This window comes from Loxodonta africana, chromosome 3, assembly GCF_030014295.1.
Source record: "Loxodonta africana isolate mLoxAfr1 chromosome 3, mLoxAfr1.hap2, whole genome shotgun sequence".
In the NCBI taxonomy this organism is placed as follows: domain Eukaryota; kingdom Metazoa; phylum Chordata; class Mammalia; order Proboscidea; family Elephantidae; genus Loxodonta; species Loxodonta africana.
In genome coordinates, this window is record NC_087344.1 from 164533071 (window position 1) to 164677249 (window position 144179).

Here is a 144179-nt window from a genome sequence, read left to right on the forward strand (position 1 = left end):
TACACAGTGGGATATTTTCATACAATCTTTAAGATCAAGAGAGAATATACAAAACTATTCTGTGTAGTCTGATGGATTTTACTGTTTAGTAGGAATACATACATCCAGAACAGAAGGCCCGACGTCTGCCTCCAGAGGAATCACTGGTTATTGAGGAGGGTCCGAAGCCAAGTGTTCTGTATGCACCAGGCAGAAAGGGGTGATCGTGGCATTTAAAACAATCTGGTCTTTATAAAATAAAGGCCTTAAATCTACAAACAATAACAAAACACACAAACCAAATGAAAATGTACTAAAATTTAATCATCCATAAAAGCTGTAATTTAATCTGACAGTAAAACACAAGAAGCAATATTAGAGTTGGTTTAGTATATTATATATTTCAGCTTTGAAAGCCATAGAAATCAGTTATCCCAGTTTTTTTCCTATAAAAGACCCATTTTTCCAAAGCATTATGCACAATTTTAATTAGAATATGACAGAATGATATTCATAATTTTTTTTAAATATAAAATGAAGTCAATGACTCAAAAAAGTTATCCGCTGCAATGAGTTTGAGGGGAAATTTCATAATCTATATCATTACAGATATAAAGTATAATGGTTTGACTTTTTAGTGCTTGACAGGGAGGAATCATGATAAAAAGGTCAATATGAAATCATCTGATTATAGTAGCAATATCTAACATTTGAAATGCATCCATGCTCTTTTGTATAATCATATTAGAGTCAAGTATATTTATTTTCACATCTGTTATAACTGCTATTGCAAAGGAGAAATACTATTGTCTTATTTTCCAAGAGATATACACAGAGCAATTTTTTCTCCAGGGAACTTGTGCAAACCAATATAAGATCTAAATTCTTCACATAATATATAAAACAGGAGAAGCCTCTTCAGATTGATTTTTTGAAGTCTGGAATGCTGGCACTTTCCAATTAGGCAACAGTTCTTCATTCCTGTAATCTAGAATGAGCACAGATATATAATTATATATGGTTAATCTCTTGACGTCAAAAGATGGCAGTAAACAAACATATCCAATAATACAGAAAGAAATGATTTTGGCTGATAATTACTAGAAAATGCAATTATACTGAAGAGCTACAGTTGCAGGGCTGTTTTAAATTTCCTCCTCTTAAAAATGTTTTAAAAATAATCAGATATATAGTGGTGATGATTAGCCAACATGGTGAATGTAATTAATGTATACTTCAAGATGGTTAAAATGGCAAATTTTTTGTTACATATATTTTACTACAAGAAAATTATTTATTTATTGTGCTTTAAGTGAAAATTTACAAATCAAGTCAGTCTCTCATACAAAAAAGTTATATGCACCCCGCTGTGCACTACAGCTGCTCTCCCCTTAATGAAACAGCACAGTCCTCCTCCCCTCCCTGTGTTCCCCATGTCCCTTCAACCCGTTCCCATCCCCCTTTGCCTTCTCATCTTGCCTCCAGACAGAAGGTGCCCACATAGTCTCACAATACAAATTAAAAAAAAAAAAAAAATCAAATACAAAAGACTAAGTTCGCAAAAGAGGAGCCTAAAATTCATCAACTTTAGCTATATTCAATTTTATTACACTCATTGTTATGTCTGACAGTTCCGTCTGTAAAGAAGAGTGATAAGTGATATTTCATTTCTATCACATTATTTTATTTTTTAAAGTTCCTTTTCCAATGAGGAAACACAGCCTGCCTGATTAAACTTTCCATGGGAAATTCTTCATTCAACCATTTTATGACTGCAAATACTAGGACGACCACTTCTAATACAGGGTAAGACAAAAAGAGATGATACACAAAGAGCTGATCTCCATATTCAAGGGCAGAAGGACAAACGTTAGGCTTGCTGCTCAGCTGAAGAAAATTAGGTTAAAGGAAAAATCTCCTAGAGATTAATTTTTCTCAGAGGTCTTTAAAAATGAGACATATTAACAAGAGATTAACATGGTTTTGATACAATTTTGCCTTAAGCCTACAGGCTAGATAAGCTGCCTTAGAGGTTCATGTACTTCTACTAAAAACAAATATAGTTGCTATTCAAATCTACCTTGTATCTCAGGAACAACATGGCACTTCAAGCCTACAATCACGAGAAGATGCACTGCAAAGTATCCTGCCTGCTACATGGCCTAAAATTTGGTATTATCAAACCTCCATAGAGATTGATCTTGGTGACTCATTAGTATTTTGTGAAGTGGAATTACATTAAGAGTCTAAGAATTTATGCAACCAGGATGAAAGTCTTATTTCCAGATCTAGGTCAAGATTTCTCTCCACTAGGATAAGATGCACAATACAGTGTTGGATTACTGGGTGGGTAGGAATGAATTTTAAAAACCCCAATAGGCCAGGAGATGGCAACTCTTCCTTTAAGCATAAACTAAAAAGACAGTTTCTGAGAACCGGAAATTAAACTAGGGTCGACTACAGCAATGGCATTAACGAATCAGTCAAGTACAAGAGAGTCAAATACTATACTTAAGAACCGGAACTGGAGCCCTCGTTTTCCCTACCTTTGCACCCGGGCTTAAACAAACAAAAACACCAGCAAACTTAACAGTAAGCACTTTCAGGGGGCTGATGATTTACAGTCAGTCAATCAGGGTTTCACTAAAAGCCTAAGGCAACTGTTTGTCCAGAAGCTGCCTTTCTGCCCACCAAAGGCAATCCCCCATGCCTGTGTCTCCTGTCTGCCCATTTTAGCTCTAGTTTCATTTAAAAAGGACTACAGTTTCTCAGTTGTTTCCCTTAAGAGATATATTCACCCACATCTCTGAGGAAGTACACATAGTTAATTTGTGCTCTGGAAGGTAATCTACCAAATGGACCCAAGAGACTTAGAAAAGTTAGTGCAGCCAACTCTCAAGTGGGAACAGTTTACCTGTAACTGGACCAAGTCTGGTACGTTCACAGAATCAGCATCAAGTTACACCATAAATCCACTCCATGAAAATGCTCTTTTATGGTATTGTTTACAGAGTCGATGAAGGACTTACATACACAATTAAAGAAAAACAAACAACTGGACTCACAGGGCCTGGTTTCTCACTTGATAGGCAGCTTAAATGGTGCCACTAATTTCTCTCCAATGCGTTCACTTAATGAAAACTCAAGCAACACTTAAAGTCAACTACTACTTAAAAAAAAAAACAAAACATTTATTTGAAAGAAGTCAGCCCATATCTGCAAGAAAATGACTACAAAAACAAAAAAGACCACCAGGATATATACCACCACATACCCACCAGGCAGGTGTGTAAACTGGTACAATCACTTTGAAAAACTTTGTAGCAGTATCTACTAAAGCTGTCCATATCTATAGCCTATGATTCGGCTATTCCATTCCTAGATACATACCCAACACAAATGCGTGACATGTGTACAAAGACATGTACAAGAATGTACATAGCAGAATTACCCATACTAGTCCAACAGAAAGAATCCAAATGTCCAACAACAGCAAAAAAAAAAAAAAAAAAAAAAAACCAAACCAAACCCAGTGCCATCGAGTCGACTCCGACTCATAGCGACCCTATAGGACAGAGTAGAACTGCGCCATAGAGTTTCCAAAGAGCGCCTGGCAGATTCGAACTGCCGACCCTCTGGTTAGCAGCCGTAGCACTTAACCACTATAGCAGACTATATAAATATACTGCTAGTATAGTCCTACAATAAAAAGGAACTAATTCTAAGTGGAACAAGGGTAATTTTCAAAAATATATTTTGGAGTGAAAGAAGCCAGACATAAATTAATACATTTATATGTTCTTATTTATGTAAAGTTCATAAAGAGGCAAAACTAATCCATGGTATTTGAAATCAGGGTAGGGGTTACATTTGGGGAGGAGTGACTATGGATATGTGTGGGTGTGGTTTTTTTTTTTTTGACATAATTCATCAAATATGCACTTATGCCTTCTTTTTTTTTAGATGAACCACTGTTTCATTTCAATTCAGCATGAATTTGGAAGTGACCTAGGACGCCATTTTATGCCTTCAACCACAATTTTTTTGAATATCCATTCTGTACCAGACACTGGGGACATGGCGGTAAGCAAAACTGACATGGTCCCTGCCCTCACAGAGCTTAATACCTAGTGCAGAGAGCAACAAATTATCCAACGGACATATCCACAAGATACATGTCACATTTACAAGTTACAGAAGGCCAGAAATACCCTAGTAGGTGAAATGGGAAGTGGTTAGGGTTGGGTGGGGAAAGTCCAAAGTAAGAGGATGAGGAAGGTACTAGTTTTGCTTTTAGCCTCTTACCTGGCTCAGAGCTGCTGCGTACTGTGGTCTAGAGCAGCAGACATGATTTCTTTTTCGGCTTCTTCTTTTCCACTGGTGTTTTTCTATTTATCTGTCTGACCAGGTCATAAAATATCTAAACAAAAGTGAGAAAAAAAAAAAAAAGAGTATTCAACCAACATTTGAAACCTTGTTCCACAAAAACAATCTTTGTCCTGTTGAGTATTATTCTGCTCCTAGGTCTGTATTTTGTTGCTGTGTTTTAAAGATGAGCTTCTTAGAAGCCCTGGCTGACTTGCAGTCTTTATAAACAGCCAGAATTTACCTGTTTGTAAAGAATTCGTAGTAAAAAATAAGGTGGTGAAATGATATTCTATACAAAATACTCTATGCTTCAAAAATTATTGAGAACAGTTAATGCTCAACCTCAATGTTCAAATTCACTTTATTTTTTAAAAGCGTCAAACTTACAGAAAATTTGCAAAAGAACAGTACAAAGAACTGATTTTCTTCACCCAGATGCACCAATTATTAACATTTTATCATATTTATCACCCCACCCCCCCAACAACTTCAAAGTAGTTTGTAAACCACAGCCCCTTAATAGTTGAGTGTATATTTCTTAAGGGACATTCTCTTGCATAATCACATTACAGTTATCACATTCAAGAAATTTATGCATTGATGTAATATTTTATCTATAGTGCAAAGTTCAACTTTGCCACATGGCCCAATAATGTCTTTCATAATAATTTTCCCATTCAAGGTATGGAATCCATTCAGGATCACGTATTGCATGGCATTTCCTGTCACTCTGTGGTCAGGCGCTTTCGAGTCGGCTCAGGCTAACGACGACTCTGTACAACAGAACGAAACACTGCCAGGTCCTGTGTCACCCTCAAAATTGCTGCTATGTTTGAGACCATTTTTGCAGCCACTATGTCCGTCCATCTAGCTGGGGGGCTTCCTCTTTTTCACTGACCCTCTGCTTCACCAGGCATGATGTTCTTCTCTAGGGACTGGTCCCTCCTAATAACATGTCCAAAGTACATGAGATGAAGTCTCACCATCTTTGCTTCCAAGGAACATTCTGGCTGTTCTTTTTTCCATACAGACCAATTCGTTCTGGCAGTCCATGTATATTCAGTATTCTTCGCCAACACTATAAAGGTATCAATTCTTCTTCAGTCTTCCTTATTCATTACCCAGCTTTCAAGTGCATATGAGGTGAATGAAAATACCATGGCTTGGGTCAGGTACACCTTTGTCCTCAAAGTGACATCTTTGCTTTTTAACACTTTAAAGAGGTCTTTTGCAGATATGCCCAATGCAGTACATTCTTTGATTTCTTGATTGCCACTTCCACGGACGTTGATTGTGGATCCAAGTAAAATGAAATCCTTGACAATTTCAATATTTTCTCCGTTTATTATGACGTTGGAAACCCTGGTGGTGTAGTGGTTAAGTGCTACGGCTGCTAACCAAAGGGCTGGCAGTTAGAAACTTGAAAACTCTATGGGGCAGTTCTACTCTGTCCTATAGGGTTGCTATGAGTCTGAATCGACTCGACAGTACTGGGTTCGGTTTTTTTTGGTTTATCATGATGTTGCTTATTGGTCCAGTTGTGAGGATTTTTGTTTTCCTTATGTTGAGGTGTAATCCTTACTGAAGGCTGCAGTCTTTGATCTTCACGAGTAATTGCTTCAAGTTCTCCTCGCTTTCAGCGAGCAAGGTTGTGTCATCTGCGTAACGCAGGTTAATGAATATCCCTCCAAGCCTGATGTTGCATTCTTCATATACTACAGATTCTCAGATTATTTGCTCAGCATACAGAATGATAATACGGTGGAAGGATACAACCCTGACGCATACCTTTCCTGACTTTAAACCACACAGTAACCCCTTGTTTTGCTTGAACAACTGCCTCTTGGTCTATGTAAAGGCTCCGCATGAGCACAATTAAGTGTCCGGGAATTTCCATTTTTTTTGCAATGTTATCCATAATTTCTTATGACCCACACAGGCGAATGCCTTTGCATAGTCAATAAAACACAGGTAAACATCCTTCTGGTATTCTCTGCTTTCAGCCAAGATCTATCTGGCATCAGCAATGATATCCCTGGTTCCACGTCCTCTTCTGAATCCGGCTTGAATTTATGGCAGTTCCCTGTCGTTGTACTGCTGCAATTGTTTTTGAATTAACTTCAGCAAAATTCTACTGGTATTAAGGTCCCCAAAGCCTCAGTATCACAAAATTTTACTTGTGATATTCATTAAGCCAAAGTACAGCCTTGAGTATATCCCACCGGAATTCAGACGCCACCTGAAGAACAGACTTGACACACTGAACACTGACCAAAGACCAGAGGGGTTGTGGAATTACATCACACATGGAGAAAGCAAAAGGCCATTAAAAAGACAGGAAAGAAAGAAAAGACCAAAATGGATGTCAGAAGAGACCGTGGAACTTGCTCTTGAATGTCAGGTAGCTAAAATGAATGGAAGAAATGATAAAGTAAATGAGCTGAGCAAATAAAATCTATTAAGAAAACATTCTGCATCCCACTTTGGTGAGTGGCATCTGGGGTCTTAAACACTAGCAAGCAGCCATCTAAGATGCATCAATTGGTCTCAACCCACCAAAAGCAAAGGAGAATGAAGAATACCAAAGACACAAAGTAATTATGAGCCCAAGAGACAGAAAAGGACCACATAAACCAGAGACTACATTAGCCTGAGACCAGAAGAACTAGATGGTGCTTGGCTGCAACTGATGACTGCCCTGACACAGAACACAACAGAGAACCCCTGAGGGAGCAGGACAGCAGTGGGACGCAGACCTCAAATTCTCATAAAAAGACCAGACTTAATGCTCTGACTGATACTAGAAGGACCCCAGAGGCCATGGTCCCCAGACCTTCTGTTAGCCCAAGCCTGGAACCATTCCCAAAGCCAAATCTTCAGACAGGGATTAGACTGGAGTATAAGATAGAAAATGACACTGGTGAAGAGTGAGCTTCCTGGCTCAAGTAGACACATGAAACTATGTGGGCAGCTCCTGTCTGGAGGGGAGATGAGGAGGCAGAGGGGGACAGAGGCTGGCTGAATGGACACGGGAATACAGGGTAGAGAGAAGGAGTGTGCTGTCTGATTAGGGGGTGAGCAACTAGGAGTATATAGCAAGGTGCATATAAATTTTTGCATGAGAGACTGACTTGATTTGTAAACTTTCACTTAAAGCACAATAAAAATTAAAGAAATTAAAAAAAAAAAAAAGAGCTCAGCAGAAGATTTCTAAGGGTGGCTTGAGAAGACAAAGTAAATTATTACAATGAAACATGCAAAGACCTAGAGTTAGAAAACCAAAAGGGAAGAACAAGCTTGGCATTTCTCGAGCTAAAAGAATGGAGGAAAAAATTCACGCCTTGGGTTGCAATATTTAAGAATTCTATAGGGAAGATTGAACAATGCAGGAAGCATCAAAATAAGATGGAAAGAATACACAGAGTCACTGCATCAAGAAGAACTGGTCGACGTTCAACCATTTCAGGAGGTAGCATACGACCAAGAACGGATGGTACTGAAGGAAGAAGTCCAAGCTGCACTGAAGGAATTGGTGAAAAACAAGTCTCCAGGAATTTACGGAATATCAATTGAGATGTTTCAACAAATGGATGCAACACTGGAAGCGTTCACTTGTCTATGTTAAGAAATTTGGAAGACGACTACCCTCACCAACCAACTGGAAGAGATCCACATTTCTTCCCATTCCAAAGAAAGGTGATTCAAGAGAATGTGGGAACTATGGAATGATATGATTTTAATATCAGAGCCCTGGTGGTGCAGTGGTTAAGAGCTAGGCTGCTAACTAAAAGGTCAACAGTTTGAATCCACCAGCCGCTCCTTGGAAACGCTATGGGCAGTTCTGCTCTGCCCTGTGGGGTTGCTATGAGTCTGACTTGATAGAAACGAGTTTGTTTTTCTTTTTGGTTTCAAGGTATCACATACAGAGGCACATAATTTTTGTTTGCCCCTTTTTGTGATGCTAATTTTAGCTAGGGTGAAGTCTGTTCAAAATTCGCTTTAAGTTTGAAATTCAGTTTATTAGAAATTCTCATTCAAAACTCAATGGTGTGTGATCTCTTGGAAAGAACATGGGCTTTGAAGTCACAAACTGGTACCTAAATCCCAGTTCTACAATTGACAAGACAGTGAAAATTAGGGCAAAATACTTAACCTCAGCCTCAGTTGCCTCACTGGGAACATGAGGATAATAGTCATCCATGTATGGCATTTGTGAAGATTAAAAATAATGTATCTGCAGTGTCTGGTACATAATAAATACTCAATAAATGACGGCTATCAGCTTTCAGGTTTTCTGGCTTACAATGTAGAAATCTATTATCATAATCTACTACAAAGGTTGGTAAACTACGACCTGTGGGCCAATATACTCCATCACCTGTATTTATACAGCCCATGAGCTAAGAGGGGTTTTTTGTATCTCTAAATGGTGGTGGTGGTGGGGAGGGGCAAAAGAAGAATAATATTTTGTGATATGTGAAAATTTTATAAAATTCAAATCTCAGTGCCCACAAATAAAGTTTTACTGGAAAACAGCCATGCCCATTTGCTCACATACTGTCTTCGGGTGCTTTCATGCTCTAACAGAAAAGTTAAGTAGTTGTAGCAGAGACTGTATAGCCTGCAAAGCTAAAAATATTTACCATTTGATCCTTTACAGAAAAAGTTTGCCAACCCTTGATGTACTGATTTGAAGTGACAAATTATACTGCCAATAATTCTTCTGGATGAAAAATGCAAGGTGGCAAAAACAAAACTTACTCGCAGATTACAGTATTTTAACTCTGATGCTCATATTTTTCACAGTGCATAGGTATGCCCAAATGTTGCAACATGAAACAGACTGAACTGAGTTTGGTGCTCTACTATGAAATGCAAACACTCATTTACTAATATCCTGGGATAGGAACAAATATTACAGAAGCTCCTTATTATTACTCACCTGGAATAAACAGTACTTTGGAATGTCTCAATAATGCACTGGCTTTAAGGGACATTATCGGGACAACTGGGGAAATCTGAAAAAGGCACACTTCAGAAATACTGTGGGTTCGGTTCCAGACCACCACAATAAAGTGAAAATTGCAATAAAGAGAGTTACAGGAACTTTTTCGTTTCCCAGTGCATGTAAAATTTATGTTTACACTATACTGTAGTCTATTTTAAGTGTTACATCTAAAAAAACAATGTACATACCTGAATTAAAAAATACTTTATTGCTAAAAAATGCTAACCATCACCTGAGCCTGGTGCTGGTGGAGGATCTCGCCTCGATGCTGATGGCTGATGACTAATAAGAGTGGTGGTTACTGAAGGCCAGGGTGGCTGTGGCAATTTTTTAAAGTAAGACAAAAATGAAGTCTGCCACACGATTGACTCCTCCTTTCACAAAAGATTTCTCGTTAGCATGCGATGCTGTTTGATAGCATTTTACCCACAGTAGAACTTCTTTCAAAATTGGAGTCAATTCTCTCAAATCCTGCCACTACTTTATCAACTAAGTTGAGGTAATATTCTAGATTCTTTGTTGTCATTTCAACAATGTTCACAGCATCTTCGCCAGGAGGAGATTCCATCTAGAGAAACCACTTTCTTTGCTCATCCATAAGAAGCAACTCCTCTTCCATTAAAGTTTTATCATGAGATCGCAACAATTCAGTCACATCTTCAGGTTCTGCTTCTAATTCTAGTTCACTTGCTATTTCTACGACATTTGCAGTTACTTCCTTCATTGAAGTCTTGATCCCCTCAAAGTCATCCCTGAGGGCTGGAATCAACTTCTTTCAAACTCCAGTTAATGTCGACATTTTGACCTCTTCCCATGAATCATGAATGTTTTTAATGGCATCTAGCATGGTGAATGCTTTCCAGAAGGTTTTCAATTTACTTTGCCCAGATCCATCAGAAGAAGCTCTACCTATGGCAGCTATAGCCTTACAAAATGTATTTCTTAAATAATAAGACTTGAAAGTCAAATTTACTCCTTGATCCACGGGCTGCAGCATGGGTGCTGTGTTAGCAGGCATGAAAACAACATTAATCTCCTTATATATCTCCATCAGAGCTGTTGGGTGACCAGGTGCATTGTCAATGAACAGTAATATTTTGGAAAGCAATCTTTTTTTCTGAGCAGTAGGTCTCAATGTGGGCTTAAAACATTCAGTAAATCATGATGTAAACAGATATGCTATCACTCAGGTTTTGCTGTTCCATTTATGGAGCGCAGGCAGAGTGGATACAGCGTAATTCCTAAGGGCCCTAGGATTTTTGGAATGGTAAATGAGCACTGGCTTCAACTTAAAGCCACCAGTTGCATCAGCTCCTAACAAGAGTCGGCCTGTCCTTTGACGCTCTGAAGCTTTTGACTTCTCCTCTCTGGCTCTGAAAGTCCTACACGGCATCTTCTCCCAACAGAAGGCTGTTTTGTCTACACTGAAAAGCTGTTGTTCCGTGTAGCCACTTTGATCAATTAGCTGGACCTTCTGGAGAACTTGCTGCCGCTTCTACATCAGCACCTGCTGCTTCCCCTCGCACTTCCATGTTATGGAGACGGCTTCTTTCCTTACCCTCATGAGCCAACCTCTGCTAGCTCCACACTTTCCTTCTGCAGCTTCCTCACCTCTCTCAGCCTTCATGGAATTGAAGAGAGTTAGGGCCTTGCTCTGGATTACGATTTGGCTTAAGGGAATATTGTGCCTGGTTTGATCTTCTATCCAGGCCACTCAAACTTTCTCCATATCAGCAATAAGGCTTTCACTTTCTGATCATTCGCGTGTTCACTGGAGTAGCACTTTTAATTTCCGTCGAGAACTTGTCCTTTGCATTCACAACTTGGCTAACTGGTACAAGAAGCCTGGCTTTTTGGCTGATCTACGCTTTTGACATGCCTTCTTCACTAAGTTTAATCATTTCTAGCTTTTGATTTAAAGTGAGAGATGTCTGAATCTTCCTTTCACCTAAACACTTAGAGGCCATTGCAGGGTTATTAATTGGCAATATTGATCTGTTTCAGGAAACAGGGAGGCCCAAGGAGAGGGACAGAGGCAGGGGAACAGCCTGTCGGTGGAGCAGTCAGAACACACACAACACTTATTAAGTTCGCCGTCTTATATGGGGATGGTTTGTTGTGCCCCAAAACAATTACAATAGTAAGATTAAAAATCAGTCTTCACAGCTCACTGTAGCAGATATAATAACGATGAAAAAGCTTGAGATATTAGGACAATGAGCAAAATGTTGACAGAGACATGAAGTGAGAACATGCTGTTGGAAAAATGGCGCCCACAGACTCGCTTGAAGTAGGGTTGCCACAAATCTTCAATTTGTAAAAAATACCTTACCTGCAAAGCGAAATAAAGTGAAGAGCAATAAACTAGGCATGTGTGTATAGAACAAACATCTGCTGCGGTAATGTCAATTTGCCTGATTTTGGTAACTGTGTTGTGGTTGCATAAGAGAATGTCTTTGCTCTAAGGACACACACACTAAAATATTTAGGAGTAAAGGAGCATGATATCTGCCAAAAAAAATTTATTGTTCTTACATCTTTTCTGTTAAGTTTTTAAAAGAAAATATTTTATTTTTATTTTTATTGTGCTTTAAGTGAAAGTTTATAAAAAAATATTAAAAAAAAATTATTGGCCTATACTTTTTAAAGATGGTACTCAGATAAAACAATTATTTAGTTTTTGAAATGGTCCAAAGATTATAAGGCCAAATTAACTGTTAAAGAAAGAAGGAAAAAACGAAACTAATGAATGATTTATCCCAAAGCTATAAAGGTGATTCCTTCATGTTTTCTTCCTGCTCCATCCTCCCCACTCCCATCTTCTTCAAACCATTTAATTCTTATTATTTCTAAGGAAATTTTGAAAAACAAAGAATTATGAACAAAACAGTAGCCTGTTTCACAACTGTGAAGTCCACGTTGTTTCACAACTCTAAAGGCTTTAAGAACTTTATGTGCAAAAGCCACAAATCAACTCTCATTAATTTCCTAGTCTCAATGCATAAAATGCATAAGGTATAATCCGAGAGGTAATATAAAGGTAAACTAAAGCAGCAAGTTAATCAAAACCGTATGCAGTCTGTTTCATTTTCTTCACGCTAGCCAGTTTCCAGTTTCTGGTACTACACAGAAAGGTAACTGATGTTTGTAGTGTTATTCTAAAGTATTTCTTTGGAAAACATTGCCTACCTCACAGCAGCAGACGGTTCAGTGATGAGGGTAAGTTCGAACTATAATATTTGGTTAGAAATGCTGCAAGTCCCCAGCCTAGGTTCTTCCTCATCTCTCTGAACTACAGAAAAATCTAAGGGGAACACAGAATAGAGTTTCTCAATCCCTCTCCCATTCCTAAATGAAGATGTCTTGATTCCAATTATTATTCCAGCTTCAGCAGAGAACAATTAATTCTTGATCAAGATCGAAGTGATTCCGGTAATAGCTATGTACTACTGTTTCAGAACACAGCAAAAGTGGTGTTAAAGCGGTGTTGTAAGAGGGCTCTTTAGGCAACTCCCTGTCTATTTTCAAATTTGAGGCCAAGAATTAAATCTTATGAAAGTATCATTCCTCTATATTCAGGAATTCAGAAATCACACTAACGTTTGCAAGGCATCAGTTGTCTGAGGAAGTATTAACTATCAAAAGAACCCTGTACCTAGGTTATCAGGCTATAAAGACATTAAAAGAAATATAAATTACCACACTCTCAAGAACTTCTAACATGAAATTTGCATGTTTTCCAAAAACAGTCAAGATTCTTACGATGGCTAATGCATTTCACTTATCTAGTTTTGTTTTATGGACCCTCATGCCAAGGGTTGATGGTACAAGACTGCTCTGAAAAAGTGGCTCTGCTGCATTGGAAACTGGAAGCCAAAGGAGGTTTAGTAGCACGTAGGTTTCCCCAAACATATAACACTTAAAAGGTGAGAAACAGCTCCTATGCACTGGACCCTGGCCCAATCCAGCCCCAGCCTTATGACCTTGATGAGCGGAACCAGCGAGGGTGAGGACAAGGACAGCAAGGGACCAGATCCGTAAGGTCAAACACGCTGCACCACTGTTTCCCTAGCCAAGTACATCCACCAAAACAAATGTGTTTTATATCAAAGTTATTTAAGATTCACAATTTTCCTTTGGAAAAGTAAGACTAAGCTAAAAATTAAAATTTCACGATTAGTTCCATTTTTCAAAAGAACATCTAGGAAAATGTGATTCCACAACCAGAGGAAGTTGAAGTTGCAAGCATATCATACTTCCTTTCGTTTACTTGGCAGGGAATGAGAAATAACTGTTCTTGCAGATCTCAGTAGGACTTGTTCCCCACTAGGATGTACAGTTCTTAGGGTAGAACACTGCCTGTCTGGATGACTACGATTCCAGTGCCTAACACAGTGCCAGACACATAGCAGGCACACGATAGATATTTGTTGAATAACTAAAAATTTCGAACTTCTTAGTTTTTATGTACTTGATAAAATTTGTTTTACATAAAAAAGCATGCTTAATTTTTTTCCTGCCAAATGTCTAAAGTGATTTGGTAACTTTTAAAGTCAGATAATAGTCTAAAACCATAATAGTCAAGGAGAAATGACCTGAAGAACCAAAGGCCAGAGAGAAACAGTAAGCAAAAATATAGGACTCTGATAACCTAACCCACTCTTACTCTGTTCTGTGTTCTAAGCGATCGGAATTCTAACTGACACCTGTGATGCCACAGATGGCAAGCACACAGGTAAGTAAAGACCCAACAGCTTTCTCACTGCAGTTAAAGGGAAGAAGCCTACTCTGGGTTTTTTTCCTAAGACTTATGTTAAAGTTAAGAAAAGCAAAGGGAACCTCTTCCATTTTTGCTTGGTTGGTGCAGACTACTGGGCATTGCACTACTTATTTAGGGGCCCAGTAAACTTCTGGCCCTGTATACCCATGGAAGCAGTTTACTTGTTGAGCACTCCCGCCCACAGCTGTATTCTCAAGCTAGTTCAGTGCTTAAGACAGGGGCAAAAACCACCACGTGCACCTGCTTTATCTGGCCTAAAGGATCGAATGAATTATAGTTACATAGGCTCACTCACACAGATGCTTCCCTTTGAGTCAGTTATTGTACCAAAGGTCCAGCAGGGCTCAGAAAACCAAATTCTGTGCTATTCATGTATGTGCTATCCATATACACCTTCTGTATAACATAAACTCATTATAATAACTACTTTGATTTTTCTATTTTCTTCCTTCACTTTACAACCTAGACACTTGTTATAAGGGTGATATGACAATTTTCAGACACCACTTTCTGTCATATCATTTAGAATCTGCTCAGCAGGACTTTAAACATTTTTTAATTTGAACTTTCTCTTTTCCAATACGGTAAATGTAAGTGTCCCCATTATTTATCACTGCCATCAAAGTAATCTTATACATGCTAAAGAATACAGTTTCTCAAAATGATTTAATGTTTTCTGTAAATTGATAGAATCCAGATTGCTTAAAAGGACAATAAAAGGCATTAAAGTTTTCTTAAAAAAAATTTTTTTTTTTTTGCTGCTAGCTTAAAGCAAATGAAATTAAAAAGACCTTTTCTTGTGCTGCTTGCAGCTGTAGGTTACCTCATTAACGTTGATCTTTGACTTTGCAGAAGATTCTAAAAAGGCACAGTTACACCACTGTCTTGCTAAATTCTGACCCTGTTCTTTGCCAACTACTCGCTCATCTTCCAGGTCACATTTATTGCCAACCAAAATCATTGGAACCTGTGAAAAGGAAAACATATAAAATCAGCATTATCATACTCATTACTTAGCCTCTTCTGATAAATACGCAACTACTTACCACTCATCGAAATGCATTAGTTAAGCCTGAATGCTTCCCCAAACGCTTAAAAAAAGGTATATGCGTATACACCGGGGGTGGCGGGGAGCGAAAAGACAGAAAAAAATGGAAGAGGTCCTACCTACATTTATCGGCTAAATTATTTTAAGACTACACTACCGAATTTCTCATGTGGACTATTCATAGCTGAATTCTAAGCATAAAAATCTCAAGGAAAAGGAACCTCCTGCAATATAGAGGGCCTAACTGTGGCCCAAGTGGTTCGTCTCACAGATCCAACAAATGCTAAAAGTAGTAGCCAGACCAACATAATAAAAGGTTCTAGAACTGAAGACCAGTTTAGGTGAGCTGTCAAGCAGGATTAGCAATAAAAACAAAGTCACAGAGCAACTATGTCTTTCCTTTTTTCCCATAACATAAATGCTTGCCTACGTTCATGTACAATACTTCCAGTGAAACAGGCAATTAAACAAACTGTATAACTTCCCTAGTTAAAAGGTGCCCTGACAACAAAGTTATTTGTTTGTGAGGTGATGGACACTATACAAAAGAAAGAACTTAAGGGACATGATGGCCCTTGTATCTAAAATAGGCAATTCAAGTAAACACACTATGTATCTACAACTCCATCTTTTAGTTTATTACATGGGATAAAGGGATGAACATTATCAGAGTTCAGTGATTTGCACGTCACTGTCTATGAAAACAGAACTTGCTTGGATAAATTAGTCAGAGGAAGGAAGAGAACTATTCATTAGGTTACGATTGGGCTTAAGTCACAGAGTATAAATTTCTCCTGTGTACAATATTACCCAAAGTCAAGGTCCTGAGCAGATGCCTATGCTTCCATTAATAATTAGAGAAAACAAACAAAAACATAGAAAGGTACAACTGAAATTTTATATCTTAATTTATATAACTGAAAAATAACTCTCTGTAGCTCAAAACTAAGGTCAACATGTAACATACACACTTCTTTACAAAAACAAAAACACTAACAAAAATAATATTCATCAAATAAGACAAGAATTCTAAAACAAAAAAAATTATCAGAATGAAGGAAAAAACCCAGTTAATCAAAATCTTAACATAACTGAACCAATGCCAAGAAACTATGTGTATTGTTTAATGAGAAACTAATTTGTTTTGTAAACCTTCACTTAAAGAACAAAACAAACAAACAAAAAATCTTAAAATAATTCAAAGGAAAAATAAAACTATATGGAAGTAAAAACTATACCAACAGAATACTGGAAATAGGAACATACCATTATGGTTCTTACTATTTTTGAACACTGTTTCTCACTTAGCTATCACCTTGCAAAGCTCAGCTCGAGTCTCATTTCTATGAACTTTTCTTTGATTCCGCTTCTTTCTCTACTGCACTTATTACCCACACAGCACAATGAGCTAGAAGCATGTATTCCTCATTTTATAACATCTCAGCACATAGTTTGTAAGTTAATTTTGAAGGCTTTCCCCCCTCCCCGCTGGAACAAATACTTACATCTTCTGTGTCTTTAACCCGTAAAATCTGTTCCCTCAGGTCTTGTAAGTCATTAAATGTAGACTGAGCTGTAATAGAATATACTAGTGCAAACCCTTGGCCATTCTTCATATACAAATCCCTCATTGCTGTAAATTGCTCCTAGAATAAAAAGTAGGCAGTTATACATATGATTTCTTAAAGGTATATTGGAAATATTGGAATTAGAATAATCACAGGCTACTAAAACTTTTATTATATGCTATTATGACCAAAAACATAAGACACGGTACATGTTCTTCCTGTTCCCTAATTATGAGACTACAAACAATGACAATGAACTGTAGAATTAGACGGGAATCCTCAACCATCTTAGTTTGCTTTTAAGTGATTTAGAAGAACAGAATATAATTATTTTTAAGTGAACTAGAATTAATTTTATTTGAGAGATTTATGACATAATCCAAACTCATTTGGAGAAAATCTGAGGTATAAGCTCAGGACTGGAAATCATCAGTAATTAATAGCAAAATTTTAAAGGTGATGGTATAAAGGAAGACAATAAAGGCAAATACACAAAGTCCACACTTCATAACAGGCACTGTACCAAGTGGTTTATAATTATTATCTCATTTAATCATAATAAGCACCCTATGATCTAAGTTCTAATATCATTATATTCATTTTAAGATGAGAGAAATGAAGCTCAAAAGAATCCTAGAAGATTTTTGCCTCTAAGAGAAAACATGTATCTGCCAACAGTCCCTTCAGATATTAAAATACTAATAAAAAGCAAAAACAATTTTTATAAAAATGAATGACTATGGTGTTGAGACAGTCTTAAATTCACAGAAATATCTACTTACCATTAAAATTTTGGATTTTTTTTTGAGCACTGACAGCATAATCCTTACCTCAATACATTAAACCCAACACAGATTCTACAGGTGAACTCAACACACAATCTAACTGTGATGTGTAAGCACTAAGTCCATCACAGATGACTGCACAGACATTAGAAAATTTAAGTCCTACATTTAGAGAACTTGTTCTTAATCAGAAAGATTATTTTTACTTAGAAGAACTATTCAGATGATAAAATCTGTCCTGCAAAGTCAAATCTACCAAACAGAAGAAAAGAGAGAGAGAAAGGGAAAACGTCCTTACTGTCCCTGCCGTATCCAGGATTTCGAGCATACACTGTTGGCAATCTACTTCAACTTGCTGTGGGAAAAAGGGAAAAATGAAAAGGTAAACTCAAAATGGCATTCTGTCACCCCTCCACCTCTTCACTCAAAGTATGTAATAACGACTACAGAGGCTGTCTCCAGCACACATACTGCATGAGCTGGGGCTGAACTTGGTACCACAATAAAGAACGTGAGATCTCAAGCACATTCTATTAAAATTACTGAAGCCAGGACTGTTAATGGAGAATGCAGATATTTTCTGACCACTGTAAGCTCTGAGACAATGACTCTTATGTGTTATTATTAGAAGGTAAATGGTCAACCAGAACTACATGGCGACTGGCTGCCACTACCAACCATTCTGATCAGGGGCACATTAGATGGACCCTTTCAGAATGGGAGAAAAATACGGAACTCGATTCTTCAAAAGTCCAGATTTACTGGACTGGTTTAAACTGGGGGACTCCTTGAGACAATCAGCATGAGGAACACTTCAAACCTGAAACTGAAATTATCCTTTGAGGTCACCTGGTAGCTAAATAACAAACTGGATCATAAAATAAAGAATATCACCTGTCAGTAATTAGCTTCTTTTTTAAAAAAATTAACTATAGAAGACCAAATGGTCAAAATTACTCTAAAGCAAAAATGAGATGGTAAGGGGCAGGGAAACTAGAGTAATGGAAATGGTATAACCAGAACAGAATGAATGAGTACAACAACACACTGTGAAAAATGTAACCAATATCACTAAATAATCTATACAGAAATTGTTAAATGGGAACCTAATTTGCTGTGTAAATGCTTACCTTAAACACAATTATATATATAAAGAAGGTAAATGTCATATTCTTGAATTTATAAAAAACTGCAGAGATAGTTGTAACAGAAAAAAAATGTGTAAATATATACATTTATATTATCTTCAGAGAAAATAAGGCACGAATGTATTAAATAGCTCAAAATGCAGAAAAGAAGACTTTAGGGTAGAGACAATTCTGTCAACCTACCATGCTTACAATGTTCATATTTGACTAATATGCCCCAAATTTAATACATAGGAGAATTTAAATTTAAGAAATGAAGGGTACACGGAAGTACTAAAATAAACAGCACTTACTGAGCTTCTGTTATGGGGTAATGGGACTTTCAGAGATGGACAGTGACGATGGTAGCACAACATGGTGATTGTAATCAAAGTCACTGAATTATACACTTAAAAGTGGCTAAAATAGCAAATTTTTGATTATATACATTTTACCTCAATAAAATAAATAGCGTTGAGGTCACACACCTCTCAATTTAAGAAAAAGGCATTTCTTCGGAAAAGCACCGTGCAAAGGGTGAAATTTTACACACTGAACTTCATTTGCCTGGTATCTTTATAAAAGAAGAAAAGGTTGGCCTAAAGAAAGTATCAGCTATCAACTATGTGAAAAATTTCTAACAAAGGGATTATGCAAAGTGTGAGTCCTTCAGCATTCTAGGCACAGATCTCTGTAGTTACGGCTTTAACTAGCAACTTATTTCGGGAAATTTTAGTAAAGCAAGAGCGTCTTTTAAAAATAAGCCTATTAACCTGAGGATTATTTTAAACTCTGCTTCTGTGTTAGATCAAGGTTACCATTGGTGGTACCATCACATAATTATGGGACAGGTATGGTAACCTGTAAAATCTGTAACTGGGTATATTCAACGATTAATGAGTCACGTCCGTAGTTTTTCGATGTATCCAGGGCACAACTTCGTATCCAATTTGCAGATGGTGACACTGTTCTGCCAGTACTGCTTGGTGGACTTAATTCAATAAAAGTTACAGCACTCTTTTAAGTAAATCCTAAGTACATCTAAAAAAGCAATCCTTTCCTGTTTGTTGAAAACCAAAAACCAAACCAAACCCACTGCCATCGCATTGATACTGACTCACAGTGACCCTATAGAACAGAGTAGAACTGTGCCAGAGTTTTCAAGGAGCGCCTGGAGGATTTGAACTGCTGACCTCTTGGGTTAGTAGCCGTAGCACTTAAGCACTATACAACCAGGGTTTCCTATTTGTTGAAAGCTAGATTTAAGCTTAAAATAAAAATTTTTTTCTTGATATATCCTCAGCCTCTACTCTATCTTATAACATTATCTTCTTTCCCCTAATATATCTGGGAAATAAAATCATGAAAATTTCCCACAATTCTAGCTAGTCTCACAATTAAACAGAATGTTATTTTCTTGGTCGAGATCAACCATCTATTTATAGTTTAAAGATGAAATATCTTTAAAGTTATTACACAACTGAACAAAAATAAAAAATTTCAGTCATTAGATAACTTCAAGCATAAAAGTAATCTAAATTTTAATTCACAAAAAGAATAGGAAAAACCACACTATTTATTTGCAAGTTTTTCTACATTAAAAAAATTTCCACCAGAAAAATGTGTACATTAAAACAGATCACTCATCAGTAACAACATGGAGCCCTGTATACCTGAGTAGTATTCTAAAGGAAACAATTTGTCTTGGTGAAACTTTTTAAAATAGATACCAAACATTTGCATGTTTCTCAAAATTAGTTTTAAAAAAATAATCCCACGACTCAAGTTTTAAAGTCATAAAGAACCACTCGTAAGCATGTGTATACAGGTTTCACACCTTACCTTTCTGTAAGAATCTTCTATCGTTGGGTCATATTTTTCAACAAAAATTCCCTGAACAAATTGAACTGTCTGTGGAAAAAAAGCAGACAAAAAGTTAAGGACTACAAAAAAAATAAAAACTTCTTGAATGCTACTTAACCTCACAAAATTGTAATGATTAAACAAAATTATGTAGAAACTTTGGGTAAAATACATAGTTACTATTTCTCAATATAAGGACAGCTCCAAAATGAAGAACACAACTTCTTATGAGAGGAGGTGGTCATTTTAAAAACTGTCAGTCACACTGCTACACTGTTAAATAATTATTACATTGAGTTTTAAAACATGATGAAGAAGCAGGTAAGAAAACAGACTGTAATTTATTAAAAAATGAAAATTTATCAGTAGTTAAACTCCTCCTACTACCCCTTTATATATCTATAGTAACTTTTATCCAATGCCCTCAAAGCTGAGACAAAAAGGTTCCCCAGCAAAAAAAAAAAAAAAGTCTTAAAACAATCTTTCTAATTACGGGAGAAAAGGGAAGACAGTTAAAATTTACTGAATATCTCTTATGTTCCAAGCACCGAGCTAGTCACTTTATAATCACATTCAAATTTCATATTCACCCCAGAAGTGTTACTTTTCCCATTTGCCAGCTTTCTGATTTCTAAGCCTTACACTTTCTGCTGGAAAACACTGCCTACCCATCTTTTTCAGATCTTATCCACTTTTATCCCTGAGATTTCTTTAAGTAGAGATTAGCAACTATGTATCATTTTGTGAATGAAAAGGAATACAGAAAATGGTTGTCATCTTTTCCCTGGACAGATTTAAAATAGGTTTGGTACACTGTTGTCTTTGGTACAAGAATGTGTGTGGACTGAAGTCATCTACACTTAAATTATCCAGGAGTATTTTATACACCATTTTAGCTAGAGCTCAAAAGATTAATGCAAATACAAGTAGTCCCTGACTTACAATGTATTCAAGTTATAACGAACTACACTTAATGACTGTCCATTTGTTCTTTGTAGTGCATATGTAATCTTTCTCAGATGTAATGTTTCCAACCCCCAAAGACAGATATGGATCGGACTTATAAAGATACTGATAATAAAAGGCAATAATAATGAAAAAAAAAAAAGAGGTATTTGACATATCAGAACCGATTTATGACGGAGTCACTGGAACACAACTCCATTTTGTAAGTTGGGGGATACCTATATAGAAAACCTCAAACTTCTTTCTCTGACCAAGCTCCGATTCTTCAAAGGAAACTCATGAGATAACCAAACCAAAAGCTTTAATCATTATTTTTATCAAGGATTAAATCATCTCATCTCCTTAGTACTATACATAATTTTTAAATACGAGAAACAGCCTACACTATGGCTTCCTAATACACTTTTGTCTAGGGCAGAAGGCCCCTGAGGTCAAAATTATTTTCCTAATAATACAAAGACATACTCTCCTTGTCTCGTAAGTTTATAGTGGAGTTTCCCAAAGGGTATATAACATGTGATATCACAACAGATTGGATGAAGAAGCGGGTAGAATCCAACTGCCTTCTATAAGCCAAATGTTCAAGAGACTTGCAAAACTGAAAATCAATCCCATACTTCTTACTCCTTTCTTACTAAAAGCAATCCCTTCATCACTCCTCTGAATCCCGTTCTGTCCCTCTCAATTCTCAGTGACATCTCACTCATTCATACGGACTTTTATTCCCTTGGTTTTCCAACTGGATCCCCTTCTTCCTTTTTCACCTACTGAAGGTCTTTTCTAAAAAAATTATTCCCTTCCTCTCCTACATCATTATTTTCCTCTCCACTGGATTGCCTCCAGCTTATAAACATGCTCTACTATCTCCAATTCTAAGCCTCCTTTAACCCCATGACCCTTCCACCTTCTACCTCCTTTTCTTACTCCTTCCCATAATCACACTTCTTCAACTGTCTACAATGGTGGTTCTACTTCCTCACCTCTCATTTACTCTCTTTAACATACCTCAGTATGGCTACGGTACCATCACCCTACTGAAGCTGCTTGTATCAAGGCCAACCACCTCTATGTTCCCAGATCATCTTTTTCCTCTTCTTACTTGACTTATGAACAAGTAAAGGTACATTCGCCTATGCTGGATCCTCCTTCCCTACCCACCCCCTAAAGGTTGAGAGCGCCTCAAAGCTCAGTCTCCACTTCTCTCTCTAGTCTCTCCCTGTATGATCTCAATCATTCCTGCAGATTTTTATTTTTAATTATTTTATTTTTGAAAAGGTAATTCATGGGCATGGGACCAAATTTAAAAGGCACAAAAGGGCACCCAATGGTAACTAAATCTACCTACCACCCTTGTTGCCAGCCACCCAGTTCCACTCCCAAGGAATTACTCGATGTTATACATCTTATTTAACCTTGCAGAGAGATTCTATGCATGTACCTCCCCTGCCTCCTCTTTTTTTATAAAACACAAACGGTAATACATGCTGTTTGGTAGCTTTTTCTCCTTAAGTAATATGTCTCAGATATCATTAAATATCAGTATATGTAGAGTTGCTATATTCTTTTTAATGTCTGTATAATTTAATGTCTGTATAATGGCCTACCCTAAATATGTATTAAAATGAACTAAATTAGCCTGTACAGGTAGGCATTTAAGTTGTTTACAAACTTTTGCTGCTGTAAAAAATGCTGCAATGGATATCCTTGATCATGTCATTTTGCATATGTGATCTCATGTATGCCATTAAATTTCCAGAAAGGGAGTTACATGCATTTAAGATGACAGCTAAAGATTAAAAAAAAAGAAAAATAACAAATGTTGGTGAGGACGTGAAGAAATTGGAACTCTTATCCATTGCTGGTGGGAATGCAAAACGTTACAGCCATACAGCCACTGTGGAAAGCAGTGTGGCAGTTCCTCAAAAAAACTGAAAATAGAGCTACCATATGATCCAGCGTTCCACTCCTAGGTATATAACCAAGAGACGTGAAAGCAGCAGTGCAAACAGACACGTGTACACCAATGTTCACTGAAGCACTGCTCACGATAGCCAAAAGGTGCAAAGTACCTAAGTATCCATCAACGGGTGGATAAAAAGTATGTAGTACATACATACAATGGATACTACTTAGCCTTAAAGAAAAATGAAGTCCTGATCCATGCTACAACGTAGACGAACCTCAAAAACTTTATGCTCAGTGAATTAAGTCAATCACAAAAGCACAAATATTGTATGATCTCACTTACATGAAATAACAAGAATGGCAATGTATAGAGACCAAATTTATTACCAGGGGTGGGAGGGTGACGGGAAGGGGATGCCACGGTTGAGGAGGCAGTGTCTGTTTATGGTGATGAGAAATCTGGCAGCAATTACGGGTGGTGGTTGCACAACATGATTAATGAAAGTGATTATCACTAAACTGTGTACCTGCAAAATGCTGAATTCACAAAGGTCACACTATACATTTTTTTTTTTACAGCAGTAAAAAAAATAAAACACAGATATTGGCAAACGTTTGCTACCAAAAAAAAAAAAACCCTGTTTCTGTCATGGTACTAATTTACAATCTTAACAGTAATGTAATTCTCATAAAATTAAATACCATCGATATGTTGGTGACACCTCTCTCCTAAGCTTTTATCTTGAAGGTCCAGTTGTTTATTTGACATATCTACTTGAACATCTTACGAACAAATAAAATGTGGTATGACTCCTGGTTTTCACTCTCAAATCAGTTCATCATTCTCCAGTGTTTCCCTTCCCTTTAAATGGTCCATCCATAAAATTAGTATCTCCAGCTAGAAACCTGGGGCATCAAATCCTTGCCAGCTCCTTTCTCTCTTAGTTCTCACATCAGTCCAGCACTAAGTTATACCAGCTCTACCTCCTATTTAATTCAACCTATCTACTTCTCTCTTCTTCACTGCCATGGCCCTATCCCAAGCTTCTACAGCCAATGAACTGGTGTGCTGCATTACATCTACTGGCCTCCCATATCCACTCGGCCCCTCTTTCTACTATACACACAGCAGCCACGGGGCTCTCTTTAAAATGTGTATCTGGTTCTGTCACCTGCACCCTCCACCAAAAACAAAAAAACACCCATCTTCAATGGCTTCTCATCAATATTAGGAATAAGTCGTAAGTTTTTATACGGTCCTCAAGGCATGATCTGGCCTCTGCCTACCTCTCACATTATTTCTCTCTACTTTCCTCCCTGTTCACTCCTGCTCCAGCTATACTGACTGTTATGGATTGAATTGTGTCTCCCAAAAATGTGTTGTAAATCTTAATCCCTATACTTGTGGATGTAATCCCATTTGGGAATAGGGGTTTCTTTGCTATGTTAATGAGGCCATATCCGTGTGTGGTGTGTCCTAAACCAATCACTTTTGATACATAAAAGGAAATCAGACATAGAAACAAGCAAACACAAATGGGGGAAAGACTGATGCCGCATGGAGATCACCAAGGAATCAAGGAAAAGAAGCTAAAAGAGGCAAGAATTTTCCACCAGCGTGGACACAGAAAGCCTTTCCCTAGAGCCAGTGCCCTGAATTTGGACTTCTAGCCTCTAAACTGTAAGAAAATACATTTCTGTTCGTTAAAGCCACCCACTTGTGGTATTTCTGTTACAGCAGCACTAAGAAACTAAGACACTGACCTTCTCTCAGTTGTTCAAAAGCAAATTTAGGTCCACTTGTCATAGGCTTACTCTTAACAATCTACTTTTCTTTCAGAGTATTTATCTCACAATTATGATTAAGTAGTTTTTTGTTTGTATGTTTATTACATACCTCCAACCATAATGTAAGCTCCATGAAGGACTATGACTATTTTAATCCTAGTGTCTGACATTTTAGATGTTTGATAAATATTTATTGAATGAAGACAGCATGTGTAAAACAGATAATATTCATTTCACTTAAGTCTGGGATTAGAAGCAGGGTAGGATTTATTCTACTGGTCTCTATAATAGTGGTCTCCCCCAGAGTATAACTAAACTGTAGGGTTTCTAAGGCTGTAACCTTTACAGAAGCAGACTGCCACATCTTGCTCCAGAGGAGTGGCTGATGGATGGAACCACCATCCTTTCAGTTAGCAGCCAAGTACTTAACCACTGTGCCACTAGGGCTTCTTACTGAAATATAAATTCCCTTAAAATCAAAATAATCTTATTTCCTCTTTGAATCACGAACACTAGAACTTGACACAGCAGCCAATAAACATCTAGCAAATGAAAGAGTGAATGACCATCATTATAAGATTAAACATCTGTGGTTCTTGAACGATTCCCTGCCTCTCCAGTATAGATACTAAGAGTCAAAATAATAGGCTCATCTTTTCTATTTAGGACTGTTTGTTGTTGTGTGTTACTGAGTTGATGCCAGCTTGTCATGACCCTACATGACAGAGTAGAACTGCTCCATGGGGTTTCCTAGGCTCTAATCTTTACAGGACTAAATCACCAGGTCTTTTCTCCCACAGTGCCGCTGGGTAGGTTCGAACGGCTGACCTTTCAGTTAGCAGCCAAGCACTTAACCACTGCACTATCAGGACCTCTTCTATTTAGGACTAGAAGTCTGAAAGTAGGCAAGTATCAAAGTTCTTCTAGTATTGCACTAATTGGTTATAGTTAGGTGGCTAACTTACCAGAGCAGACTTCCCCACGCCTCCTGAACCAAGGACCACTAGCTTGTACTCACGCATGATGTGGTCTGTTTAAATACTGACAATCTGAAAAATAAAAAGCAAAGATTTAAAAATTCACTAAGAATAGCCTAAGAATGTATAACACTTACATGAAATAATATGGTTTTTTTTTTTATTATTATTATTTTCCTTAAGACTAATAGGGGGAAGAAAAGCTACACAGCAAAACCATGCAGATTTTAACATAAGCTATAGAAATACTGCCAGGTATTTTAAGTCATTAAAGATCACCTCTGACTAGGCATTAATAATTAGCCGTTCATGTTACTTTTAAGAGTGTTTAATCAGAAAACAAGATGATGAAAACCAATAGTTGTCTCATAACTGTAATTATGAACCCAATTTTTTAATGAAGCTACCATTTAAACTTCTTAAGTTTTTAAAAATGTTTACTCATATGACCTTCAATACAATGTACACATTTTATTTGCTTAAAATATCATATTAATTCTGTACTATTTTGCTCATTATTGTATTACAGCTGAATCATGCAAAATGCCACCTCAAAAATTACTAGGATGTGTTCAAAGGACAATATCAAGAAAATGAAAAGACAACCTACAGAATGGCAGAAATATTTGGAAACCATGTGCCTGATAATGGTTTAGTATCCATAATACACAAAGATTTCCTACAATTCAACAACAAGATAAACAATCCAATAAAGAAAATGAGCAAAGGACTTGAATAGACATTTCTCCAAAGAAGACATACACCACTGTAGATGGGAATGTAAAACAGTGCAGCTTCTGAGGGAAACATCTGGCAGTTTCTCAAGAGGTTAAACATAGAATTTTCATATGACCTAACAATTCTACTCCCAGGCATATACCCAAAAGAAGTGAAAGCAAGGATTCAAAGAGATACGTGTACACCAATGTTTACTGCAGCACTATTCATAGTAGCCAAAAGGTAGAAATAATCCAAAGATCCATCAACAGATGAATGGATAAACAAAATGTGGTAAATATGTACAATGGATTATTGTTCTGCCATCAAAAGAGATTTCTAATACACACTATGACATGAATAAATCTTGAAAACAGTATGCTAAATGAAATAAGCCAGACAGAAAAGAATATGATATGGTCTCATTTATATGAAATATTTGAAGTAGACAAATGCATAGACAGAAAGTAGATTAGTGGTTACCACAGGCTAGGGTGAGAGGTGAATGAGGGGTTATTACCTAATGAGTACAGAGCTTTTCTTGAGGTGGTGACAAAGTTTTAGAAACAAATAGTGGTGATGGTTGTATAATATTGTGACTGTGTACTTAATGCCACTAGATTGCAATGGTTGAAAATGGTTAAAATGGCAAGATTTAGGTTGTGTACATTTCACCACAATTAAAAAAAAAAAAAAAAAAAACTAGGTTGCAAATGGGAGATTACGGATGAAACTGTTAAAACTCTATAACCCCGGAACCCAGTGCTGTCGAGTCGATTCCGACTAGTGGCAACCCTATAGGACAGAGGAGAACTGCCTCATAGAGTTTCCAAGGAGTGGGCCTACAAGGCCCAAATTGCTAGAGGAAAAAAATAGAATATAAACTTTATTTTGTATCTCTACAGTTATCTTAAGGTAAAAAGATAGGAAAGAATTTGCAATTTTGGTCATGATGGAGTAACTGGGAATGAACTTGTGATCCACAGTAAACAGCTAGAAAATTTGACAAAATATATGAAACAACTATTTTCAAACACTGGAAAATAAGCAGTGTGGGACTGTGATGTCTGAGAGATGGGAAAGAAAGTCAGACCTACAACTGCCTGGCTTTCTGAACGGAGGCGGTTTTCAGACTGTGGTCCAAAGAGGAAGAACTTAAGCAGAGCCCAGAAGTATACCACAGAAGAGGGAGATATGCACAGAAAATTTCAGAAATCTCCATAGGGGTCTGCTCAAGTTTGTGGCCAAGCATTAAGCCAGGCATGCAGAGTGAAACTCTATGAGGTAAAGCAAAGAATAAATTAATTCCCAGAGTTCACATGGTGCTGGGGAATGTTAAAGTTTTAACTAGAAAAGTTCTCCTTGTTGAAAAACCAGAAATTCACTAGAAATCTCAAAAGAATTATACCTTAGTAGCAGGGCTAAAAAGACCTAGAGTAAAGGATACTCTAGTTGCTTCGTAACAAAGCTGGAGAAAGAACAAGTCTCAAAAGGATAGAACTGATCTACAAGTAATTCAACTGCCTGTCAGAACAAAGTCCTTAATTCCTCAAAAGAAGCAATACCAAACAAAAAAACCCCACACTCAACATATAAGATTAACAATGCCCAGCATCCAACCAAAAATTAATGGACACATAAGAAAGAAAACGTGACCTGAAACCAGGGTGCAAATGTGTCTGTTGCAACAGGCCCAGAAACGGGACGATGGAATTAACCCATAAGGGCTCTAAAACTGCTACTGTTTAAAGGAAAACATAATAAAGAGAGAAACAGAAGACATTAAAAAGTACCAAAAACAACTTCTAGTGTTCAAAAACAATATCTGAAATGAAAATATCACTGGTTTGGATTAAAAATACTATAGAAGAGAAACTATAGGACTAACAGCCCATACGAACCACAGCTTCATCTAGCCTGAGACCAGAAGAACTAGATGGTGCCTGGCTACCACTACCAACTGTTCTGACCAGGGACACAAGAGAAGGTCCTGGTTAAAAAAGGGGAAAAAATGTAGAACAAGACATAAATTCCTATAAAAGACCAGACTTACTACAGCAACAGAGACTAAAGGAACTCCTGAGACTATCACCCTAATATACCTCTGAACTTGGAACTGTAAGCCACTATTGGTTGTCACTTTTCATTCTAATAATATATTGGTGTATAAAATAAACAATATCACCCGTGAATACTGTGCTCCCTTAAGTAATCAACTATATGAGACCAAACAGTCAACATATACCCTAAAACAAGAGGAGATGCTAAGGAAGGGCAGGGAACCTAGAGTAATAGAAACAGAACAAAAAGAATGGAAATAATGAGAATGTTGTCACATTGTGAAAAATATAACCAATGTCATGGAACAAGTTGTATAAAGATTGTTAAATGGGAACCTAATTTGCTATACACAGTTTCACTTAAAACACAATAAAACATTAAAAAAAAAAAAACTACAGGAGAAAAGTACAGAGGATCTGAAGACACAGCAACAGAAAGTTCCTGAACTGAAACACAGACAAAAGGCAATAAGGAGGAGGAGAGTGAGAGGAGACAGGGAAAAGGAGAGGGTAGAAAAGAGAGGGTAGAAAAGAAAGAACAACATATAAAGAAGAGAAGGAGAACCATAGGACAATATCAAGCTATCAAACATCTAATATATGCGTAACTGGAACTAGTGGATGGAAGAAAAATATTTGAAGAACTATGACAAAACATTTTCTAAATCTGATAAAAACTGTAAACTCATACATCCACGAAACACAATTAACCCCCTCCTCAAGGAGGATAACACACACACACATACACACCACACGAAGGTACATCATAACCAAATTCCTGAAAATCAGCAAAAAAGAAAAAATTTTACAAGAAGCCATAGGAATAAAGTTTAGATACAGAGGAACAAAGACGAAAAACAACAGCTTTCTTGAGAGAAGCTATGAAAGACTGAAAAAAATGGAGCAACATCTTTAAAATGCTTACAGAAAAATATGGCCAACTTAGAATGCTAAATACAATGAATACATCCTTCGAAAAGTGAACATGAAATAAATTTTTTTTCAGACAAAAAGAAAAAAACTGGAAAAAAAAAGTTTATCAATATTGCCAAAAAACGCATTGCCGTCGAGCTGATTCTGACTTACAGCGACCCTACAGGGCAGAGTAGAACTGCCGCATAGAGTCTCCAAGGAGTGGCTGGTGGATCTGAACAGCCAGCCTTTAGGTTAGCAGCTGTAGCTCCTAACCACTGCACCACCAGGGCTCCAATATTACCCTCCTCAAAAAAAGGAAGTTCTTCAGGTGGAAGAAAGCAATACTAGAGGGAAACTTGAAACAACCTAAATGAATGCAGAGTACTAAGGGAATACAGTATCATCAGTTTTGAATGATAGTAAATCTAAAAGATCTTATTGAGTGTTTAAAGCAAAAACAGTAACAAGGTACTACAGGATTTACAACACATGTTGTAAGTCTATTATAATAAGCACAAGAAAATGTAGGAAAATGCAAATGTATTACTGAAGGCTCTTACATTATATCTGAAGTGGTATACTATTATTTAAAGGTAAACTGTGGTATGTTAAAGATGCATATTGTAATCCTCAAAGCAACCTCTAAAAAAACAAGAACCCACCCAACCAGCAGCTGAGATAAAATAGAATTTTTTTTGTTTACAATCAACCTATCCAAAAGAAAGTAGGAAAAATACAAAAAAAAAAAAAAAAAAAAAAAACAGAAAGGAATAAAAAAAAAAGTGAGACAAATACAAATGTTTTGGTTTCAGGACCTCTCACACTCTTTACATTCTTAAGAGCTTTTATGTAAGTTATCAGGAACAGATCTTAGATTTTTTTCAAATGCTTTTTCTGCATCTATTGATATTACAAGGGTTTTCTTTTCTCTTTATTCTATCATTATATTTTTCTTTTATTCTAGCATTACGTCTGCTCTCAACACTTCTATTGAACATTATACTAGGCCAGGCACAGGTTCTCAGAAGGCCTGGTGATTTACTTCTGAAAATCCAGCCAGTGAAAACCCTATGGAGCACCGTTCTACTTGGACACCTGTGGAGTTGTCATAAATTAGAATCGACATGACAGCAAGACACACATACACACACACACATGCATAGGTTCTAACCGATGCAAAAGGAAGAAGTAAAACTGTCTTTGTTTGCGGATAACATGATCTTGTACGTAGATTCTAAGGAATATCCAAAAAAGCTACCAGACTAGTATGTGAATTTAGCAAGGATGCAGGGTAAAAGGTCAATACACAAAATGCAACTGTATTTCTATATACTGGGAAACTACAATTGAAAAACAAATTTTAAAAATAATGCCATTTACAATAGCATCCAGTAAGAAATAAAATAGAGATTAATTTAACCAAATGTGTGCAAGATCTGTACACTGAAACTACAAAAGATGGCTAAGAGAAATTAAATACTTAATAATAAGTGGAGATATGTCATATTATATTAAGGTATGGTCATATTACTGTTAATATGTCAATTATCTGAAGCTGATCTGTAGATTCAGTTCAAGTCCAATCAGGTTTCTTTTTTTGTAGGAATTGACAAGGTGACTTTAAAATTTATATAAAAATGCAAACAACAGGCTAATATAGTTTTGAAAGAAGAACAAAATTACAGGATTTACACTATCTGACTTAAAGGCCTAACTATAAAACTGCAGTAATAAGGACACAGGTATAAGAACACACATACTGATGGAACAGAATACAGTCTAGAACTATGCATGTATGTTCAACTCACTTTTGACAAAGAGACCGTGGTACACATCCTCCAAGATGGCCCCCAATGATCCTGGCCCCCTGGTATTTATACCCTTGTGTAGTTCCCCTGGAGCCCGTGGTGTGCAGTGGTTAAGAGCTTGGCTGATGACCAGAAGGTCAGCAATTCGAATCCACCACCTGCTCCTTGGAAACTCTACAGGGCAGTTCCACTCTGTAGGGTTGCTGTGAGTTGGAATCCACTTGATGGCAATGGACTTGGTTTTTGGTAGTCCCCCTAAGAAGTCCCAGTGGCGCCATGCTTAAGTGCTTGGTTGCTAACCAAAAGGTCAATGGTTCAAGCTTACCAGCTGCTCTGTGCGAGAAAGATGTGACAGTCTGCTTCAGTAAAGATTACTGCCTTGGAAAGCCTGTGGGGCAGTTCTACTCTGTCTTATAGGGTAGCTATGAGACGGAATCAACTTAAAAGCAATGGGTTTGGTTTTTGGTAATTCCCCAATGCTTTAAAAAAAAAAAAAAAGATTGGTCACGTAACCAAGAGACTGTTATATGGCAGAATTGACAGTACGGGACTTCTAAGTATAGTCCCTAAAAGGCACTGCAGTTTGTTTTGTGGTCTCTTGAATCATTTGCTCTGGGTGAAGCCAGCCACCTTATCATGAGAACACTCAAAGGCCCACCTCAGGAGAACTTATGCTCCCTACCAACAGCCAACACTGACTTGCCAGCCATGTGAGTAAAGTTATCTAGGAAGTGTATCTTGCAGTTCCAGTCAAGCTTTCATCCATACTACAACCTCTTGAGAGACCCTGAGTCAGAATCTTTCAGTCAAGCCAATCCGAAATTCCTGATCCACAGAAACTGAGAGATAGTAACTACTGTTGTTTTAAGCCAGTAAGATTTGGGCTAATTTGTTACACAGCAATAGATAATACAAGGGTGAAAGTAATTCAGTGTGGAAAAGACAGACTTTTCAACAAATCAAGCTGGAACAATCATATACATATGAAAAAAATGAACTTCAACTCTTTGTTCATAATAGCCAAAACCTAGAAACAACCCAAGTAACCTTTAAGAGGCAAATGGATGAATAAATTGTAGTGTATCCAGTCAAAGAAATATTACTCAGTAATAAAAAGAGGAATGAATGACTGACAGACCAGCAGCATGGATGAATCTCAAAAACATGCTCAGTAAAATAAGCCAGATACAAAAGCATGAATAGTCTATGATTCCACTTATACAAAATTCGAGAAAAGACAAACTCATTTACAGTGACAGAAAGCTACTGTGGTCAGTGGTAGTGGGGGAGGGCTGATGTCCAAAGGGGCACGAGGGAACTTTTTGGGATGATAGAAATGATCTGTATCTTGATTTTGGTGGTAATGACATGAGTGTATACATTTAGCAAAATTCACTCAACTGTATGCTTAAAAACAGGTGGATTTTATTTTAGGTAAGTTATAACTTAACAGTGCATTTAAGAAAATCCAGTGGGAAAAAACAGGAGAATTTTCAGAATACCAATTACATACATACAAAAAAAAAAAACCCACCCTGTTGCTGTTGAGTTGATCCTGACTCATAGCGACCCTACAGGACAGAGTAGAACTGTCCCACAGAGTTTCCAAGGAGTGTCTGGTAGATTCAAACTGCTGACCTCTTGGTTGACAGCCATAGCACTTAACAACTACACTACCAGGGTTTCCAGTTACATACATAGTAAGTATAAAGTCGTAGACTATGCAGTAGACGTAATGGTAAGTATGATTCTTACTCTGAAGCAAACATTTTCACAGTATTTCCCAGGTACAGGTATGTACTAAGTGCCAGGGAAACAAAACTGAAAAATATATGGTTCCCATCCTCAAGGAGTTCGTTCATAGAGTAGATGAGGGAAAACAAACAAACAAAAACTACAACGTGATGTGAACAAAGTTTTACAGAGACATGATTAAAGGGCTGAAGAGGGATGGTGGAACAGAAGGAGAATCCAGGTTGGTTTTTCAAAGGAAGTAGCAGAAGAGCTAAGTCAAAAACTGAATGGGAAAGTTCCAAGCACATATGGAAGAGCATTCCAAGTAGAGAAAACAGCTTGTAGAGATTCACGGAATACCAACTAAAATCCAGTGTGGCTAGGACATAGGGTTTTAAAAAAAAAAGATACAGAAGAGGAAGCTGCGTATGTAGACTGGGTTATGTTTGCAAAGGTATTTGCCATGTGAAGGAGTTTACAATTTATTTAGTAAGTGAGAAAACAGTAATTTTTAAGAAAGCAATATGGTTAGATGTATGTTTTGGAAAGATGTCCAATGACAATATAAAATGGACTGAAGGATGGAGAGATTAGAGGCAGGGGAAATAGGAAGCCACCACAACAGTTCATTTAGGAAATAACAAGGGCCTGTACAGTAGCACTAGGGTTGAAGAGGAGATGGTGTTTTTCTAGGGATAAAATTGACAGGACTCTGTAACTTCTTAGAGGTTATTATTAAGGGGAACGAAGAGGAGTAAAGGATAACTTCTAGATATCTAGCCTGAACAAATAAGTAGCTTATAGTATACCTTCAATTACGACAGAAAGTACAAAGGGCGGGGCGGGGGGGGGGGCGGGGAGAAAGATAAAACTTTCTGTCAAAAATTAAGTTTGAGATTTCTGTGGGAAACCAAGTAGAGATATCTGATATACAGTTAAAAATCCATGTCTAGAAGCTTGGTAGAAACCAGTGAACTGGAGGTACGGTCTTAGAAGTCATTGTTTTAAAATAGTATTTGAAACCATGATGGTAGGTGAGAGAAACCCAAGAAGAATGGATACAGTGAAAAGACAGGAAAGCTAAAAACTGAGCCCTGGGCTAAACAGGGATGAACAGGGAAACAGAGAAAAAGTGAAGTGGAAAAATTTTGTGGGAACACTAGGCATCCCACAGCTCTACTTGTGTCAGGTCGTTCCCTCATTTCCATGGAGGAGTGATGGGGGATGCTGACAGTTAAACACAAGAGAATGTACTTCGTAAGGACTTATCGCCATATCCCTAACTCCCTTCCCAGGCCTCCGGTGATTCTCCGTCTGAGGGTTCCCATCATTCTAAACAAGATGTGAATTCATCATCTCTCTAAAAACTTGTATCTTTCAAGAGGGAATACTAATATAGCAAGGCTCATTTATACTCCTCAAATGCCTCCAGCTCTTCTAGGGCAATAGAATTTGGGGAAAGCACTCAGCCATGGCTGAATTATTTTGGGTATTCACAACAGTAAAATTTTTGGCCCCTGTTCCTCAAGTGGTAAGATATTCAAGTTCAAAAGACATTTTTCACATACTGCATGCACAGGAAATTGTTTTCTTTATACCTAACGAACACCATGTGTTATGAATGTATGCATGTGTAATAAAATAGCTCATACCAGAAAACACACACACACACACAAACCCAATAAGGAATAATGTCGGTTAGTATTTTCTTTCTAATCCAGGGTAGGTCTAACTCATTACTGCCAAGTTAAAAAACCACTATGTTCTTCCAAGCAAATCCTATGCCTTTTTATGGAAATCTCTTGTGCCCTGTTCTCACAACACAGCATCAGAAAATTTCTCACTCTGGTCAAGATTCCCTGACAAATAAGGAGGATAGGAATAAACATTACATTATGTTTAAATTAAGACAATCTTGGGCCCCTAATATTATAGCCCATGTTATAGCAATTTGTTCATTCTTCCTTCGGCAAAGCTACTTCTAACTTTCACAAAATAACATAAGTTGACTGTCTTTATGAAGCAAATCGATCTTTTATCATTTCTGTATTTTTAAAATATGTAAACTAATAAATTACAGGAAGAATTATTTTCTACACAACTGAACCTGCAAAAAAAAAATCATTAAAGGAAATTTAGTTGTGAAGAGAAATGTTGAAAAAAAAATTTTTTTTATATTAAGGAACACTGAACGCAGTCTCTTAAGCAGTTATACCGGTGGTTATATTTAAATAAATAAACAGGGGTAAAGAAGCTGTGAATACTTTAAAATTGACCACAACCTGCTTGCTGTGGGAAGACAATAAATATGGAAATCAAGGTAAGCTTTAGCTTTCTAAAATAAAGAACAATGTTCCTCACAGTATATCACAATAGAAATTCAACTTTTTTGGTATGAAATCATATAATTATTATCATTGAGAGCCCTCTTTACTTCACACTTTTTCCTCTTGTTCTTCCCAACCCTCTCAAAACTAGTTCTTTGGGGAAAGATGTATATAGAAAGTGACCAGGCATAATCTACTTGTAAATGAATTTTATAAATCAGTCCTCATACTCTAAACCAGGCACACCCAGCCTAACGGCAATTTCTACTGCTATCCCTGCTTGTCACCAAACCCAAAAAACCCAATGCCATCGAGTCGATTCTGACTCACAGTGACCCTATAGTACAGAGTAGAACTGCCCCATAGAGCTTCCAAGGAGCGCCTGGTGGATTCAAACTGCTGACCCTTTGGTTAGCAGTCGTAGCACTTAACCACTACGCCACCAGGGTTTCCCTGCTTCCCACAAGCTCCTGTAAATAGAACAGGCCAACAGGAATTCTCAAAAAGAACAATTAACAATCACAGATCTGAGGAGAACTATTTGAACAGAGGCAAAAAATTTCAAAGAAAAGAAAGGTAACAGGGTCTACAGAAGAATGAAAAGTAAATGTAATATCCTTAATGAGACTCTTGAAGTTCTCAAGTCTATGTGGAAGACACACTGGAGATTTAGGAAATAAAAATATGACCATCAAAATAAAAGTTCAGTAGATGGGCTGAAGAGAAAAATGCATAGCTGAAGAGCAGGCTTGTGAACCAATACACCAAGCCCAGAGTCTACCGGAGTACAGAACAAAAGGACACAGGCAATAAAAGTATCATAGAAAAGAGGAAAGGAGGACAGATCCAAAAGTTCTAACAGCTATTTGACAAGAAGTCTAGAAAGAACAGAGAAACCAAAGAAATAACAGAAGAAATTTCCAGAAGTAAATTAAGAAAGTTAGGAATCTTCAGATTCAAAGTACCCAATGTAATGCCTATCATAATGAAAAATAAAAGATCCACAACTGAACAGAATATAGTTAAATTTCAAACCACCCAAATCCTAAAAGCTTCTAGAAAGGAAAAATGTATTCCCCTCCCCTTGAATATGGGGAAGGGGGAGCTCAGAAATAGAATAAAAAACCCAAACAAACCAGTTGCCACACAGTAGTTTTGACTCATGGTGACCCCCATGTGTGTCAGAGTAACACTGTACTCCATAAGGTTTTCAACAGCTGATTTTTGGAAGCAGATCGCTGGATCTTTCTTCTGAGGCACCTCTAAAGGGAACCATCAGCCTTTCAGTAAACAGCTGAACGTGTTAATCGTTCATTGCGCCATCCAGAAACTCCAACAAATAGAATACAGCAGAATACTGTCTGACTTCTGAAGCGAGGTTAGAAAAGGTGCTAGAGCTTACTCCTGGATCTCTATTCTGGGATTTACAGCTTTGGGGCCCTGAGCCATCATATGAGAAGTTTGGCTGCCCCGAAGCCACCACTTTGGAGAGACTACAGAGACAGAGATGCCTGAGTAAGCCCAAGTGTTTGAGTCACCCCAGAGGTAAGTGAAGAGCCTTCAAGATGATCCCTGCACAGCCACCATCTGACTGCAGTATCCTAAGAGGTCCTAGGTCAGATCTAACCAGATGTGATGTTCTCTAACTCTATGAGTAATAATATACGGTTATTGTTTTAAGCCACTACATTTAGGGATGGTTTGACACGCAGCTAAAAACAACTGAACTAAAAACAGAGGGGAAAAAGAAAATATATTAAAAAAACAAAGAACAGATGGATAAATTGAAAACAAGTGGGAAGATGCCAGGCTTAAACCCAAATATAGACAGGAAATAATAAAAATGTAAATATAAAGCAAAATAATAAAGCAGAAGTTGACAGAACTAAATGAAAAACCAGGCAAATACATATCATGATTAGATTTTAACATACCTCGCTCCGTAACTGACAGAACAAAATCATCCGTGAGCATACACAGGAGATTTGAAAAACAAAATGAAGCAACTTGACCTAAGAGACATTCACAGAATAGTAAGTACATCCAACAACTACGAATCACATGTTCTTTTCAAGCGACCATGGATCATTTACCAGAACAGACCAGGCTCAACAAATTCTGAAGAACAGAAATCACACAGAGCGTATTTTCTAACCATAACAACAACCCATTGCCATTGAGTCAATTCCAACTCATAGCAACCCTACAGAACGCAGTATAAATGCCCCCACAGGGTTTCCAAGGAACGGATAGTGGATTTGAACTGCTGACCCTTTGGTTATCAGTCAAGCCCTTAACCACTGTACCTCCAGGGTTCTTTCTAATTACAATGCAATTAAATCAGAAATCAATACAAAAATATAACTATATATCTCAAAATGTTTGTAAATTAAACAATACAATTCTAAACAACATATTGGTCAAAGAAGAAATCACTATGGAGATAAATAAATGTTTTGAATTAAACAGTAATGAAAATATAACACATCAAAATTTACTGGAATTGGTGCTCTAACAAATAAAGGAAAATAATACAAGAAAGATGAAGGGATAAAAACAAGAAAGTATGGCAAGAAAGTTAGTAAAAATTGTGGTTAGAAATCTAATTATCACTATTAATATGTACAAAAATCTGGAAATAAAATTCCCTCATTTTCCCAACATTTTGGTTTGGGAGGAGTTAGGTAAGGGAAGTAAAGGCATGCTAAAGTTTTTCTCTTGCTTGGGGAGAAGACAAAGATACTGGATTTCTCCCTAAATCTAAATGTGTGAAAAATGTTAACTCCAAAGACTAGATTAGAAATACATAACAAAAATCACTAAAGGACAAATGGGGATATAACTGGATTGATTCAACCAGAGGTGGAAATAAAAAATATAGAAACAACAGGAAAAAATGGTAAATAAAACAGTAGGAATAAGACCAAACAGATCAGTAGTCATAACACAAATAAACAGAAATTCTCCTAAATCCTAATTTTGCAAACCACAAATGAAGATAAAAGCTTTTTTATGGAAAGTCTCTAATGAAAAGTATAGGGCTTAAAAATAATAGATTTAATTTACACATAGCAAATCTCATAGCTTATATACTAATAGCTTGTTTTGTCTTTTCTTGTTTTATATACCGGTCAGTCTTCAACAACAGAATGCTGGAATTACAGTAAGTACTTTCTTTTGAGGCAATCCACTATAAAAACATCTTTAGATATGGTCTATTAGGCCTTTGAACCCTACCCTCACAAAAAGTACATTCCATTTCTGGGTAATATAATTAATTGTTTGAAGTTCTTTACACTGCTCTACGATGTTTCTTTGTAGTGGCTACTTGACTGGGGCTCAATTCTGCCCTGTGATGCTAAATAGAATAAAGAGAATTCCTTTTCCATTCTACCCTCCATCAAATATTTGAAGACAGTTATTTCTCCCAAGTATCCTTTGTTAGGTGCCATCGAGTCAGTTCCAACTCACAGCGACAATATGTACCATAAAACGAAACACTGCCCGGTCGTGCGCCATGCCCACAACCATTGTTATGCTTAAGCCCACTGTTGCAGCCACTGTTGTCAATCCATCTCATTGAGGGTCTTCCTCTTTTTCATTGACCCTGTACTTTACCAAGCATGATGTCCTTCTCTAGGAACTGATCTCTAATGACAAAATGCCAAAGTACGTAAGATATAGTCTCGCCATCCCCGCCTCTAAGGAGCATTCTGGTTGTACTTCTCCAAATTATATATCAAATCTCAAATTTCGTAATCATTCTGGTTTCTGCAAGTTTCAGCTCTCATTGTCCTTCGTGTTCTCTCTCTCTCGAAACATGCTAATAGTGCTAAAAAGGCTTATAACAACAACAAAAAAAGCAGTCATTATATTCCCTTAATTTAAAATTATTTTAGACTTACAGATGTTTCTTTTACTGTTTTCTGTCATATTTCTAAATAAGCTGTTTATACTGTTATCTCTTTGTTTTCAGTTTTAGATATTGCTATTATAGCAGATAATATCTTAACACATAGTTAAGTATATTATGTTTCCTTTTTGGTATGATTTGTGTTTATTCTGGAATCGCCTATCAACATCATTGTCCATACAGTCAAACTTTCCAGATAATCTATCAGGTTCATCACCCCTACCCTTACTCACAAAAAAGAAAAATGTTTCAGGAGCTGTCTGCTTTCCTGCTGTAATCTCTACCAATTGCTCTCTAGGCTGCTGGTGGCTGTCAACCTAGGACTTTCTTTTAATCTAAGTGGTTTAGAGCAGCGTGCCTCAAAGTGCCTATCCACAAGCTGCTACCACTATTTGTTTCTGGTCCTTCAGAAAATGAGGAGCTTGCCCTGGTAAACCAACATTTTCCCTAAGCATACCACATAGATCAGCTGAACAGGGCGAATAGGTAATACAGGGCTGGTGACAGTATTTTTTAGAAAAGAGAAAGAAAACATTAAATCACAGATCACGCTCAGTGCTGTGACATCACTTTTTGGATCTTAATAGTAACCATTTTTTAAAAACATCTTTAAAGTCACAAGGTTTCTACAACTGCTCAGGTTCACTGTATTTCCTCACTAGAAGATACTTCCCCTACTTCTTCCTTGCACATTAAGAAGCAACAAATTCTACTGCTTAAAGAAATTCACCCATCATTATCCTCAAATCTTTTTCTTAAAAACTTTTATTGTGCTTTAAGTGAATTAAGTCAGTCTCTCATACAAAAATTTATATACACCTTGCTATATACTCCTAGCTGCCCTCCCCCTAATGAGACAGCACACTCCTTCCCTCCACTCTCTTTTCACGTTCATTTGGCCAGCTTCTGACCCCCTCTGCCCTCTCATCTCCCCTCCAGACAGGAGACGCCCACATAGTCTCATGTGTCTACTTGATCCAAGAAGCTCACTCTTCACTAGTATCATTTTCTACCCCATAGTGCAGTCCAAACCCTGTCTGAAGAGTTGGCTTTGGGAATGGTTTCTGTCTTGGGCTAGCAGAAGGTCTGGGGAGCATGACCTCCAGGGTCCTTCTATTCTCAATCAGACGATTAAATCCGGTCTTTTTTGCTAGAATTTGGGGTCTGCATCCCATTGCTCTCCTGCTCCCTCAGGGGTTCTCTGTTGTGTTCCCTGTCAGGGCACTCATCGGTTGTAGCCAGGCACCGTCTAGTTCTTCTGGTCTCAGGCTGATGTAGTCTCTAGTTTATGTGGCCCCTTCTGTCTCTTGGGCTCATAATTAGCTTGTGCCCTTGGTGTTCTTCATTATCCTTTGATCCCGATGGGTTGAGATCAATGGATGCATCTTAGCTACTTGCTAGCGTTTAAGACCCCAGGTGCCACTCTCCAAAGTGGGATGCAGAATGCTTTCTTAATAGATTTCATTATGCCAATTGACTTAGATATCCCCTAAAATCATGGTCCCCAAACCCCCGCCCTTGCTATGCTGGCCTTCGAAGCGTTCAGTTTATTCAGGAAACTTCTTTGCTTTTGGTTTAGTCCAGTTGTGCTGACCTCTCCTGTATTATGCGTTGTCTTTCCCTTCACCTAAAATAGTTCTTATTTACTGTCTAATTAGTGAAAACCTCTTTCCCTCCCTCCCTGCCTTCCCACTCTAGTAACCAACCAAAGAATATTTTCTTCTCTGTTTAAACTATTTCTCCAGTTCTTACAATAGCAGTCTCATACAATATTGGTCATTTTACAACTGACTAATTTCACTAAGCATAATGCCTTCCAGATTCATCCATGTTATGAAATGTTTCACAGATCCATCATTGTTCTTTATCGATGCGTAGTATTCCATTATGTGAATATACCGTAATTTATTTATCCATTCATCCACTGATGGTCACCTTGGTTGCTTCCATCTTTTTGCTATTGTAAACAGTGCTGAAATGAACACGGGTGTGCATATATCTTTCGTGTAAAGGCTCTTATTTCTCTAAGATATATTCCAAGGAGTGGGATTGCTGGATCATAAGGTAGTTCTATTTCTAGTTTTTTAAGGAAGCATCAGGTTGATTTCCAAATTGGTTGTACCATTTTACACTCCCACCCAAAAACCCAGCGCCGTTGAGTTGATTCCAACTCATAGCGACCCTATAGGATAGGACAGAGTAGAACTTCCCCACAGAGTTTCCAAGGAACGCCTGGCGGATTCGAACTGCCGACCCAAATGTTCCAGTCTCTCTACAACCTCTCCAACATTTATTATTTTGTGTTTTCTGGATTAATGCCAGCCTTGTTGGAGTGAGATGGAATCTCATTGTAGTTTTGATCTGCATTTCTCTAATGGCTAACGATTGTGAGCATTTCCTCATGTATCTGTTAGCTACCTGAATGTCTTCTTTAGTGCAGTGCCTGTTCATTTCCTTTGCCCATTTTTTAATTGGGTTGTCTTTTTGTAGTTGAGTTTTTGCAGTATCACGCAGATTTTAGAGATAAGACGCTAAAATTTTTTTCCCAGTCTGCAGGTAATCTTTTTACTCTTTTGGTGAAGTTGGTGAAGTCTTTGGATGAGCACGGGTCTTTGATTTTTAGGAGCTCCCAGTTACCTAGTTTCTCTTGTGCATTGTTAGTAATGTTTTGTATACTGTTTATGCCATGTATTAGGGCTCCTAGTGTTGTCCCTGTTATTTCTTCCATGATCTTTATTGTTTTAGATTTTATATTTAGGTCTTTGATCCATTTTGAGTTCATTTTTGTGCATGGTGTGAGGTATGGGTCTTGTTTCATTTTTTTGCAGACGGATATCCAGTTATGCCAGCACCATTTGTTAAACAGACTATCTTTTCCCCATTTAAATGACTCCCAAATAACAAAATATTTGGTGAAGTGTGACTAAGACGGTTGTCCCGCTTATTGCACTCTTGAAATTCTCCAAAAGTACAAGGATTAAAATATTTAATCAACCCTCTTACTCAGAACTAAAATTTTTTGCAAGTTTAAGAAACAATCTTGAAAAATTTCATATACCATCATGGCAACAAATACAATAATCTACCATTTGAATTTACACCCTGAACAAAACTCTGCTGATGTATATACTTCCCTTGCTTTATAATAACTTCTGTATTATCTCTAGTCACATATTTTTTCATATTGTTTATTTGTGCCTTCTCTTTCTTTTGGTCAATCTTACCAAGTTCACATATAAATTTATTAGTGTTTTTTTCAGAATCAACTTCAGCTTTGTTGATCCTTCATTGTAGGTCTTTGTGTTTCTTTAATTTCTGCTTTTATGTCTATTATTTCCTTCCCTTCTTTGATTTACTCTGTTCTATTTCTAACTTAAATTGTATACCTGAGTCATTAATTCTTAGACTTTCTTCTTTTCCAATTAGTATCTTAGACTCTCCATCAGGGATCACCTCTACCTAAGGCACATATTTTGGAATTTTTGAACCAACTGATGTTCAATTGGTGATAAAATTTCCCAGTTTTTATTTATCTGAACTCTGCCTTTATATTACCTTCAATCTTTAAAGATATTTTAGCTAGGTTTAATAGTTATTCACCCTTAGCACAATGAAGTTACTATTCCATTGTCTTTTAGCTTTCATTTTTGCTTTAAATAAGTATGCTGTTAGTCTAACTGTAGAACTTTTGAAAGTAATCAGTCCTCTCTCTGGCTATTCTTAAGATCTGTGGTTCATCTCTGATTGCCTGAAAATTTAACTATGACATATCTAGGTTTAGATTTCTATTTATCCTGTTTAGGATTTATCTGACTTCTTGAATTTGTGTCTTTCTGCAGTTTTGAAAATCCTCAATTGTAATCTTCTCAAACAGTATCACTACTTGGTTTTACTTCACCTCTGGAATTCTGCTTAGACAACTGTTAGACCATCTGACACTCTTTTGGCATTAGTTAGGAGATAGGCTAGGCCATTATAATAAGAGGCCTTAGAGTGGCTTAAACAAAATTCAAGTTTTTCCCCTACCCTTTAAACAAATAGTCTGAATAGGTAGTCCAGGGTTGGTTCAGCAGCTTTTCAGTTTCAGAGAGGCAACCTCTTATATCTTGCTGCGCTGTCATCTTAGAGTAGTGCCCTTTTCCACATAGCTAGAAATAGCTCACTACCATGTCCACATTCCAGTCCATGGGGAGGAAGAAAAAGGTAAGAAAGGGCATACCCCTTTCCTCTTATGGGCATGATCTGAAAGTTGCACACATAATTTCCAGTTGCCTTCCAAATTGTTAAATTCTAGTCACATTGTCAAATTCATTATTGGGAAGGCAGTGAAATGGAAGCTTCAGCTGGAGAGCAAAGCATCCAACTAATACATTAGTTAGAAGAAGAAAGAAAGGTATCAGGGAAAACTAGCAATCTCTGCCACAATTTTCCAAATTTCTTTTCTTCTCTTACATATTTTCTACCCTCTCTATTTCGGTTAATTTATTTTTCAGGTCATCCTTCAGCTCACCAATTCCCTGAGTCTAATGTACTCTTAAACCTGTCCATTGTATTTTATAATTTTCATTTCTTGAATTCCCCCTCCCCACCAAAGCTATTGGTAATTTTTTATAGTCTCATTTTCTTTCTCATAAGCAGAATAGTGAAATGGTTAAAAGCATGAATTTAGTATACATGCTGCCTGGCTAGAATCCTAGCTCCAGGTCAAGTTACTTAATCATTCTGTGCTTCAGTTCCTTCACCTGTGAAAGGAGATAATAACAGTCTCTACTTTACAGAGCTGCTGTGAAGATTAACTGAATTAATGTGTATAAAGTACTCAGAACAGTGCAAGGTTCATATGAAGTACTAAAAATGCTAGCTATCATAATCTCATCATTATATTTTAAACCCTTTATTTTTATCCTAGAGAAATGAGAGCCTTCACACAAATAGATATAGGCATACCCATGTTCACTGCAGCACTGCTCACAATAGCAAAAAGATGGAAATAACCTAGGTACCCATCAACAGATGAATGGATAAACAAATTATGGTATATTTACACAATGAAATACTATGCAATGATAAAGAACAACAACGAATCCGTGAAACATCTCATAACATGGATGAATCTGGAAGGCATTATGCTGAGTGAAATCAGTCAGTCACAAAAGGACAAATATTATATGAGACCACTATTATAAGTACTCAAGAAAAGGTTTAAACACAGGAGAAAATATTCTTTGATGGTTATGAGGGTGGGAGGGGGTACTCACTAACTAGAAAGTAGATTAGAATTATCTTAGGTGAAGGGAAGGACAACACACAACTGGACTAAACCAAGAGTTCAGAAGTTTCCTGAATACAACCAAACACTTCGAGGGACAGAATAACAGGGACAGAGGTCCGAAGACCACAGTTTCAGAGGACATCTAGGTCAACTGGCATAACAAAGTTTATTAAGAAAATGTTCTGCATCCCACTTTGGTGAGTGGCATCTGGGGGCTTAAGAGCTGGCAAGCGGCCATCTAAGATGCATAATTGGTCCCAACATACCTGGAGCAAAGGAGAATGAAGAATTCCAAAGACACAAGGAAAATACGAGACCAAGAGACAGAAAGGGCCACATAAACCAGAGACTCTACAAGCCTGAGACCAGAGCTAGCTTCTCATTTTGTTTTGTTCTGACATGCCCAAATGGGTTACTTGAGTGAGCTAGCTTATTTTTGCCTTTGGGGTTCTGACATCTGTCATCAGATGGCCAGAGCTGTTATCAGGTATATGAGCTTTATGAGTCCATTCACTTTTCTTGTGTGGATTCAGCTCAGGGTCCAGGTAGCTGTTCATCAAGTGTGTGGTACAGGCTCTGTCCTACAGTCTTAGAGGGCAGAGGTGTTTGGTGTAGGTACCAGTATCTGGTTGCAGCAGGGGGTCATGCTCTGAACAAGACAGGGGGCTGAGAACCATCCCGAGTATCTCCAAGGAAAATGCATCCCTTTTCCCTAGAGCGAGCAGGTGGGTAGGTTCTACAGACCGACCATGGGCACCCAATGCTTTTGGTTTTAAGGACTGGAAAGTATCAGTTATCCCTGGACCCCTGTCGTGGGGGCTGGGTGACCTGGAGCCACCAGTGCTTAGGCCCCTGATGTGGGTAGGTTGAGGACCCTGTTTAATAGGCAAAGCCGGGTCAAATATCAAACACCCACCTCTCCACCACACAGCTTAAACAGTCGCAGTCTGCCAGCAAGGGCCTAATCTCCTGGAATAGGACCACACAGGTCCATGCAGGGGGAAAGGTATTCAAAGTCCACAGACTGTTTATGCCTGGACAGGAGCTGCTTCTGTCCTGAGCTCCCCTGGTTAGTGGAGCTGGCAAATTATCTTTTCCCCCTGTTGTGAATTTATTCCTTCTCCAACTCCAGGAGCATGGTTCAGGGCGCTCAAATGGGCCTACCTCAGGCCCAGGGAAATCAGCAGCCACCGAAGCTGGCTTGGGTGGGGGGGAGCACAGTGAAACATACTCAAGTACTTAGCTTTTCCTGAGAGAGCCGTTCTTCTCTGGTTCCAGAGGTGTGAGTAGGTTGTGTGGCTGGCTGCTTTCCCCTGAGAAAAGTGTAGCCTAACACTAGTACCAGCCTGCCACAGCCACTTCTGGGAATGGTGCCTGAGGGAACTCAGCGATTCAGGTCCGGCAACTCCTCTCCACTTCTGAAGGGTTTCACTCTCCCCCTGCCACTTAGTTCAATTTCTAACTTTGCCTTTGATGTTCAGGGTTCCTAGCTTGTCATAAATATAATCATTTCACTTGATTTTTGGGGTCTTTGTTGTAAGAGGGATCGCCAGAAGCATCTGGCTATTCTGCCATCTTGGCCCTGCCTCCTGGAGGTCACCAAGTTTTTGAAATCTTCATTCTTTGAAAACTGCTTCGCTTCTTATATCCAGCAGAAATTCTGTGATCTTTTCTTACAGGGAGAGTAAAAGCATGTGGCCAATAGTAGCTAAATTTTATATTGCATTTTGTAATTCACAAAGCTTTTTCTTTTGTATTTTTCTAGTTAATCAAAACCAAAACTGTTTACCATTAATCCCATTGTAAAGATGAGAAAATCACATAAGGTTTAACTAGGGTGACTTAGGCACAAAGTAGCTGGGAGGGTATATTTAAACTCCTATCTCCTGATTTTTAATGTTATTCTCTTTTAAATGTATTATGCTTTGTTATGTATCATCAGCAACAATAATAGCAAACATTTATTGAGGGTTTACCACATGCCAGGCACTGATGCAAGAAATCCTCAAAATAAGCTCATGAGGTAGGTACTAGTAATTTGCCCAAGGTTGCATATCTATGAAGAGAAGCCAGGATTCAAACTCATGCAGCCTAGTTCCAGAGTCCACACACTATAGGCAACATGCTAACTTGCCCTACTCATTATTCATATAGGTATATACGGACTTGTATATGCACAGAATACCCTTTGGAAGGAAACTGATGACCATAGCTGCTCCTGGGGAAGGAAACTGATTAAGTTCCCATTTACATTTTAAAAAGATCTCTGGCTGTTATGTAGTGAAAGGAAGGAGGAGGTCAAGGGAAGAGACAGGGAGAACAGTCTGAAGACAACTGAAAAAACCCAAGAGGAGGATGATGGTAGCATGGACCAAAGTAGTAGCAGTGGACTGGTAAGGATTAGCTTTCAGATATACTTTTTTTTTTTTTTAATTATTATTGTGCTTTAAGTGAAAGTTTACAAATTAAGTCAGTCTCTCATACAAAAACTTACATACACCTTGCTATACACTCCTAGTTGCTTTCCATCTGGCCAGCTTCTAACACCCTCTGCCCCCTCATCTCTCCAGACAGGAGGTGCCCACATAGTCTCATGTGTCTACTTGATCCAGGAAGCACACTCTTCACCAGTATCATTTTCTATCCCACAGTCCAGTCTAATCCCTGTCTGAAAAGTTGGCTTTGGGAATGGTTCCTGTCTTGGGCTAACAGAAGGTCTGGGGAACATGACCTCCGAGGTCCTTCTAGTTTCAGTCAGATCATTAAGTCTGTCTTTTTACAAGAATTTGAGGTCTGCATCTTACTGCTCTCCTGTTTCCTCAGGGGTTCTCTGTTGTGTTCCCTGTCAGGGCACTCATCGGTTGTAGCCGGGCACCATCTAGTTCTTCTGGTCTCAGGCTGATGCAGTCTCTGGTTTATGTGGCCCTTTCTGTCTCTTAGGCTCATAATTACCTTGTGTCTTTGGTGTTCTTCATTCTCCTTTGCTCCAGGTGGGTTGAGACCAATTGATGCATCTTAGATGGCCACTTGCTAGCGTTTAAGACCCCAGACACCACTCTCCAAAGTAGGATGCAGAATATTTTCTTAATAGATTTTATTATGCCAATTGACTTAGATGTTCCGTGAAACCATGGTCCCTAAACCCCCATCCCTGCTATGCTGGCCTTCGAAGCATTCAGTTTATTCAGGAAACTTCTTTGCTTTTGGTTTAGTTCAGTTGTACTGACCTCTCCTGTATTGTGTGTTGTCTTTCCCTTCACCTAAAATAGTTCTTATCTACAATCTAATTAGTGAAAACCCCTCTCCCTCCCTCCCTCCCTTCCCACTCTCATAACCATCAAAAAATATTTTCTTCTCTGTTTCAGATATACTTTGAAGACAGCGCCCAAAGGAGAGTGAGTTGGGAGAAAAAAAGACTGTTAAAAAATAAACAGTGTCAGTGAGTTGTGAGACAACTTCAACTGGCCTAATATATAAAGAACTGGAGTTCCTGAAGAAGAAAACAAAAAAATTTTTTTTTTAGTTTCAATAGTCCCCCAACTTTGATGAAAACTGTAAACCTATAGATAGATCCAAGAAACTCAACAAACCCCAAGCACAGGAAAAGGGGTGGAGGGACCCAACAAGGCACATCATAATCATATTGCTGAAAACCAGCATCAGAGAAAAATCTTAAAAGCAGTCAGAAAAAAGAAAGAGAGATTACGTACAAAGGAACAAAGATAAGAATGAGAGCAAACTTGTCATAAGAAAACAATGAATGCCAGAAGAAATTACAGCAACACCTTTAAAGTAGTGAGAAAAAAACAGTCCATATAAAATTCTATACCCATAGAAAATACCTTTCAAAAATCAGAGGCAAAATAAAGGCTTTTAAAGACATACAAATGCTGAAAAAAATTTATCACCAGCAGACCTGCATTACAAGAAGTGTTAATAGAAGTCCTTCAAGCAAAAGAAAAACGGTAGTAGATGCAACTCTAGATCTAAATAGAGTACCAAAAATGGAAATATGTGGATAAATATATTTTTTTAATTATTTAAATGTCTTTGAAAAATACTGACTGCTTAAGGAAAACAAAGTAAAGTCTTGTGGGATTTATAACGACAATAGCACAAAGGCAGAGAGGAGAGAAATGGAAATATACTGTTCTTACGTTACACGTGAAAAGGTATATTATCGCATGAAGGCAGACAGTGATGAGTTAAATATGTGTATTATAAACCCTAAAGCAACCACTTAAAAACCAAAACAAAATATTACAGCTAAGTAAATTAACAGAGAAAATAAAAATGGAGTTACAGAAAAGACTCAATCCCCAAAAAGGGCAGAAGGGGGGTGGGTGGTTGCGAAGCGGAAACCAAACGCAGATGGCACAAATGAAAAAGTAACTGCATGATGGCAGATTTAAACCCAACCATACCAATCACATTAAACGTACTTGGTCTGAAAATCCCACATGAAAGGCAGAGATTGTTATACTGGACAAAAAAACAAGGCCTAACTACTACTGTCTATGAGAAACCCACTTTTGATCTGTGTTTTTAAAGCAAAAGGATGGGTAATGGTACATCCTAAGGATAATCAAAAGAAGCTGAAGTGGCCCTATTAACATGTGGAAGCAAAGAATATTATCAACGGTAAAGATGGTCATTTCATAAAGATAAAGGGATCAACTCATCAGGAAAATATAACAACCCTAAACTGTAATGTAATTAATAAGAGAGCTTCAAAATATATGAAGCAAAAACTGACAGAACTGAGAGGAGAAACAGACAATTCAATAATTCAGAGATCACCACACTATATAATTGATTGAACTGTACAGAAAATCAAGACTTATACAACAATATGACAGCACTGGGTTTCTGGGTATGAGCCAACTTGACCTAACTGACATTTATAGGCTACTTTACCCCATGACAGCAAAATACACATCACTTTCAAGTGCACATGGACCATTTATCTGGACAGACCATATTTTGGACTATAAATCTCAATAAATTTAAAAGGATTTAAATTATACAGAGTATGCTTTCTGATCACAACACAGTAGAATTAAATTAGATAGCAATAACAGAAAGATATCAGAAAAATCCTGAAATATTTGGGTACTAAATAATATGCTTTTAAATAATTTATGGTTCAAAAAAAAGAAACCAAAAGGGAAATTAGTATTTCCAACAGATGAAAATGAAAATACAATGTATCAAAAAGCAATGTTTAGAATGCAGTTTATAGGACTATACGTTTATGTTAGAAAAGAAAGGTCTCAGATCAATGACCTAAGCTTCCCCTTAAGAAATAAGAAAAAGAACAAATTAACCTCAAAGGAAGCAAAAAAAAAAAAGGGGGGGGGGCACTAATAATGATCTGAGCAAACACCAATGAAATAAGAGATAGCAAAAGTTAATGAACCCAAAAGTTGGTTTGTATAATAAAGAATCTGGCCTCGGCCCAAGAAGAGGTCTGGCCTTTGTCCCTGGTCCCTGGGAGGTAACCTCTAAACCCTAAGTGTTTCGTGATGGGCCTCTGAGACCATGTGATACCATTCTGACCTCCAGGGAGGGAAGGGGCTGGAGGGTGAATTCAACCACGTAGGCAATGATTAAATCAAGCATATCTATGAAATGAAACCTCAATAAAAACTCTGGACATCAAAGCTCGGGTGACTAAAGAAATAAGAGCCTTCACACGAACAGATATACGCACACCCATGTTCACTGCAGCACTGCTTACAACAGCAAAAAGATGGAAGCAACCAAGGTGCCCATCAACAGATGAATGGATAAATAAATTACGGTATATTCACACAATGGAATACTATGCAACAATGACGAACAACGATGAATCTGTGAAACATTTCATAACATGGAGGAATCCGGAAGGCATTATGCTGAGTGAAATTAGTCAACTGCAAAAGGACAAATATTGTATGAGACCACTATTATAAGAACTCTAGATAAAGTTTAAACACAGAAGAAAATATTATTTGATAGTTACGAGGGCAGGGAGGGAGGGAAAGGGATATTCACTAGACAGTAGGCAAAAATTTTGTTCAGGTGAAGGGAAGGGCAACAAATAACACAGAGATAGTCAATACAATGGGACTAAACCAAAAGCAAAGAAGTTTCCTGAATATAACCAAGCGCTTCGAAGGCCAGAGTAGCATGGACTGGGGTCTGGGAACCATGGTTTCAGGGGACATCTAGGTCAAATGGCATAACAAAACATATTAAGAAAATGTTCCACATTCCACTTTGATGAGAGGCATCTGGGGTCTTAAACACTAGCAAGCGGCCATCTAAGATGCACAAATTGGTCTCAATCCACCTGGCACAAAGGAGAATAAAGACCACCAAAGACACAAGGTAAATATGAGCCCAAGAGACAGAAAGGGCCACATAAACCAGAGGCTCCATCTGCCTCAGACTGGAAAACTAGATGGTGCCTAGGTACCACCGATCACTGCCCTAACAGGGAACACAACAGAGAATCCCAGATGCAGCAGGAGATCAGTGGGATGCACGTCTTAAATTCTCATAAAAAGACCAGGCTTAATGGTCTAAGACTAGAGGAACCACAACAGTCACGGTCCCCGGACCCTTTGGTAGCCCAAGATTGGAACCATCCCCAAGACCAACTCTACAGTAAGGGATTGTCTTGGACTATAGGATGGACAACAATGCTGGTGAGGAGTGGACTTCGTGGCTCAAGTAGACACATGAGACTATGTGAGGGGCTCTTGGCTGCCGGCGAGATGAGAAGGCAGAGGGGGACAGGAGTTGGGTTGAATGGACACGGGGAATACAGGGTGGAGAGGAGAAACAAGCGTCTCATTAAGGGGAGAGCAGCTGGGAGTGCAGAACAGGGTGTGTATGGCTCTTTGTATGAGAGTCGACTCGGTTTGTAAACTTTCACCTAAAGCACAACAACAAAAAAAAAAGCTCAGGCGAGCCTTCCTAGTTGGCAGTACTCTAAGTACTGTCACACATCGATACTGGCATGGCAATGTGTCCCTGAGGATGACAGGACCTTCATATCTGGGACTCTCCCAGATTTCGCCCTATCTGTATCTTTTTGCTGTAATAAAACTGTAACCGTAAGTATAGTGTGTTCCTGAGTTCTGAGTCATTCTAGTGAATTATCGAACCTGAGAAAGGTCATGGGAACCCCCAAACTTGTAGCTAACTAGTCCAAAGTGAGGGTGACTCTTGGGATCCCTGACCTGTGGCGGGCATCTGAAGTGAGGGAACACTTGTGGAGACTGCTCTAACTGTGTAGTCTGCCTACTCATTGTATGGTTCTTTGGGAAGATCACTGCAACTGAAAAATCTTTAGCCATACTAATCGTTAAAAATTGAGAAGATACAAATCACCAGCATCAGGAATAGAGGTGATATTACTACAGATTTTAGAATTATTAAAAGGATTAACAAAAGAATATTATGAGCAACCTTATGCTAATAAGTTTGACAATTCAGATGAAATGGAAATATTCCTTGAAAGAAACAAATGGCCAAAGCCAAAGAAACTACAGTAGAAAACTTTTTCACAAAGAAAACTTCACTCGTGAATGCTACCAAACATTTAAGGAAGAAATAATACAATTATAAACAAACCCTTACAGAAAATTAGAAGGATCATTTGCCAATTCATTCTACGAGGCTGGTGTTACCCCGATTCTAAAACCAGACATTATTTAAAAAAAGAAAATTATAGTACAATATGCCTCATGAACATAGATGCAAAAATTCTAAACAAAACTTAAGCACATCAAATCCAACAACATATAAAAAGTACAATACATCACGACCAAGAGAGCATCATCCCAAGAACGCAAGGTGGGTTTTAACATTAAAAAAAAAAAAAAAAAATCAATCAATGTAATTGACCATATTAACCTAAAAAATTATGCATAGAGGAGCCAGCAAAGGAGAGCAAGAAGGAGTAACCAGTGAGGTAAGGGGAACATCACACATGTGGTTTCTTGGAATCCAGAGAAGAAAATATTTCAAAGAAGAAGTAATGAACTGTCAAATGCTGCTGACAACTCAAGTAAAATGACGACTGACAACTGACCACTGGATGTCACTGGAGACTTGTTGAACTATTTTAGTGGACTGACCTAGGGACAAAATCCTGATTGAATTCAGTCACGACTGGGAGGTGAGAAACTGGAGCTAGCATTATAGACAGTTTATTGAGGAGTTTTTGCTTAAAGAAGGAATAGAGAAATAGGATGGTAGCTACCAGAAGGGAAGGGGGATTTAAGTTCAAGAGCTGTTTATTTTATTGCTACAGTAGGTAGAAGCCCAGTAAATTAAACACTTAAGAGCTATTCAGTAAATATTTGTCCAGAATGAACTATTCTCAAGACTTGGTCTACTGCTTGACACTAGCGGTTACAGTGTCACAATTTTGAATCTTGCTTTTTAATTCTCTGAATGTTATCTCATTTTCTTTATCCCAAGTCATTAAAGTTTTGCACAAAACTCTTTGATAATACTACAATGAATGTACAATAACTTAGCTATCCTTTCCACTGGATATTTCCAAATGTTCTCCATTATTACAGATATCACTTCAATGAATTTTTGCACAAAAATTCTTATCCATAGTTATTATTTTTTCTTTGGGTTACATTCTCAGATGGGACATTACTAGATCCAAGGTTAAGAACTTTCCTAAGGTTCTTCATACAGATTAACAGTTTTACTAACTTACATTCCCATCAGGAATATGTGGGCCCCATTTCACCACAACCCTGGCAACAGAGTTTCAATTTAAATATTCTTATTTTGTTAATTGTATCATCAAAAATTTATTATCCTACTTTAAGTTCATTTGATTAACAGTGAGGTTAAATTATTTTTCAAGCATCCGTCAGTCTTTTTTCTTCTGTGAACTGCTTATTTTTTTTTTCTTCCTTGTCCTTTGCGGGGGGGACTGTTTTCCTTACCAGCATTTTCTATCTATTTATTAAAGATAACCACCCTTTTGACTGATTATTGCAAGATTTTCTGCCAGGTGTTGTTTTGCTTTTAGTTGTTTATTTTATCATACTCAAGTTTAATTTTTGTTAAAATCAAATTTATGCTTTCCTTTGTCATTTTCCCTTTATTTTTTAAGAAAATATTTTATTTGTTTTGTGATTTCTTTTTTGACTCATGGGTTATTTGTAAACGTACAATTTCTAAACACTTAGTGATTTTGATTTCTACCTTAATTGTACCATGATCCAAAAACATACTCTGTGTGACTCAATACCTTTAAATTTAATTGAACCTGACATACAATTCAAAAGAAGGTATATTCCGCAGCTGTTGGTAATAGCTAACCAGTCAATTTGTTACTCATTTCAAAAATTTCTGCTTATCCCATGAGTCACTAAGAAAAAATGTGACCATTTCCTACTATCACCGTGAATTTGTGTTTTTCTGCTTTTAGCTGTCAGTTCTGCTTCATGCATTTGCCTTTAGATTTTAGTTGCAAAAGTAATTTAGAATGGTTACATCTTCCTGATTGGTTTATCCTTTTATTAGAGTCAAATGTCCCTTTTTATCTCTGGCTCGCTTCACTTTTCTGTTTATAATTTTGGTTTATAGCTGCTAAGGATTAGGTATCAAGGGATTAAAAGCAAAAGGCTGTTGTAGTTTAGCAATGAAAATTCTGTTGTAAGGAGGTTGGGAAATCTTTTGTGCTATTAATATCTGGTCTATTGTCTGGTCTCCATTTAAATGAAGGATTGGAAGGTTAATACATTCATACTCAATAAGTATATAACAAAATCTAGTATAGACATTAGATAAATTAGCAAATAGAACTTGGATTCAGAACATCTGTATTTCAAGTGCTGGCTCTGCCACTGGGTGGCTTTGGACCTTTTGTTAGTTTTCAGTTGCTGTCAAGTCAGTTCTGACTCAGTGACCCCTTGCGTGCAGAGTAAAACAGCTCCATAGGGTTTTCAAGGCTGTGACCTTTCGGAAGCAGCTCACCAGAACTGTCTTCAGAGGTGCCTCTGGGCGAATTTGGAACCTACAATCTTCCAGTAGTCAAGTGCTTAACTGTTTGTGCCACCCAGGGATCTTTTGAACCTGTTAACCTCACTCACTTCTCATGATCTGTAAGTAACCACTAATAACAGTATAGATTTACTGACTTACTACGTGCCAAGCACAATTCTAAAAATTTTACTTTAGTCAACTTATTTAATACAACTCTAAGGTATTATTATAGCCATGACTTTATACAAGAGAATGCTTATGACTGACAGAGATTAAATAACAAAACTCACAATTAGTAAACTGCAGAACCAGGATTTTAACCTAGGGTTTTTGACAGTATCCCCATCCTGGTTCCTAACCACTCTATTATGTGGTCTCTTTCATTTTAAAAATGGGCTAATACCATCTATCTATCTCATAGGTGTGGTGAAATGATGTAAGCATAAAAGAAGTTTAAGAAGTGTTAAGTGGCAAATATAAGGAGCAGTATTATTAAGGATATTTGTTTTAAATAACAGTATAAAACCAGATAAGACACTTTGTATGACCTGAAATAAGTTAAAAACAGATGGCAGCAAATTCTTTGAAGTACATGCTGTGAACTAAAATCCTTATAGTAACCTGTTAAAAGTACCATGGCAGACAGCCCTTAGGCTCTTACTCAAGGACCCTTGTCTCAGGGTAGAAGAATGCACAATTTCTTCAATGAAAATGACAAGGCAAAGCATAACCCTTAGGATTACCACAAGGCCAAATCAGTTAACGTGCCAATTTACTAGGCCCGTGAAAACAAAAGACTCATCTTGTCTTCTTTCTGCTTGCCATATTTCTTTCTCTTCTGTCAAACACCAATGCCTTGGTTTATATTCCTTCCTAAGATCTGTAATGCCATACCCAATTCCTCTTTTCCTATCCAAATCTTCCATGCCCCTTAAGGTCCATTTCAAGCCCTGACTTTGAAGTCCATTAACTCAAGCCTATATTCTCCTCTTCTTTATCTGCCCTTAAACAGTTTGAATTACCTCTTTGTTTGGAGTCCCTGGATGGTGCAAATGGTTAACAGGCTCAGCTGCTAATTTTAAGTTTGGAGTTCACCTACAGGCACCCAGAAGAAAGGCCTGGTGATCCACTTCCAAAGAATCAGCCACTGAAAACCCCACGGAGCCTGAATCCGCCACTGAAAACCACATGGAGCCTAGTTCTACTCTGACACACAAGGGATTGTCCTAAGTTTGAATTAACTCAACAGCAACTGGCTTGTGTCTTTCATACTACTTAATATCTGGTTACATTTTTTTGTTGTTGAGATATAATTCACATACCATAAAATTTACTATTTTTAATGGCATATACATTTAAATGGTACACAACCACCATCACTATCTAATTTCAGAACAGTTTTATCAGCCTAAAAAGAAACCTCACAGCCATTAGCACTCTCCATACCCCTCTCTCCTCCTGGTCCCTGGCAACCACTAATCTACTTGCTGTCTCTGTGGATTTGCCAGGGAGCCTTGGTGGCCCAATGGTTAAGCACTTGGCTGCTAAATGAAAGGCTGGCAATTTGAACCCACTGAATGGTTTCTTGGAAGAAAGATGATCTGCTTCTGTGAAGACTGCTGTTGTTAGGTACTGTTGAGTCAGGCCCAGATTCACAGCGGCCCTACAGGACAGAGTAGAGCTGCCCCATGTGGCTTCCTGGGCTGTAATCTTTATGGGAGTAGATCACCGGGTCTTTTCTCCCTTTTCTATAAAGGGCCAGATAATAAATATTTTATTACACTTTGTGGGCTACACATGGACTATGCCGCATGTTCTTTTTTGTTTTGTTTTTTAAACAACACTGGTGAGTTAGAACTGCCAACCTTTCATGAAAACCCTATGGGCAGTTCTACTCCGTCTCCAGGGGTCGCTATTAGTCAGAATCACCTTGACAGCACCCAACAACAACACAGGTTTGCCTATTCTGGATATTTCATATACATGGAACCATACAAGATGTGGCCTCTTGTGCCTGGCTTCAATCATCATCATGTTTTCAAGGTTCATTCCCCTGTTAGCATGTATCAGTACTCTGTTCCTTTTTATAGACAAATAATACCCTATTATATAGATGTACCACATTTGTTTATCCATTTAAAAGTTGATGAACGCTTTGGTTTTTTCTACTTTTGGACTATCGTCAATAATGCTGTTATGAACATGCATGTACAAGTTTTTATGTGAACATGTTTTCAATTCTCTTGGGTACATGTCTAGGAGTGAAAGTGCTAAGTCACATGGTAATTCTGAAGGGCAGTGGCGGTTCAGTGGTCGAATCCTCACCTTCCATAAGGGAGACCTGGTTTGATTTCTAGCCAATGCACCTCAAACGCAGCTAACACCCCTATGTCCGTGGAATCTTGTGTGTTGCTATGATGTGGAACAGGTTTCAGTGGCACTTCTAGACTAAGACAGACTAGGAAGAATGGCCTGGCAATCTAGTTCTGAAAATCGCCCAGTGAAAACCCTATGGATCACAATGGTCTAATTCTGTCGTGCAGTCGGCAGCCAATCTGATGGCAACTAACAACATGGTAACTCTTATGTTTAACCTTTTGAGGAGTTGTAAAACAGTTTTCCACAGTGGCTGCCTCATTTTACATTAGCACCAGCAATGTGTGAGGGTTCCAATGTCTCTACATCCTTGCCTCTAATTGTTTTTGTATATATATATATATATATTTTTTTTTTGTAGCCATCCTAGTGGTGTGAAGTGGTATCTCCTTGTGGTTTTGATTTGCATTCCCCTTACTGTCTCTAAAAAAAAAAAAAAAAAAAATTTTCCAGTATTGTCTCTGGTCCCCTATCATCTCTGGTCCCTAGGAGCTGGAATTGACTGGAAGGCAACGGGTTTGGTTTTTGGATTAAGGTCTCTGGTTACATTTTATTTTATGTGATATATATTCCTTTAATTCGAAGTCTGCCTACAAAGGGCCAGATTATAAATATTTTATGCTTTGTGAGCTACACACACACAGTCTATGCCGCATGTTCATTTGTTTTGTTTTTTAAACAACACTTAAAAAAATAAAAGCAATTCTTAGCTTCAGGGCCATACAAACACAGGCCATGGCCTGTAGTTTGGTGACCTCTGCTCTAATTGTTTCGTAATTAGCTTTGCCTTCTCTATCAATGTCAACTTCGTTGGAAGCCAAGTAATGACTAGTTTGTATTCCTTCATAGTGATTTGTACAGGGCCCATGAAAAAAAGAGCAGAGGTACTAAAAAATAATTGAACTGAACTTCTTGTACAAATAATGTCCTCTCAATTTCAATATATATCCCCAAAGGTATTACATAATATAAAGCATATTCTGTAAGCAATATAAAGCAAATGATTACTAAAAGTAAAAAAGTCATTTTTCTTTATATGACTTGCCAGCCTAAAAATATCCTAAGAATTACAGAAATAGTTCCACGATAGCCTTTAAATCAAAATTGAGTCAATTAACTTATTAAAATAATTTTCTAGCATCAAACACATTTTGGAGGACATACTATTAAATCAAATATTTCTAAATCTTAAAGCTACAAATAAGATTAAAATTATAGTAACCTACTCTGGCAAAATTAGGTAGCACTTCCTCTTACTTGATACATAAGAACCAAAAGCCGACTGCCATTGAGTTAACTCTGACTTATAGGGAGCCTACAGGACAGAGCAGAACTGCCTCATAGGATTTCCAAGGAGTGGCTAGAGCATTCGAACTGCTGAACTTTTGGTTAGCAGCCCTAACTCTTCTTTATCACTGCGCCACAAAGGCTCTACTTGATACACAGCCAAAAAAAGCACATACTTCTGACAAATGTGGAAAAGTCAGCAATTTGAACAATTCTGAGTTTTGGTTATTCTGGAAATTATGGTTTCCTAATACAGTAATATAGAAGGAAGTGATTCTACACAGAAGCTCTTTGCTGTAGCGTTAAAGGAAGCAGACCTAACTAGCTATATATCTCTGGGCAAGTCACTGAACTTCAAAGCCCAGGTTTCTTATCTTTAAAAGTAGGACTGATATTATCTATCCTGCTTTTTTTTTTTTTTTTTTTACAGAATTGTGAGGCTCAAAAAAGACAAAGATTTTAAGTCTCTAAAAAGCATTCTACAAATAATATTACTCTTACATATTGTTGGAAGAACTAAAACAAGTAAAAACAAGAGTTCTCTGGGTCTTCATAGTTACAACGAATATCTTCCCTTATAATCCTAATGATATCAATGAAGACTATGGTGATTCTTCTTTAAGACTTTCTAACCCAGGAAAATGGACATCAGCACAAACTTGTCTCACATTCTGAATGGCATAAAGGTCAGCCAAGTGCATGAAAGCATTCAGACCGGTTCTCCAGGTCTTAGGAATCTAAGACAACATTCATTCTTCTACACCTTCAGCTTATTCTACCTAAAAGGAATAATGTATTAAATATTCCTTTACATATTAAACTAAAAAAAAAAAAATTCTAGGAGAACCAAACAGCAACCTCAAAATTCAAGGCAGAATCAGTAGTAAAGTTATGATCACAAACAGCAAAAGAAGGGAGAGTAAAACAACACAAAATCTATGGAATAATGATAATACCTAATATTCTCTGCTGAATACTTCACATGGATCATAACATTTGATTTCTATGACCATAAGCAGGGCCCATTATTATTATCTATATTTTATAGCTAGAGAAACCAAAGCTAAGAAAAGCATCTTACCAAAGGTCAATTTGGAGAGCTGTGATCAGAACCGGCAACAAGACTTGAATGTCCGTACTCTTAACCTAAACTCTATGCTGCCTTCCTTATACACTGGCTAAATTGTCTTTATCAAATTTCATTTTCAAAAGGAATGGAAAACAAAACCAAAAACGGAACACAAGAAAAAGGCAAAATTTCCAGATGGGGGTGCTTCATCTCATTTTCTTTCCACATCCAAAAAGTGAGGAAGTGATACAAAGTAAATGACCGGAAGACCACAGGACAGAATAAGGCAACAGAGGAAGGGTTGGGATAACACTTCCTACATGTACTCACTCTAATAACCATTTCTATCTAAGCTTTTTAAGTTCAAAATGAAGCTTTGTTTCAGTATGTTTATTTGTTCACAGTGGGTGGAATTCTTAACGAAGTCCATTTAGTGACTTTAAGTCTGTAGTCACTATGGTTAAAATTGTATTAGAGCACTTACCACAGAGAGGTACTACATTAAATACCTGAAATAATAATTGTTGGCAGAAATATCACCACCAGGAAATATGTATAATCATCTAGCTCCACCTACTTTCCATCAACATAACCAAATGCCCCCAGCGCCTTTGTCCCTAATTCCCATGTTTATTTATGTACATCAGTGCAAGGTCTGGTACATATTGAGACTGCCTGTTTGCAGAAACCACATCTTAAAAGTTTCCTTGAAAATTCAATTCTGATTAGAGCTTTAAAATACTTTTAACTATGAAAATTACTTTGAGTACTACACTTCTGCTGGGGAAAAAAATTTTTTTTTAATTTTTATTTTTATTGTGCTTTAAGTGAAAGCTTAAAAATCAAGTCAGTCTTTCATACAAAAATTTACATACACCTTGATATGTACTCCTAGTTGCTCTCCCCCCAATCAGACAGCACACTCCTCCTTTCTACCCTGTATTCCCCATGTCCATTGAGCCAGCTTCTGTCCCCCTCTGCCTTCTCATATCCCCTCCAGACAGGAGCTGCCCACATAGTCTCATGTGTCTACTTGCGCCAAGAAGCTCACTCTTCACCAGTATCATTTTCTATCTTATAGTCCAGTCCAACCCCTGTCTGAAGAGTTGGCTTTGGGAATGGTTCCAGTCTTGGGCTAACAGAAGGTCTGGAGACCACGACCTCTGGGGTCCTTCTAGTCTCAGTATGACCCTCAGATCAGTAACATATTTGCTAGTAATAGCATCCAACGCAATTTTTTAAAAGTTATGTCTGAATGAATAATACCTTTCTTTCATCTAATGAACATCCCATAGGAAAAAAATACCAGGGGTCATAAACATGGAAACAAAGATAGTAAAAGCGCACAAAAAAAAAATTTTAATAAAAGAAATAGTTAAATTACAAAAAAAAAAAAAAACCTGGAGGGTATGTGAACAATCCTTAAATGTTCAAAAAGAAATATTCCTATGTTAAACGACAAAATTTCCCAAAACACACTCACACACAAAACACAACTAACCAGAAATTATATCACAGTTGGGCACTTTGTTAAAATATACCTGAAAAACTATATTGATTATAGAGAGATTTCTACGTAGAATTAGTTCTGGATACCTGACACCAACTATTCTCACTGAAGAGTAGAATTCTCAATAGAGAATGGACTGGAAAACTGATAATGTTATCTACAACATTCACACACATTCACATTAATAAGGCCTGTATGAAAGTTTCAGAACAGTACCAGTAAAATTAGTTGCCATGGAGTCAATTCTACTAAAGTAACCTGATGTGTGTCAGAGTAGAACTGTGCTCCACAGGGTTTTCAATGGCTGATTTTTCGGAAGTAGATTGCCAGTTCTTTCTTCTGAGGTGCCTCTGGGTAGACTTGAACATCCTTTTGGTTAAAGGCAAGTGTGTTAACTGTTTGCACCACTCAAGAACTCCATTTGAATAGCACGTACAATGGTGGGCCACATAACGTCCACTCAAGGGAATGTCTGGCTACATATACATCCATGGTCCCATAAAGTTATAACAGAGTTCAGAAATCCCGATCAGAGAATGAGATGTTACCCGGACACAGCAAATGCCAACAGCTTCCCACACCACTAGGTGTATCTCGTGTCTTCTCTATACAAACAGACTGCACTACCAGGCATATAATGGTAGAGTATATATATAACCTATAATACACGTCTTAATGGTCACAGTAAATACGTACGTTACTGGCTCATGTATCTATTGTACTGTGCTTTCCATTGTTATTTTAATGTGAACCGCCGTATTTACAAATAAAAAGTTTACAGTTTAACAGTGTATGCTTCAACTTTTACGCAGCAGCATCCAATCTTGTGTTTGCACAACGTCTGCATCACATAACGTTCTATTTCACAGTACATACCATGGACGTTAAGCGACACGTGACTGCACAGCATATAAAACTGTGAAACCTGAAAAATGCTACAAACAAATGATAAAACTACCAACTCTCACACTGTGCTTTAGTCTAATACTTTTGGACTCAAAAAATTCTCAAGGTTCTCTAAAAATGAGTTACTACAATATTTGTTGTTAGAGTGTAATAAATAATTTAGCAATTAAAAAAATTTCACATTACAGGATTAAGTACTAAGATTATCTGTAAGTGAATACACAACTTGCTCTGAGGCCTGGATATGAACTGAGTCTGTTAAATAGGAAAAGGTATTTATAGCCGGAAAAAAAAAAAAAATCACCTGAACACAAAATACCCCTTAACTATTACTACTAAAAGCCTTGAGATTGAAAGGTCAAAAGGAGATACTACAATTAAATACCTGTGATTAAATTTTATAGACGTTATAATCTTAACATGGATTAGATCTAGAGCCCTGCTTCTAACAATTCCTTTCAGAGGCAAGGAGCAGATAATTAAAATATTAGCTCATATCAATCTATAATGCATACTGAACATGGCACACATTTACTTGAGATCTAGATTAATATAGAAAAAAAAAAAAAACGCATATATATTATAATGGTCCCCAATAGTAGTGCAGTGGTTAAGAGCCACAGCTATTAACCAAAAAGGTCAGCAACTGTCCTACTGGGTTGCTATGAGTCGGAATCAACTCAACAGTAGTGGGTTTGGTTTTGGCTTTTGGAATACCACGAAAACATTTCTTACATTTATCTCTTAAGAATATGAGGCAGTGAGAGATAAAGGAAAACAAAATACCTTACCCAAATTTAAATATAATATTATAATCCCTTTTCTTAAATTATTAGTTTGATTAAATTATTGATTGTCTAGCCTTTGGGTAACAAAAACTGTTGGAAAAAATGAAACATTTTTCTAAAAAGCAAGCTAGTTGTATGTTGAAAACCTGTTCTATTCTGATGAATGTATTCATTTTCTATTCCTTTAGTCTGTATTTGCTGAAACTTATTTACGAATTATATACCAAAGAAATTAAAAAAAAAGAAAGAAAAACTGATGGAGAACCTACAGGTAGAGAGACACATGCTATCTCTTCAAATTAGAATAAAGCACCACTAGCTCCAACTGGCAAGTGCTCCTTACTAACTGGGCAGAGAGATACCTGTGAATAGAAACACACCACAAAAAGTGTGTCAAATTAATGTTCTAAGTGGAAAGACAAAGGAGTGTAAAAAATCTGGTCATTTACTAGGCTTCTGTCAACACTGGGGTGATGGAGAACACCACACACACACACACACACACACACACACACACACACACACACACAATAGGTCAGGTGTTAGAAAAAGAAAATTAATTTCGACAACTATCAATAATTCGTACCGATCAGGAACACTTTTTTATAAGTCATATCTGCGCTGCATAATTCCTTTTGCTCTATTCTTCTGTGTTGATAGTAAGGTATTCTTGTGATGGTAAACCTCCTTTTCCTTCTGTGTCCCCCACCACTCCAGTGTGAACTGCAAACAATCAGGCTATTTAAAAAAAAAAAAAAAAACCCCAATTATTCGATCAAACACAAAAGAGTTGCTACAGAGATATTTTGTAGATGTGGCCAATATCCACCATCAGTTGTCTAAGTAAAGAAGATTATCGTTTATAATGTGGGTGTACCTCATCCAATCAGTTGAAAGGCCTTAAGAGTAAAAACTGAGGTTTTTCCTTGAAGAAATTTTGTCCAGGCTGCAGCATCAGCTCTTTCCAGCCTGCTGGTCTGTGCTACAAATTTCGGATTTGTCAGACTCCACGATACTGTTAAGTCAATTCCTTGGAATAAATCTCTATATACATATTTACTTGTAAATACATAAATTTATATAAAATATTATATATAGTATTTATACTATAATGATTATTTCCAGTGGTTAAAGAATCTCTGGGAGTCCAGGGTGTGATGCGGCAGTCAAGATACGCAAAATATCACCACTGAATATTCCTAATTAAACGCTTACAAGAGACAAGGTTCTGGGTGAACATGTATTTGATGCCATGGAACATTTTGGTCAAACTAATGAGTATAATGAGATTGGCCGGTTGTTCCTAACTGAGCTGGAGAGAGCAGAGAAAGAAAAGCAAGAGCTCAGGGCTTTAAATTCTCAGCTCAAGCAATGCATAAATGACCTGAAAGCTTCTATGATCACTCTGAAATTCTTATCTCTGACAGCTTTGGGGCTGAGATTTCAAAAAATCAAACCCAGAATCTCATCCTGCCTATGGCTAAATTACAACTGAATTCAACTGAATTCCCAAGCTCAAATTGTCTTTTGTTAAAAGTAAGGGCACTGACTGGGAAGAATGGGATCCTAAAAACTAGAATGGGAACATATGGGCAGATCCCAATGAAGCTAGGGACACTGAACCATTAAATTTTGCTGAGTCTTCTTTGCCAGCAGAAGCAACCCTTCCACCCCTGTCTGAGGAAGTTAACTCTGCTTTACCTGGAAGAAACTGCTATGGCCTCCCCTGAGGCAACTGAGTTGCAAGACACTGGTGATTCCACTCATGACCTACCCCCACCACTTCTCTTTGCTGCTAGACTGGTAACTAGACTCATGTCCCCAGAGGATGAAGTACAAGGTGTGACCCAAAAGAAGATACGCTACACACCCAAAAAACTACGTGATTTTTCCAATTTAGACAGAAATCTGGGGCATATGTGTGGGAATGGATATTAAGGGTGTGGGATGATTATGGAAGGAACATAAAGTTGGATCCAGCTGAATTTGAGATGGGTCCATTAAGATGAGATTTTGGACTCAATGTCGGGGCTCAAGGCATTAAAAAGGGCTCTAACAGTTCATTTGGCTGGCTGGTTAAAATATGCACCAAAAGGTGGCCTATACTAAACGAAGTTGAAATGCCAGAACTGCTTTGGTATACTGTAGAGGAAGGTATGCAAAGGCTTAGAAAGACTGGAATGTTAGAGTGGATTTATCATGTTTTGCTCACCTCCCCCAAAAGAGTCCTCTGATTAAAGTCAATGGAAAATTACAACACAATTCAAGCAAGATTACTAATGGCCCAGACCCTTCAGGAATGAAGGTTTGGGTCATTCCACCAGGCAAAGAAACACACCCAGAAGAATGTGCTTGCCGAGGGCAAAGGGAATATGGTATAGGTAGTGAAAGATGACAGTTCCAAAAAATCACCCACAACCAATGACCAGTTGCAGAAAGAGAACTGTAATTACTGTTGTGAATATGTTTGTGTGTATATACATACATATGTAAGTACACAAGGATTTATCAATTTTTTTCCTCCCCTTCTTATCCCTTATCACCTACAAGAAAATGAATTAATAATAAGTAACTTTACATCCCAGTATTTAAGTTACAGGATGTCAAGGAGAAGAACGAACACCAACTAAGGACTCTGCATCCTCTTTCTGGGAAACATTTCGGTGTGCTTTCAGTTGTACCTAGGACAGGTGAATCACGTTAGGTGGAAGTATGACCATGTTAACTGTCTTTATTTGGAGATGAAGTATGGTTTACATAGATGTGTGTGGGTGCTAGATCGACAAGGGGTGGACTGTGTCAACTTTGTTAGGCTATTATTGATGCTTTTAGCTACCATCAAGTTGGCCTCCAACTCACAGGGACAAAACTCTGCCTGGTCCTACACCATCATCATGATCAATTGTGGATCAGACTGCTGTGATCCACAGGGTTTTTCAGATCCAGACCCTCCTTCCCAGTCTATCTTATTAGTCTGGAAGCTCGGCTGAAACCCACTTAGCATCATAGCAAAATAAAAGCCTCCACAGACAGGCAAATTGTGGCTGTGCCTAAGGCACACTGGCTGGTAATCAAACCCAGGTCTTCCGCACCGAAGGTAAGAATTCTACCACTGAATCACCAATGCCTCACTAGGGTATAGAGCTCTGTTGTTAAATCAAACGCTAATCTAGGTGTTGCTGTGAGGGTATTTTGTAGACATGGTTTAAGTGTACAATCAGCTGACTTTAGTAAAGGAGATTATCCTAGATAAAGTGGCTGGGCCTCATCCAATCAGCTGAAAAGCCTTAAGAGCAAAACCAAGGTTTCCCTGAAGAAGAAACTCTGCTTCAAGACTGCAGCACCAGCTTCTGCCTGAGAGTTTCCAGTCTTGCCATCTGCCCATTGACTTTGGACTTGCAAGCCCCCAAACTGCATGTATCAATCGTGTGTGTGTGTGTTTGTCTGTGTGTATTCCTACTGGTTCTGTTTCTCTGTAGAACCCTGATACAAACGCCTATTATACACTGGTGGTGGGGATATAGTGGTGAACAAGACAAAATCTGTTTCTGTTGCTTGCAACCAAAGAACCCTGGTACAGTTATATAAGTAACTGTCTGAGGAAAAAAGAGTCCGCAAAGATTTTACTGCTTCACAGGATATGCACTAATAAAGTTTAATTCAAAGCTATGAGCAGAATTTTCAAATTCTGAATCTGTTGGCACTAAAATTAATTTTCTAAATCCCTCCGAAGTGCAGACAAATTAAAGACTGAAAGAATGCTTAAGAAAGGTGTCTGAAGTAGTTGGAGCATGCAGGTTCCTTTGCTCTAGTTCAGGGATCAGCAAACTAATCCAGTCTACTGCCTGTTTCGGGCCTGTGAACTAAGAACGGTTTGCTGTGCAGTGGATTCCGACTCGTGGTGATCCCACGTGTTACAGAGTAGAACTGAGCTAGCTCTACAGAGTTTTCTTGGCTGTACTCTTTATCAAAGCAGATGGCTAAGCTTCTCTTCAACAGTGCTGCTGGGCGGGTTCAAACTGCTAACCTTTTGGTTAGAAATAAAAAGCAAACCAAAACCATTGCTGTCAAGTCGATTCTCACTCAGAGCAACCCTACAGGACAGAGCAGAACTGCCCCACAGGGTTTCCAAACAGTGGTTGGTGGACTTGAACTGCAGACCTTGTGGTTAGCAGATGACTATAAACCGTTTGTGCCACCCAGAGATCATTTTACATTCTTAAATGGCTTTATAAAATTAAAAGAAAAAAAAAAACTTCATGACACATGAAATTCAAATTTAAGGGTCCATAAATACATAACTCAGCCATGCTCATTTGTTTATGCGTTGCCTATGGCTGCTTTTGCCCGACAGCAGAAGAGTTAAGTATCTGTGGCAGAGACTATGTTGCTGTTAGCTGCAATGGAGTTGGCCCCCGACTCAGCAACCCCACCTACAACAACATGAAGCACTGCCTAGTGCGGTGGCAACCCACGATCAGTTGCTGACTGAATTGTTGTGGTTCATAGGGTTTTCATCAGGGGATTTTCAGTAGATCGCCAGGCCTTTCTTCCTAGTCCATCTCAGCTTGAAGGCTCTGCTGAGAACTGTTCAGCATCCCAGCAACTTACAAGCCTCCAGTAACAGAGACCATAAAACCAAACAAAACCAAACCTGTTGCTATCCATTGATTCTGACTGATGGCGTCTCCATGTGCGTCAGAGCAAAACCGTACTCCACAGGGTTTTCAATGGCTATAATTTTACAGAAGTAGATCACCAGCCCTTTCTTCTGCTGTGCTGCTGAGTAGATTTAAACTGCCAACCTTTTGGTTAATATCTGAGCACAAACCACTTGTGCTACCCAGGGACTACCAACAGAGACGACAGGGTCCAATAAATTTATTATCTGGTCCTTCACAGAAAAAGTTTGCTGACACCTAATCTAGTTTTTCAGAGGAAGCATTAGCTTATCTTCAGGAGGAATGGGAAAGAAAAGATGGAAAATGTTTAAAAAAAGAAAAGAAAGGATACAAGAAAAGGAATCAATTAATCATAACCATTATCTACTCAATACTTACCATGTACAAAATACTATTTTAAGCACTTTACATGTATTAATATTTTTAATCCTCACAACATTCCTATGAGGTGGGGACTATCATTCCCATTTTATACATGAGGCACAGAGAAGCTAGAAAAAAACCTTGCCCAAGATCAACAGATGTAAATTACATTATCAAAATTATAACCCAGGCAGTTTGGCTCCATCATCTGTGTGGCTAAGTACAATACCATACTGCTATATCAGTTGTCATCTTATCTACCTAATCTGCATTGCACAAATGACGTTGATTTTCCTTAGAATTAAAGTATTCATAACTCTGTGGATGAGCCAACACTGGAACAAATGAGGAAGTTATAATGGTACATTCTTTATAGAACCTGAGGGATTACCAAAACCTAAGCCTACATATCTACCTTCTTTCTTGAAGGCAGGAAACTGGGGATGACGCCCCCTCGGATTCCACCATTGTCTCTCCTCAGACCATACTGAACTCAGACGCTCAGGCAAGCTTCTATATGCAAGGCTAAGATAAAGCATGTTTTCCTCCCACATGCCTTGCCTCATCATGATCAATTAAATAAGACTCTCTGGATGGTAGAACCAGGACGTGGACATATTTCTCAACTCCTCAAGTACAGCGTGGAGCTCCACCAAGTATAGTGTGGTGGGTCTCAATTCAAGCCAGGGTTAAGACCTATCACACTATACATCACTCCTTTCAAGAAGAATGGTGATTAAAAGAACAGGGGTGGAGCTTGGAGAGAAGCGTAGTAATGTAGAACCCAACAAAACTTGTCTTTGAAGAATGAAATGTTTATTTATTACTACAGCATGTTAGTAAAGAACACTGCTAGCCTTCATACATCTTCTATATCTGAAACTCAACCAAAAAAAGTATGAAAAACTAAATAATTCTATATATGCATGCATGTATATGTATTTATACAGAAAATGTCTATAAGGATACATAACAAACTAAAAACCTGTTTTTTTGCATTATCTTATTCTTTTTATAATGTATTACTTGTTTAATTAAAAATAATGATTTTTTAAAAACAAGGTGATACTCAAGAATTAGTTTAATAATACTTTGGATAGGAAAAAAATTATAAAGGGCTATTAAAAATTACTTAATGCTTTCCTGAAAAGCAGATTACTTTTTGTCAGAACATAAAACATAAAAATAAAATCCCCCAACTTCTATGTGCAGTGGAAATGTATATTCTAACAAATTTATTAAAGAATTCTTTTCACCAGATGGCTATTACTAATTAAAGTCTTAGTGGTACTAATTTATCATACTACTTAGTGTGAGGGGAAAATATTCTAAATAATGAGAAATAATAAAATAGAAATATTCTGAAAGTTTTATAAAACATAAACGTCTATCACACATGCCTAGTTTTTGTAATCATTTATAATGATCTCACATCTAGGTAAAATCAAATATCCGTTTCATATAGACTATTTGGTTATTTACTTAAGTGCACCTGAAGTTTTCATATGGCTCCGGGTCTCAGAAAACAAAGATGTAGGCAATGGGGGTAAGGCAGTACCCAAGGGACCCCACAGGCTTGGTCAAAGGTCTTAAGTCACAGTGAGTTCATGTTCCAGGACAGGTGTCATCTGTTTGCTGGTGTCATGCTAAGATAAAGAACGTAGCTTTATGTACAGTCACTAAGTATTCAGGTCGGCAGTTCGAATCCGCCAGGCGCTCCTTGGAATCTCTATGGGCCAGTTCTACTCTGTCCTATAGGGTCGCTATGAGTCTGAATTGACTCAACGGTACTGGGTTGGGTTAAGTATTCAAGTTAAATTTTGTGCCCAAGAGTAAAGTCTCCAACCCAGTTACATGGTAAACCTCAATAGACAAAATCGCATTTGAGATGTTAATTTCTATAAATACACTATGCATTCTTAAATAAGTTAGGAACAGTCATAAGTGTTAAACACACCAGCACCACAAAAGACGAGAGACTGCTTCTTCACCATGAGGGAGAGCAGTTTCCCTAGATGAAGAACCATGACCCCAAAGCAAGGTGAGTCTCTGCAATGAGCCTAAGCAAGCTGTGCTAACAATTCAACTCCAATAGAGGCTACCCTTAGAGAAAAGGTCCCGCCTGAACTGCCTGGCTCATCGTGGGTACTGAATGCCATTTATGATATGTATTATTATTAGCCTTCCTAATAGTGAGGGCGGTGCTCTCTGGGAGAAAACTTCTCGTTACAGAGGTAAACTAACTCCTCCAGAACACTAAGACCATTTGAAATCCCACTTGAGAGTATGTTCAAAAAAAGAAAATTAGCTCAAAGACGGTATTATAGTTACTAAGAGGGTCAGAATCAATGTTTAAAGATTTCAGTAATGTTGTAAGTAGCTACATTTAAATTTAAAGGAGAAACTGCCTTAGAAAAAAATTAGTGTTTTTTTTTTTTAATTATTAAAGTCCACTGACAACATTTCTACTTTGAAAAACAAAGGATAATTCCTTTGTAGTTTTTAGTGGTTTCCCATGAAGAAATCTGCTTGAATCCAGCCCCCCCCCAAAAAAACTAATAAATATCTTACAGAAGTCAACTGCTAATTCATAAAAGCACTACCTAATATAAAATCTATTCTGATACAGTTTGAATTTTTATTAGACTCTAAACCTCAGCAAAATATATGAACTCTGAAGACAAAACATAACTGAAGCAACTCTATAAAAATAAGCAGAAACAACATATGAGATACCTAAAAATAAGTACAGGATTACCAGAAATGTTTAAAAAAAAAAGGGAAAAAGAAAATGCAAACCCTTTAAAAAGGAACAGAAATTTGGTAGCAGGGAATATATGTTCAAGATACTTTGATCAATAAACCAAAGATTAAAAGGCATATTTGACAGGAATGTTGTGGTCTCAAATATTCCCCAAAAACTCATAGAGCAACAGCTTGTTTGTTCACTGTTCAACTTAGAGGTGCTTTTAGAGCTCTGAATTACTGCCAGACATTACAAGTTCTCAAACCTAAAATTGTAGCTCCTCAAAAATCTTTATTATTCTAAGTCTACTTAAAATACATACTGCTGTCTTTTTAAAAAATCTAGCCAAAATTTACACTGTAACTTGTAATCTGAAAAATCTATGGGCACACCTGCCTACTTAATATTTTATATTTCCAGATATAAAAGTAAAAAACTACAAAGCTACAGTAATTAAAATCTGGTACCAACACCAGAGTAGGTAAACAAAGGCATGAAACAGAATAGAAAGGTTACAAAGGGTCAAACATGTAACATACCTCCACTTCTTTAAACAACCCACCAATTCCACCGTTAATGAGAATTTATGATACAGAAAGACAAGCAAACAAAGATGAATGCAAAAAAAAGCAGGAAACAAAAGGTCCTTCAACAGAACAGAAAAATTACTGTACAGCAAGACACTGGGATATTAATAAAAAGAATGAGGTAGAATTATATATGTTGCTGTTGTCGTGTGCCATCAAGTCAATTCCAACTCATAGCAACCCTATAAGGGTAGAGTAGAACTGCCCCATAACGTTTCCATGGAGCAGCTCGTGGATTTGAGCTACCGACCTTTCGGTTAGCAGCCTGAGCTCTTAACCACTTCACCAATAAGATGACTAAAATACCTTAGGCAAAGAAGCTATTTCACTACTAGGATACAATCTACTCCTCTTTTTAAAAGACAGATTACAGGTATCTAAATCTGTGTCAGAATATGCACAGGAAAAAGCTGGGCAAATATTCAAATTAACTGTGGTCATTACCCTGGTGGCATAGTGGTAAGTGCTACGGCTGCTAACCAAAGGGTCGGCAGTTCGAATCCGCCAGGTGCTCCTTGGAAACTCTATGGGGCAGTTCTACTCCATCCTATAGGGTCGCTATGAGTCGGAATCAACTTGAGGACACTGGGTTACTGGGATTCTTGGGGAAAGGGACTTTCTAAGTTATACATGTCAAAAAATATAATAATGCACAGCATAAAGTAATTCTACTCTTTAGAATTTATCCTAGGATGCATGGAAAATGTATGAAAAAAATTTAGCTACGATGATGTTCATGGCAGCTCTTGTATTAAAAAACTGGGAATTATACGGAATCATTTTAAATAAATGATGGCAAATTCATACAATGGAATAATACGCATACACAGTATTTACCCATTAGATATGATACTATTAAAATACATTCATTTGTCATGGAAAGCTCGTGACAAGAAAAAAAGGGAGCATGAAATATTATGTATAGATCTCATTTTAATTAAAAAAAAAAAAAATTTAGGCATTGAAGACCACTGGGGAGGACGTACAGCAAAATGTCAACAGTCTGGGAGGTAGAATTCATGCATTCTTGATAGGGGCAATATCGCTCCCCAAATGGGTAAAAACTGGCTCTTGAGGGGTAAAAGAAAAAATCTTACTCTTAAAAAAAGTACAAAGAACAGATACAAATATGTAGTATATCTGTGATATTAAAATTTCAGGAAGGGAGCAATTGGGAAAAAAATGTCTAAAGAAGCTCCGTGGGCGGTGCGGTACTGATAAAAGGTTGAGAAACACTGGCTCATTGGTATTTTCTCATTTTTTTTCTACAATGAACTTGCTATTACTTGGGTTTGAATAAATAATACATACACATTTAACTAATTAAAAAGGTAAAAAGGGATATGCAATGAAAAGTTAGACATACCTTAACATTAACTTTCATTTATTAAATATAAATTAAGTTCTTTACTCCTAAAAAAAAAAGGCTTTAAAATTACAATTTTTAAAATGGAATGCTAAAAGTGAAAATGCAGGCAGAATGAAAATCTTAAAAGATTGCATCAAAATCATCTGGGGAGCACATGGAACAGTAAAATACAGATTCTTTGGCCCTACTCCAGACCTAATAAGTCAGTATTTCTATAGGTAGGGTTAGGGAATCTATATTTTCATGTATGTTTTGAGAACCACAGGGGTGGGTTTTATTAAATGAGGCACACTTGTATTAACATAACACCTCATGGAAATGTGAAATCCAGACAGGTAACTACATTTTAATCTGGTTTCAGAAATTATACTAGAAGTATGCACCGAAGTGATAAGAATAAAAATAATGTAAGAGTCCAGAAATATAGGAATACCCCCTAAACTCCTCCCTTTCTTTTAATGAGCTTGAAGATGCAAATTTTTTCACAATCAAATAATGCTATTGTTCATTATCTCTACTGGACACAAGGAATTATGAAGAACAGAAAAGAAATAAACAATTTTCATAAATTCTGTCACTAAAATAAACTTGTGCTTCATCACCATAGTGTTGCAGAATACCATGAGTTTACTTAAGCTGCAAAACTCAGCGTTAACCACTGGCTTTGTCTGGGCCCCATTATTCCCAAAGAAGCAAAGTTTTTAATCCCATAATGAAAACTAAACAAGAGAACAAAAGTCACTGTTGAGTAATAGTAACTGTGGTGTTGTCAGCTACGCTCAATTCACTAGTTAAGAGACTCGTTTGGCACTTTAGCCTTGAAATATGCAGGATTCAAAATTATGCTTACATCAGGTTACACATTTCCCATGTTACATACTTTGAGTCCAAAACATTAAGCCTCCAATGCCAGAGAATTATTGTATACATAAATCACGAAACTACCTAAGTACATAGCTAATCACCCCACTTAACTAACAGGGACTACACTACACAGTCAAAATAAACCAAAAACCCAAACCCGTTGCCATGGACTGAATTTCCACTCCCAGCAACCCTACAGGACAGAGCAGAACTGCCCCAGAGGGTTTCCAAGGAGGGGCTGGTAGATTCCAGGGCACCACCAGGGCTCCTCCATAAAAATTACAGCCTTGGAAACCCTATGGGGCAGTTCTACACTGTCCCATAAGGTTGGTATGAATCAGAATTGACTCCACAAAAACGGGTTTGGTTTTCAGGTTTTAACTCATTTTACCCGTTAAGAATCCTCATCTTTAAAAGTTTTATTAAATTTAACTTCATATTCTATAATGAATTCACTTTAGAACCTTTACATTCTGATTATAAAATATATAAACAATATATGAAATTCAAGGGGAAAAAATGTAAAGATGAAAATAAAAACTACCTGTAATCCGACAATTTAGAAATAACAATTTAGGTCCTTCTGTTGTGCTCCCTTTTAGCACATATTCTCCATATGACTAGATTTATTCTGTAAAAATAAGAACTGAAATATACCATATAAGCATTGGTAATCAGTTTTTTTCCCTTAACAGAGAACTTTTTAAAAATAGTACAGATAAAAGCAAATATATGATTGACTTTCTAAAAGCCACTGGATTATAGGACTAAAGTTTGTTATATTGAGAAAATTAATCAGAGGGTAAGAGGAGATAGTTGGTCTTTCATTTAGAGGGCTCACTCTCATTTGAAAATACTGGATTAGAAAATCACTATTAAATTTTGATGATTAAAGGGCATTTTCTTTGCCCTATTAAAAACTTCAGATGTCCATCTTCAATATGTCAACACACGCATGATATTAAAAGACATGCTATGGTTGGAAAAGGTCAAAGCTGTGACAAGCCACTGTAACACACACACAGCCCACACACTTGAGGCAAAGCAGTCGGCTAAGAACATCACAAAGCGATGATTCTTTATACCCAGCTTCTAAAGCGTACTCTTGCCTCCATACACACGTTAGCAGATGGCACTGAGTGGTCACACCATCTCAGGCTTGTTCTATTGATGACAGCAGTCCCAGTCTAAAGTATAATGGGAATAAAAGGATGATGACATCATCTAAAGCCCGACTACCCATGGTTTCAACTGCCAGTTCTGGTTGGTTCTTGAATTATAATGCTGTCATATTCCAAGGTAAAAGATATGACATTTGAGTGAAATACTAGTCAGAAGTTACTAGACATTTATTTAAAATTCAAAGGGATCTTTTGCAAATGAAATTTGTCATAAGTGTGAAACAGAATATTCGAATGGCACAAACTTTTTTTTTTTTTAAGAGAACTACCTATTTGGCTAATTTTGAGATATCAAAGTCCCAGACTTATAATTTCGATGCAAAAGAAACAACCAAAATAGCCTAATATCTGAAATCTAAACTTACAAATAAATAAAGGTGGGTCTGATTATTATAAGATTCACCTTCCAAAAGCCCTTACTCAAAGATTTTTTTAAATTAATCTAATATTCTTAAACAATTAAATTAAAAAAACTCCACACCCACATCTTTTAGATACATATCTATTGGGCAAATTGATACTTATACTTTATACACAAAACAATTTTCTGAGGCATGAAAACTCATACCAGAGGGTTATATATGCTATTACCAAAATGACTGTATGATTAAAATGGATACTATAGTTTAAAAGTTGTCATATACAAATCTAGAAAGAAGAAAAAAAAAAGCACTTTGAGGATATCCAGAACCAAAATACCATATAACAGTTATCTTTTATAGATGCTGTATATTATAATTATATTATAATTTTAGTCTCAGACAACTAGAAACAAACTTAAAAATGTTCTTTCTTCACAAAAACAACCCTCTTCATTCTATGCAGGTTTTTTCTACTTCTAACTCAAACCAGCAAGACAGATGCCATAATTCATGAAGTAGTGATTATACTCCACAAACAGTGACAGATTTAACATATCCTTTCTGAAGGCTCCTGTAGGCTGCCATATCTAATTCAAAGAGTTCTACCTGGTTCAACATAAATTTACCTCCATATAGCCCTCATTTCATCAATTCCATTTCTCTTTTGTGAAAAGAAATTTCTTTCCCACAGTCCAGCACAGCGACCTCTATGTGTAATCCACCTCCCATGGTAAACCCTATATCATAACTTCTTTCCTTTCTCAACCTCCTCTAATATAATTTCTTTTAATCTCTTGATTATCTTCATCTACTTTCATTCTGTAGGTATCCACTCCTATTAGGTATTTAAAAGAATTCCAAATTTAAATGTTAAGATATTAATTTATTTGAACGGTTAGAAACTTTATAATTATGAAGGGTAAAGCTCTCATACTAATATTATGCCCAGGTATTTTTTTTTTTTTATTGACATAGTTGGGGGAAGAAAAAAAAAACTTCTCTCATTATGTGTTTCTTTTAAATCCCACCAACCATTAAATGAGCCCTGGTGGCACAACGGTTAAGCACTTGACTGCTAACTGAAAGGCTGGTGGTTCAAACCCACCCAACAGCTACACAGGGAAAAGATCTGGCGATCTGATCCTGTGAAGACCTCGTGACCTACCCTATGGGGCAGTTCGACTCTGTCACATGGGACTGCTATGGGCTGAAATTGCCTTGACAACACCTTACAACAACTACCATTAAACGTCCCAGAGTTATCAGTTCATTTTCTGTGATATACTAATAGAAGACACAAACAAATGCTGCAGACACAACACTGAAACAGTCGGAGATCACGCTGACAACTAATGTTGGCTACAAAGGGGCTAAGCACTTCAACTCCTGTTAATTCTGCCACCCCATTAGGACACCACCACCAGTTGCTGTCCAGGGGACCCTGACATGGTGACCCCATGTATGTCAGGGTAGAATTGTGCTCCATAGCGTTTTCAACAGCTGATTTTCTGTAAGTTGATCACCAGGCCCTTCATTTCAGGATACGATAGTAAATTTTAAAAAGGTTAAAAAAATAATTAAGAGATATAAATGGAACGGAAACCCTGGTGGCATAGTGGTTGAGAGCTACGGCTAATCAAAAGGTTGGCAGTTTGAATCCAGCAGGTGCTCCTTGGAAACCCTACGGGGCAGTTCTACTCTGTCCTATAGAGTTGCTATGATGAGTCAGAATTGACTCAAGGGCAATAGGCTTGTTCATTTGTTTGTTTTTATAAACAGAACGAAAAGAAGATGACATCTTGAATCTGAGTACTAGGAGGGTCTAAAGCAATTTTCTTTTCTTTTTTTTTTAAAGCTGAAAACTACAGATTATTCAGACAGTTAACAAAATCTAAGAGAAAATTACACTTTCCAAGGTTCTGGTATGTATTTCCCTCCTCAGGATTTTTATTGTGTGTTTTGAGTAACTTAAACCTCATTACTGACAGTTGGGAAGGATCTGCAGAGAAAAAAAAGATAAGAATGGAGACCAGCAGGGTACAACAGTAGAGCAGTTTAAGTCACTTAACTATTTCTGAGGAAATTTTCTAGACTCATTAAGAAATGGAAAGGAAAACTCAAAACAGTGTGGTACACTGAGGAAAGGATTTCAGGGCAGAGGCAGTCTTCTGTCTGTCACTCACTGACTCATTCTTCATGTTTACGTGTAAGCAAGATACAAACACTTATCCATCACTTATTTTGTGCTATGGACTGTGGCAGTCTCTTCTTTTGGAAGTTTACTACCAATCTGATTTTCTATCATTAGAGCTGTGTGACTTTCCAGAAATTATATCATTATTTTGAGTTTCATCATCTGTAAAAAATCAACAGTAACAACATCTATTTCATAGATTTGTTGTGCAGATTAAATGAGGTATAGAAGATCTACCGTCAAAAAACATATTAGTTCCCTTCACCCCACAGAGATTAGGACACATATCGGTGGTTCCTGATGTTACTGTGAAAAATCCTTTATTTCCCATGGACCCCATGTCTTTGAAGATTTTGTCTACCAACTCCATTGATATTTTATTAATCAGATAAGTAATGGCTAATCAGAATTCTCAAATTGTCAAAGACTTAAAAATTAGTCAAACTCAAAGCTAGGTTCTTAAGGTGCAAGCACAATATTTTATTTCATTAACCGCTGTAGATCGTTATAATTTACGACAACGATTTGTGGTAATTTGCCCCAAAGACTTGAGTCAATATAATTACCAGTCAAAGCAAAGAAACACAACATTTAGCCCGTATAAATCTATTGAGAGCAAATATACAATTTTCATTCGGCTTTCTGCAATACTAAAAATTCATTCCTATCTCTGCAGACCCCCGGGAGAAACAGTGTATGTACTATAAGTTAATGCTTTTGTATGGCTAGAGAAATTACTGGTTACCCTAAGATTTGTTTTAAGCCAGTATCATTAGTAAAACCATCTTCAGATTCAAAAGCTACACATACCCACTGCTGTCGAGACGACTGTGACTCATAAGTTTGACCATAAAGAGAGGTAAATGACATCCAGTGTCTTCCCTTTGTATTTTAAGAACAAAATCCAAACCCTTCACCATGGACCTATGTGATCTGTTCCCCGCCAGCCTCTCTGATATCGTCTACTAGTCTCTTCCCAGCTTACCAAAATGGCCTTGTTATTCCTCAAACACAACTAGCTGCTTCTCACTTTAGAGCCTTTGCACAATCAGGGCCTCTGCCTGGCTCACTCTTGCAGATCTTCATGCTTTTTGTCATTCAGGTCTCAGATTAAATATTGCCATCTCAGGGAGCTTTTCCTGGTGGATATTCAATCTAAACCCTTCCACCCAATCATTTCATTCTGTAGTTTCTTGATGGTATTTGTGACCTCCAAGATTACCTTGCTCATTTATTTGAGTACTGTCTCTCTCCACCACTACCACCAACCTTCCACTAACCTAAAAAGCTCCACGACAGCAGGTCTTGTTCACTGCTGTATCTCCCATTCCTAGAATAGCACCAGGCACTTAATAATCACTCAGTAAGTATTTGTTGGATAACAAATCCAACTGTTTAATATTATTTTTGGAAAGGACTCTGATTTCTTAGTCAAGAACTTAAATCTAGCATTCATAACTGCTGATTTGAATAGAATGAGAAAAGATGTTCTTTTGATAAAGAGAATAAGAAAAATGTACACAATATTCTATTCAATCACTGGGCTGCATTTTCTTTTAATTTTAATCCTTCAGGATAAGAGGATATAAGTCTATTTAGTCTTCACACACTTCACAATGTCCCCTCACGTAAAAATTTAATGAATTGTCTTACAATAGCATACCATGAGCTGCTAGCTAGTCAATCTTATAATTGATTTTTCCTGCCAAGATGCAAGTAGGTTTCTAAGAATGTAAGACATGCTGACTGGAAAGGCTGTAGCTGCCATCATACTGACAGTCCCAGAATGGCTCAAACCAGGGAAAGCCCACTGAAGGAAGAAGCTGTTCTCTCAGCTATGGTTTGCCTGATGGATGCGGGAGGGTAGGAAAAATAGTGTAGTTCTGGTATTTGTTGACAAACAGGCAGAAATATCCTCCTCAAACCAATTTAAAATAGACTCAATTGGAATCTATAGCTTGCAACATTAAAGCACTGTTTCATATATCTAACGTTCCTTTAGTAAATGAAATATTCAGTTGACCAAATCCAGGCTTTTGCAGTTTCACATAAGAAAAACAGTATTTGTAAAAAGTAACACACACAATTCCCAATACTATATGCAATATTTGCTTTTTAATTTAAAAATATTTTCCAACCCACCTGGAGCAAAGGAGAATGAAGAACACTAAAGACACAAGGTAATTAGGTGCCCAAGAAACAGTAAGGGCCACATAAACCAGAGACTGCATCAGTCTGAGACCAGAAGAACTAGATGGTGCCCGCTACAACCGATGAGTGCCCTGACGGGAACACAACAGAGAACCTGAGGGAGCAGGAAAGCAGTGGGATGCAGGCCCCAAATTCTCGGAAAAGACCAGACTTAATGGTCTGACTGAGATTAGAAGGGCCCCGGAGGTCACGGTCACCAGACCTTCTGTTAGCCCAAGACAGGAACCATTCCCAAAGCCAACTGTTTAGACAGGGATTGGATTGGACTATGGGACAGAAAATGATACTGGTGAAGAGTGAGCTTCTTGGATCAAGTAGACACGTGAGACTATGTGGGCAACTCCTGTCTGGAGGGAAAATGAGAGGGCAGAGGAGGTCAGAAGCTGGGCGAATGGACACGAAAATAGAGTGAAGGACTCTGCTGTCTCATTAGGGGGAGAGCAACTAGGAGGATATTCCAAAAAAAAAAAACAACCCAGTGCCGTCGATTCGATTCCAACTCACAGCGACCCTGCAGGACACAATAGAACTGCCCCATAGAGTCTGCGAGGAGTGCCTGGTGGATTCGAACTGCCGACCTTTTGGTTAGCAGCCGTAGCACTTAACCACTACGCCACCAGGGTTTCCAGGAGGATACAGCAAGGTATGTATACATTTTTATATGAAAGACTGACTTGATTTGTAAACTTTCACTTAAAGCACAATAAAAATTAAAAAAAAAATTTTAAGGATGCTTTTAAAGTGAAGAGATTTGAATAAAAATAATAATAAGGTTTTCGTTTCTGAGTTTAAGAAATATTTGAAAACTAAAGCAAACATTAAGAAAGGTATGACAGCTCAACGGTTTAAAAAACGCAAACACCTGGCAAGTATCACAAGCCTGTATTTATTTATTTTTTTTAATTCAGGGTTGCTTCTTTTCTGAAATGGCAATATTAAAAGAAGGCAGCAAGCAGATAATTCATAGCTCATGTGAGTTTACTTGTAAATTGAAAAGAAATATTAATTTCAATCTTCAGGGTAACTTGTTTATCTATTTCAGCCAAGTGGAAAGCACAAGTAGAGTAGAACCAAAAATGACTTAAGAATGACATCTGCAAACCTTTTTTTTTTAAATCAGAAAAATTAAGAGGCAAGGAAGAGGAATACTAAAAGTAATTTTTCTAAAATCATATACTCAATTACCTACTTTTTGTTATTCCATATTTTACTGCCCTCAACATTCTAAGCTGCTTAATAAAAAATCTATACCTCTCAACTAATGTTTTTAAAATCCACTAGCATTCACGTACGCTGGGAAGACCGCATGCCGAAGAATTTTACCCTGCAGTAAAGAATATAAAGATAATACCTCCAGAAATACCATGTCTAAAAGTGAGGAACTCCTGTTAACTAAGAACTCAAAATGCAAAAATACATTTCTGCAGGAGTCTATGCATATGCCAAAAAATAGCATAAAGATATCTTTTCACTGGTTAAATGATAAGAATCTTTTATCCTTCGTTTTTTAGAACAAGTTAACAATAATCAAAATGAAATGATTCCTATCTTCTCTCAAAGTTGGCATAGTGGTTAACAGCTACGGCTGCTAACCAAAAGCTCGGCAGCTCTAATCCACCAGGTGCTCCTTGGGTTTTTTTGGTTTGGCCCCAATCTTTATGGCCTTATCTCCATTTTTTTTAACTACACAAGCCGAAAAACCAAAACCAAACCCGTTGCCATCAAGTCAATTCTGACTTATAGCGACCCTACGGGACAGAGCAGAACTGCCCTATAGGGTTTCCAAGAGGTGACTAGTGGATTCGAACTATGACCTTTTGGTAAGCAGCCGAGCTCTTAACCACTGGGCCACCAGGACATACAAGCCTAGGCTACTGTCAAATCAATCTCCTAAACTTTCTATCTGTGCTCAGTATTCCTACCCCAAAGAACGTCTACCACTTCCCTCTACTACCACTGCTCACGGCCATTTTGCATCTCTGCATTTATTCACGCAAACAAGGACACAAAAATGACATTATTTTTTGCCTTCCAGAGGCTGGCAGAAGAAGTTTAACAATAGCTAGCTTTTATTAAATATCTACTATGTGCCACACGGTCTTATATATTATTTTTAATCATCTCAACAATCTTATGAAGTAGATATTATTATTCTTCTTTTAAAGATGAGAAAGCCAAGGTTCAGAAACATCAAATCACATACTTAGTAAGCTGCCTTAAATCATGCATTTAGTAAGTGGCAAAGCAAGGACTGGAATGTAGATGACCTAACTGCAATTATTATTATTTTATGTTAGAACCATGTGACTACCCCCATCTTTCTAAAATAATTTACACTTATATAGAATTTCTACTTGTTAAAAAAAAAAAAAAGCCCACTGCCATCAAGTTGACTCCAACTCACAGTGACCCTATAAGACAGAGTAGAACTGCCTCAGAGAGTTTCCAAGGCTGTAACCTTTACGGAAGGTGAATGCCGCCGTCTTTCTCCCACAGAGCGGCTAATGGATTTGAACCACTGACCTTCTGGTTAGGAGCCGAGCGCTTAACCACTGAGCCAACAGGGCTCCTTACTAATACTATAAAATAAGCTTTCTCATTTTTGTCATTTTAGTAAAAGAACACTAAAATTCTATTTCACACCAGTAAAAAAGCAATTTGCAAATTGCAATTTCAATCAATCAGTCTTTTTTGTCCCAAAGATGGCTTTAACCTAAAATATTTTTCAAAGAAACTCATTCCAATCAACATTTTAGAAGACGACTGCAAACTACTAATCATACACTTTGATGGTTTTACAGACTATTAATAATATGAAGAATCTGCGATTACCACCCAAGAACATTAACAAGTATCTATCAAATTTGCAAAGATTTTAAAAACTGACCTACTCAATGCCATTGAAGGTGCAGTGAGACACACACTCTTACACACAGGGTAACCACCCTCTGATCCAGTTATCCCACTTCTGGCAATCTATCCTAAAAGAAGAAAAACAAAAAACAAAAAACAAACAAACAAAAAGAGATGCAATCAAAGATAATGCACAAGAATGTCTGCCCCACTGTTACTTAAAATACTAGTAATACTCTAAGCATCAACCTCAAAGTCCCACACCAGGAGACCAACATCCTGTTCAGAGGAAAAAGTAAGGTCAAAACAGTATATAAAATTCCGACTTTCTAAAAACAAAAAATCTCTGTACATGCAAGGAAAGAAATGGAAAAATGTACATTAAAATGTTAGTAGTGATTATTTCTGGGTGGTGGGATTATGGGTGATTTTCAACTTCTTCTTTACACTTGTGTTATTTTTGAAACTTGCCACATGGAACATGAATTACTGAAACAGAGGAAAAAAAAATGTTTAAGCAGTTATAACCACTGAAAATGATCCTGAACCTAACAAGAGTATATCACTTGGGGTAGAAAGTACATTTCCCAGTGCAAAGGGAACACCAGGCTTGTTTCGTTTCCAGCTTCTATTACGTTCACATTTACTTCTGGACTGTGCAAAGAATGTCACCTGAAACTTACAGTAGTCATGGAACTGCACAAGGCTCAGTATCTAACAGTTAGCCAACACTGCAACAGAAAGCATCACACTTAAATGAACTGTTTTATTATATACATCCACTAAGAAAAATAAATGTTCAATTAATCTCAAATTGAAACATGCAAAATGGAAAAACCAGAAAAAAAAAAATTCTGTGTTTTGCAAACTAAATATACTGTTGTTGCCTTATAAGCACCACGCAGTTAGGTCATGGGCATGGGGAGGTGGTGCTACCAACACTCACTAAAAGTGCACATTAATGCATTTTGTCTACATGCACATTTCTATCCTGGGCGACAGTTAACTTCAATGGTGCGGGGTGATTTCAATCAGCATGGGGAAAAAACAAAATTAACAAGCTGTTCCACACAAAAACATCTCATATTAAACATAGAATTAAAATCGCTAACTGAACAGGGAAGCAACTTCCCTACAATGTGGCATGTACGCAGAAAAACAATTTATTAAAAATCTTAAACTGAAGTAAAATAGGTAGTAGAGCAAACACTGTTTATTTTACTACATTCTAAACAACTGAGAAACTACAGAGTTTGCTCTAATTCTAAAACGCTGTTAGAAAATAAAATCACAGAAATAGCTGCTGAACAACCAAGAATTTTAAATATTCACATTGATTTTACTTAGAAAATGAACATCATTCTATTTTTACCCTACTATGAAAACACAACATTTAATTATAAAACATATGTCAGACTCTGGCAAAGATAAAATCGATTACTGGAATAAAATCCCGTACAGCAGAAACTACACCTTTACATCTCAGTGTCTACCCAGGAGCTTAATAATGGATTGCTGCAATACTCTCGCTCACTGACTGAATCCGAAACCTCGTAATGAAATTATGCAACATCTTCACAAACAGGAGATGGGATTTAACAGGTAGTTCAAAAGGTGTCAATACATTCAGACTAGATATTAAAAACTACATAAAATTCAAAGATCAGTGTTAAATTTCAACTGCTAAAATAATTAAGTTAGTGGTTGCTTGCTTAATGTTCTATATAATACAGCCAACTAGTCTAGAACAGAATGATCCTATTTATAGATGAATTTAAAAATATCACAGAAAATACAGTGAACAAATTTACTCTCTGGATTACACATCTGACAGGTCTGAAACGCTCAGTCTACAGTAAGAGAGAATTTCCTACTAACTTACATTTTACAAACTGCATTTGGGATTTGTCCAAAGAACAGTTGTACTCAGTTCTTTGTGTTTCTCTTACCTTACAGTTTTGTCCTCGATAGCTATATCACAATTCTATCCTGAGCAAAATTACTTTTACAACCAGAATAAATGGTTTTAACACAGCATTCCAAAAAGCCATGAATGAGTAATATGTTATAAACTATTGAGGTATATACTTGAGAATTCAAAGGAAGGCGCTTCAAGTTTTAATTAATCCAACCATGGTCTTTTATCAGTTATAATGTGTAGTTTAGTATATTCCCATTCTTATGAAATATGGCCTAATTTAAATATAACCTGAAACCAAACATAGGATTACATATTTAATTTACCATTTGGTTAACCTTACCATTCCACATTTTGAACTACTCCCTACCAATGTGAACGAAATAGGCTAGACATAGGAAACACTGGGGAAATGGGAGTGATTTATAAAGAAATTTTCTCTCAGATTTACCTAACCTAAATTTATTATGCATGTTATTACTGCTAAAAAAAAGGTGTGGGGGGGGGGAGCAAGCCATTTACTTGTTTAATGGTTGAAGTTAATTTCATAGAACATATTTAATCTTCCACGTATATATCATGTACTTCTAAAAATTATATTAAAAGGATTATTTTTAGGCCACTTACAAAAGCATTCTTTCCTGTTTCAACTCCACCTTAATAATCATGCACAATTTCCTTTTTTATTGGGGTGTGTGTATCTTCTAGCTCTAAAAGGCCTATTTTTAAGCGGAAATGAGAGCATGGCATAGATATCTGTTGATCAGAACATCATGATAATGAATAAAGCTAAGCTTATAGGTTCAATACTCATCCAGATCACTTAACTTTGAAACAAACTGCACTCTTAGCCCGTCATCTCAAAACTGTGTGCCAAGGGGACAGAGACAAGGCGTGTGAATCACTCGGTGCAGACCTATAGCCCGAACCAAACCAAACTCGTCCCTGTTGAGTCGATTCCGACTGACAGCAACCCTACAGGACAGAGCAGAACTGCCCCATAGAGTTTCCAAGGAGTGCTGCTGGATGTGAACTGCTGACCTTTTGGTTAGCAGCTGAGCTCTTAACCACTGTGCCACCAGGGCTTCAACCCATAAGCACTACTGCAAAAATTCAAAATGTGAATGGGCCAATATTACATTTGTATATGAACAGCTTTCTGAAAAGTACATAAAAACTACTGCTTGCAATTCCCAAATTTCATGCATTAAAAAAGGAAAAAAAAAATGATGCCTTACCTGTCTCATTAACATGTGAAAGCTTAAATACGTTTAACACTAATCTTCTCCACAAGGTGAATTTGGCATTAAGTCATACAGCAATATATGACACTAGAATGACCACAAAATACTTGGAAATATGCCATAGCTTTTTTAAATTGAAGGTTGATTTGAAAATGAACATTAGGAGGTAATAAGTTCATGTTCACAATTTCAAACCACAACACTAAGATACAACTTTGTATGAGTTGTTTTTAATGAACATCTAAAGTAAGAGAATTTTAGAAGTGGTAGCTTAGAGGTTATATGAGATTCAGTGAACATGTGCTGGGTCCCTAACACATGCCAGACACAGTGGTAGGCTCTTTCAGGGAACTCAATTAGTTCAGCCCACTCACTTTATAGATGATGAAGCTCCCTGCTCATGCCAAATCAAGCCATCTAGATTTCAGAACCAGAAATGCTGAGTAAAGCCCTCACAATGGTGTAATTTTCTATCAAAACAGACTGGTATCATCCTCCCCTTTGAAATAAATAAAATTTCGGAGATGCAATGCTGACCTTATTTAACAGTAACAATAGGCCCTGTGTTCTGAATAACTATGAAGAATTACAACAACTTAAAAATTCGACTGTGAGATTCCTAAGTATTAGTTGCATAATTTACTGCAAAAAACAATACACAGGCCATCAAGGAGACATGCAGAACAGAAATTAAGCAAGTTACAAATACCATTAAAAAGTTTCTTTGTAGGAAAAAAAATTATCGATATGAAAAACTGGGTGGCTGACTGGAATGTCTATTTTATGTAAATGATCATGAACCACATATTAACTAAGTTCTTGGGTAACAATAAACATTGGCAAAATCTAGTGTTATTTAACTATTAGATTACAAATTACAACAGAATGTAAAGCCCCCTGAGGGCAGACACCCCGTTTTATTCATTTCTGTATCCCCCACAATTAGTACCCTGTTGTTATATGCTGAAGAGATAGGTGGGCTAACACAATAAACTCTAAATGTGAGCTATTGAAAATTCAAGCTAACAATCTAAAAGATTTCTTTTTATAATACAAATTACGTTTAAGTGTAAAATATTAATACCCAAGGCAAGTGACATTACCATGAAACAGATGCTCGACAACTGTGGCTGTCACTTTAACTGGTACAAGCTACCCTTTGAAAGCAATTCAGAGATACATCAGGAAGACAAGCATATTCATATACTTTAATCCAGTAGTCCCATTTCTGGAACTCAATCCCAAAGAAATATTCCTAAAGAAAAAAAATGTTACATATACAAAAGTATTCATTTCATTGTTATTTTAAATGGGGGGAGGAGAGGCAAAAACTACCTAAAAACAGCAGGAAGATGGGCTATTTTGTAACCAGTGTAAAGTGTTAAACATGAGAACTATTAATCTCTTAACTGGTCTTCCTGCTTCTACCCATACTCCAGCCCCAAACTGATTTTCCACACAGTAGCCAGAATGATGCTCACAAACTCAAGCCACAGCAGCTGTCTCTTCCACTCAAAACCTTCCAAAGGTTTCCCATCTCATTCAACATAAAACGCAAAGTTCTGACCATTGCCCCAGCCACTTCTCAAAGTTCTGACCATCGCCCCAGCCACTTCTCTGGCTCAGCTCCTCTCACTTTCCCTCTTGTTTACTGCCCTCCAACCACTCTGGCCTAGCTATACTTCAAAAGGGCCAAGGACACTCAGGGGTCCTTGCATTTACAGTCTGTAACCTTCCTTCCCAAGACAGCACACATCCCTCATTTCCTTCAGGTCTCTGCTCTAGTCTCAGGTCTTCCCTGGCTACCGTTCCCTGCCACTGTTTCTATCCCCTCACCCTGCTTTACTCTTCTTCATAGCACTTACTGCTTGATGTGTTCTATACTGATTTGGTTATGGTCTGCTCTCCTGATTAGAATATACACTTCTATGACGACAAGGGCTGTTTTGTTCACATAGTAAGCATTCAGTAAGTACTTGTGAAATTAATACTGAATACTGATACGACAACCATTAACTACATGAAAAACATGTGTATGATGAACAAGCTTGGAAGAAAATAGGAAAAACAAATAGTTTGATTTGTGAACATTTTCAAGCACTGATCATATTGCTATGAAGTAGTTTGTACAAAAAAAATCAGTAAGTTGGTCATGATTATGATTTTAAGCTGCCAAAAGAGACTAGAACAATCTTATTTCACATGAAAGTCATCAATGTGTTAGTTTAAAACTGACTGGTAATAGTTATTAATGACAATGCTTTCCCCATAAAACTGTAATAATGATCACTCTTAAACCTCATTCCAAAGACCCAAAGTTTAGTCTGTAAGAGTAGACAACGTCACTTTTAAAGCCTCCTAAAAAGTTTAGAAAGTGAACAAAGGCTTCTGAACAATTTTAATATGGAACTGAATAACACTGAGAGATTTCAGTTTACTTTTAAGACAGGGATCCATGGTTGGCTTCAGAGGGTCTCTGAACCTAAATGCAAAATTTTGTGCATATATGCCTATTGGTTTTTTTCTGGAGAGAGAGTTCATATGCTTTATCATATTCTCAAAGGTGTCAGTGGTCTAGAGAAGGTTAAGAACTACTATTTCATGTACTGGAAGTGAAACGCAACATGCTAATATAAACTACCTATCAAAAGGACTGAAGATATATAATACCGAGACACGTCTTTGTGATCCTTAAATTCATTCACCAAATACAGAATGCCTACCATGTGGCAGGCACTGTATGATTCTCAACACTTTACACCTAATCTTATTTTTGAAGTACACCTAATTCAAAATACTGACAAAACAAAATTCACTGAAACAGGAGATTTAAGAAGAGTATCAACCAACACAAATATAATTTCAAAATAAAAAGTGTTATGGGAAAGCATAACAGAGACAGAAAAGAGCCTGTGGCCTGATTTTGTGCTTGTGTCAAAATATCGCAGGTTATCAATTGCTTCAAAAGGAAAGAAAAACTACACATTTGCAAACCCGCCCCCACACAGTCTGACAGGAAACCCAAAGAAAGTTTCCAAATCCTGTTTCCAAGCAGCATCTCTTCTGAGGCTACCCTTCGGCATGCTTTTGAAGGTACCAGCCCCACATTAAAACTAAGAACTGATACTTTACTTCTATCCTGATAAAAAACAGAGAAAAAAAAAATCACCATCCACCACCCAGAAAGCTGAATACAGTGGCCACCTGTATGCCTGTGGCCCACTAACTTCCTGCCCTGTTATTTCATTTCTTATATCCTCCTCCCTTCAAAGCAATGACAAAACGATCTTCCCTCCCCAAAAGAAATTTCAACTCTACTTCTTTTTCTACCAGGTCAAAGGGTCCCCTGGTTCTTAGCCCTGTGAATAGATCCCATTTTTTAGGCTCTTTCCCTCTTCTTCTTCTTGTAGCAGTAAATGACACAATTCAGCTGAAGACACTGTCCTTAACTTCCTGAGTAAAGGAGCAAGTGACACTCCTACCAGCCCCAGTTTGAAGGAAAACAGGAATCACACCGTGACCTCTTCCCTAACAAAATCCAGGGAAGGAGCAGAGACCTAAGAAAAGCAAAGCTGAAAAAGCGAACACATGGCATGCTACGGAAAAGATGGGAGAAGGAGGGCGGGAAAGGGGCTGGGGGGTGCAGTGGGATATAGAGATGTCAGTCTTACCCGCTGGGGAAACCGAGGACACTCGGAAGGTAAGGGAGACCCTGAACCCTCACAGAAGTGTACACAGACAGGGCAACACTCCTTTCTACCCGCACCTCTTCTAGTAGCGGGAAGGACAGAAAATTCACCCAACCCTCCGACCTCCTCCGCGCGTATCTCCCAAAGAGAGAACTGGGTTTTAAGGAAGACCTGACCCTAGTCTGGGGACATGCAAGGGGAGGAAAAAAGCAGCGATGTCCAACCTTCTACATCTCTCAGGCAGTGAGGGGTGCGGGCACTGTGTCCGGGGAGATGGTGAGGGAAATGGGCTTGTGCCATGACACCTCGGGGAGTTGAGGGTGGGGGACACAATGTCCTCTTTCTCTCCCACACCCGGCCCGGGCCCCTCCCGTCCGTCTCCCGCAGGCCCAGCTACAGTCGACCGGCTGGGTCCGCGGGCGTGGTTGGCTCCGGCCCTGGCGGCGGCCTCCCCGAGCCCCGGCCCCTCCCGCCCGCCAGGCCCCCGGGCCGCCGCCCCGGACACCGAGGGACGCGGGGGAGGAAGGGGGAAGCCAGGGGACTGACCGGCGACCATCAGCCGCCTCAGCCCCGGCTCGACCGACCCGCGCCCCTCGCTCCCTCTGGGGCCGGCTCAGGCTCCCCGCCCCTCACTCACCCCCCCGGTCCAGCGCCTCCTCCACCACCTCCTCCTCCTCCTCCCTCCTCTCGGCCGCGGTTCCTGCTCCGGCTCTGCGCGGCGACGGCGGCGGCGGCCTCGGGAGCGGCGGCGGCGGCGCCTCCAGAACGCGCACGCACGCAGCACGCAGGCCCCGCCCCCGCCCCGCCCCTCCCCTCCGAGTTGGCGTCGGCGAGGATTCGGCCCCGCCCCTCGCGCGGTGTTCGGGAGTCCACTTAAAGGAGCCGCTCAGAAAGGACGTGGGGAGATCCGGGAACTACCGGAGAGGAGTGGAGAGTTGCGGCTTTGCTGTGACGGGGTGGGAGTAAGGGGATAAGGCGGGAAATGAATGAGAAAGGGTCCGGAAATTCAGGAAGAATCGAGCTTTGCAGGGAACGCACCCATTCGGCAAGTACTAATTGAGCACCTATTATGTACTAGGCACTATTCTAGGAGCAGGGAATAAAGCCGCAAACAAAACAAAGGTCTCGCCCCCGTGGAATTTGCATTCTAGTGGAGTGGGAGAGAGGAGACAATTAGCAACTAAAGGAAAACTTCAGGTAGTAATAAGTGGTGTGAAGGAAAATAAAGCAGAGGATGGGGAGGCTATATATCTGGTTAGATATTGCCTCTCTTGGGGGACCTTTGAGTGCGTCCACATGCATGATATAAAGGAATGAGCCTAGAAAAATCCTAATACAGCCTTTTCAGAATATCAGCCATAAGCCCCGAGGTGGGAACAAGCCTGGCGTGTAGCAGGAACAGCAGAAGGCAGTAACACTGAGCAGAGTCAGCCAGGCAGAGAGTAGTAATAGTTACTCCCAGAGAACAGATCCTGTAGAGCTTTATGGGCCGTTGTTAAGAGCACCTAGGAAGCCATGGGAGGGTGAGCAGGGAAGTGACCGTATCTGATTCACATTTTTTATTCTTGGTAATGAGTGGAGAATAAATACTGTTGTTGCTAATTGCTATCCAGTCGACTCCGGTGACCTTATGTATGACAGCACTACACATTGCCTGGTCTTGTACCAGCTCCATGATCTTTGATGTGTTTGAGCTGACTGTTCAGGCTATTCCCTCATTTTCAGTGATCTTCTACTTTACCAAACATATCCTTTTTTAGTGATTGGTCTTTCCTGAGGACATGTCCAAAGTAAGCAAGACAAAGTCTCAATTATCCTCGCTTCTAAGTATCACTTGAGTTGTATTTCTTACAAGATTGATTTGTTCATTCTTTTGGCAGACCATGGTATATTCAGTGTTCTTCACCAACCCCACGATTTAAATCCATTGATTCTTCTCCTATCTTTTTTTTTTTTTTTGTAGTAAACTAGGGAAACACAAATGTACCCAGGGAGGCCAGTAAGGAAACTATTGGTAGTTGCTTGGATGAGGATGGTAGCAGTGGAAGGGGTGAGATGGGCATATTCAGATACATTTTGAATTGAATGGATTTGGAGGAGAGTGTGTGATGGAACAAAAAATCATGGATAATTCTTAGATTCAGGATAACTTGGTTAATGGTGGTATCATTTAATTAAATAGGGAAGACTCAACAAGGAGCTTGGGGTGAGGAAATTGAGAGTTCTGTTTTGCACATGTTGCGTTTAAGATGCCTATTATAGAACCAATGGAACCCTGGTGCTGCAGTGGCTAAAGTGCTCGGCTGCTAAAAGAAAGGTCGGCGGTTTGAACTCACCAGCCGCTCCGCAGGAGAAAGATGTGGCAGTCTGCTTCCGTAAAGATTACAGACTTGGAAACCTTATGGAGTAGTTCTACTCTGTCCTATAAAGAGTCACTAAACTAAAAAAAAAAAAACCCACCGCCATCAAGTCGATCCTGACTCATAGCGACCCTATAGAACAGAGTAGATCTGCCCCATGGGGTTTCCAAGGAGCAGCTGGTGGATTTGAACTGCCAACCTTATAACCACTGCGCTGCCAGGGCATAGGGTTGCTATGAGTTGGAATTGACTCGATGGCAATTATAGAACCAAGTAGAGATACTGACTAAACAATTGAATATATGAGATTTAAATTTGGGATTCATCAGCACATAGATGCTCTTAAAATCTTAAAAAAGTCATCGTGGAGTTGATTCTGACTCATCGTGACTCCATACGTGTCAGAGTAGAACTGTGTCCACAGGGTCTTCAATGGCTGAGTTTTTGGAAGTAAATTGACACGACTTCCTTCTCAGGTATGTCTGGAGAGACTCAAACCTCCAATCTTTTGCACTGAGGAGGTGGAGTAGCTGGAAGAGAGGGCCAAGACTCAGCCCTGAGGCACTCCAACACATAAAGGTTAAATAGAAAAGGAGAAGGAGCTGTAAGTTAGGCGGGAGCAACACCAGAAGAGGGTGGGGTGTTGGAAAGCAAGAGAATAGTTTCAGGAAGGAGGGAATGACCAATCTTAGCAGATACTGTAGAAATAAGTAAATTGAGGGCTGAGAATTCGGACACTGGATTTGGCCTGATGAAGGTTGCTGATGACCTTGAGAAGAGGAGTTTCAATGGAGCCACAGGAGAGAGTCTGAATAGAGTGAGTTAAGGAGAGAATGGAAGAGGAGGAAGAGAAAGAATAACAGCTTTTGAGGAACTTTGCTGTAGGGAGGAGATATGGGGCAGTAGCCAGAGGGGTGCTATGGATCAAGGAAGAGTATTTTAAGATGGGGGATGTTTCCTCATGTTGGTATGCTGGGATGATCCTTTAGAGAGGTAAAGTTGATGATGAGAAGCAGTGGGGCCTGGCACAGAGGTCAGGTAGCCTGGCCTTGGATAGGAGCAAGGGCAGTGTGTTCACATACTGTTTTAAGAGAGAAGGCAAAGTATATGGGTGCAGATGCAAGTAGAGCAGGCAGTATATTTGGTGGTGGCATTGCTCAGGGCTGCCACAGAGCGGAAGGGGGAAGGTGGGAGCTGAAATCCAGCCTTGCTCTGCTCACCAAGCTGTGTCTTCTGGTGGGGCCGTATCAGCCCAGAGGAAGGGGAAGTTTCCCAATTGCTCTACCTGGAGTGGTGGTACTGGCTGCCTCACTGGGCTCTGCTCTGTGTGCTTTTCTTTACTTTGTGCAAAAGCCATGCATGGGGAGGGGCTGTTGGCTATTTAAGGAGATAGAAGAAGGTGAAGAATAATCCCCTTGAAGAGTGCAAGAGTGACTAAAGAAGTGTAATGGACAATGCCGAATGCCCCCTTAAATTCATGGTCATAAATTTAAAATAAGGCCACTCAGTAAGACTGTGATTTTTCTTCAGCCACATTCCGCTGCTTGGGGGTAGGAGGAGAGTTGGACTTGACCAGCGCCGCTTTTTGCACATGAAAGTCAGTGAGAGGAAGAGGGGTATACATGTAAGGGAGTTGTTACTGTGATGCACTTTGGAATCTAAACTAGAAGGGAAGAGAGGGCAAGTAAAAAAGTGGTGGGGTCAATGGTTTAGTAATCCCTGTGGGAAGAAATCGTTCCAGAGGAAGTAATCAAATATGTAAGGGCAAGGGGGACTTTCCAAGAACCAAGCATGGGGAAGGGAGAGTGAGGCGGTTGGAGGAGGGGAAATTCAAGCGTAAAACATCCATGAGGAAAAGGCGTTGAGAAGCTGAAGAAACCACAAAACTCTTTGGCCCTGGCCCTTGTCACTGTGTATATGAGCCGTTGGTCTGGGAGAGGTTGTGGGACCAGATTGCCCATCCAAAATCTTCAGGAGGCTGCAAAAGCTGGTAAGAAACTGGGCCCAGAGGAGATAAGTCAGGCCAGGTTGAGCGTTCCTTTAAAAGCTTTGAGACAGGCCACAGGGTACTTTGCTTTACCTACCCTTTCTTTTCGGCATAGACACGGAGCATTTGTGTAGACAATTTATCTTGCCTGGTGCTTGACAGGAAACCCTGGTGGCGTAGTGGTTAAGTGCTATGGCTGCTAACCAAAGGGCTGGTAGTTCGAATCCTCCAGGTGCTCCTTGGAAACTCTATGGAGCAGTTCTACTCTGTCCTGTAGGGTCACTATGAGTCCGAATCGACTCGACAGCACTGGGTTTTTTTTTTTGGGGGGTGTTTGACAAAAACTAAACAGCATCTTCCCTCCTAAATCTAGCTCCCATCCTCTTGCCTTCCCCTTTTCTGTTCATGGCACTACCATTCTCAGTCACTCAGTTGTGAAACCTCAGCCACCTTTAGTCCTTCTCTGTCCCTGTGGACAGTTGGTCCCCAGAGTGTAGTGATCTGCTCTCTCCAATAAAACATTCTGCTGTGATGGAAATTTGTCTTTACCTGTATGGTTCCATACAGTAGTTTGATGTGGCTACTGAGTGCTTGAAATATGACTAATAATGACTGAGGAGCTGAATTTTGATTGTGTGTAATTTTAATTAGGATTTCATTGACTGTAGCGTTTACTGCATGGAATTTAATAAATTGATCTACACTCTGATGCTCAAAAGGAAATTTTAGATTTAAATGACCACATGTGACTAGGGACACAGCTCTCCATCCTTCCTTCAGAAAGCCTCTTTCTTCCATCTGCCCACTCCTCTCTATCTTCATTACTTCTATCCTAGGTTGGGTATTGATGACCTCTAATTTGGACTTTTGCTGTGGCCTCCTGTTTGGTCTCCTGCTTAGTTGCTTTCCCTTCAGTCCATCTCCTGGTCCTGCCAGAACCATCTTCCTAAAGCAGTGACTAGATCATGGCTCCATCCTATTTAAGAAACTTACCAGTAGTTCCCTGTCAAATTTAAGTACAAACTATTTAATCCCCATACCACTTTTCAGCCTTACCTTTCACTATATTCTTACATACATACAGCCAGTTATGAAGCCAAATTGAACTACTTGCTCTAATTTCTACCACCTTTTTTACAAAGGAGACAGCTCTTTTGCCCAAGCTGTCCCTGTACCTGGAACAATGCCTTCCATCCCCTTTTACCAGACACAAAATATCCTGAAATCCATCAAGGCCAATCTCATATTGCAGCTCCTACTTGGATCCTTTTCTAATTTTCCTCTCCTTTGAAATCCCACCTGTTGCCTTGTAGTTTGATGTTGTGTGTATTCATTTTAGTCTCATTATTAAATATCACTCCTTGAAGGTTACTGTGTCTTAATTATGTTAGTGGCCCTTGCAATGCCAGTCTTGCACCTGATGTATGTGAAGTGCCCCTCAAGTAGTCACTGGATTGAGTTAAGCATTTCTGTGAAATCTAGACAGCATTCATGCCCGTATCTAACCCTGATAGTGCCATTGCTAATCCTCAAGGAGAACATCTTTATACCCTAAAAGAAACTTTCCTGATATGGAATTCAATTTTTTTCGTATTATTATTTCTTGAGAATTTCTTCCAAATGCTTCCCAAGCTTAGAGTACTTTTGCAGCTCAGTTTACTAGCTTGTAATCCTCGAAAGGAGTCCCTGGATGGTGCAAACAGCTAATGTGCTCAGCTGCTAACCATAAGTTTGGAGGTTCAGGCCCACCCAGATGTGCTTGAAAGAAAGGCCTGGTGTCTTACTTCCAAAAAATCGACCATCGAAAATCCTATGGAACACAGTTCTACTCTGATACATATGGAGTCGCCATGAGTTGGAGTCGGCTGGACAGCTACTAGGTAATCCTAGAAAGCGTGATGTGCTTAGAACTGACAAGATCAGCATGGCTACAGCTAGGGTGAATTTATGGGAAAAGCCCTTAAGGAGCATTCAGACTGTGACACAAATCAATAAAAAGAGACTTCCATCTGTTTAGAAAATGTATTTTTAGAGCTGGAACTCTTAGCAAATTCTAATCCAAGAGTAGGATTACGCATGCTACGCCCTGTAAGGGAAACCCTGGTGGCGTAGTGGTTAAGAACTATGGCTGCTAACCAAAAGGTCTGCAGTTGGAATCCACCAGGCACTCCTTGGAAACCCTATGAAGCAGTTCTACTCTGTCATATAGGGTCACTATGAGTCAGAATCGGCTTGCCGGCAATGGGGTTATACCCTGTAATATACCTAATGCATTGTTCCTGTTGGTGCAGTGGATTTTAAGGATTAGAAGAGTGGGTACAATGTTTTAAACAAAAATGTGTCTCACACAAATAGGACCTTACACACATTTATTCAACAAGACTTAACTGAGCGCTTGCTGCTTGCCAAGTACTTATGCTTATTGCTGAGAGGATATAGCGGTAGGAAAGCTACGTCCCCACCCACGAGACAGTTACATGGTCATTATGTGACTTGGCATATGATTTTACAGTTTTAAAAATGATCCCACAGTATCTAATTTAATCCTGCCAAGAACATCATTAAAGTAGGTATTTCTTAGTCTCCTCTTCCAAAGAAGAAAATTTATTCGGAGGGATTAAATGAATTACACAAAACTATTAAGTAGCAAATGCTTCAAACTGGATCTTCGAGTATCAAAATATTGGTTAAATTAGAAAGTAAGTTTCTGGAGGGCAGGGACGTGATCTATTTTGTTCATTACTATATTCCCAGAACTCCTAGACATATAATGGTGGTTGTTGTTAGGTGCTGTCAAGTCGGCTGCTGCTTCTAGTGACCCTATGTATAACAAAATGAAATATTGCCTGGTCCTCCACCATCCTCACAATCATCGCTATGTCTGAGCTCATTGTTGCAGCCACTGTGTCAGTCCATGTCATTGAGGGGCTCCCTCTTTTTTGCTGACCCTCTACCAAACATGCTGTTCTTCCCCAGTGATTGGTCCCTCCTAGATTCTCAATAAATATTTTAGGAACATGTATGTTTATATAGATAGATAAAATATCTGTGCTAAACATCTAATTCATAAGTTATATTTCTATATTTTAACTAATTATGCACTGAGCTGCTCTGATCTATATTAGTGCTACTCAAAATGTGGTTTACAAACTGGTTGGTACATGAATTTTTTGTTACCAGTCCACCTTGAGGTTAAGCACAGAAAATGGGCACAAGCATTTAGACTCTTTTATGGCAACTTGACATTCCTGTGATGTCCAAGTGTGTGGTCAGTGTAACTGTGTAGATGAACAAGACACAGACCAGTTCAGGTAATGTCCAACTCATGTGGTCAGCTGCAGGTGGTATGAGCTATGTTACCGGTCTTACAGCATTTCATTTAATCCTACCATTTTGCCTGTTTGTCACCCACCTCCTCCTCCCAGGTATTCTATGCTATTTAGCAAAAAGAATGCTTCATGTCTTTAGTGTGGAAGATTGGAAATTTTTCAAAAAACTGCTTCTTCACCACAGAAGCAATATCTACTGATCTTATGACACCAAAACCAAGCCAAATCCATTGCCATCGAGTTGATTTCAGCTCAGAGTAGAACTGCCCTGTAGGGTTTCCAAGGAGTGGCTGGTGGATTCAAACTGCGAACCTTTTGGTTAGTAGCCAGGCTCTTAACCACTGTGCCACCAGGACTCCGATCTTATGATACGAAGGCATTATTGTGCAGCAATTAAGTGTGTGTTCTCTAGAGTAAGACTCAAGAATCGATTTTGACTAGCAGTGACAGCATATGTTACAGAGTAGAACTGCTCCATAGGGTTTTCTTGGCTGTAATCTTTATGGAAGCATATTGCCAGGCCTTTCTTTTGTGCTGCAGCTGGACAGTGGGTTCAAGTCACCAAGGGCAAGACTACATCTGTTTAAATGCAGATTCTGCCATTACCAGCTGTAGCCTTGGGCAGATTGCTAAATCTCTTGTAGGCTCAGTTTTCTTATCTGCAATATGGTACTAGTAATAGTGCATAAGTTCTTACGGTTCTGGTAAAAATTAAAAGAGATAATACATGCAAAGTGCTCTTCATAGAGCCTGGCACACAATAATAAAAGAATGTTATTTTGTGGTGTAATAAATATTGTCTATCCTTATTTTTATATTCTAGGTTCGTAAAAATTCACGTTGTGTGAAAGGTTTGTAAAATCTTGACTATAGAGGTAATTCTATAAATATCTAGGCTTGTAAACAGAGTCACTTTTCAATTATCCACATTATTAACAGATAATAATGATCAACTAATTCCAAAGTCCTTTATATCTGTCTTTTAATGCATCGTGTGACCTGGGGGACAATGCATTTTCCTTCTAGGTGGCCTTCAAAAACAGCTTCCATTTCTTCCGCTCAGGTTATCTGGGTGCTGAAAGTAAGCAGCCAGGTAGGTAGGTGCGTGTTGTACATTGCAGGAGAGCTGCATTAGAGTGGAGAGTACACACACAGAAAATCCAGAGTTATTTGGTGGTATATATTTTGCCAGAAACCCTGGTGACGTAGTGATTAAGAACTACGGCTGCTAACCAAAAGGTTGGCAGCTCAAGTCCACCAAGCAGGCCTTGGAAACCCTATGGGGTAGTTCTACTCTGTTCTCTAGGGTTGCTTGGAGTCAGAATGGACTAGACAGCAATGGGTTTTTATATATTTTGCCTATTTATATGTTTTATACCATAGAATTTATATTCAGGGTCCTTGTCTGCTAAGCTCTAACCAGCTCATTCTTTTCCATTTCCTTCTGTGAACATTGTTATATGAAAGGAAATACCCACTCAAGGATGTAGCTCTGCAGCCCTTAGGATGAGGCAAAGATACCTGCAGCAAGGAAGTTGTATAAGAATGAGCGCCAGGTAGGACACAGCTGGCCACTGGAGAGAGAGCCTAATGTGGGCAGGAGGCCAGAATGTGCCAAAATAAGTACAGTCTTTTCTTATCGGAAGAGAAACACTTGCACTTAGCTGCACTATATCAGGAAGAAGACTGTCACCGGACCAAACAAGCCTTCAATAAATGGAGAGAAGAAGGAACCCAAGAGGGTTTGCCCTAGCTTTGGGGATGTGACTTAACATAATTTATCATTTATTTTAAGAAACCTCCATATCTGAGTATCTGAATTTATAGAAGGCAGAATAGCGTGGCTTTCGGTTGCCGGATTTAAAAAAAAAAAAGCAAATAAAAATACAATATGCCCATTTAAATTTGAATTTCAAATAAACAACAAATAAATTTTCAGTATAAATATGTTCCATGCAACATATGGGATTTGTTTATCTGAAATTCAAGTTTAACTGGACATCCTTTATTTTATCTGGCAAACTTAAGCATGGTTAAACATGCGGGCTCTGGAGTCATATTGTGTGAGATCGAACTCTGGTCCTGCCACTTACCAGCTGTGGAAACTTGGGCAAATTATTTAACCTCTCTGAGCCTCCATTTCCCTATCTGTAAAACAATTAGCCTGGGTGTTCCAAGTAGTTTGCTGTCAGCTGTTAACTGAGTGGTTGGCGGTTTGAACCCACTCAGCAGCTCTGTGGAAGAAAAGGCCTGGTGATCTGCTTCTGTAGAGGTTATAGGCATTCCTTGGGTTACATATGTCAGACTTAGTAGAACCCGTAGTTCTGAACCAACCCCCATAAAACGTATTATATTAAAACTTCAAGGTACATACAATGGTTCTTAATTACAAATTGGCGCTACTTTTCGACACGCATCAAAACATTATTATTATTACTTTATCATTAAGTTAAAGATGTGTTAGTGTATCTGGGAGTGTTTCTTTAACTTTTTTATGCATAGAAAAGTACACTATGTACTATATACAAAGACAAACATTTGGCTTCTTGACGTTGGATACAAGCCATACCTAACTTTTCTGACTTAAGTACGAATTGGACTTAAAGACTGATTTAGGAATGGAACTTGTTTGTAGGTCAGGGACTGGCTGTACAACCAAGAAAATTTTACGGGCCGGTTCTACTCTGTAGCACATGGAGTCACCATGAATTGGGGCCTGACTTGATGGTAGGTAACGACAACAAAATGATTAGCATTTACCTCACAGGGTTGTTTGAAGATTAAATAATACATATGGTAAATTGTGTGTAATAAGCACTCAAAAAATATTAGCTACTTTTATAGCCCAAACCAAACCACACCCATTGCCATGGAGTCGATTCCCCGACTCATAGCAACCCTATAGAGGAAGGATAGTTATTTACTAACCATATCATCTTTTAAAAACTGACATTATGATTCCAAGTGCCTTTTTTTTTAAAAGCTAGGTGGAGATTATTTTTAGCTAGGTAGAATTTTATTTTATTTTTTCATCTATTTCCACAGTACTTTTAGTTTGGTTTAAAACAAATTTGAACTAACGCAACTTTTAGACTCATCGTGTATGGCATAAGGGAACACACAACCAGCATCTTTCAGTATCATCAGGCTTCTTATTCCTTTCCTTGATGCCTAATATTGTTGTTGTTAGTTGCCTTCAAATTGATTTCAACTCATGGCAACCCCGTGTGTGCACAGCAGAACTGCTCCATAAGGTTTTCAAGGCTGTGACCTTTTGGAAGCAGACCTGTCTTCCGAGGCACCTTTGGGTGGACTTGAACTCCCCCAACCTTTCAGCTAGTTGTCCAGCACTTAAGCATTTGTGCCACCCAGGAATTCTGATGCTTAATAATTGGCCCTAAGTTTGAAGATGTCTCAAGCTCCAAATTTCCAGCGAGAAATTTAGGTAAACTTCTTGAGTGTTTACCTGTTGAAAGTCAGGAGCCAATGCCAGCTCTAAAATGATAAGGGCCATTTCTTGTTCTATCCAGTTTTGTCAACATTTAGCTGATGCCCTGGCCACAACATTCTTTAATAGAAAACACTGCTCATCTAGGCAGTAGGAGGTTCTCACTTTGCCAGTCTGAGGTCCTTTGTGTCTTTAGTCTTAGCGCTAGGGAAAGAGAAGTATTATCCACACTGTAACAACCAAGCAGTGGTTATATTGGGTCATGAATACTTTGTATGCCTCTCCATTTTTATGCCAAAAGCAAGATATTTATTAGATTGTCTAATTAACTTTACTATGGAAACCAATCGAACTATCTGGTTAACCATCCAATACTAATTCCCCTTTTTGAAGACAGAGATGCTTTCTTCAGGTTAAATGAAATGTGCCCAGGAGGCAGCAGTCATGTACTACTTCCTGATCTGAATTCCAGCTCTATCCATTACTAGCAGTGGACAGTCATGAGTGTCGTTTACCAAGTGTTCCCTGTTCTTCACTCTAGCGAAGATTGCACTTCCCACACCCTTGAAGGTAGATGTGGCCCTGTGACTTGCTTTGGCCAATGAAATGTAAGGAAAGTGGCAGGTGTGACTTCCCTGTGGAAGATTCATGAGCCAGTGCATGGTTCACCTCGCTCTTTCTCTCTGCTGTACTGACCGCTGGCCGTTGAGATGGAGCTGTACGATCAGGGGCCTGGATTAGAGTCAACATGGAGCAGAGCTCCCAGATGACCTTGAATGGACATGTAGCTTGAGCAAGAAATAAGCCTTTGCTGTTTTAAGCCACAGAGACTTTTGGAGTTATTTGTTACTTCAGCATAATTTGACCAATTCTGACTGATATAGTAGCTCGTAGCTTTGGGCAAATCACTTAGCTTCTCTGAGACTCAGTCTCTTCATCTATACAGTAGAGTAAATATTTATATCCTAGGGATTCTTGCAAGGATTAAATGAGATCAGCTAAGTACCTTGTACTGTGCCTAGTACATGGGACCAAAAAACCAAACCCATTGCCATCGAGTCAATTCTGACTCATAGCAACCCTATAGGACAGAGCAGAACTGCCCCATCAGGTTTCCAAGGACCGCTTGGTGGATTTAAACCGCTGACCTTTTGGTTAGCAGGTATAGCACTTAACCACTATGCCGCCAAAGAGCCCTGGTGGCACAGTGGTTAAAGTGCTAGGCTGCTAACCAAAAGGTCAGCAGTTTGAACCCACCAGCCGCTCTGTGGAAGAAAGATGTGAAGTCTGCTTCCGTAAAGATTTACAGCCTTGGAAACCCTATGGGGCAGTTCTACTCTGTCCTATAGGGTTGCTATGAGTCAGAATCGACTCAACGACAGCACATGGGAAGCACTCACAAATATTAGCTCTCTTCCTGCTGGGATGAGGATATAGCTTATTATATTGAATTTTGTTTTAAACTAGTAGGTTATCAGCTGGACCCTAGCAAGGGGTTTTGTTAGGATGGTATTCGTTGTTATGGGATTTCTTTACTCTGCAGGCTAAGAGCAATCAACTTGTACAGAGAGTTTCCATTCTTGCATACAGGATGCTATTAGCACAAAGCTAAAATTCAGGATTTTGTTAGTATGAAGAGGAAATATGGTGTAATGGAAAGAGCAGTGAACCTGGAATCCCAAGACCTGGTTCTACCACTCAGCACAAATCATCTAATACTTCTGAACATTTGCTTCCTCATTTATAAAATATCAATTCCTACCTTAAAGGAAAAGAATTAAGTTAAATGAGATAACGAAGGAATAATATAGTGCTAGATACAGAGTGGAGTCCTGGTGGTGCAATGGTTAAGAGCTTGGCTGCTGACCAAAAGGTCAGCAGTTTGAACCCACCATCTGCTCCTTGGAAACCTTATGGTGCAGTTCTACTCTGTCCTACAGGGTCCGACTGTGAGTTGGAATAGACTCGAAGGCGATGAGTTTTTTTTTCCCCTTGGGTTAAATACAAAATAAGCGCTCAATACGTGAGAGCACTCTGAATTTGAGTGTTCTAATGAATTCTATTTTTTTCTTTTTGGACGTGAAAGCTTTTTCTTTGGGTAGAAAAAGTTTGCGAATACGGATCTGTTTATTCATTTGAAGGAAGTCCATATATCAGACCAGCCTTAAAGATAGATTAAGCCTGGTTTGTACTACTTTATAAAAAAAAATGGCTAAGCTAAAACAGTAACTCTTTCTCTGTGTCTGCTTCTGGACAAGAGCCAATAACTTCCAAACAATAATACAACTTAAGGCAAATCTAGAGGAGCTCTGGTGGTGCAGTGGTTAAAGCACTTGGCTGCTAACTGAAAGGTCAGCGATTCAAACTCACCAGCCACTCCTCAGGAGAAAGATGTGGCAGTCTGCTTCCGTAAAGATTTACAGCCTTGGAAACCCTGTGGGGCAGTTCCACCCTGTCCTGTAGAGTAACTATGAGTTGGAATCGACTTGACGGCAGTGGGTTTTTTTTTAAGGAGAATCCAGGCAAGGACTCCATCTTCCCCATTTTCAGTGACTCGTGTGTGTATATGTGTGTGTGAGTGTGTGTGTGTATGTAGGGGGCAGGGGGATATAAGAGGAAGTCCAGAAAAGGCACTGGAAATTTTCTGTTACTTTTAATAACTAGTTAAGTCAGATACCAAACTTCATGTGTGAAAATATCAGCTTGAGGCCTGAAAGTAGAAAACACACTTCTAGCAAATTGACAATATTAATTTTGAGTTGAAAGAACAAATTCCAAATTCAAACCAGACTCAGGAATTATGACCTCAGCTTTTCTAGAGTTTCTACTGATTAGGCTTGTTACAGATTAACCAGAGGTAGAATGCTTAGGGGAAAAAATAATAGAGAAAAATAAAATTCATTAGATACTGAAACTCAGAGAATGAAATTTCCTATCTTAGCATTTGTTGCTAACAAATGATGCATTTGTTGCTAACAAATGAGACTCAAGCACAGGAGTGTGGTATTTTCTAAGGAAGAGTGAGGAGGTGAGCATTATAGGGTTTTGCCAAGGGGCTTACTGAGGGAGTCAGTCACTTTTGGCTGGAAGCTCATGAGGAATACATAGTTTTGCGGGACCGTGAAGGGATGATAGCGAACTAGAGGAGTGGGGCTGGTGGTTGAAGAATGAGCTAGAAGACTATTTTGAAAGTCAATTAATCAACAATTATATATCGAGTATCAACTATGTGCTTAATCAGTCTTCAGGGGACACAATGATGTATAAGCAGGGCAGCAGCACCCAGTGAGTCTAGTTTAGGGGCAAGTAACGTTCGAGCCTGAAGTCCCTGGGTGGTGCAAATGTTTAACAAGCCTAGCAGCTAACCTGAAGTTTGGCGGTTTGAGTCCACTTAGAGGCGCCTCAGAAGAAAGGCCTGGTGATTTACTTCTGAAAAATCATCCATCGAAAACCCTATGGTACACAGTTCTACTCTGACACCCATGGGGTTGCCATGAGTCATGGCAACTGGTTTTAACATAGGCACCTAAGGGGAGACAGAAGAAAAAGATGGAAGGCTCTGTAACCAGAGAGTTAGAAATCTTGAATGACTAACGTCTGAGTTAAAAAAAAAAAAAAGGCTGAATTCTAAAACAGAGCCTTGGAATAGAATTTGCTACCAAATAGGGCTCTTGACAAAACAATTAAGTGTCAGGTATTCAAGGGACATGACTGGAGGCCTCACATGGGCTTTGAACTTGGCAGAGGGTAGAGGTGAAGCATTTCTCAAGCCCTTGCCTTGCCTCCTGCAGAACAGAGGTGCGTGGTGTGAAGGAAGAAAAACCAGGGCATGTGCACCTTTCGACAGATGTCTGAAACGGTTCATAATCCTCCTGCTGGGACTTGTGGGGTTTCTTACCTCCCCTTTCCTTACCCCCTGAGCTGTAATTACCGAAATGGACAGATTATCACTTGCATTGCAGCCTCTGCAAGTATCTCACTAATACTCATTTGCTGACTTTAATGAGTTCCAGAACAAATGTGTGATCTCACAGCCAGCCCAGGTTTATCACTAAAAGAGAAGGCTGTAAGTCTAGTGCAGAGGTCAGCTGAGCAGAACACAGCAGTGATACATTGATATGAAAATGAATTTAAATGCATTCTTGTGGGCGTTGTAAGGCCTCGAGTTTCCCTAATATCACTGAGCACAAAAATGTTAGGTGTTGGATGTCCTGATGAGAGGGCTCATGTACAATACCTGCTTTGCAAACTACCCCAAAGTATCCTTTTGTTCTCCTTTTCAAATTTCACAGCTTCCTCTGCTCTGCCTAAAAAGGAAAACTCACATATTCAAGCTGTTACAATAAAACCATTGGCAGCATGTGAAGTGAGAATGTAGCCTTGTTTTAATTTATTGCACCACGCAGATTTATTACGCATCAGGATAATAATAACAAAACTGTGACTTGCCGCCTGGTAATCCCCTGCGCTCCAGTAGGAGCACGGTGTGGAGGGAGCTTGGAGGGCCCTGCAGGCTCCCTGTATGGTGCTAAGTGCTGCTGGGCACTCTCTTGGCTCAGCACCATGAGATGATGCAGTACTACTGGCCGTGCAGTGCCAAGACGTGAGGCAGCAATATAGTATTTGGAAAGAAAACACTGGAAACCGTGTGCCAGGTCTATGAGGAGTGTGTTTCCACAGTTGTACATTGCCAGGGAAATAAGCATTCCCCAGCTACCTTCTTCCCTTAAAAGGTTCCTCAACCTCAAATACAACGAGAACCCAGTTTGAGAACCAAAAAAAAAAAACCAACCCAATCCTGTTTTGGTCCATTTCTACTCACGGCAACCCATGTATGACAGAATAGAACTGCTCCATAGGGTTTTCTTGATTGTAAAGCTTAAGTGCTTGGCTGCTAATTGAAAGGTTCGCAGTTTGAACCCACCCAGGGCTCCACTGGAGAAAGACCTGGCAATCTGCTCCTGGAAAGATTACAGCCTAGAAAACCTTATGTGGCAGTTCTACTGTGTTACATGGGGCCATTATGAGTCAAAATTGACTCAACACCTAACGATAACAACAATCTTTATGGAAGGAGATCACCAGGCCTTTCATCTCTGGTGCCGCTGGGTATGTTCGAACAATCAACAGTTCGGTTAGTAGTCAAGCGCAAACCATCTGCACCATCCAGGAACCTGAAATTGTCCTTACTTAGGGGGCACTTTACCTACTGCCTGCCTGTAGGCAACACCACACTTCAAAGAACCTGGAACAGTCAAAATTAAATCTATTGAGAGGGAGTTTCTGAGGCACGATGAACAAAGTGCAGAGTTAAAAGAAATCACGCCAGGCTAAGAGTCCCCTTAGGATGCCAGTCTGGCTTCTGGGCTGCTTCTCTGTGTCTTCATCATGGCCGCCTAGCCCTGGGGTGCCCAGTAAGTCTTGGCTGCTTCCAGGGAAACTGCTCGGAGGCACACAGGCACTCAGCTTGTTCATGGTGATGACAGTGACATCCTCACAGAGGACAGCGTCCATCAGAGGTGCCCTCCCGCTGCTCGGCTTACTCTGGAAGCCTCTCATTAGGGTTTCTAATTTTTAAGAAAATGAGAACTTAATGAGGATTATTTTGATTTTCTTTCACCAGCCGACTCCTTTGTATCAGGAGCCCTGCTGCCCCCAGCTGCACTGCTTGAAGAAATTGCGTTCTGAGCTGCGAAAGCTGTGGCCTCGGAGACTGCAGACATGACCTCAGAAACGCACAGTCCAATCCCTGTCGCCTTCTCTCTTACACCAAGAGTTTGGCCTGTAACAGCATTTGGATTTCTGGACATCTTGGTGACCACTTTGGACCCTCTCTTTTCCCCTACCAAGTCCCAATTTCTAGAGAAACGTTGTCAACAAATCATCAATGAGCGAATCAGTGAAGCTACTCCTTCCCTCCTCCATATCATGTTTTATAAAAATGGAGAATTCAGTCTGTGCATAGTCACCTGGTTGTATACTAGGACCGAGATTCCAAGTGTAGTACCAAGACTGTGATGATTGGAAAATTACACATGATTAACCCCTAAGAGGAATCAAATGACCTCAGTGAATTTTTTTGCTACCAGTAGGCCCCAGGGGCTCAAAGACCTTGTCCCTGTCCTCTGCAAAAGCTTTGGTTTTCTTCCCAATAGACATACATAAGTTTGTTTGTTTTTGAGTTGGCAAGTGGCAGCCGCTGGGGTAAATTGGCCCTTGGGGATTTTTATCCTGCCAAAATGATTGGCAAATCACAAAAATGTGACAGTCAGCATCTCAGTGTACCAACTATGCCAAACACCTCACAGGATAGGCTGGCTTTGGGCCTCCTCTTCCTCCGTTAGCTGTTAGGACTGCTCAGGCAAATCTCGAGTCTTGGAACTCATTTGAATCCTGTGGTTGCTGATTGTTGTCAGGCAACAAACTGTGTCAGTTTTCTGTCTGAGGTCCAGTGGAGAGCATCACTGCTCACTTGAGCTTCTGGCCGTAGGTGCTTCAAAGCACATTGCTGACCACTTTGATGGAAGGCCCATGTTTGTCTTAATTAGATAATAGTTTTAAAAATAAATGTGTAAGGGATTTTTCATCCAGCCATTTTGTGGGGTGTTTGTCAATGGGTAGGCCCAAAAGGAAGAACAAGAAAAAAGGCACCAAAGGCTGCAAATGAACACGCAAGGTAAGAAGTAAGTGGAAACAGTCGCATTGTAAACAAATTTTTAAAAAGTAAATAAAAATATGTCAGACGTGGGGTCTCAGTTCTATTTCATTATTTCAGTAATGATAATAATTTTTTTGTTTTAATTTTTAAGGGTAGGAGCTGAAATGTGGCCATTCTGGCTACTGGGAATGATATCTTTTGAGGCTCCGATGTTAGGGGCGTATGTATTTATCATTGTTGTATCTTCTTGATGAGTTGCTACTGGGAATTAATTTCCAGTAAAGCCAGAACGTGCTAGGGAGAAGAATTTGGGTTGAAGCATGGCAGCGAGGGGGAATATTGAGCAGGTGAGAACAGGGCAGGGGCTTTAGTCACCTGACTTCAAAGGCTCCTTGTGTCCCTGACAGTGTGGAGGAGTGCACACAGGCAGAGCGTGGCTTGTCAGCCCTCCTGACGTGGACGGAGAGGGCCATGGCAATGTGGCGTGCCTGGCACATGCTCGTTTGCTGCCTTCATCAGTCTGTAGGTGCTGACTTTGCTGATGGAGGCACGACCACAGCCACAGGGCCTCTTCCCACTTACCACTTCCTCCTGTTCATGCTGCTCTTCTCACCAGAGAAGCCAAGGAGGCCTCTAGGCTGATTTGCATCTCTTACATCAGAGGTTTGGGACAGCACATTGCAAATGATGGTTGCAAACTTTTCCTTTTGTGCTCTTACAGCTTGAGCAAAGGGGCACAAGTGTGAGTGGCACAGAAGCAAATCAACATCTCCATTTCTAGAATGAGTCAGAAATGAAGCTCATCTGAAAATGTAGCTGGAGGCCAAGACACCTTTCAGGGTTAATGTCGACCAGGATCTCAGAGACTCTTCATTCTGCAAAATTTATTTATTTTGTTAAAACAGGGGAAAAAAGGCTAGACTGATGCATGGTATGAAAAAGAATCTAAAACACGATCACTATTTTTTTTGTGGGAGGAGTGGGGTTTGTATTCGAACACCTGTCCATGCCTCAAACTTGGAAGGGGAGAGGAGAAAATTATTTTATAAATGAATAAAAGATGGAATAATTGTTACATAAGATTTTCTACCTTGACAAAAATGCAAGTTCAGTTTACCATCTAAGGGAACATTCTGTTGAATCTTCATCACACCCCAGCTAACACACAACTGACTGCCTCAGCTCTGCCTAATTTTGACATCTTTCATCTCAGAGTACTTGGTAAATAGTAATTAATTTCCACAGCATTCTGAAGTTGGTCAAGTCATTCAAATTGATAGTGATGACAGGCTGGGCAGTAGGTAGCAATTTTTCCTTTGTTGTCATTACCCTTCCCACATGTTGGGAAACTGAGACATGGAAGGAAGGAAGCATGACATTGGCTTCAAGGTTCTGGACAAGATAAGTGGTGTTCCAGGAACCAAACCTTGAGAACGCCTGTCATCTCTGAGAAGTGGCTTTTTGATTCAGCAGCGGTACTTTCCAGTGTCAGTACTTGTGTGTGTCAGCAGCTCAGACTCCCATCTGAGAGGCCTCAGGTGCTCGGCCTCTGGTTCATCTGAGGAGAGCTCTCTGGCAACTGCACAGAAAGGGGTGGGTAGGGAAGTGAGGTGAGTGAGTTTGATGTTTGGGGGCTTGAATGAAACGTAAGAGGAGAAGGAAAAGGCTCTGTGATTATGAATTAACGTAACTAGAACTGATTGGATTGAAGACTCAGCTTTGTCCTCGTGACTACAAAAAGGAGCTGGCCGGACTTACACTGCCTCCTCTGTTGGCAGTCAAGCAGCACGTGCTGTAGTCCAGCCTGACCACGTGCCTCCCTTGCCCTGCCCCTTTGGGTGTTGCTTATACCCCCTGGATCTTGGAAAGGGGCCGTATCAGGGGTAGATTTTCTTGAGGCCTTATTTGTTTCCACCTTCAATACTGATAAAACAGGACTCTTATTCCTAGGTTGACTGAGATGGAGTAGTAGTTAAATAATCCAGTATCACCTGGGGTTTGATAATTTTTTAAAGTGCTAAAGAGAAGGATGGACAATTTCTACTAGATAGAAAAGGTTAGACTAACGGGTGCTTGTTTTCTCCCATCTTCTTCATGATCTCTTGCTGAGAGAAATGAGCCAAAAGACCGTTTGATGAATGCTCCTTTTCCACCGAGTAGTCCAACTCAGAGAAGCTGCCACAGCAGAAAAGGGGGAAAGAAAACTGACATTTATTGAGTCTCAACTCAATAACAATCACTTTATATAAGTAAATTAACCTTCCCCAGACCCTGTGATGTAGGTAATTACTATCCCCGTTTTTAAAGACAACTAACTCTCTCAGGCTCTCACAGCAAGTCATGAAGCCAAGATTTAAAACCCAGTGCTTCCTGACTCCAAAGTCCACGTTCTTTCATTTTATCATGTTGAGGCGCCCATTTTGAATGAAGACTGAGTTAATCTGAGTTCAGCCTTGGTTATCAGAACATCCTTAACTACAGGAAGGGTCAGGATGCCAGACCAGTTGTTTCAAAATCTTGTTTGACTGGAGGATCTAATGGATTGAACGAACACATTTCTTCCCAGGGTGTGGGGTACAGGTCCTTGAAAAAGGGTGATCCATCTGTGCAGGCAGTTATTGTACAATTTGTTTGTTGAAAAATTCAATTAGAGATTACCCTTAATCACTTGCTGATAAATCTAGGGTTGCCTTAAGCTAGAAGGACCTCCCAAACCATAATACTCTTACCCTTGTCATAAAAATAATAACAGTCAAGTTTACTGAAGGCTTAATATGTGCCAGGCACTGGTCTTTAGGTTTTATGTGTGTTATTTAATCCTTCAACAATCCTACATAAAAAAGACAAAATTATTTTCTCCATTTTACAGATGAAAGTACAGAGGCACAGAGAGTTTAAGTAACTTGCCTAAGGTAACACAGCTAGAAAGTGACAAAACTAGGATTTGAACTTCCAAATCTGAGTACCTAGCAACTATGCTTTCTGCTGCCTGTTATCAGGGAAGATTGCACATAGAAATGAAGGGTCATTTCTAGATGTGGAGGTTGTTTCTGTACTTTGAGAAGGAAATTCTTCTTTTCCCAGTCTCCATGTCTCTCTACCCAGATACATGATGATTTGCCAAAGAAGTCTACTCAGTGTTCCTCCTTTCCTTCTCCTCAGCTCGTCTTCAGCATCTTCCTCTTGTGGTGGGACTGAAGGTGATTGTAGACTAGAATCTTCTTTCTCAGCAGTGGATCACCTCCCTCTGGTGTGGCATTGTCCTGGTCACCACAGGCCTTCGAGAGTGGCTGGAATTCCACTCCTTGGACACAAAGAATCCCACCATCCTCACAGGCCTCACCAAAGAGATGCAGAGCTTGCCCATACACAGCACTGCTGTCCAGGTTATCATCTACGTATAAATATGTGGACCTTGCTGGGGAGGGACTAGGTCCTCAAAGACAGGTTTTCGGGACCCCGTCCTCTGCCATTGTGGAGAGGGGAGTGAACGAGACTACAGCAGCCTCAGCTTCTGATTTTCACTAGTGAAACTCACATCTGCCTACCCTTTCATGCGTAAACCAGGATTGCAGAATTACTCAGTCCCCTCAGATATACAGAGCAAACATAGTTCTTTTTTTCTCTAAATTACTCTGATATCCCTAGGAGCCCTCACCTGCTGGGTGGGTGGCAAGGGGGGGAAAGCTAATTTTAGTTCAACAGATTTTTGAAACTTGGTCTGATCCAACTATTTAAATAGTTTCTTTAGGCTTAGCTCAGTGTCTCTGGGTTAAAGTTCAGTCTTTCAGATTCCTCCCTTTTCCCCTTTGTTGTTGATGTTAGCTACCGTGGAGTTGGCCCCTGACTCATGGTAACCTCATTCACAGCTTGTTTTGGTTATCTAGGGCTACCATAACAGAAATACCACAAGTGGATGGCTTTAACAAACAGAAATTTATTTTCTCACAGTCTAGTAGGTTACAAGTCCAAATTCAGGGCGTCAGCTCCAGGCGAAGCCTTTCTTTCTCTATGGGCCCTAGAGGAAGGTCCTTGTCCTCAATCTTCCTCTGGTCGAGGAGCTTCTCAGGTGCAGGGACCCCAGATCCAAAGGGCTCACTCTACTCCCGGTGCTGCTTTCTTGGTGGTATGAGGTCGCCAGTTCTCTGCTTGCTTCCCTTTCCTTTTCATCTCTTTGGAGATAAAAGGTGGTACAGGCCAGACCCCAGGGAGACTCCCTTTACTTTGGATCACGGATGTGACCCGGGTAAGGGTGGTGTTACAATCCCACTCTAATTCTTTTATCGTAAAATCACAATCACAAAATGGAGGACAACCACACAATGCTGGAAATCATGGCCTAGGCAAATCGATACACTCATTTTTGGGGGGACATAATTCAATATATGACACAGCTGAACCAAACACTGCCCAATCCTGTGCCATCCCTGTGATGCACAGCAGATCGGACTGTTGTGATCCACAGGTGTTCACTGGCTGATTTTTCGAAGGAGATCACCAGGCGTTCTTCCTAGTCTGCCTTAGTCTGGAAGCTCCACTGAAACCTGTTCAGTGGCACAGCATCATGTATACCTCCACTGACGGACAGGTAATGGCTGAGCATGAGGTGCATGGGCTGGGGATCGAACCCAGGTCTTCCATAAGAGAGGTGAAAATTCTACCACCGAGCCACCACTGACATCTTTCTTCCCCTACTTCTTTTCCAAATGGTGCCCATTCACTCCCGTCACTTCATTACCCGACTGCTCTGCTCTCTTAAACTTGGTGATGTAAGGCTACCTACACAGTGGTCTCCTAATGAGAGTCTTCAAGGGGAATAGGGAAAGGACTTTCCTGCCCTCGATGTTTTCTTAATTTATTTCATTCTTTGTCAGACAGAAACCTGGAGAGGGGAAGCCAGGAGAGGACAAGAGGAAGCCTCCTGGGCTCAGTCATGTTGTCGTTGTTGTCAGGGGCTGCCAAGTTGATTCCAAGTCATAGCAACCCTAGAGGACAGAGCAGAGCTTCCGCATAGGGTTTCCTAGGCTGTAATCTTTAAAGGAACAGATCGCCAGGTCTTTTCTCCTGAGGAGCAGCTGGGTGGATTCAAACTGCCGACCTTTCAGTTAGCAGCCGAGTGCTTAACCACTGTGCAACCAGGGCTCCTCATAGGCAGGGGAACGTCCTTTTTAAACTGAGGGGGAAACTGTAAAATCAGAATACTTAGTTCTTGAATGCCTTAAAGGAGTGCCGAATATCTCAGTTTTTCAGGCTCATGGTAAGTATCAGTCTCTGGGATATTGAACCTCCAGGCAAGGCCTCTGAGGATGAGGCTGCAAGCAGAGGAATTTATGGAGAAATTGAAATACTGTCTTTGTTGAATACTGTCCCTATTATGTCAAGGTAGGTTTGGGGTGGTTGAAAGAGAGGCTCAATAGAATGTGCTAAAAGGTGCTCCTCAAAGAGGCTGGGTAGTGTAGCCCTTAAATGCATGAACTCTGAAGCCAGACTGGACTTTGCTATTTCCTTGGGCAACTTCAACTGTATGTCAACTCAGTCTCCTCATTCTTAATATGGGACACCGTAATAGCAGCAGCTACCCCATAGGATTGTTACAAAGTTTGCATCTGTTAACATATATAAATAACTTACACTTTTGTCTGTCGCATAGTGAGCACTCAACAAATATTAGCTATTTAGATTCAAACCACATACAACACTAGATTTTAAGCCTTAGAAGCTCCTTATGTATTATGGAGGGGAAAGAGTATGGATTTTCAAAACAGCCCAAGTTTGAATACAAAATATAATTTACCAGTTATACAATCTTGAGCAAGTTACCTGGCTGCTGTGAGCTTTGGTGTGAAAAAGAATAACGTGGTAGGATAGCTATGAAAATCAAATGAGATCATGTATGCAAAGCACTTAGCAAAGAGTTGGACACATAACTGAGGTTCCATCAATGTTTCTTCCCCTTTTCCTTATGCCAGTAATATGCTGTCTTGTCATTGTTTAAACTTATAATTCTCTGGCTGACTAGCGCATGGTAGAAGCTCAGTAAGACTCATTGACAGATTCAAATTAGCCTTCAAATCTGGAACTCAAGACCCAGCACTCCTCCTGTGCCAAGGGCAGCGGGTTAGAGGACAGCTCCTACCTCTCCACCAACTTTACATTTTCTAGGCATGTATGGCTCCCTTCACCTTCTTAAAGTCACACTGTGGTTCATTGGAGGCATTTGTGTCTGCTTTACTCACATTGCTCAACCCACACTTGGAGAGAAGCATGTATGCAAAAATACTAGCAGATGAATTTTTAAAATATCCCTTTTTCTCTCCTGGCACACTGTGAGAGAAATGAGCAAATATAAACAGAGGAGTATCGCACTAGAAATACAGCAGATGGATTCCTGCTGGGGACCTGGACTTCCCTGGAGTTTACACATTTGGGAGATGTAGGATTATGAGAAAATCCACTCGTAATGTTCTTGCTTTTTATTTCTTGGGCACAATATTAATTGCTTAAAGGCTGGGCTTAATGCATACTTGCAGTTCAAATTTTTCCTTTGGGGAACAAGCAGGATGCTATAAACCCTCTCTGTAGGAGGGATTCTCTTCCTAAGCCTAGCATAAATCCAGTTTGATTGAGGAATCAAGGAGAAGAGAGAAAGAGAAAGTTTATCCTCACTCCAAGCTACAAGGGCAGAGGGAAAAAGAGGAAAGCCTTAACTTTCCATTTCATAAGGCTTCGTGCTTATGACCAAGAGCTTATCATGGGTGTTAAGCCTAGGAACCGATTACACACACACCCTGACCTATCCTGATTTTGGCCATCTCAATACAGACTATTCCTTGGGTGGTACAAATGGTTTGCACTTGACTACTAACATAAAGGTTGGTGGTTCAAACCCACAGGCACCTTGGAAGAAAGGCCTGGCAAAGCAATATAGTATAGTAGAAGTAGTAGCTTCCATCATAAAGATTACAGCCAAGAAAACCCTACAGAGTTCTATTCTGTAATCCTTGGGGTCTCTATCAGTCAGAATGAACTTGACAACAATGGGTTTGGTTTTTTTGGTTTTAATTTAGACGACACATCCTGAGAAATACATCCATACCTGAGGAGTTGATTATGAGCCATTCTTAACTTCAGCCCACACCTTTGGCTCAGACTTGGTGAGATATTATTTTCATCCATTCATTCATTCAACAAACTTCACTGAACACCTACTATGGACCAAGCACTGTACTACCAGTTAACAGCTGCTGTTGAGTAGATTCCCACTCATGGCAACCCCATGTGTGTCACAGTAGAACTGTGCCCCACAGGGTTTTCAATGGCTGGTTTTTCAGCGGTAGATGGCCAGGCCTTTCTTCCGAGGCACCTCTGGGTGGCTCGAATCTTTAACCTTTCGGTTAACAGCTGAGTATGTTAACCATTTGCACTTCCCAGGGACTCTAAGCACTGTACTAGGAGTGGGAATGTAGCAATGAAGAAGACAGACATGGCTCTTGACTTCACAAAACTCAGATTCAGTGGGAAAACATACCTACGTTATGATCTAAACGTTCTATAACACAGATACTCAAAAGTATAGCAGAAGCAACAGTTTCCACCAAACATGAGAGATCTCAGGGACTGGTCTTAGAGAAAATGGGAGGTGGAAGCCATTCTGTGGCCTCTCTGTTATCAGAGAGTCCATGGGCCTTTAGGACCACCCCATCGAGTCACCATAAATCAGAGTTGATGTGGTGGCAACTGGTTTATGAAAGAGTTCCTCACCCATAATTGACTTAGCCAACCTTACCTACTCTCCGTCTTCAGATTTCAGACTCTCCCATAGGTTGTCTTTAGGGGATTTTCAAGGGAATGCTATAAATGGTACGATGGCTTTTGGATCTCAGAAAAAGCCCCACCTTTCATCAATAAGTATTATCTCATTTTTATTACAAGCATATTTATCCATGAGATTTAACGAGGGAGGCAGCATGATGTAATGACCACAGGCATTGAAGTCAGCTCTGAGCTCTGAGCTGAGCTTAAATATTTATTAGCCATGTCCCCTTGGGTGAGCGATTTTACTTTTCTGAAGCTTAATTGTTGCATATGCAAAACAGGGGAAAGAGCACTTAACTCTGGATTGGTAAGATTCTGAAATGAAATTATCTCTATGAATGCTCATGCTCCTCCACTCTGCCCAGGGACTGTATTCTATATGACTCTGGATTTGCCTTTGAAAGAAAACAACATTTATTGGTAAACGATAAATTATGCCTGTACCTGATTCTGTCCATTCTCCCCCATGCTAGCTCCATCTGCTGCTGCCGCCCTCACCATGCAGATCCAAGCATACCTCTTAAACCAACCCAACCAAGGAAGCCCAAAAGAAGTAGGATGCTCCAATAAGAAATCAGAATAAGAGAGTAAGATAACTCTCGAAATGTTTTCAAATGAGAACCTCAGCTTTGCCACTAAGTCCCTGCCCTTCCTTTTACTATGCTTTTCAATTGAAAATACTCTCTTTTCACCAGCACACTTGAAAATGTAGGCCTGGAGGTGGAACATCTGAGGCACATTTGGCAGGATATACACAGCTAGATGGTTGATCGCATTGCCTCAGGCACTTTCCATGTCCTTCAAGACCCTTGTACCAGAAATCCATGAGTCTTATACCTCAAGAGGGGTTGGATTCCCCGGAGAGCCTGTACTGACAATGCCTTCTGATTGTCTGCCCTGCAGGTTCCTTCTGCAGCTCCCTGGTCACTGGTCCAGATATTGGTAGGATTTGCCACGTGGCTAAGGGGTGGGGCTGATGCAAAAATCTCCAAATTTTTTTTTTTTAATTTTGTGGGGCTTTTTTTTTTTTTAGGTGAAAATTTACAGTGCAAATTAAGTTTCTCGTTCAGAAACATACACAAATTGTTTTGTGACATTGGTTGCAATCCCTGCAATGTGTTAGCACTCTCCCCCTTTCCCTTTACACCCCAGGGTCTCCATGTCCATTCCTCCAGGTTTCCTGCCCCTTTCTGCCTTCTCATCTTTGCTTTTGGGCAGGTGTTGCCCATTTGGTCTCGTATACTTGATTGAATTAAGAAGCACATTCCTCATGGGTGTTACTGTTTGTTTTATAGGCCTGTCTAATCCTTGGCTGAAAGTAGACTTCGGGAGGGGCTTCAGTTCTGAGTTAGCAGGGTGTATGGTGGCCAGAGTCTCCGGAATTCCTCCAGTCTCTGTCAGACCAGTAAATCTGGTCTTTTTTTTGGTGAATTTGAATTTCGTTCTACGTTTTTCTCCTGCTTTGTCCAGGACAAATCTCCAAATTTTATACATTAATTAAGTGAACACTTATATTTTGTAGAATTGAGAACAAATTTAATGCTCAAAAATAAATAAATAAATAGGAGCATGATGAAGTTAACTCTATGGATTATTTAAAAAGTTGCCTTGTTTTGTCAATTCTGACTCATGGTGACCCTATGTATGTCAGAGTAGAACAGTGGTCCATAGAGTTTTCAATATCCGATTTTTCTTTTTCTTTTTAGAAGTACATCTCCAGGACTGTCTTCCTAATAATCTATACGAGTCCCTGGGTGGTGCAAACAGTTAACGCACTCAGCTGCTAACCAAAACATTAGAGGTTTGAGTCCAGGCACCTCTGCGTGGACTCAAACTTTCAACCTTTTGGCTAGCAGCTAAGTAACCTGCTGCCATCAAGTCGATTCTGACTCATAGCAAACCTATAGGACAGGGTAGAACTGCCCGATAGAGTTTCCAAGGAGAAGCTGGTGGATTTGAACTGCTGACCTTTTGGTTAGCAGCTGAGCCCTTAACCACATGGATACCAGGGCTCCATATGGATTATTAGGCAATCATTAACAAACATGGTTGCATAATTTTCCATACGATAACAGGAAAAAACAGTAAGATATGTTTAGCAAAAAGTGGCATACAAAATTCTATGTGCAGAACGAGTCCGGCTATGTTAAAAGAATAAATCTATGCCTATAAAAGGACTGTAAGGAAATGTAGTAAAATGTGTTGGATTTTATTCCAACACATAAAATGTGTTGGAACTATGGATAATTTTTGTTTCTACTTTTATTTTTACAACAAACATGTATCGTTTACATAGTCTTAAAAAAGCATTTTAAAACAAAGACTTCTGAGGCTAAGAATATGGACTTCCCTGCGATGATTTTCACAAAACATTTCCAAAGAGGATTTTCAGTTATTCACCAGTTGGCCCAGCTGAGCGGAAGTCCAGGGAGCAGAGACAGCACTTTTAAGGAACTTAAGGGGCATCAGAAAGTCTGCCTTATCAAGTCCTGAGTTCTGGTCTTTCTTTACAGGGGCTGTCATTGTTTTCTTTCTAGCTGCCAAAACCTTGTTACCTGTAAATCTTCCCGCTTCCTCTTGAGATCAAGCTTTGCTCTTTCCTTGTCACTGGCATCTGGTTTTGCACTTATGAGGGATAGGGGCAGGAGAATTGCAAGAGATAAAACCAGAGGGCGACTTCAGCCCCCACTGCAGAGTCAAGTCAAGTGGAACGAGGCTGGAGGCTTATGAGCTCTCATCAACTTGTTTTGTTTTCCTCCGTTTTAAAGCTGGTCCTTGAACTTCCTGGTTCTGACCTAAAAGGGAACCAGACAGCTTGTGATAAAATCCTGTCATCCTCCTGATCAGAGACAGCCTATCTTGGGGGACATTTTTTTTTCCTCTTTCAAAAAATGTGCCTGGTGGTCGTATCACATTAACAGTCTTGGATATATCTTAGCTCTTGTTTCTTGCACACATGGGTTTTCTTTCTGGCCTCTTGTTGTGATCGTTTTAAAGTTTTACAGAAAGACTGTGGGCTGGCCAGGCAGGCCGCTATGAAATCAGACCAAAAGAAAGACGTTCCAAAGGCTCAGCCTACTCCACTCCTTTTTCATTTAGAAAACGATGAAAAGTAGGAATCATTTCCCAGGCTACCAGAACAAAGCCCAGTGGCCTCTCTGCAAAGCTGACCCTGATGGGGCAGCATTTAGGATCTCTCAGGAAAGCCACAGCCTCTCAGTTGCTCATCTTTTTCATCTCCTAATGCTGCCTGGGGCCTTAGCCTTGAGGTGGCCACCCCGCTCCACGTATTAGATTTCAAGATAAGGTTTTGGGAAGATGATTTATTCTAAAAAAAAATCCCAACAAAAAGAAAAATACAAAGAAGAAATGTAAAATCTGCCTGACTCTTGTCACCATGTACCATATAACCTGAAGGGAAATGGTCTTGGAGTAAGGTCATTGCTAGTCTCTGATTAGCAGCCCTGCAGCCACTTGAACAAAGAATCCCGAGCCCTAGGACTCCAAACTTGTAAACAGAAGAAGAAGGCAGTTGGGTGACTTGTCCAGCTGAGTTTTACTAGACAGCCTCGTGTTAGCAGTTCCCAAGGGGCCTGGGCTTAGCTTGAGTCAGCCAGGGTGTGACAGGCCACAGTGCGATCTCACCTTTGCAAGCCACCCACATTCCCTGCCCCCTTTGCTCACTCAGCTGCTGTCAGCCACCTCTGCCAACTTGTTCATTTTGTTTCTATTTTTCTCCCTCCCTCCCTCCCTCTCTGGGCAGCTACCTCCTCTGCTATTTACCCCCCAACACACCCGCTGATCACCAGAGCTCAGCTCTTGAAGCGGGGTGACTCATTTGTTACTTAGGTATTTTGGGCTCGTTACTCTTCAGCCACTTTACAGAGAAGAGCCAAGCAGAGCCAAAACGGAGAAGAGAGGAAATGGGGGCGTGCAGATGGGAGGGAGCGGGGCAGACCCAAATCTAAGAGCTGCTGTGGAAAAATTCCACGGAGGTGCTGTTGTCACAGCTAGGGCTCAGAACAAGGCCATTCCAAAAGCAACAACGGAAAGGAAACAGTGCTTTGATTAAAACATCATTGAGAGGCCTGGACATACACCCCAGAGTTCTCCCACAACTGGGATCGAGCGTTCAGGAATCCAAAAGAATCGTCATTGCTCTTTGGGAATATTTATGAGCAACCGCGCCCAAGCTGTGTTGACTTGGCCAAAGCAAGGTGGAAGGGTGCAGTTATGGGACAGCCAAGCACAGCTTGCAAAATATAACCCAAATCATTTGCTCTAAACTTCAACCTGCCACTCCCGAGTATTTATATATACAACTATCTAGATTTGCTTTGTGGGCAGTATCCGGTGAGTAGTCGCTACTGTTTCTAAGTAGATACTGCTTATGCTGTGAATAACGGAAACCGGTGTGTGACAGGTCCTCCAGAAGAGTCATGAATATATACGTTGCGGAGGCTTCTGGAATATTATTGTTTAGAAGTTGATTTTCCTTAAATTGTTCTCCCCAAGACTGTGTGGTACATGATACTTCTGCTTGGGTTGCAAGGCTGTCTTGTTCTGATTCCAATCTTTTTAGTAAAAGTATTGAATTACTGTTTGTGACATTTGCCATCCGTTTCTAGTTTAGGGTTTGCAAGATTAGCATGCTGGGGAGTATATATTCTTTTCTAATCATACATTCTTTGATTTGACAAATATTCCCCCAAAAGCCTATTGTTGGAGCCAGTCCTTCAGGTCCACAGCTAGGGCATGGGATAGAGCCTGAACTTCTGACGAACAACTCTAAAATGGGGTTCTGATCTCTAACTGAGATACGGAAGCTGATGAGAATAAAAGAAGGGCTGATTCATGATAAATCTTGTGATTATTGAGTTTTGGGTATTAATTCCTTCTTATGCAGCACGGTATGTTCACACAGTAGGGTGTACTGGAAAGTTATAATATGGACCACATTATACTGGAAATAGTGAGAAATGCAAAAAAGGTAATATGATGGAAGCCAAATATTAGGATGGTGGAACAGAAAAATAGAAGGATCCAGGTCTCTGCTCACGTCATGCCTCCATCTCAGCCTGGAACTGCCTATTTCCAGGCAATAAAAAATCAGTCTCACGTGGATCACATTCTCTGATCAATAACAAAAGATTACTAATATTGTACATTTGGAAGTTTCAAACATTTATAAATAACTTGAGAAATAAATCATAGTTGTCAGGTTAATGGATAAATCATAATTAAAATTAGATAATACATGTATAGAGAGATAAATAAAATGCATCTCAAAATGTGTTGTTGTTAGGTGCCATCAAGTCAGTTCTGACTCATAGTAACCCTATGCGCAACAGAACGAAACACTGCCTGGTCCTGTGCCATCCTTAAAACCATTGTTATGCTTGAGTCCATTGTTGCTGCAGCCACCGTGTCAATCCACCTTGTTGAGGGTCTTCCTCTTTTCTGCTGACCCTGTGCTTTGCCAACCATGATGTCCTTCTCCAGGGACTGACCTCTCCTGACAACATGTCCAAAGTATGTAAGACACAGTCTCGCCATCCTCACTTCTAAGGAGCATTCTGGTTGTACTTCTTCCAAGACAGACTTGTTCATTCTTTAGCAGTCCATGGTATATTCAATAATCTTCGCCAACACCACAATTCCTACGCGTCAATTCTTTTTTGGTCTTCCTTACACACTGTCCAGCTTTCACATGCATATGATATGATTGAAAATACCATGGCTTGGGTCAGGTGCACGTTAGTCTTCAAGGTCAGATCTTTGCTTTTCAACACTTTAAAGAGGTCCTTTGCAGCAGATTTGTCTAATGCAATGGGTCTTTTGATTTCTTGTCTGCTGCTTCCATGGCTGTTGATTGTGGATCCAAGTAAAATGAAATCCTTGACAATTTCAGTCTTTTCTCCATTTATCATGATGTTGCTTATTGATCCAGTTGCAAGGATTTTTGTTTTCCTTATGGTGACAAGCAATCCATACAGAAGGCAGTGATCTTTGATCTTGGTTAGTAAGTGTTTCAAGTCCTCTTCACTTTCAGCAAGCAAGGCTGTGTCATCTGCATAATGCAGGTTGTTAATGAGTCTTCCTCTGAACCTGATGCCCTGTTCTTCTTCATATAGTCCAGCTTCTGGGATTATTTGCTCATCATAGAGATTGCATAACTATAGTGAAAGGATACAACCCTGACACATACATTTCCTGACTTTAAACCACTCAGTTCAAAATGTCCTGAAAAATACATTTATAAAAGCTTTACAATGATTCTTTAGAAAAGAAGCCTAGAAACCCATGAGCCATGTGTCCAGCTCAAACACTGGAGAAAGGAACAACAGCATAAACTCAAAGAAAGTAGAAGGAAGGAAATAACAAAGAGCGGAAATTAATAAAATAGGAAATACAGCTACAACTGAAATGATCAAGAAAACAAAAAAATAGTGCTTTGAAACAACTGATAGACCTATGGCTAGACTCATTAATAAGAGAAGAAAATTCAAACAATGCAGGCATCAAAAAGGGGAAACAAGTAACAGATTGTTTTTAAAATAAGAGAATATTATAAATTTTATGCAACTAAATTTTAAAACTTATATGAAATGGCCACTTCCCTAGAATAATGAAACTTACCAAAATGACTCAAGAAGACGTAGAAAATCTATAGCTATTTTTTAAAGACTGAATCGATAGTTTAAAATCTACCCACAAAAACGAAACAGGCCGGGGCCAGGTGGTTTCATAAACAAGTTCTGTTGAGCACTTAAGAAAAAGATAATCATAACCTTGCAGAATCTATTCCAAAAAATAGAAAAAGAAGAAATGACCATAACTCATTTTATGAAGCTGGTAGAATTTTGATACTCAAACTAGACAAGGATAGATGGGAAAGAAAAATTGTAAATCAATATGTCCTCTAAATGCAGCTGAAAAAATTCTAAGCAATAGAGTATTGAATTCAGCAATGTATTTGAGTCAATATTTGTGATCTATTTGTGTTTATCCCAGAACACAACATTAGAACACAAGAGAATTTATTAATGTAATTTACCAGGTTAATATAATAAAGGAGGAAAAAAATCATCTCATAGATGCAGGAAAATAATTTGATTAAATTTAATTCATGATAAAAATCCTTAGTAAATTCATTATAGAAAGGACTTGCTTAAAATTTATAGCAAACAATATGGTTAAATGTTTATTAGATGCATTCCCTTTAAAGTCAGTAATAAGAATCCCTACTATCACTACTTCTACTAAGCTTAGTACTGAAGGCCCTAGCAGGCAACTATAACACAAAATTAAATAAGCAAGGTTTTGAAAGGTAGAAACAAAACTGCCCTTATTCACAATCAATTTTATTATCTACATAGGAAACTCAAGACAATCTGCAAACTATTAGAATAAGAGAGTTCAGCCACATCCAGAGAAACAAAATAAAATGTAAAAATCAGCTGTTCCTATATAGCAGCAACAAATAATTAGAAACTGTAATAAAATCATGCTCCCCAAGTAGCAAAAACTATAATGGAAATAGAAATAAATCTAACCAAAGATATGTAAGACAGTTGTAGAGCTAATTATAAAACTATATTGAAAGACATGAAAGAAGATCTAAATAGCTGTTGAGAGGTATTCTATTTTGTGCATGGAAGACTCAATAAAGATGTCAATTCTTCACAAATTATTCTGTAAATTCAATGCAATTCCAATCAAAATCCCCAAGTGCTTTTTGTTTGTTTGCTTGTTTTGGTTTGGTTTTCTTTTTGGTGGCACTTAATAAGTGGAATCTAAATTCAGAAGGTATAACAAAAGGCTGTGAATAGACAACAAAGTTGGGAGAATTTGCACTATTACATGTTAAGATAGTGTGAGGTTAACCAAGAGATAGGTAGGTAGACCAGGGGAGCAGAATGAAGTGCCCAGGTGGTGCAAACAGTTTGTACTTGACTGCAAACCTAAAGGTTGGTAGTTTGAACCTTCCCATCAGTACCATGGAAGAAAAGGCCTGGGGATCTATTCCATAAAGATCACAACAACAGCAATGACAACTAACAACAAAAACCATATGACAAGTGGGTGGTATTATAAACCATTGAGGAAGGGATGGATTGGTCAATGTATGATGCTAAGATAATTGGTTTCCACACGGAAAGACAAGATAAAATTGCACTGCTAACTCATACCATGTACAAAAATTAATTCTAGGTGGATTAAACTCCTAAATGCAAAGACAGCTTGAAACTTTTGAGATGAAAATATAGGAGAATATTTTTATGGCCTTGGGGTAGGAAAAGATTTTTTAAATAAGATACAAAAAGCACAAATCATAAAGGTCCATATAGATACATTTTATTATATTAAAATTTCTTTGCAATGAAAAGAGCCAAAGTGAGAAGTCAAGCCAAGAGCTAGCACTGTATATTTACAATGTATACAACAAAAAAGATTAGTATTGTGTACGAAGTTGTTATGGATTGAATTGTGCCCCTGTCATGGGTTGAACCGTGTCCCCTCAAAAAATGTGTCAACTTGGTTAGGCCATGATTCCCAGTATTGTGTGGTTGCACTCCCTTTTGTGATTGTAATTTTATGTTAAAGAGGATTAGGATGGGATTGTAAAAACCTTACCCAGGTCACATCCTTGATCCAATGTAAAGTGAGTTTCCCTGGTGTGTGGCCTGCACCACATTTTATCTCTCGACAGGTAAGGAAAGGGAACTGAGCAGAGAGGGGGGACATCATACCACCAAGAAAGCAGTCCCGGGAGCAGAGTGCATTCTTTGGACCTGGGGTCCCTGTGTGGAGAAGCTCCTAGTCCAAGGGAAGATTGATGAAAAGGCTGACAGACAGAGAAAGACTTCCCCTGGAGCTGATGCCCTGAATCTGGACTGTTAGCGTACTTTACTGTGAAGAAATAAATTTTTCTTTGTTAAAGCCATCCGCTTGTGGTATTTCTGTTATTCTGTTATAGCAGCACCAGATAACGAAGACAGTCCCCCAAAAATGTGACCAGAGAAGATGCTTTGTATTATCTCAATGTTTTGGATTTTGTTGAGGGTTGCCTTGTGGCCTAAGATGTGTTCTATCCTGCAGAACCCTCCGTGTGTATTAGAAGAGAATGTATACTTTGTTGCTGTTGAGTGGAATGTTCTATCTATGTCTATGAGGTCAAGTTGGTTGACTGTGGCCTTTAGATCTTCCGTATCTTTGTTGAGCTTCTTTCTAGATGTTCTGTCCTTTACCGAGAGCGGTGTGTTGAAGTCTCTTACTATTACTGTGGAGCTGTCAATTTCTCTTTTCAGGGCTGTTAGAGTTTCTTTTATATGTTCTGGAGTCCTATCATTGGGTGTGTTGATGTTTATTATGGTTATGTTTTCATGATGGATTGTTCCTTTAATCATTATATAGTGCCCTTCTTTGTCTTTTATGGTGATTTTCTTTTAAAGTCTATTTTATCTGAGATTAGTATTGCAACTCCTCCTCTTTTTTGGTTGCTATTTGCTTGAAGTATTTTTTTCCATCCTTTGATTTTTAATAAATTTGTGTCTTTGTTTCTAAGGTGTGTCTCCTGTAGACATCATATTAATGGATTCTGTTTTTTATCCATTCTGTCATTCTCTGTCTGAGTACATTTAAGCTATTTACGTTCAGCGTGATAATTGATAGGTGTGAGTTTATTGCTCTCACTTTGTAGTGCTTTTTCTTTGTGGTGTGTGTCCCACCGAAATGTGTGTCAACTTGGCTAGGCCATGATTCCCAGTATTGTATGATTGTCCCCCACTTTGTCATCTGATGTGATTTTTGTATGTGTTGTAAATCCTGCCTCTATGATGTTAATGGGAAACCCTGGTGGTGTAGTGGTTAAGAGCTATGGCAGCTAAACAAAAGGTCAGCAGTTTGAATCCACCAGGTGCTCCTTGGAAACCCTGTGGGGCAGTTCTACTCTGTTCTGTAGGGTTGCTATGAGTCAAAATAGAATCGATGGCAATGTTTTCTTTTTTTATAATTTTAATGAGGCAGGATTAGAGGCGGTTATGTTAATGAGGCAGAACTCAATCTACAAGATTAGGTTTTATCGTGAGTCAAGCTCTTTTGAGATATAAAAGAGAGAAGTGAGCAGAGAGACAGGGAGACCTCCTACAACCAAGAATAAAGAACCAGGAGGGGAGCTTGTCCTTTGGACCCAGGGTCCCTGAGCTAACAAGTTCCTAGACCAGGAAGGATTGATGACAAGGACCTTCTCCCAGAACTGACAGAGGCAGAAAGCTTGCCCCTGGAGCTAGCACCCTGAATTCAGACCTCTATCCTCGTAGACTGTGAGAGAATAAATTTCTCTTTGTTAAAGCCATCCATTTGTGGTACTTCTGTTATAGCAGCACTAGATAGCTAAGACAAAAATATTCTCACAGAATGAAAAATGATACAACGATTTTGGAAAATGATATGGTGCTTCTTTAGAAATCTGTAAATAGAAATACCGTATAATCCAGCAATTTCACTCCTAAAAATACATCCTAGAGAAATAAGAATCGTCACATGAATAGACATATGCACACCCGTGTTCACTGCAGCATTGTTCACAATAGCAAAAAGATGGAAGCTACCTGGATGCCCATTGACAGAAGAATGGATAAACAAACTATGGTACACACACACAATGGAGTATTACGCAACGGTAAAGACAGCGATGAATCTGTGAAGCATCTCACAACATGGATGAATCTGGAAGGCATTGTGCTGAGTGAAATATGTCAATCACAAAAGGACAAATATTGTAGGAGACCACTGCTATAAAAACTATTGAAATGGTTTACACATAAAAAGAAACAATCTTTGATGGTTACAAGGTTGAGGGGGGTAAGGATGAAAAAACACTAAATAGAAAATAGATAAGTGGTAACTTTGGTGGACGGTAAGACAGTACACAGTACTGGGGAAGCCAGAACGACTTGTACAGGCAAAGTCACGGTAGCTCCATAAACACATCCAAACTCCCTGAGGGACACAATTGCTGGGCTGAGGGCTGTAGGGACCATGGTCTCAGGGAACATCTAGCTCAATTGGCATAACATAGTTTATAAAGTAAGTGCTGTACATTCTGTTTTGGCGAGTAGTGTCTGGGGTCTTAAAAGCCTGTGAGTGGCCATCTAAGATACTCCACTGGTCTCACCCCTCCAGGAGCAAAGGAGAATGAAGAAATGTAAAAATGAAAGGGAAAGATTAGTCCAAAAGACTAATGGACTACAACTACCAAGGCCTCCACCAGGATGGGTCCAGTACAAATAGATGGTACCCGGCTACCACCACTGAGTGCTCTGGCAGGGATCACAATAGAGGGTTCCGGGCAGAGCTGGAGAAAAATGTAGAACAAAATTCTAACTCACACACACACAAAAAAAACCCAGACTTACTGGCCTGACAGAGATGGGAGAAACCCTGAGAGTATGGCCCCCAGATACCTTTTTAGCTCAGTATAATGTCACTCCTGAGGTTCACCCTTCAGCCAAAGATTATACAGGCTTAGAAAACAAAATGATACTAAATGGGCAAAGTAGCCCATGGGCAAGGACTAGAAGGCAGGAGGGGACAGGAAAGCTGGTAATAGGGAACCCAAAGTTGAGAAGAGAGAGTGTTGACATGTTGTGGGGTTGTTAACCAATGTCATAAAACAATATGTGTACTAACTGTCTAATGAGAAGCTAGTTTGTTCTGTAAACCTTCATATAAAGCTCAGTAATAGAAGTATATACAAAAAAAATTCCCACAAATTATTGAGAACAAGGCAATTCAATAGAGAAAAAGGACCAGACTGAGTCCAGCACAACTAGATGGTGCCCGGCTACCATCACTGATTGCTCTGACTGGGATCGCAATAGAGGGTTCCGGACAGAGCTGGAGAAAAATTCTAACTCACAGACACACACCCAAAAAGACACACAAAAAGACCAGACTTACTGATCTGATAGAGATTGGAGAAACCCCGAGAGCACGGCCCCTGGACACCGTATTAGCACTCCTGAGGTTCGTTCTTCAGCCAGAGATTAGACAAGCCCATGAGACTAAATGGGCACACCAGCCCAGGTGCAAGAATGAGAAGGCAGGAGGGGTCAGGAAAGCTGGTAATAGGGAATCCAAGGCCGAGAAGGGGAGAGTGTTGACATGTCGTGGGGTTGGCAACCAATGTCACAAAACAATGTGGGTATTAATTGTTTAACCTAATTAATTAATTAATTGTTTAATTAATTAATCATTTAACGTAATTAATTGTCTAAAAAAAATTTTTTTAATTTGGGAAAAAATGGACAAAAGATACAAACAGATGCTTCACAAAAGAAGTATACCAAAACTGGTGACCAAACAATTTAAAAAAGGTCATGTTTATTAATAATCAGGGATGTGCAAATTAAAGCAACTAGGTACCATTTTATACCTCTCTGATACCAAAACTAAGGAAAAAATGTCTGCATATTGGTGAGAATGTGGAAACTTACATGCATGTGTTTATAACCCCACCATGAGAATGGAAGCTCCATGAGACTTCCTTTTGTTCACAGTTGTAATCCCCAGTGCCTAGAATAGTGGCACTACAGAGAGGTGACAGCAAGAACTGTTAAAGCTGAAGATGCCTGAGACTGGATAAGTACATTTTGGAATACCCATAAATGGAATAACAGATACCAGTCAAAATGAATAATTTAAAACTACATGTATCAATATAAATTATTACATTATTCTCTGTACTTTTGTTTCCCTGCAATGTCATTAAAAAAGCTATACACTGTCTTTAAAAAGTTGAAAAAATGCCAGATGAAGAACTTCAATATAAATCTGAATATGATAATTTATAGTAGTTTTTACTTAATAATTTATAGTAGTTTTAAGTTAATAAAATTGGATATGATAGGAAGTACAAAACAAGGAGTCCTGAAAGAGGAGAAATTAATTCCTCTAAAAAGAATCAGAGAAGTGTTCATGCATGAAGTAGCACTTAATATTTAAACAGGTAGAAATGGAGCAGAGATTCTCCATGGAGTAAATTAAGGTTGATGGTTTGAACCCACCGAGTGGTGCCACAGAAGAAAGGCCTGGTGATCTGTTTCTGTAAAGATGGCGCCCAAGGAAACCCTCTGAAGCAGTTCTACTCTGTAACACATGATGCAGCGGCAATGGGTTTGGTTTAGTTTTAGTGGAAATAAATCACTGGGAAATGTGGAACGTTTTCAGGGAGCGTTTAGAAGGCTACTTTGACTGGAGTATAGGATAACTATAAAAGAAGGGTGAAAAGTAGGTTGGGCTAAGATCTCGAAGCAATTTAAATCTGAAGTTAGGGTGTTTGGTGAGAAAAACCTAAACTGCCTAAAACGTGCTGTGGTGCCTGGATTTGTGTTTCAAGTACTTAGACTCCAACTTGAATTTATTTTCATTAGAAGTTCAGATGAGTGTGTTTTTCTAATAAATTAGGTTTTTTTTTTTTCCTTTACTTTAAAAATTAGGATATCATTAAGACACCAAAACATTAACAATAACTATTACCACACACTTATTTAAGGGGATGATACAATTTAGAGAATGATGTAAGGAAATGCAGATACCTAATTATAATGAAGTGCTTTTTTTTTTCACACTTCTTTCACTGTTATTTATCAGTACTTAGTTTATTCACAATTTTTCCTCTGCCAACTTTCTAGTCACTTCACCTTATTCTTACATTCAAAAGCTCACCGATTCATTCATTCATTCATTCACTTTATTTTACAACATTCTTCATATTTATAACATCCTCAGCCAAGTAAAATATGATCCTTGCTTTTGTAGAACATATAATCAAGTATAACGCACACACACGTGTACTAGCAATGACAATAGAGAGGATAGAGATATGCACGTGACGTTCCTGGAGAACAGAGGCAAAGTACCCACTCAGACCGAGGGAGTTAAGGAAGTCTTCCTAGAGGAAGAGATGTTTGAGAAGGATGTTCAGCAGTTAGTCAGCTGGACCAAAGAGGAGAGGGTGGGAGGGCACCCCAGGAAGAAGCTCAGGGTCATGAAACATTGTGATGCATACAGTCTAGTGTGATCAGAACAGAGAAAGCACTAGGGTAGTGAGTGGAATAAGAGGACAAAGATGTAGGCAAAGGTGCATCATAAAGGACCTTGTGTATTAAAGTGTTTTAACTTTATCCTGAAAGTTACTGGGAAACCATTGAAATATTTTAAGCAGGGAAATAACATGATTTGGTCTGGATTATAGAAAGATTACTTTGGCAGCAGTATGGAGGGTGGATTGGAGAAGTGATCTGCAGGCCACGATAATGATCCAAATGACAGATAACAAGGGCCTCAGCTAAAGTAGAAGCAGTGTGATGGGTTCCAGGAATGGTAGGAGATAAACTCTGGAGAACTGAGTAACTGATGAGGTGTGTGGGTGAGGGAGGGATGAGTCCAAGAGGATGGACACATTTCCAGCTTGACAACTGTGGGTAGAATGGTGATGCCAGTCACTGAGGCAGGAGGAGAAGCAGGTTTATGGGGGAAGATGATGAGTTTAATCTGGGACCTGTTATCATCAATGTGGAGAGAAGTTTGAGTTGGAGGTAAAGATTTGAAGACGAAGGTCATTTGTGGGCATTGAAGCAATGGATTAGACTGACCAAAACCGCCAAAAAGAGTTGATAAGTAGACTGGGGAGAGTGAAAGGTTAAAGACAGAGCTTTCTTCTGACTGATCAAAGAATAAAACTGAAAAAGATACAGAAAAGGAGGCAAGAATGGTATCACAAAAACCAAAGAGGAAGAAATATCAAGGAGGAAGTATTCAATAGTATTAAATCGTATATTGTTGTTGTTAGGAGCCATCAAGTTGGTTTAGACTCATAGTGGCCCTATGTACAACAGAACGAAACACTCCGTTGTCGTGCGCCATCTTCACAAGTGTTGTTATGCTTGAGCCCATTGTTGCAGCCATTGTGTTAATCCATCTCGTTGAAGGTCTTCCTCTTTTTTGCTGATCCTCTACTTTACCAAGCATGATGTCTTTCTCCAGGGACTGATCCCGCTAATAACACGTCCAAAGTATGTGAGACGTAGTCGCCATCCTTGCTTCTAAGGAACATTCTGGTTGTACTTTTTCCAAAACAGATTTGTTTGTTCTTTTGGCAGTCCATGGTATATTCAATATTCTTTGCCAACACCATAATTCAAAAGTGTCAGTTCTTCTGTGTTCCTTATTCATTGTCCAGGTTTTACATGCATATGAGGCAATGGAAAACACTATAGACAGGTCAAATGAGATAAGGGTAGGCCATGTGGAGGTCCCTGGTGACCTTAGAGTCTCATTTTCTTGGTGGCGAGGATGTTTGTCATTTGCAGTAGACTAGCAAATCGATGGAAGGTGAAAGTGGAGGCAACGATAATAGATTTGAAAAATTTGGCTTCGAAAAAGAGGGAAAGGGCTACAGCTAGGAAAGAAGGGCAGGTTTGTGGAAGGGTGAAGGTTATTTTTAAAGACAGCCGAGATGAGATATTTACAAGCTGTTCGAAAAGATCAAGTAAAGGGGAAGGTTGGAGTAGAGGATTCAGAGGGGATTATTAGAGTAAGAGTTTCCTGAGGAGGAGGCAGAGCCCAGATGGAGGGATTAGCCTTTAACTGGAGAAACACCTCAAGGCAGGAGGGAAGCAAGAAAGGGTAGAATTAGATAGAGTTTTTAGTTTTTAGATGCTGGAGGCAGGAGTTGAGGGAGTCCTAACCTGATGGCCTTAATTTTCACATATAGTAGAAAGTAAGATGATTTGCTGAAAGTGAAGGTGAACGTGTTGAGGGTTTGAGAGAAAAAGGGAAAGGGTAAAAGCTGCTGAGAAGAATGGCAGAAGGAACAGGTTAGCAGCAGCTTGAGAGCCACCTGAAGCTGGAGGAAATGAATCTGCATGACAGTTTGCAGCTGCCTAGGTGCAGAAGCCAAGAAGTTAGTATGCAAGGATGAAACATTATAGAATGGTTGAAACACAAGTGCAAGGAGGAAGAAGGCTGGGGATAGAAGGCTGGAGAGGATAAGGGGGCAGAGCCATGTGTGTTGAAGAGTCAAGGAAATGTAAGGCTAGGATCTCACGTTGCATAAGCCTTCCACATGAACATTGGAGTTTCACAGTTTGATAGAAGCGTGAATGGTGGAGGCAGAAAAAAAGGGAGGGGGATGTGAGCCACATGCCAAAGTCCTAAGTGAAGGTTGGGAGACTCGTGACTCCATCTGGCCCTGGCAGTTCAAGACTGCAGGACAGTTTGTCATCAAATAAGAAACAATGTGAAAGAAAGCAGTGAGGTGTTTTTTGAGCATTCCCATTAGTTTGTTTATCCATCCCTTCATTCAACCCTTCAACAACCTAAAAATATTTATTGGCTGTGTACTGTGTGTCAGGCCCCCATCACTGGAGATGAACAAAACCCATAAAACCCATTGGCGTAGAGTTGATTCTGACTCATAGCTACCCTAGAGGACAGAGTAGAACCGTCCCTTAGGGTTTCTAAGGAGTGGCTGGTGGATTCGAACTGCTGACCTTGTGGTTAGCAGCCAAGCTCTTAACCACTGAGCAAGACATGTCTCAGTTCATCTGTGCTGAGATACACATTTTTTCCTCCATGTTTTTAACATTTCTGAAAACAGTTGGGATACTTCTTCCACTGACTGTTGCCCAGGCTGCCGTCATGATGTAGTTGTCACGGTCTGTCAAGCTCAATCTATGTCATAGCTGTTCCTGTTGCCATGACTTCAATGGAGCTAAATGCACTGTTGGTAATAACGTATTCTGACTTTAGTTGCTGCTTAAATTACGAAAGATTACAGTATGATTTAGCATTGAAAGGAAAAGTTATTGTATTTATGTAAGGCATGGAAACGGTGGGTCATGAATCTGGTATTAGTGAAGCAAGTATTCATCACTGGAGAAATGACCACAACTCCATACATTATTGCAAAAAAACAAGAACCAAGTGTTTTATGGGACCTGAGAAAGAAAGATACCCACAAATAAAGCAAATCGTGTTCTGTGTTTTCACTGAGATATGCACAAAAGAATTGTCTACGATAAGCCAAGCAACGCAATTGAAGGCATATTTCAAAGCCACGAGAGGCTAGTGTGGCTGATTCCTGGTCACCAGGTTACGGTTAAGACATTGTGTGATAGTTTAGCTGGTGGGGTTTTTTTCTCTTTCTTAGCGGTACATAAAATAATGGGGTGTTTTCCTGTTAAACATGTCTTAGAATAGATGAAATATGATAACTTATATCCTAGAACCATTTAAACATTTTCTTTTAAAGAAATACAGAGTGTTGGAACTATAAGAATCATTCTCTCCTTTAACAAGTGAGGAACTGAGTCCCAAAAGGTAGACGGCTGGCCAAGGAGTGCACCCCACAGCACGTTAGAGGTAGAGGAAATTTATTTACTACAGAGAAAATTGTCTTATCTTGTGGCAAAAGGAGCAAGAAAAGATAAAAATTACATCATGGCATGATGGCCCAGATCTCCACTAAAAACCCTATGATTGCTTTTTTTTCCCGTATTGGAAGCATGATAAATAGCTTAGTAACTACTAATCTCTGACAATCTGCTTCTGATTTACACCCATCATCTATATCTACTTAATCCCCTTAACTACTGACCTTGCTGCTCTTAAAGTTTAAATATTTCAAAGAGCACACTCTCCAAGTGTCCCTTTTTGTTTCTCCCATAAAAATGTCAAGACATATAAGGGTGTTTTAAAAGAGATGTAGATGGAAATTTATTATTATTACTATTTTTTTAATTGTACTTTAGATGAAAGTTTACAGAACAAACTAGCTCCTTATTAAACAGTTAGTACACATATTGTTTTATGACATTGGTTAACAAGCCCATGACATGTCAACACTCTCCCTTCTCAACCTTGGGTTCCCTATTACCAGTTTTTCTGTCCCCTCTTGCTTTCTAATCCTTGCCCCTGGGCTGGTATACTCTTTAGTCTTGTTTTGTTTTATGGGTCTCTCCAATCTTTGGTTGAAGGGTGAACCTCAGGAGTGACTTAATTACTGAGCGGCAAGGGTATCCCATCCATACTCTCAGGGTTTCTCCGGTCTCTGTCAGGCCAGCAAGTCTGGTCTTCCTTTATGAGTTAGAATTTTGTTTTACATTTCTCCCCAGCTCTGTCCAGGACCCTCTATTGTGATCCTTGTCAGAGTGGTCAGTGGTGGTAGCCGGGTACCATCTAGTTGTACTGGACTCAGTCTGGTGGAGGCTGTGGCAGATATGGTCCATTAGTCCTTTGGACTAATCTTTCCCGTGTATCTTTAGTTTTCTTCATTCTTCCTTGCTCCTGAAGGGGTGAGACCAGTGGAATATCCTAGATGGCTGCTCACAGGCTTTTAAGACCCCCAAGGAAATTTATTGAGGTGACTTTATTTAATACCTTAAAAAAACAAAGTTGCCTCACTGTTCAGCCCACCCTGGAATGTGGACAGTTAAGGAAAGCAAATGTCTAAGCTTGAAAGGGGAGGATTAAAACAAGAATAGTGGTGGTGTCCATCCTGTCCAACTGATGAAATCACCAAGGAATATTTAGAGACAGATTTGTCTCCTCCTTTCCATGCCTTCTGCTCCATGCCATCAGAGAAGCAATCTCTTTGCCATTCACAGCACTGAATATCAGTAAGAAGATATAGCCCATTAAAAAAAAAACCCATTGCCGTTGAGTCGATTCCGACTCACAGCGACCCTATGGGACAGAGTAGAACTGCCCCATAGAGTTTCCAAGGAGTGACTGGTGGATTCGAACTGCTGACCTTTTGGTCAGCAACTGTAGCTCTTAACCACTACGCCAGCGGGATTTCCAAAAATATAGCAGAGGATGTGAAAATCAAGATGAAAGATACTTCATTTTCTAGTTTTACGTTGGAAACCAGCAGACCCTTGTGGTGAGAATTTTAGGTCCAGCAGTTGAAGTCCATCCTCTCTGGTTCAGTATTTTAACTGAATAAGACTCAAATTTGGTTTTTTGTTTGCTTGTTTTGCTATAGCAGCTGCTGTTTTTCCTACTCTTGCTAAATTATGACATCCTGGTTACCAGCCACACCAGTCGGTTGTATATTATTCCATATTTATAAATGAATTGCTCTAGGGGAGTTATAGAAGTCCCTGAGTGGTGCAAATGGCTATCACGCTCAACTGCTAAGCAAAAGGTTGACTGTTCAAGTCCACTCAGAGGCATCTTGGGAGAAAGGCCTGACCATCTGCATCCAAAAAGTCAGCCATTAAAAACTCTGATTACAACAGAATTACTCTGACACTCATAGGGCCACCATGAGTTAGAACTGACTCGATGGCAACTAGTAGTTTTTTAGAAGGGTTAGAGGGATATTAAGGAGTCTCTGGGTGGTGCAAGTGGTTAAATGCTAAACTACAGGCTGAAAGGTTGGCAGTTCAAACCCACTTAGAGGTGCCTCAGAAGACAGGCCTGGCTATCTGCTTCCAAAAGGTCATAGCCTTGAAAAGCCAACAGAGCAGTTCTACTCTGCACACATGGGGTCACCATGAGTCGGAATCAACTTGATGGCAACTAACAGAAGGATGTATGATACACTGTGAAAAAGAAGGGATTCCTTTTACTGTTAAGTGTTTCCAACCCTATGTTGGAAATTTGTCCTTTTCTGAACATAAAATCCATCCATGGTGCCTCTAGTTGTACATCCTTCCAATATTTTTTCTGTGTATGCTTTTCACAGTTAAAATATCAATTGTATATACAGTTGTGTATCTTGCTTTGATTACTCAACATTATTATGTGAGCATTTCCTTAAAAAAAAAAAAACTTATGTTACTAAAATTCTTTTGTAGTATATGCTATTAATATTTGCATAACATCTCACTGTGGAGATATCTTCTTTTTTTTAACCACTCTCCTATGATTGTGAATTGAGGATGTTTTCAGGTTTTTGCTATTGTAAATAATGCTGTGATGAACATTTTTATGCATTAATCTTTTTCTGTATGAAATGAGATTCAACTCTTTCAGACCAGCTAAGTTTCCCACCCCCCCCAATGTATTGAGGTGGTAACTAGTGGATTAGTGGATTAATGGTGATAAATTTTGCTTAAATTGACTGTACACCCACTCCTCACTTATGGACTTGGTTAGGTTCCAAAGACCAGATCATTATGTGAAAACCAGTGTTATGTGAAAATGAAGGATGACTACAACAGATTACAAAATATTATGTGGGACACATATGTCCCTCTGAATCCGAGAGGTGGAAAATGTAGGAGGGCATTGTATGTCCCACTGGTCATGAAAGGGTTAATCATGCACATTTCCCTATTTTTTATCAGGGCTGGACTCCTTGCCCAGAGAATAATTGGGCATGTGTCCAGCAGCCTGGGAGGCACCCTGCCCTTTGCCTTTTTTCCAGGACAGGGAAAGACATGGGGGGTGTGGGTGGGAAGAGTGTAGAGGAACAGGGGGGATCTGTGCCTGACAACCTCTACCTTGTTAACAGGAAATATATGAATCTCTGCAAAATACTTTGGGAAAGTCACCCTTTTCTGCCTTTCCAATTAAATGATACATTTCATAAAAGCAGAGTGGCCTCCAGACCTCCGTGTGACCTTCAACCTCTTGCAGTTATCTAAGACTGTGTGGTCGTAGGAGATGAAAACCCAGAACAGCTATGTTCAGGGCCAGGAGACCAGACTCTGACCTGGGTGGGTGTAATCCTCTAGTTTGGCACTGAGTACCTTCAAAGGACCAGCGATTTGATCCGAAAGTCCTTAGGTCATGCTTTCTAACACAGCTGCTAGGACACACACCCTGTAAACAGGAAATGCCTCGGGAAGTACAACTGAGTACTTCTTATTTTTATTTTTTAGAAACCATTAAAAACCCTGAGCAGAGGGTGACATTTATATGGCATTATTCTTAACAAGCTAGACCTGCTCCCTGACAGTCCTGGTTTTATGTTCTGGGCATTTGTGTGCCCACTGCTGCTTAACAGGTGCTTAAATATTACCAAATTAATCTGTAACTCATTTTGCCTTGTAAAATGAATGTCTCTGTCAAGGGAATTGTAAGTTACATAGCTCATTTTTACTGTCCTAGAAAAGGAAAAGATATACTAAACCCTAAACCAATATTTAGACACCTCTGTACTTGGAATAAGGAACCCTGGTGGCGCAGTAGTTGAGTACTCACCTGCTAACCAAAAGGTTGGCAGTTTGAACCCACCAGCCACTGTATGGGAGAAAAATGTGGCAGTCTGCTTCTGTAAAGATTTACAGCCTTGGAAAACCTATGGGGCAGCTCTACTGTGTCCTACAGGGTCACTATGAGTCGGAATTAACTTGATGGCATTGGGTTTGGGTTTGGTACTTGGAATAAGGAGCCCTGGTGGTGCAGTGGTTAAATGCTCAGCTGTTAACCAAAAGGTCAGTGGTTCAAACCCACCAGCAGCTTTATGGGAGAAAGACGTGGCAGTCTGCTTCCATAAAAATTTTCCAGCCTTGGAAACCCTAGGGGCAATTCTACTCTGCCTATAGGGCCTCTGTGAGTTGGAATTGACTCAATGGCAATGGGTTTTTTTTTTTTTTTTTTTTTTTTGGTGCTTGGAATACAGAAATTTAGCAGTTAGCTGAAAGGAGAACTATGGAAAAATAGAATCCTCTAGTTGGTTGAACAGCATTAGGAAACATAAAATTAAGAATTGCTTAATTCTGGAGTCTTAGTTGCATGGTGACCACTGTACCACTGCACACCTTGTGCTTGGTTGCACTCCCAGCCCCACCTCCTGCCATTGTACCATTTGTTTCTGTCACATTGCCTCATCAGATAGGCTGTTTCACACCACAGGGCCTTTACATACAGTGCACAACACCCGGAATGCCCCAATTCCTCTTGACTCCCCTCTTTGGCAATTTCCAGCTTACACTTCAAAGCTGAAATGTCACTTTATTTGGTTATAGCATGAAGACAGCATAATATAGTAAAAAGAATTTGGACTTCAGAGTGAGACATTACTGGGTTCAAATTTTGGTTCCATTTCTTATTAGAAGGGAGACCTTGAACTGGTTAACTTTACCTCTGTGGGTCTGTTTCCTTCTCAGTTAATGGACTCCTGGAGTCAGGTGAATACTAAGTCAGACAACCATATAAAGTGCTGAGCATACAGCAGACACTCAATAAATGTCAATTTCCATCCTCCATTCCCATCTTCCATACCTTCCTTGAGCTATCCATGCAGTAACATTTTATTCAACTTATAATATGAACTAGCTCAGAACTGAAGCCACTCCTGAAGTCCACTTTTCAGCCAAAGATCAGACAGACCTATAAAACAAACAATAACATATGTGAGGAATATACTTACTAGTTTAATGAAATATACAAGACCAAATGGGCAACATCCGCCCAAAAGCAAAGATTAGAAGGCAAGAAGGGACAGGAAAACTACATGAATGGACACAGGGAACCGGGGGTGTAATGGGAAAAAGGGTGAGGGCTGACACATTGTGGGGATTGCAACCAATGTCACAAAACAATTTGTGTATAAATTTTTGAATGAGAACCTAATCTGTGACATAAACTTTCACCTAAAGCACAATCCAATTTTTCAAAAAAATTTACAATATGAGTCTATCTTATCTCTGAGTCTGCAGTATCTACATAATATTCAAACACTTTATGGCATGCTTAAGTTATAGGGCTTCCAGATGGAAAGAGACAGGATGAAATCCAGTTATGGAATTTTTAATTCATTTTTTTATTCCACACTTTTTTTGAGTGACATTAGGTGTCAGCTGCTAATCCCATCACTTGTGTTCTTGATCTGTTCTCTCTTCCTCAACCTTAACACTATGGACACTTGGGCTGGGCAATTCTGTATTTTAGGGACTGTCCTGTGCATTGTAGGATGCTTAGCAACATCTCTGACCTCTTCTCACTAAGTTCCAGTAGTACTCACCCTCCCCCAGTTGTGCCCATTTGAGAACAAACTGCTCTAGAAATTTGCTCCCTTAGTTATTCCCTCTCTCTTGCCTCTATATTCAGCCTCTATTGGCTCCCTTCCCTCCTAAAAATATGATATTTTCTCCAGTGCTTAAAAACAAATCAATCAATCAAACAAACACCCTCACTTCCCCTTCACGTCAAGCTCTCCAACAGTATAGCCTGCATTCATTTTATCACTTCCCATCCATTCTTCCACTGCTGCAGCCAGACTCCCACCATCCCACCCACTTTGTGAAATGCTCTGGCAAAAGCCCTTCTAATATGTGGCCAAACCTTGTATCCTCTTTCCACTGTTTACCTTGACGGGCCTCTGTGACATTTGACGCTCTTGATGAATTCCAGGATGTCTTTTTTCATGGTTCTTTTTGACACCCCTCCACAAACCATAGCTGGTGTTTCTTCGCTCTGCCTCTTAAATGCTGCCATTCCCCAGGGCTCTAGGTCTTCTCCCTTCTTCTTTCCTGGGCACATTTACCTATCTTCATGGCTGAAATTCTTATGTGCCTACTCCAAAATTTTTACCTCTAGCCTAGATATCTCTCCTGAGCACCAAACCTGACACCACTTGTGTGCCTCACAAATATCTCGAAGAGAACTGATTACCCTTACCCTCTTTTTCTGAAGCTACTTCTTCTCTTGGCTTTCCGTGTGCCATGTCATGCACCCAAGCACCACACAATGGTAGAGTATTATATTCAATGAGATAATCTCCATAAAGTAACTGGCCCATAGTACATATTTGGTACATGTTAGCTCTGTTATTTTCTTTGGTATGACACACTCCAGAATATTAAGAGCTGTTATGTCTGGGTAGTGAGATTATGGGCAATTTTTTTCTTGTGTTCTCTAAACTTTTTCCATTGAGAAGAAATTATTTTTGTAATTAGAAAAAAAAGTTTTGTCAAAACATTGCTACACACATACCTGATTATGCCACTCTCCTTTAATGGCTGTTCCTTGCTCTCATGGCCAAGTCCAAACCACTAAGCATGGCTTATAAAACCCTCTGTCATTTGGCCTTGACCTAGTTATGTAACTTTATGTCATGCTGTACCACCCAACCCCTCATTCCACACTCTTGCCATTCTAAGCTTCTTCTAGATCTCTAATAAGCCATGCTGTAGCCAGTTTCTGCATAGGATTCTCCTGCTGCTTGGAAACATACCACCTCCACCCCTTGCCCTCCATCTTGTGCCCATACACTTGTGCAAATTAGATGCACACTTCTGGGATACCTGGCCAGTTCTCATTTCGCAAAACTCAGTTTAAGCACATCCTCCATGAACCCTTTTCTTACCTCAGTCTTAAAACTAAAAGTAAGATGTTCTGCTTTGTCACCCCTTGTCCACTTCCAGACTTGTCAGAGCATCTAGAATGCTTTATTATACTTGTTAACTTGTCTGTCTCTTTCTAACAGACTGACTCTTTAAGGACAAGGACTGTGTCTTGATATAGGACCATATAGAGGATGCTCAATTAAACTTTATCTAACTGAGAAATCCTGGTGGTGTAGTGGTTAAGATTTTGGCTGTTAACCAAAAGGTCAGAAGTTTGAATCTACCAGGAGCTCCTTGGAAACCGTCTGTCCTATACAGTCAATATGAGTTGGAACTGACTTGACAGCAGTGGGTTTTGTTTGTTTTGGTAACTGAGAACCACTGTAGTGGACTTCTGGATGGCATCATGGAAATGAATGCAAGTAAGTCATGGATGGGGTAAACAAGGATGAAATTACAATAAAAGCTAGGCATTTTCATACAATCAGTGCCCATGGAAGCAGCAGTCAAGAAATTAAACACTATATTGCATTGGGCAAATCTGCTGCAAACAACCTCTTTAAAGCATTAAAAAGGAAAGATGTCACTTTGAGGACGAAGGTGCACCTGACCTAAGCCATGATATTTTCAGTCGCCTCATATGCATAAGAAATCTGGACTATGAACAAGGAAGACAGAAAAATTGATGCCTTTGAATTATGATGTTAGGGAAGAATATTGAATATATCATGGACTGACAGAAGAACAAACAAGCCTGTCTTGGAAGAAGTACAGTCAGAATGCTCCTTAGAAGCCAGGATGGCGAGACTTCGTTTCACGTACTTTGGACATGTTATCAGAAGGGAATAGTCTCTAGAGAAGGACATCATGCTTGGTAGAGGGTCAGTGAAAAAGAGGAAGGCCCTCAGGGAGATGGATTGACACAGTGGCTGTAACAATGGGCATAACAATGATTGTGAGGATGACACAACGCTGGGTAGCATTTCATTCTGATATACATAGGGTCGCTATGGGTAGGAACTGACTCAACAGCACCTAACAACAACAAGCACTTTATATGCTTTCTCTCTCATTTAATCCATGATTTACTTTGAAATAAATACTCTTATTTTGTAAATGTTGGAAATTAAGACTTCGGAGAGGTTAAGTGGCTGGCTCAAGAAGGGACTGGTCAACATCCAAAGTCCAAGGTGCTATCCCAAACACAATAATCTATTTGCTCAATAGTTTGAGTGAATCCATTAAAAATCTAGTCAGGGAGAAATCACCATCAGGTCATCTTGACCACTTACCTGACAAGAAACCTGGGATCTTGCAGAGAGAATACCCAAAATGCCAGCTGCTTAATCCAAGTTTCCAAGGGCTGAGATTTCTGTTACTCCCTCCCTACCTCTATCTCTAGAAACACACCAAAAATACAAACTTCCCCACAGTGCTGGATCCACATCTGATTGCTCTAGGGAAACTTCAGGTCTCAGGGGACAGGGAAAAACTGACCTGTGTCTGGTCAGTTACTAAGAATAGACCACTTCTTGGAGCATGGTGAGAGCAGTAGCCCCTGGTGAATCATATTTTGTGGCTCTAGGGAAGATGTCAGAGCTCTGGTGGTGCGGGAGTTAAGAGTTCAGTTGCTAATCAAAAGGTTGGCAGTTTGAATCCACTAGCCGCTCCTTGGAAGCCCAATGTGGCTGCTCTGCTTTGTCCTACAATAGGGTTGCTATGAGTTGTAATCAATTCGATGGCAATGGGTTTGGGTTGGTTAGTGAAGATGTTGGTCTTAGGTTACTGATAACTCAAGGCTGAGTCCGTTCCCCCTCCGTAGGCCCTCTTCACAATGCTCTGGCTTCATGCTTATATGGAAACCTACCTCTGGTAGCTTCACTAATGACTTTAGAGTCTGGTGGCGTAGTGGTTAAGAGCTTGGCTGCTAACCAAAAGGTCAGCAGTTCCAATCCACCAGCTGCTCCTTGGAAACCTTACACGGCAGTTGAACTCTGTCCAATAGGGTCACTGTGAGTTGGAATCCACTCAACAGCAATGGGTTTGGAGATCAGGTAGCCTCAGAGATGGCCCCAATACCCATTACTCTCTCCAAAGATAAGGAAACCAAACATTAGCTAGCTAAGGGCAAATAGTACATAAACACACCCACGCCTTCCTCCCTTCCCCTCCCCCCTTCAAAGGAGTTGCAAAATGCCACTCCTATCTTTATTTGGATAGGGAAATAAGGAACTGAACACTGCTTTGCTTGGACTAAAGTTGCTTTAGGGCCATTAGGAGCCAGAATCGACTCAATGGCAATGGGTTTGGTTTGGTTTTGGTTTTATCCCAGACAGGAACCCTGGTGGTGAAGTTGTTAACCACTTGGATGCTACCTGAAAGGCCGGCAGTTCAAACCCACCAGCAGCTCCATGGGAGAAAGATGTGGTGATCTGCTTCCATAAAGATTACAGCCTTAGAAACCTTATGGGGCAGTTCCACTCTGTCCTAAACGTTCACTATGAGTTGGAATTGACTCCACAGCAACAGGTTTCAGTCCAGACAGGTTCTCCTAAAGAAAGTGTTCTTTCTATGTCATTCCCTCCCCCTTGCTGAATCAAGTGTTTTCCTTTCTCCTGGAATTCTTTTCCAAATAACTTACCTGCCTAAGTACCTTATCTCTATGGCCTCAAATTATATACACACTTAGCTGGTAGTACGATCCCTAATAGCTACATTACAGATAGAGGGTGCATTTTAGTGAGTATTTTCTAGCCACTGGATGTGTTTTGTTTTGTGTTAGCTCGGCTGCTAACCAAAAGGTCAGCAGTTCGAATCCCTAACAGCTGCTCCTTGGAAACTCTATGCAGCAGTTCTACTATGTCTTATAGGGTAGTTATGAGCTGGAATTGACTCAACAGCAATCGTTTTTGTTGTTTGTTTATATCTAGTTAAAGCATTCTGGCTGTGCTTCTTCCAAGACATATTTGTTCGTTCTTCTGGCAGTCCATGGTATGGTCAGTACTGTGATTTAAATGCATCGGTTCTTCTTCAGTCTTCTTTATTCATTGTCCAGTTTTTACATGCATGTGAGGGCTTGGGTCAGGTGCGCCTTAAATCCTCAAAGTGACATCTTTGCTTTTGAACACTTTAAAGAGGGTTTTTGCTGCAGATCTGCCTGATGCAATACGGCATGTGATTTCTTGACAGCTGCTTCCATGGGCGTTGATTGAGAATCCAAGTAAAATGAAATCCTTGACAACTTCAATCTTTTTTCCTGGGTAGGACAGAAAACAAAGAGGTAGCAGACGTCACAAATCTTAGTCTCAGAACTAAGTAGCCTATTTCTTCACTGTTTCCTGGAGCTTTACTACTAATGGTGTAGTCTGCTGGCCAATAGCATGAGAATCAGCAGGGAACATTCTAGAAATACAGAACCTCAGGCCTCACCCAGACCTCCTGAGTCAGACTCCGCATTTTAACAAGATCCCCAGGTGATTTGTATGTACCTAAAAAAAAAAAAAAAAAATTTTTTTTATAAATATTTGAGAAGCTCTGGGCTAGTATGTTGTTCACTGATATATTAACTCTTTCATGATCCCAAAGTTATAGATAGTATTCAGGGCAGGATCAGTTTCTTCTGACCCCTCTAGAAACCAAAAACCTGTTGCCTTCAAGTCAATTCTAACTCATAGCTACCCTATAGGACAGAGGAAAACTGCCCCATAGGGTTTCCAAGGAGCGACTGGTGGATTTGAACTGCCGATCTTTTGGTTAGCAGCTGAATTCTTAACCACTATGTCACCAGGGATCCTTCTGACCCCTAATGTCCTCAAGCCTCGGCAATAATTCTACCAACCCCTTTTGCACATTTTTGTATATATTATATATTTTTTCACTGCTCTGCTCATGTATTTTTATTTTTTTATTGAACTTTAGATGGTTTACACAACAAACTAGTTTCTCATCAAACAGTTGGTACACACATTGTTGTATGACATTGGTTAACAACCCCATGATATGTCATCACTCTCCATTCTCAACTCTGGGCACCCTATTACCCTCCTGCCTTCCAGTACATGCCCCAGGGATGGTGTACCCCTTTAGTCTTGTTTTGTTCCATGGGCCTGTTCAATCTTTGGCTGAAGGGTGAACCTCAGGAGTGACCTCATTACTGAGCTGAAAGGGTGTCCACACTCTCAGGGTTTCTCCAGTCTCTGTCAGGCCAGCAAATCTGGTCTTTTCTTTTTGAGTTACAATTTTGTTCGACATTTCTGTCCTACTCTTTCCAGGACCCTCTATTGTGATCCCTGTCAGAGTAGTCAGCAGTGGTCTGCTCAGATATTTTTACTAGTTGTAATAGAAATAAGAACAAGTAGCATTTACTGAAGGAGTTCTGATGGCTCAGCAGTTAAGTGCTCAGCTGATAACCTAAAAGTTGGTGGTTTAAATTCACCCAGCATCTCTGCAGGAGAAAGATGTGGTGATCTGCTCCTGTAAAAGTTATAGCCTAGAAAAGCCTGCAGGGCAGTTCTACTCTCAGGGGTGGATTACCCAATAGGCAAGATAAACACGGGCTTGCTTGTGCTTACTTACTATTCTGTAGTGACCAATTTCACATGGGTTTCACTACATCTCATGTGAAATTGTTCACTACAGATTAGTAAATAAGCACAAGGAAGCCCATACTTACTTTGCTTACCGGGTCATCTATCCCTATCAGGAAATGTAAATTTGAAAAGAGGCTTTGGTTCTGTAGGAAGGTGCTGTGGGGTTGGAAAATAGGCAGATGCCAGCCATATCTAGAAGCAGAATCTTTAATATGGTGAAAACATGTGAAATTGTTCACTACAGATGATCTGGTAAGCAAGGTCAGCACTGCACTTACCTTGCCTATTGGATAATCTGCCCCGTCTACTGTCACATGGGATTCTCTATGAGTCGGAATCTACTCATCAGTACCCTCCCAAAAAAAAAAAAACAGTGTTTACTGAGCATTCTGCCCTACTTGGTTTACATGCATTATTTTTTTAATAACTATAAAACCAATCCATTGCCATCGAGTCGATTCCGACTCATAGTGACCCTATAAGACACAGTAGAACTGCACCATAGGGTTTCCAAGGAGTGGCTGGTGAATTTGAACTGCTGTCCTTTGGGTTACCAGCTGAGCTCTT

At 39.3% G+C, this 144179-nt stretch overlaps 1 protein-coding gene across 4 annotated transcripts; it reads right to left on the bottom strand.

Moving 5' to 3' along the window:
- Positions 1-282: 282 nt before the first annotated feature.
- RAP1A (RAP1A, member of RAS oncogene family) lies at positions 283-89846 on the bottom strand. 4 transcript variants are annotated; one of them, XM_023547472.2, is made up of 9 exons: positions 82299-89513; positions 63439-63590; positions 26151-26234; positions 20506-20574; positions 17835-17891; positions 16689-16829; positions 14959-15102; positions 4285-4399; positions 283-967 (listed from the first exon to the last, which is right to left on the bottom strand). In XM_023547472.2, exons 3-8 carry the CDS (start codon positions 26205-26207, stop codon positions 4313-4315), a joined length of 555 nt encoding a protein of 184 aa, XP_023403240.1. In that variant the 5' UTR covers positions 26208-26234; positions 63439-63590; positions 82299-89513; the 3' UTR covers positions 283-967; positions 4285-4312. The 4 variants fall into 4 exon arrangements, with proteins under 4 accessions (XP_023403240.1, XP_064138488.1, XP_064138487.1 ...); XM_064282418.1 differs by lacking the exons at positions 63439-63590; positions 82299-89513 and adding an exon at positions 89753-89846; XM_064282417.1 differs by lacking the exon at positions 63439-63590 and having other exon boundaries at positions 82303-89513.
- Positions 89847-144179: the final 54333 nt, after the last annotated feature.

What these genes read in the sequence shown, in the direction of transcription:
- RAP1A (XM_064282418.1), bottom strand. Translation starts at nt 26,207, where the DNA reads ATGCGTGAGTACAAGCTAGTGGTCCTTGGTTCAGGAGGCGTGGGGAAG. An exon ending in GCGTGGGGAAGTCTGCTCTG is followed by an intron (nt 20,575 to 26,150) that starts GTAAGTTAGCCA and finishes TTTTTTCCACAG; the next exon opens with ACAGTTCAATTTGTTCAGGG. An exon ending in CAAAGATCAACGTTAATGAG is followed by an intron (nt 4,400 to 14,958) that starts GTAACCTACAGC and finishes ACTTTTGTTTAG; the next exon opens with ATATTTTATGACCTGGTCAG.